The sequence below is a fragment of the Grus americana genome, chromosome 2 (genome assembly GCF_028858705.1).
Source record: "Grus americana isolate bGruAme1 chromosome 2, bGruAme1.mat, whole genome shotgun sequence".
NCBI classification, from domain to species: Eukaryota; Metazoa; Chordata; class Aves; order Gruiformes; family Gruidae; genus Grus; species Grus americana.
This window is the reverse complement of record NC_072853.1, coordinates 90,999,680-91,107,666: the sequence shown is the minus strand read 5'-3', so window position 1 is coordinate 91,107,666 and position 107,987 is coordinate 90,999,680. Positions and strand designations below refer to the sequence as shown.

The window sequence follows — 107,987 nt, the reverse complement described above, 5'->3', positions numbered from 1 at the left end:
TCATGTTTATTCAGAGAAATCTCTTATGCTCCTGGGATGTTTTAGCTGAGTAATGCTGGTTGGATAGGGCTGTGACTGCCTGAGATCTGTCCTTTTTTGATACATCTTGTAAAATCACAGTGAAACGTCTTGCCAGATGTTCATCAAAAATGCTACAGACAGCAATAAAGTGGGAGTTCTGGGCAATTAACCAGTTACGTCAATGTTAGGGGAAATAAATCATCACTGAGAACCCCGAGATAAACTTTTAGTGAAAAAGTATTTTTAGTTGGTGGGGTTTTTTAGTGCATGCATTTAGTATATGAACCATTAAGAAACCAGAAACATCATAAAATTAAAGTTTACCTCTCCTAATAAAACACTTCTCCACACTTCCACATTATTATCTTCATACCCTGTACAAGCAGGTGAAATGCATCACAGAAAACAGAAGTGTTCCCCAAGGAACTTGCAATGGAAATATGTGACTACCTTTTTAAAAGGCTTTATAACAACGAAGCTGATGTTTTACCTTTATATGGAAACCACCCACTTTCTGAACAGAACAATCTGTAAATTAATTATGGTCTGACAGTGCAGTTCCCTGGCCCGTATCTGGAGTTGCAATCACCAACAAGAGCGTCTTTGGAATTCCTGCTGCGAGAGGGAGCCAGGACCGCATCCCAAGCATGGGCTGACAGAAGATGACGGCAGCGCTTGGTCATTGAACGCTTAACCTGGTGCCCAAAAACTCATTTGACAGTAGCAGCACAGAAGAAGTGCAGCACTGAGTATATTGTGGTCGGGTTCTGGCTCCTTCGTACCTTCCGGTTTAATTATTTCTACTGTTTTGCATCACCCTCACGCCACCTACTTCACAAAGGTTACTTCAGGTCTCCTGATTTAAATGTGTGAGAGATATAGTCAACGTGCAAACACACGCACACAGAGACATGCTCAGAAGAAGGAGATAGCAAGCTCTAGGGATGTTATTGTTAACAGTAATACTTGAAATAAAAGAGAGTTTCTAGAAAACAGTTTCCAGACCTTATCTCCTTTGGAGGGAGCAGGGAGAGAGAAGCTCTGCTTTTCTCAGATTGTTCAAAGACCTGAATGTTCATGCACACACACAGAGAGAAAAAAATCCAGAACACAGAGATTCTCGAATGTTCCTTAGGAACACGGAACCAAAGCGAGGTCTCCTGGGACATCCAGTTTTCTCCCTTGTGATTGGAGATACTGCATCCTACAGTGCTGCTTGTTAGTGAGCCCCTCCTAACATGGTAGATAAACAAGTTGAACATCATTTTGAAATAAGCTGAGCTGATTTGTCCTCATCTCTAACTGGAAGACTGTCCCAGAGCCACCCTGCCGTCGCTGTTGGGAACTTCTTCCAATTTTCAGTCTCCCTTTACACACGGGTAGTCTATACCCATTTGCTCACATGCCAGCGTTGCCCTTTGACTTAAATAGCGCTTTTTTTTTCTACCTCCAGAGTGTTTAGCCCCAAGGTACTTAGAGGCAGCAACTGCATCCCCTGGCAGACTTCCTATTCTCTCTGTCTTTGCTAGACTAAACAAGCCCTTTTTGTCTCCTTTGGTAAGATAGTCCGTATTGTGTAGGAACACGGAGTTAAGGTCATTTAAATAGCCTTGGGTCCGATCCTCAGTGGGGTTGACTGGTACGGCTCCAGCTCTGGATTTATGCCGCAGCTTTCTCAGCCCGCACAGAGCAGCCGCCATCTGCGATACAACTTGGAGAAGCGGCCAGGGACTGAGCTGACCTCACTCTCCCTCTCGCCAGGCTAACGTGCCACTGCCAGCGGCCTTGCTAATGAAAGGCCTTTATGCAATTAAAGAACAAAATAGTGGTACTGAAGGCCTGAGGGTGGAAAAATTGTTGGATTTATCACTGCCCTGTGAAATTTGTTGAGGAGCAGAAGGCTGCAATGAGGCTCCCAGCATCCTGTGAAGCCCTGAGTTGCACCATGAGGTAAAAAGGGACTGCACTGTAGCTCCGCATAGTTTCCTGAGTATGAAGGTGGCAGTTTCTGTAGTGACCCAGCATCTCCAAATGTTAATCATACCAAGCCTGGTTATTTTTGCTTTATGTAGGGAGGTGCGCTTGAAATCTGTAAGTATATGCTTATGCGAAAACTAGGCTGTTCTCAAACTCTCCTGGAACTGTGAATTTTGATAGGGATTAACTGCTGTTGTGAGACGTGGGAACACAGCTTATGAAATTGATGTTTGTCAGGAGGAAGTGGAAGGGTGAAATACACACTTCCCTTTTCTGAAGTTTGATTGATGACGGCTGTTTGGAAGACAGGTAAAATGAAACAGGATGGTTTGCAATCTGCAGTTTTCCGACCAGAATCCAGCAATCTTGAAGAAGAGTTTTCTGATTATAGGAGTTGTCAACAAAAAATAAGGGGATAAAAAGTAATTTATTGGAGATTACTATAAATGACTCCATACCAAAATGCTTTATACTTAATCAACAGATTATACACACCCAGAGACAGTGGCAGGAAAATGCCAGAAGGTCTTGAAACCACAAAATTACTTTTGTGGACAATGTTAGATCCAGACTTACCAGAGCCAAAGGGTCTCCTGAGCAACAAAGCAGACCAAAGCTTAGCCAAAATCCTTGCAGAGGATGGAGCTGTTGTGATCTTTACTGCCTGCACCTCTGCTGGCAGCTGCTACAGCTACGACAGGAGGCATCAGGCTGCCGTACACAACCGTGGAGCTGACTGGGTAACTGCAGTGGTGCTTGGAGTATGTTAACTCCCGTTCAGCTGCTTCTGAAATCTGCCTTCCCCCGATTCTCACAAATTCCTGTAAAACCCTCGGGGATATGCTGTGCTGTTATTAGCTGTTTTCTACAAGAGAAGGGGCAGATTATGGGCATCAGCTGATGACTGTAGTTTTCCCTACTCTTTCATTGTGAATGCAGAAGAGAGGACCAGGTCCAGCTTCAATTCATATTACTGCCAGTTCTGTTCTGTTCTTTATCAACATTATACCACTTTACTTTGTGTAACCCTTTGGTTTAGCTACAATTAATATTTTGCTGGGCAATTCAACGAGAGCTTGTTGGTACCGTCTAATTTTTCTAAAATGTCTGTTGCCATGGGATAGTACAAACAGCACACAGCCTTTGTAGAATCAGTTTTATCATGAATTATACTTAAAGAGAATTTTTTAATTATATCAAATATGCAATGATTACCCAGTTTGATTTTTGTTGTCAAAGATATAATTTCAGAATAGTGTGCCCTCATTGAACAGGAATTGCTTAATCCCCAATCCTTGACTACAGAAAACTTGATTGACAAGTCAGTTCTGGAGCAAAAGTTGATGAGCGGTGAGGAATACTAGTGTGGGAAAGATTATATTTATACTTTCTCTGTTCTAAGTCATGATCAATGGTGCTGTTAAATGTTCATCTGTGTTTTAAGAAGGTATGAATCACCTCAGTGATTCCAGTTAATGGGAAGGTGAGGAGGGGGCTTAGAAAGAAGGAATTTAATGTCCTTCAACCCTGCAAAATGTTAGGGAGCTTACTCAGCTCCCTTCTTTAGTAGCCTGTTCTTCTAGTAAGGGAGAATTTCCCTACAGATGAGGAAGCAGGAGACTTATTTCAATGTCAAAATGCTGAAGCCAAAGACAAAACATTTACCACTGTAAAAATAATTCAAAGACAGGAGATGGATGAGCAAAGGGACCATTTCAGATTAAACAATATAATAATATCTTTCTTTTTAAAGAGAAACTGAATGTCATCATATGGAAACTGTTCTCAAAATCATGCTTAATTTTATCAGTAGGGATGAATTTAATTTTTTAAAATGCTAGGTATGCACCTGTATCCCTCATCCATACGGGCAATTGTCACAACTGCAAGAGCAAATTGGATATGCAGATAACAAGGAACGGAAAATTTATGTTGATTGCTGCTCCAGCTGTGAGCACAATGTTCTGTGCTAGTTGCGCTTAACTTGGCATGTAAGGCCTTCCGTGTAGTAAAGCATGTAAGATGGTGCTTATTCAAGGAAACTCTTAATTTTAAATGCGTTCTTAGATTGAGCATAGGATTAAGGACCATTCTTGATCTGGGAAGTTGCCATTAATTGATGCCTGAAATAGAATTAGGCTGTAAATTATCTTATGGGTTACACTTGCATTTATATATTCAGGAACCCTGGAGTGGCATTGCCTGGAAGGTTATTTGTACCTACAGCCCCCTAAATAATTTTCAGCAAGGGTTGATCTGCATTTCTGATTCCAAAACCACTTCCATACAAGTAATATCGACACTACTAAATGTTCTTCAGCAGTGCACCTCAAAGTACTTTGCAAATGTGGGTAAATATAATTATTTCCGTAACACCGAGAGAAGAGAAAAGAGGCAAGTACCTTCTTGGCTGCGCATTAAACCCCTCTGGAGGAGATGGGCAGAAGTCAGGTCTCCGTGTCCCAAAAGTGGAGCACCGGGCTGTGAAGCTCCTTTCTTGCTGAACAAAAGTCCTGTCCCAGCTTCTTCTGGGTGCAGAATCCCGCTGTTAGGTGGTTCAACTGACACGCAGAATTAACTTGGTAGCAGTACATGGCCATTTGAATTTCAGTTTCTCATAGAGCTAACCTGTACTGTTTCCAGGAAGGTAAGGTTTTCCGAAGCCATCATCAGCGGCGTGACGTGGAGATCCTTCCATTACACAAATGTTTCCTGTTACGACATGCACAGGCTGAGTTGTGTTAGCATCGGAGTTAAACAGCTGGGAGGTACAGCTTCGTTTGCAAATTTTGGAATTTCTTCTCCAGCACAAACTTCTTGTTCCCATCACGTAGGAAGAAGGCAACTTACAGGAGTAAACAGCAGCTTCTCCATTGCTGTTCAAGGTAATGAGCAGCTGACACCGAGTTAACCGTATGGCTGAAAGCCACACGCAGGGAGACAAATTTGAGAAAAAGAAACACCAGCTTTGTTACCTGGATTGATTACAGGACTGTGTTATATATTCTAGAGTCATATTAAATACTGTATTAAAATTAAAGCAGTATTTTACAGATTTTGTTTTTAATTTGTGTTGATACTAATTGCAAAGCCAGACCTTGTAATTACCGGTAGACTCAGCAACCCCTATACACTAATCCTCTTACTGTGTCTTCAGCTCTTCCATTTTAAGCTATGTGTTTTGTTTGCTTTTTCTTTAAAAGAATAAGAGTTTCATTGCTTGTTAGATATTAATGCATTAAAAGATTCTCTTCCAGAACTTTATAAATCCTCCCTTGTAATTATTTCTTTTTATCTTTCATGCTCATATGGCGTCTTAAGTCCTTTTTGTTTTAGAGCCCCACAACTCCTCAAGCTACAGTATTCCTCACTACCGAAAGAGATGGATTAATGTGGATTCATTAAGCTGCAGCCAACACAGCGAGTTGAATGCAATGGTTTTACATAATATACAGCCCTAAATAGCATGACCGGCACATTTGAAGTGACCCAGGAGATTCAGACATTTTTGGTATCAGCTTTTCATGAGGTTAGTCATCTCCCATTAATTCCCCTGTATATATCTCAGAGGGTACTGTCTGCTGGTAAAAGGCTGTACATAAAGGCCTTTCATGCAAGACTGAGGATATGTTTCCACCATACAGCAGGTTGGGCAACAAAGTTGATTTAGGAAGTCCATACCACTACTCACTTGTATTTGCCATTTCTGCATGGTGGGTTGCCCACTCCGGTGTGCTGGTATGACTGGAGCTGCACTGTCAGCCGGGTAATGGAAATGCTCTGCATTAAAATGAATTACGTTTAAGAATCTCAGGTATTGCTTTTAATACAGTAAGATACACAAATATCACACAAATACACATTATTTATTTGTGAATGGCATAAGCACTGAAATGAGAATAGCAGAGTGGAAGCTAAACTCTCAAAATATGTATTACTGATGGTTTATCCTAGTACAGAGTGCTAGCAACAGTTGCATCTACAGTAATTTACTGGAAGTATAAACAAAGATGCACTTTATTATTATGCCCTTTGAAGGAGCCGTTTTAACTATTTCTTCAACACCAAAGGTGTATCTTGTTAAGAGTAAACATAGATATCCTCCGAGGAGATTAATTAAATAAAGCCTTAAACAATTAAAATACCTGCAGGATCAACCTAGAAGTTAATACTAAAATAACTCACTGTCACATCCGCAGCTCCCCAGCAGCCCTCTTAGAAAGGCTTTCAGGAAATCGGTAGGGAACACATCTGCGCTCTGTTTGATGAACAGGACCGGAAGGACTTAAATCTAGGAAAGCGGGATTTTTTTTTTTTTCTGGCTACTACAGTGACAAAATGCCCGTTGATTTCTATGCGGGCGGGTGCGTACCTGTGCGCGGAATCGCCCTCCGGTGCCATGTCAGCGGCACGTGATCGTGCCTACCAAAGGTGCCTCGGCTTAACATCTCCACCCCTCCCTTGCTCACTTGCTCGGCCATTTCAGCTATGACTGCGTAGTCATAGGGCTGTACTGCACTGTTGCATGAGATTAAGATTGCTCTTAGTAATATGCTGGAACGATGGGAATGAGCCCAGTATTCATGGATGAGCGTAAACAAAATTTCCAGGAAAATGAGGCTGCCGTTTAGCTGATAGATGGTAGGGCTCCTCACGCAATAACACAGGTCACAGTAAGGCCCTGCTCCGCACTCTCTGTCAGTCTGTGCAGAAGCTGCCCTGGGACCGGGGGCAAGGGAAGCCATAGGAAAGGGGGAACAGCTAATATTTTAGCATCCAGATTTCGCCGAGGTCAAAACCTGTGCCGTTAGCTTTACAGATGTTGGCCAGGGCACAGCAAACTACAGTCACGTGTATTTATTTGGTATCCAAACTGTTTCAGAGGCAGCAGCATCCTTCTTTCAGCTTTCTAAAGGTGTGTGCTCTGCTGTTCTGTAAGCACCAAGAACCGCTGCATGCTCTGTGAGACTCCACCTACTCCAGTCAGAGCAAGGATAAACCAGGATCTCCAAACTGAGGTGAATTCTCATTGCTAGGGCAGAATAAGGTCTTAGTTTTTCCACGCGCATAAATACCAAGGCACTGCCACTGGTAGCACGGTCTCCCGGATATTCAGTTCCTGTGACCTACCTGTTCCACAGATCAAGATGTGTTTTGTGGTTAAAATATTCATTGGCCTCTTGAGAAGATAGGCAATGAACATGTGGAAACCCATCAGTGGTCCCCACGCAGCTGGGAAATGCCATGCTTTGAAAGTCAGCTGGGTTTTTAGGAACATTGCTTCTGCCAACAGATAATGATAAGCTGTTTTCATAATAGTATCGCAAACTTCAGCTTCCACCTACCTGACACGTTTCTTTGCCTCACCAAACAGATCAGTCCCACGCCAGTAGTGGGTCTGGGATTCAATTACTGCCGGGACCTGAAGCTTCCAAGCGTGTGTTTTCTGACAAAGGTGCCACCTGGAGCACACGGTGAGGGTTTTCCTTGCAGAGTTGAAGAGGCGGCGGGAGGGAGCTAGCTTGGGATCTATGACTGTGAGCAATCAGGCTGTTCAAAAAAACACCAACAGCGGTGATGTTTTCTCCATGCGGTTGGTCTCTAGCAAATAAGAGCTAGCCATAGAGCTCTTCCCCACAGCATTTGCAGATGGGCTGCTGGCAGGGCTCACACCCATCGTGACTTAGCACGGCTGGGCTGCATGCATTTCTGTGCGATAGCCAAATATTTTGTGTCCTACCATTCTTGGCTGCTCTTTTGTACTTTCTCCACATCAGATGCCACGGTGTACAAGGAACCTGCAGTGGATTCATAGGTGACTGGTGGAAAACCATTCAACACATCATACCCCACATGGTAGTATTGCTTGCAGCAGGTATCCTCATTCTCAGTGTACGAGGCTTTGTTTTCAGGTGCTTTAGCCAGAGTTCTGCTGCCTTGGGGGAGCATGTACCTTCAGGTATGCCTGCTCTTCGTCGCATACTCTGAGAACGAATGCTCTTCCAAATCAGACGGACCATGTAGCTCTCCAAAATCAGCAGCCAGACTCAGGAGCTCTCAGGGGAGCTGTGCAGGGACATGCAGAAAGCAGCAACTAGAAAGGCTCTGCTGACTCGCCTTCTGTCCTCGGAGGCATGGACCAGCTTCGAAGGGAAGCAGTCACACTGCACTGGAGTCACCATGGAGTGACGGAGGTCAGGCAGGTAGAAAGGCAGGCTGCTCCACAGCCAATGTGTAGCCCCGAAGGGATGCATGGGCTGAAGGGAGCCAAGGAATTCAGAAGGCCTCTATATGAGGCTTACAAGGAACACATCTCATTGCGGAGGGAAAGTATTGATAAGTAAGGTGCGTTAAGGTGGATGACCTCTGGACCTCCTCTGGAGATCATCCTTCTTGGAGCAGGGCGAAGGTCAAAGTGAGATCACATCGCCCAGGACCTTGTCCTGCACAAAACCTAAAGGAGGCAAGGCTTGACAGGCTGAAATTAGCAGTCTGAGTCACACGGCAAGAAATTGGTTGTTAACGTGGTTGCTGTCAAACGAGTGTAACGACATTGTCAGATACCTAACCAACGGCTCTTTTTTTGCAAGAGTTGATGTATAGAAATGATTTGTAAATAATTTGCAAGATTTCCTACCTACATATTTTCAGGAATATAAGTGGATTAAACCACAGGTCCTTCCAGATAGAGTCCTGCTGCAAAGCAGTTGTTACCACACACTTCAAGGAAAGATGCAAGGAGCGTGACGGTAGATGGTGTGGGATAACCAGCCTCAGAAACCCCTCCCAAAACGGCAGTGGCTGGATGCTGGCCTCCCCACAGAAGCAGGAGAGTGTAAATCCCTTCCAAAGCTCTTGTTTATTTTTATGTATGTATTACCTCTTTTGACTCCTGCTAAGATTTTGGTTGTGATGATACTAGGAAGGAAGGGATTCGACTGAGTAATTGCACGTTGTGCAAAAAATGTATTTCTTTTTTATCAGTTTTAAAGGTGTTCCTTTTCAACTTATTTGAATATTCCCTCGTGTTTATATTGTGGAAGGAGAACTAGCAGCATGTATTTATGAGCAGATTTGCTGGACAGGGGCTAGGACTGGCTTCCCACCTGGCTTCAAACCAGGGGAAATCACGACAGAGTAGGAGCAGCGAATTAAGGGTTCTGGTTAATCAAACTCAACAGTAATTTGCAACAGAAGTAAAATCTTGAACAATTTCTTGGGAAAGTTAGTCCTTATAACACATCAAAGATTTGTTTCTATTTTCTTCCCTCACTATTTTCCTTCCAGGAAGGATTCAATACAATTTCTTACTACAAGGCAAAAATTAAGCAAGCAGCCTAACCCTAACCCTTTGTTCCAGCTGTAAAACAGACACAAGAACACCCCTTATTAAAGGGGCTAATTAAGTACATGGTCCTTCTTCCTTCTTCTTAAAGTTGTTGGAAAGCAACCCAAACAATGTCTTCATTAAAGTTTTGCTGGGAAAGTTCCTTCTTTGGCAGGGGAAAGGTAACTGTGATCGCAAGATCCTTCTGTTCCCAAACTCCCTGGTGTGCCGGGGTCACGTCACATGTTTACGCTCTGCTTTAACAAGGAATAACACCACGGACAGAAGTGCTTATTTTTGGTGTCACTACATTTGAGCAGATGTTACAGGCTCAATTATCCTGGTACTTCAGCTGTAACACTGCATTATTCTCTAAGCTCCATTTCTTTGGCTGAAACCGTTGTTTTGGAAGACACTGCTTTCTGAAAGCTGGTGCTTCTGCTCCTCCGTGTACTAGAGCCAGGCAGCTACCTTCAGTAAGCAAATTTATCTTTTCGGATTGCTTCTGCAGCATAGCCACAAATCACATTACCATCCAGCTGAACAAAACATGTTTTATAATACGGAGTCTCTGCCCATTATAAGAATATCCAGCATTTTAACACAGGATCATTAGTCACCAAGAGTAAATTGATAAATTACCAAGGCCTGCATATTTTGGCCAGTGTTCAAATAAACCACATTTGTGTAACGCAGGAATATTCTAGGTTCAGCATCCTCACACTACAGGTGAGTATCTCCCTAAATAACAATGTTGTAAAACAGAAAGATGCATCCTGCAGCTTCTGAATCACAGCCTTGAAATGCAGCAGGACAATTATTTCATTTCGAGGCCAACGGTGATGAGCTCTGTCAGTGTGGCGAGTGATTATAAGAAATAGGGATCACTTGACTCATTTTTTCTTCCTGTCTTTGCCAAGTCTTTAAACATACTGTTTTCACCATCTAAAGCCTACTCCGTTCATTTACTGCGTCACCTTGTGCTGGAGTTATGTTTATGTAAAGGGATTCTGCATTTTTAATTTAAAGGGTTTTTTTTTCTCTTTGCAACAACAGAAACATTTTAAACGCTTTCCGAAGAGCATATGTAATTTAGAATGCGTAAATGAAGTCAAAAATAACTGAAAATAATGAGTCAAGCCAAAAAAACTGGCAGAGGAATTGGCCAAATGGTAGCTCAAACAAGGTAAATCAGATACTTTAAAAAGAGCTGAACAATTTTCTTTTAAAATCCAGCTGAACATGCAAATCCTTATCTCTATCACCTAACATGTCTGCCACATCTTCTAATTCCTACACTTTATATACGCACATACGCTTTGCTTGGTAAAAAGGCAGAATCCTTCACTACAATGTATAGCAAGACGAGGCAGCTTTGCCCTATTTCAGTAATTCAGTAGGATTATAATGAGAGGGGACTGGTTAAAATTTTATTATTTTAGTAGCAGTGTTCTCCAGAGAAAATACTAATAAATTTCCTACACTGTGACTGTCTAAACAGATTATCCAACAATTATGTATTAATTATTAATCACCCAGTGATTCAGAAGCCACCCCGTGGCTCTCTCGTGCAGGAACTCTACTGCTTTTGCAACCTAATGATATGATTTTCCCAGTTGCAGTGTTGCAGTGCTCAACCAGATGGAAGGCTAATGGCAGAGGGAGTGATAAAGGTATAGGGATGCCTAAGGTTATACCGTGCCTTGCTCGGAAAAGGTTTTGAAAAACAAATTCAGCAGGCAAAATACAGGAAACTAGTTAGATGATAGATTAGAACTAGAACTGGAGTGCCAGTGGGATTTAAATGGTCTGTATAGTGACTAATGGAAATACCTGAAAATAAGCAAATAGGTAAGAAGATCTTTTTCTCGTGCCTTCCCCAAGAACACCTTTTCCAACTCAATGTTTAAGTGGCAAGCCTGAGAGCCATGATTTTGCATTATCTGTGCACGTTCTTGGCTGTAGATGTTTACCGCACAGGAAAACAAGATTGATTTCTCATTCTTAAGCACATTTATAATGCCTGTGCATTGAATGTAGGGCATATCCCGGCTAGATCAATATTTATGCAGCCTACTTTAGAAAGAGCAAGGGAATTGCTTCCAAGAAGCAGGGGATCTTGTCACTTCTTTTCCTGCGGTTTCCTCTTTTTCCCCTTTTCAGTGAAAATTGTTTGCATAATACTCTGTGCTTGCTCCCGATTAAAGGGAGTTTTAATGAAGGGAGCCCCCCCGCCTCGTCCCTCTGAAGGGGCAAGCTGCGCTGGGACGCGTGGCCGGTGGCCGCGATTCGGGAGCCGCTGGGGCAGAGGAAGGCGTGTGCATGCTCGGAAGCTGTGGGCCAGGCCCGGCGCGGTGGGCTGGCACGAGGAGCGTGCAGTTATGGCGAGCTGCGCCAAGGCGGCGATGATTTATGCCGCCCTCCGCGGCGAGGGGAGCTCTCCTCGCCGGCCCGCGGCATAGCCGGTGGCTTCCTCCCCCTCCCTCCAGCCACATCAAGCCACTCGTCTTTGGCCTGTGGCTTTGCACTCTTCATTCCTCTTGCAGGAGAGCAACAATTAATTATTCTAATTAAATCCAACTGTGGAATATCGAATACTGTGGTTTATTTCATACTTTAAAGGTTCACCTCTTTCGTGCATGCGTTCCCCGTACTGCTTGTCACAGCTAATCTCTTTCATTCGTTTTGAGAAAGAGGGGCAGAGAGAACAGTACGTATAATAAATCAAAAGCCAATAGAGAAACATTGAAAAGAGCCAACCTCCCAGCAATATGCCAGCATCCATGTTTAAAAGGATCCTGCTAAATAGCTGTTTTCTCACAGCTCAGCTTTCATTTTCTTATTGCTTAGGAGGGGGCGACTTTGCTGATCCACAGACAGAAGGTGGCCTCTGTGAATAACCTTTACTCTTTCTTCTGCCCTGTTTACCAGAGATTTCTTTTTTGCCCTGACTTGAATAAACTCAGGGGCCTTCAAATGCCCCTGGGGGAGTAGGCTCTTGCACAGCGGTGCATGTCTTTAGAAATAAATTGGGAGCTGAAGATCAGAAACTTTACAATATCGGTGTCCTCTGATTCACTAAGTCAATTGAATTCTCCATCCCATACAATACCCTTTACACATATGAAACGTTCCCTGCAAGCATTTTTTTTTAAAGGGACTCCACGTGATTCAAACATGACAAACGGTAGGCTATTAAGGAGTCTTGATTTCCATGGCCGTACCACTGAAATGCAGCATAGCAAATACAATATATTGAATGCCTCTGTTGTAAATAGTTCAGATTTTCTTAGTAACTAACTAGGCAATAAGGACCCCGTCATTTCTGTGTTGACAAAGTATCTTAGTTACTGAGTAACTATAGAGATGTTTCCCTTATGCTTGACATAATTTTCAAAATGCCTTTCATTAGCTGGTGAAAACGTTAAGGCTCAAAGCGTAATTCCAAGAATGAAATTTGCTGTTTGTAGTGGCATACAAATCAGAGCGGCACAGGCCAGCTATGCACCCACAGCTAAAAAGATTCTCAGTTTATTTCTTCTTGCCAGCAGCCCCTTAGAAGCAAACTGGAGCATCTGGGGCCACCCTCCAAATCAAGTTTCAAATTTTGGGCTGCCCCAGGCACACAGGCAGAAGAAGAGACAACCACAGACACATCCAGCAGCCACAGCTATGGCACAAGTCACAAATTACTTTGTTTCTCTTAAAGCTCCAGCTCCTGGAGTCCCGTGATTAGGTAAGAAGAACCTAAATTCCTCGTGCAAAGCTTGCCCTAAGAGCTCCAAACCCAAAACGATACCGGTTTTGCTACCTCCCCAATCCGTAGGCAGATCTCTCTGCAGGGTTCCTGGCCTGTGCTGCTTTAGTACTCAGGGGTGGTTCAGATTTTGCCTTGCTGCAGTTCACTCTCTACAGATCTTGACTCACTGGAGCCTCTGACGGACACCCCAAAGCTGGATGTGTCCCATGGCCTGGACAGCACAGGCTAATGCACTGCAGTGGGGGATACTTCCCACTTGGTGCTCATGCTGCACTCTGCATAGGTGATTTTTCTCCTGCAAATGATGTGTAATGCGTAGAATTTCAACCTGAGCTGTGCTTGGTAAAGAGTACAGGCTGGAAGGGACCCCACTGGGCTGTTTACTGTCTCTTAGTGACTTAGGGTATTATACATACTGTGTAAAAATATTGCTTATACTATAATGTGAATAATAATATATAAATTGCACCCACATTGTTCTAACAGAATGTTTGTCTTTGAAGATATGCAGTAATGGAGGCTCCACCACCTCCATCGCTGTCATCTGTCCCCAGCCTCGCTGCCCTTACCAGCTATAATTATTTCCCAATGACTAACCAGAAACTTCCTTGCTGCCCTACGGGCAGAGAGTAGAGTAATTCCCTTCCCCTTTGCATCCCCACATGTTGAAATACTCTTCTTTCCTTCTTCAGGCAGAACAACTGCTGCGCATTTCATCTCTCCTCATAGGTGATGATCTCCAGGCCCCCTGTCAGCCCCGTGGCTGCCCCCACGCTGTGTCTGGGCACACTCCTTCTTGGGGTGCCATACCCCGAAACCAACTGCCTAACCTCCAGCTGCAGCTCTGTCCCTGCGGGGTAGAGGAAAAGGGCTCCTGCCCGCGCCTTGCAAGCTATATTCTCGTTTGCACATCCCAGCATGGCATTTGCCTGTGTCTCACAAACGCTGTGTTCCCAGGCTTTAGCTCGTAGGCCAGGATCCTGCCCGGCCGTCCAGCCCAGCTATTGCCTGGCTGGATTTGTCCATCGTTCCTGCCTGACAGCACCGTCTCGTAACGAACTTGTCCCTGCTCTGAACTGCAGCGTCTGTTCCTGCCCGTCCCACCGCACAGGGTGGGCATGCAGACCAGCGCGGCATCCCTGCCGCCCTCGGCGGCACCAGCGACGATGCTGAGCAGTGCCAGCCCTGGCACTAGCCTGCCCCGTTGTTCCTGGTACGTCTCACCACCGCGCCCGCTGCCGCTCACCCTCTTGCTATGGTTTTCCTACGAGCTTTGTCTCACTCTCTCGTAAATCTCTCTTTTGAACTTACTTACGACATCAGATACACTGTCAAAAGTACTCGGAAGCCAAGACACATGACATTTATGGCCTCTCTCCTCTCTGTGAGACTGGTCACTGGCTGGAAAAGGAAATAAATTTGCTCTCACTCATTTAGTGCTCGTTCCTCTTATCATCAAGTGGGAGCTAGTCTGACTATTTGCTCCAATATTTTCCTGGGCATTGAAATGAAGTTGGCTAGTCCTTAATTCCCCACCTTCTCCTTCCGCCCCCAGTTTTAAAGGCAGCCACCCTGTTTGTCCTTCTCGACTGTCACAGTTTGACTCATCCTCCATCAAGTCTTACAGGGAACTACTCATGGCCCAGAGGTGTCATTAGCCAGGTCTTCAAGTATCTGAGGTTGAAGTATAGCTGCCAATTTGCAAATAATTAACTCCTGCATGAACTCTTTGCCCCGTCCCTTCCTTATTAGAGGCACTTATCTTACCCCTTTGCCACTGCTGACGTTTGCTTTATCCACCCACACGCAACTGGTGTTTTGGGGAAGAGAAATAGAAACTAAAAGGCGTTCCTACAGAAAGGAAAGTGATGAAAGCTTTCTTATTTCAATGAGTAGAACAGAACAATACCTGGCCTCCCTGGTGTCCCTTGCTAATCCCATCTCAGCTTACGCCGTGGCCCTTTCTTGCCCATGCGTGCTGGGGCGATGCTTTGTACGCGCTGCCCGTCAGCTTGCCAAGTCTGCTCTTCCCGGGCACTTCCCTCTCGTGCTGGGATGGAAGATGACAACAATTAAAGAATAAAAGGTGGAGCTTTTAGAGAGCAAATAAGTGAATTGCGCCCTGGGTCCTGTCACTATAAATAAAATAAAGCAACCAATCGGGGGGGCTCACAGAAGCACCACGGCCCGGGCTTTGCTCGCAGAGCCAGCACCGCAGATGCACACGTCCTCGGATCTGCACAGATGTGGTCATCTCAGACGTGTGATACCCACCCTAGCTCGCGGGACCAACAAGGCCAATTTTTCACAGGGCTGTTTGCATTGAAAGGAGTTGGTTCAGAATGAAAAACGCTCCTCTAGGGCAGCGTAAATCATCCCTAAGGAAATGTGGCGCTCAGCTGTCTGACCGATGCTGGAGCTGTGGTGCCCCTTTCATCCGGGGAGCAGGGACACCCCGAGGCAGCGCAGGGAGAGGTGGGGAGCGGGCGACAGGAATGCCGACATACAGGTATTTGCGAACATCTTTGGTAAAGGGCAGTGTCTGCTCTTTGCCACTTACCCACCGTTTCTTTCTTCTTTTTGGCTGACAAAAAAAACCCCCACAACACTATGTTTTGTTAATAACAAAGGTAAGAAAAAGGGCTCACGGAGCCACAGCTACCTGCTCCCAGATGTGTCGTGAGCGGCGCCTCTCAGGAGATCTACACTTGATTAAACGGAACCCTGACTTCCGAAATACCGGATTGAGGGCTGTGAGGCTTTGTCTAACAGAACTGTGGATTATTTTTTATTGCTCGTCATCTGTTTTCTCTGATTTTGATAAGGCCAGAGAGCACCTTGGCTTAGCGATCTCTGCTCTTAATGGTACGAAGAGAACTGTGCATCGACTGACCTTACTGGGGTCCCTGCCACATAAAAACCCTCCTGCCATCTGGGGTCCTACCTACACCCCTTTTCTTCCTCCTTCATGGATATTTATGGCAGTAAAATAGATATACTCTGAATTAGTATGAAATTTTAAAATTTTGACAATGAACAATTTCATATAAAATGAAGTTCCTCTGTAATTCTTCCATATATTTGTATCAATAAAATTCATGCATGTGCAATTCCCAGGGTGAAATCTGATTTTTTTTTTTTTTTTAGGCGGGGATAGAAAATTAATGTGATTCTCCATACACTTTCATCCCCAGACATTGCTGGTTTCTTCTCCACAGTAAATTACTGATAGAGTCCTGCTACTCAATTTGTATTTTCCTTTGCCCGCATATCACTTTCCTCTTTCTAGAGCTGCCTCTGTTTTATATTCTTTTTTTTGTATCTCTTTTTATTTTTTTTTTCATTCCTCAGATCTAAGATCATTGTTTTGTTGCGAGACACCGTCTTCCTCAAAATGCATCAATAATAGAGAAAAACGGAGAAGCCAGCCAACACCGTGGTAGGCGAAAGGGCTGAAGTAGGTTAGGCAGTTAACATTCATCAAATATTTAATAAGCGATACAAACGGAGGTCAGCTATATGGGATCTTGATGCGGTTTTGCTTTGCACAACCTGGTTAGTTTCTCGGGGGTGTCCTCAGCAGACAAGTCCCTGCAGGGCACCCCAGGACTTACCTGTGGCCCTGACCTACGTTTTGCATGGCGCATGGGCCCGTCTTTCCCCAAACGGCAAAGCCGGGTTTGGAAAAGGGCTTCGCTCCTGTTCCAAGGCGCCCGCAGCCTCGCGCAAGCAGAAGCCCGGCAGTTGGCCCCCGCTCGCCTTAGCTGTGCCGTGGGCTGGTAAACCTTCGTAAGCTCTTACTATAAAACAGTCTGTGCGTTTCCTCTTGTTTATTCCACCCTTTCCTTAATCTGGTTTTTTCCTCTTATAGCAGACACCGCTCTGGGAGCAGCCAGTGCTTCCCAGTGGTAAGATCAGCTGAGCCAGCGTAACCTTCCTAAGCCGCAGTCGCAGCTGAGCGTCGCCTTTGGTTGCGTTTGGTTTGTGCTGGCTTTTATTTGTTTCCCCAAAGCACCAGGAAGCACGCTAAGGAAATATCCTAGAAAGGCCAGGGAATGGGCTATCCATTCAGAAAGATTAAGATTCACAGGGAGGTGAAGCCAGCAAGCGCTGCATCACGCGGGGCTTTGTCATGCCCCCCCCCAGCAAGCCACAGCGCACTCGGGGCTTGCCGTGCCTCCGCAGCCGGGTCCCCGCGGTGCCCGTGACAGACGGGGCCGGGTCCCTTCCCATGCTGGGCTGTGCTGTAGCAAAAGACCCGTGCCTGTCCTGAACACGTAGACACAAGGAGCTGGGACAAACCATCCGCCTCGCCTCATCCCATAAACCACACAGCTCACCCTTTCCACTGCCAGGGTTTTTTTTTTCCAACAACCTAGCTGTAGGTGTACCACTTTACTCAATGGGTACTTGCTGGCACGTGGATTCCTCTTTCTTTACACCAAGGCCGGGGCTCCCGACGGCTCCTGCAGTTTGCGCCCCTGTCCCCCCCCTCATCGAGCTGCCTGCCAGACACCCACACACTTTTTGGCTCCTGCAGCCCAAACTCACGAGGTCTTGCACAACGGGTGCCCTACGAGTGCATCCCTTTGCTTTCATTTTTGTTTTTCATCAGGAACCCTGTATGCTGCGGCTGTCTGCCAGGCGGTCCCCGACATGTAGAGGAGATTGCGAAAACACGAGGCAGCGGGATAAGCAGCGAGGCGCAGGCTCAGAACCATGCTCCAGTTTGCTAAAATTGCCCGGTGAAGCTTAGAGCAACGACTTCAGGCGTTTGCAAAGCATGTAACAGAAGTGGCGCTGCTAGGCAAACATAACCCTAATTTCTCCACTTAATAATTAAAAGGGCAAATTTTGGGGAAAATATTAGTCCCTGTCCATAGAAGACTTACTTTTCTCTTTTACTCCAGGCTATAGGTATCAATGGAGTTAAACATTTATCGACGCTTGCGCAAGCACAGCCAGAGCAGGAGGGCTGACTAAAGGCAAACCATTTCAGCAATGAAGCTGGAGCACTTTAACGCTGGCAAGAGGAGAAGACTACGGTTTGAAGGAAACGAAGATGAGCGAGATGATTGCAAAACCGGGATGCCTGTGCTTGCAAATTGCTTGTAATGGGTCCAGAAATGACTTGTCTAGCACTGTTGTTTTACCTTTTACCTACCACTAGGTATGCAGCTAAACTCATTAAAGGGCTGTATCGAGTAATATAACTTGTTTACAGCTAGTTATTTTCCATTATAATAACAATAGCATGATACATGCAAAAGCACGCTGGCGTTATGGTGGTAGTATGCAGGCGTGCCTTCTGACGGCAGTTTAGTGCTTGCCGAGAGCCCGGTTGCAAAACACCATTTAGTCCTATTAGGAGTAATTTTGGGGGCAGACCAGAGAGCACGAGTCCTCCCTTTGCCACACGCAAACACACACAGTTTAAACTTGTTTCCTTCCTAATTGCGGGTGAGCAGAGCCCAGGCATTTTTCATTCCGTCTGGGTCATTTAGGGTTTGATAAGAAGAAAATGAGGAAGGCAAGAAATTATAACATGAGGGTTTTTACCTTCTTCCGCATACAATGTACCTGTGCAACAAGCGCTATCTGAAAGCGATTTGCTAACATTTGTATCGCAGTTGTAACACGTGCAATCGTGTAACTTCTTTTGTAGCAGGAGCGATGCTCCCCACTCCCGGCAGAACAGCCTAAGCTGTTCCTCTGGGTATCAGCTCAGAGACTTATCGCTTTCATTTGGCCACAATCCTTGAGCTGACCCAGTGTGCGGAGATGACAAAGGTGGTGAATCAGCTGAAAAAAAAAAAAAAGGACAAAAAGTAAAACAAGAATTGTATTGCTGGCTGAACCTCAAGTGCTAATGGGAATTTGGTCTGCCTCAGGCAGAGTGCAGATTTGGACTGGTACGTTGCAAATCCTGGTAACCACCTCCTCTGGCATTCGATGCTGCTTCTAAAAAAAAAAATTCAGATCTCAGGATTTGGAAAGGGCTTTTTGGAAAGTTTTTCAGAAAAGTTTTTAAAAAAAAATGCAAGGAAGTAAAAATTATTGAAAGCTGTTACAAAATATGCAGAAAACTATTTCTTTTGACCAGCTTTAAGAAGTACCGCCAGGTTCTGACTGAGGGACGTAAACACTGGGTTTTGGAATAGAAACATTTTTCCCAGTAATTTATTATTCTCTGAGCTTGTCATGAAGCACAGAGCAACTGTCAGTAATGTGCCCCGTGAACACAAAGATACCTCGGATAACATCTTCTATCGCAAGATATTGCCTCAGATGTTCCTCATTGCAGTGAGCACTGTGTTTACCGAGAAACAAAAGACATAAAGAGAACAGGTTCTGTTTGGTACAGTAATATATCTAGAACAATTATTTCGTGGTTATGGAAAAACCCTTGCTGTTTTCACTATATATCTTAAGAAAAATTCTTTCTTGCCAAGTCGTTTTATGAAAAGCTCAGGCTGTCCTATAAAACCATGCTGCGTGCTTAATTTAATCACAGAGAACTGATATAAAGTGCACGGACTGCAAACAAGAGGTGAAATCTCACGGCTTCACGTGAACCCCATCTTGTGACAGAGGACAACTCCCGACTTCATCTTTTACTGCGGTAACGCATAAATCCTGACATTTTCAATTAGTAATATCTGCGCACGTTTCACACTACAGCTCCAGGGGCAAATAATCCTCGTATCACGAGAGTGGACTTCCCCATCTTCACGAACACCATCTCCTTAGCAGGGCATTTGATGGCTGAAGGCTTCACTTGGGACTGTGGCCTCTTTTTTGGTCTTTTTTCCCACCCGACTCCAGCACCAGGCTCTCCCTGGCTTCCCACGAATGGCAGAAATCATTTTCTGATTTTCCTGCTGTAGTCAGTAACCCAGGTCTCTGTAGTAACCTTTGTTTTTCAGGTGTGTGTGTGGGGTTTCTGCTATATCACCAGATCTGTATTTTCCACCAGTGCTGCCTTGCAGGGGTGTTTCTGCAGCAAGGAGAGAGGCTGCCAACACCGACGGCGGCAGCTCCGATGCGTTAGCCAAAAGCCTTGCAACGCCTGTTAGGCAGAGAAAAAGTCTTCAGCTCTCCTAGTCTGGTCTTGCAGGGCTCCCAGCTGAATCTAAGTGTCTCTGCCTGGAGATGGCTGTCCCCTAGAAGGGCATCTGCTGGGGGTACGTCAGAAGGTGGCAACTTTGTCTCCCTCCCAGAAATAACCAAGATGCTGCAAATGCAAGAGCGGGATTTTTCCAGAAGCAACAGGAGAAGGATTCAAAGCCAGAGCTCACCAGGGCACTTCTTCTAAAGTGTCCTTCTTTCTATAAGCCAGAGAAATAGAAGTAGCTAACTTTTTTTAGGGGTTTTTCTCCCCCTTTTTTTCCCCCCTCTAGGATGTCCAACATATCTTGGAGAAGCCAGGTTTGACAAGGATTGCTTCCTCTCACTATTCAAAGTGGGAAGTTTAGGCTTTGCTGTGACTACATGTGAAAGTTCATTTGTTGAGATGCCACCATCGTCTGATGCTTTTAGCTGGGATTTTGCTGCTGCTTCGACTTTTTTTTTTCCCTGTCACTCACAGACGGGACCTCCATGAAAGGCTGCCAGGTGCCTTGCATTTTCCACTATAGTAAACACCAAGTATTGGTTCAGATGCGTTGTCCTTGTTCCTTCAATTATGCCAAGCACATTAATCTTCATGCAAAACAAATTAAAGTGTTGTTGACTATGTCAGGACAGTTTCAGGTGCGTGTATGTAATGTGCAAAGTTTCCAGTGTCTAGGGTGTGCTTCGTTACCTGAAATCAACTAGTTGGAGTTCCTTGATCTGCAGTACAGGATCCAACCATTGTGTAACTCTGGAAAAACCTTCTGTTGTTACACAATGTTATTTGGTGTCACTTCCATCTGCGATACAACTGTGCAATCAAAGCTGTATTGCGAGCACGAGCGTATTTGTACACCATCCATACCTCTCCCTGCCCGACTGTGTACAGATACACATACCAAACACCGCTTGCTTGTTTGGGCAAACAGGGAACAAACCTCTTTTTCCCCGCAAAGCATGAGGAAAATGAGGTCAGAAGCTGAAGTAGGTCCGTGACCACCTCGATTTTGTATTTGAAATTCATGGCTGGATGCCATTTTGCACACAGGACATGCGACCAGCCCTTGCCCTAAAGTACCAATGTCCCACATGTCCCGTGCCCAGCATGAATCTTGCAAAAGAAGATACGAATCGCCTGTCGGGTCTGTGACTTCTGGGCCAGCTCTACTTTCCACTCCCAACTTCTTCCACCTGGGATTCATAAACCCTGGGTCATTCCCGTTTACATCATGTCAAAGAGGAGGAGAAAACCCACTCCTGCTGCCCATACACAGGCATTGGCCAACCTTTGTACCCAGGGTCAGCGGGGGTATAGCCATGCAAGACATTTTGCTCTGTCCGGAGAAGGGATCGAGTTGGACACCGCTGTACAAAAGCGCACGGGGGTCACCAGTGCTCACCTGGGCTGCGGGACTGAGCGAGCGGCAGCTCTGCTGCTGTGGCCTTCGGTGGCGGCAGGAGCAGTCTGATACGATGGGTTTGCTTTATTCCAGTCATTCATTTAAAATGAAAAGGATGGGACACCTAATTTATGTACCTCTTCCCACGTGTGCTATGGACGTGCATGCAAGGATGCGGAGCCGTGCACGGAGTGGGGCTGTGCATGCCGGGGACGGGCGCTGCTGCCGGCGGCTCCCAGCGGGCTCAGGGCTCCGGCACCGGTCACACAACCCAACCCAGCCCAACACACCGAAAAGTTTCAGCCTCACTGCAGCCTGCGGTTACACCTCACTATGGCCCACCCAGGGTGATTAACACTGGAGTCGCTCTTTACAGCCACAGACCTCAAGCCATGGTCAGTAACGCTGGACACAGACAAAGCGGGGACACCAGCACGTGGCCACTCAACTCCTTATAATGTCCCTCAGAGAAGGACAACAAAGATCAGAGCTCATTGTTTTACAAACACATAGGGACCAGTCCTCATCCCAGACCTCTTGCAACACCTCAAAGGTGAGCAGGCAGCAACGAAAGAGAGAAAACCGAGCAAACGGATCTCTTAGAATCGTAGAATGGTTTTGGTTGGAAGGGACCTCAAAGATCATCTAGTTCCAACCCCCGTGCTGTGGGCAGGGACACCCTCCACTAGACCAGGTTGCCCAAAGCCTCATCCAGCCTGGTCTTAAACCGTTCCAGGGAGGGGGCCTCCACAACCTCTCTGGGCAACCTGTTCCAGTGCCTCACCACCCTCACAGTAAAGAATTTCTTTCTAACATCTAATCTAAATTGACCCTCCTTCAGCTTAAACCCATTCCCCCTTGTCCTGTCACTACACTCCCTGATAAACAGTCGCTCACCAGCTTTCCTGTAGGCCCCTTCAGGTACTGGAAGGCTGCTGTAAGGTCTCCCTGGAGCCTTCTCTTCTCCAGGCTGAACAACCCCAACTCTCTCAGCCTGTCCTCACAGGAGAGGTGCTCCAGCCCTCTGATCAGCTCTGATCTCCTTACAGTATTTAAGTCCTCAGGTCCCACCGAAATCGGAAGGCAGAATTTAGCCTGGAAGATCTGGCTTAAATGAAGCAGGAGATGGTCGCACTGCTGGTTGCACGATGGTGGAGAAGACAGTAATCCTAAAGTCTCCAGAGTCCCAGCCTTGTGCTCTTTCTTCCTAAATTCATGCCAGAATGCTTAATCTCTGAGAGGCTTATGCTAAGATTTCTGTGTTTGTTTAAAGTTTTAAAACAAAACCTAATCCCCTACAGAGAATCCTACACTGCAATTTTATTTATTTATTTTTTTCATCCCAGATGCAAAACAATCCTAAACCTGCTCTGCAGATCTGCTGACACAGAGGAGATGAAATATGATTTTGTTGGTTGGGGTTATTTTTAAACCCTGATTGATTTTTTTTTCCTGGGTTCGTGAAGGGTTTGCAAGTGAGAGTGATGGTCCTTCGGGTCTGACTGTCTGTTTTAAGTGCCTCCTTCTGCATTACAGCGTTAGAGGACAGGCTCCAAAAAGAACAATATGGACAGTTATGCCAGAGGGCTTGCTCATGCCCCGCAGCCCCACCAGCTTCTTTTGAAATACGGTTTTCACCTGATGTAAAGGAGCACAGAGGGGGCTGTGTGGAGGTCACAGCCATTTTAACCAAGCGTGGTGCAGTTGCGTTCAAAGAGCAATGAATTCAGAGCCGTTGGCCTTCTGTGGGTGGCAGAGGGGAGCAACCTACTTCCTTTTGGGTCTGCTGTCCCATCTTAGCTTGTAATTGCCCGATCAATCTTCTTGACACCAAGATGTTGGACTCTGTCCCCAGCGTGCGGATACAGAGCCACCGTGCGAGCCATGGGCATCCTCTGGGCACCATACCCTGGGGGTTGGGGCCAGCTTTTGGAGCAATGAAGCAGGGCTCCCACCAACGCCAGCTGGTGCTCAAACACCCACGCATGGCTGTCGGTGCCATCCTCTGGAAAAGAGGACCACCACAGAAAGGAGACCCAGGAGCTGAGCTCAAGCGTGGACCTTGATCATCCACATGGCTGGAGCATCAGTTGCTTGATAACCCTGTAAGCCACATCTGCTGGAGATGCTGCCTGGTTTCAAAGCTACCACCTGGCTCTTGGTCACAACTTTTTCAGAAATCTTGTTCTTTGAAATCGTTAGAGCACGTAAACCAGAACGGCAAAGGGAAAGAGATGAATGTACTGAAAGAAAAGATGCTGCATAAGGAGCTTCTTTGATAATTTCGACCTAAATGGAGTCTTATTATGGGAGGTGTTGGACAACGGTGATTATACTCGTAGTTGCCTCAATGACAAGTATACATGTAAATGAAACAATAAAATCAGGTGTACCTATAAACAAAACATAGAACCACGCAATAACTAAGTTTGGAAGGGACCGTCTGGCCCAATCCCTACCCAAAGCACAGCCAGCTTCAAAGTCAGAGCAAGCCTTTGTCTGGGAGAGTTTTGCACACCTCTGCGGGAGATGGTTTGACCACCATCCCTGTGAAAATAGTTTCCTAATGTCTAATTGGGATTTCCTTGTATGTAACTTCTGTTTGGTGCCCCTCATCTTTTCACCGCATGCTTCCAAGACAACCCTGGCTCTGTATTTCCTGTAAGGTAGTTGCAGACAGCAGTAAGGTCTCCTCTCAGCCTTCCCTTCTTCAGGCTGGACAAACCCAGCTCTCCCGTCCTCTCCTGGTATGCCACATCCTTCTGTTGGACTTGCTCCGGTGTGCCAATGCTCCTCCTGTACCAGACTGTACCTACAACTGGACACGGTACACTTAGATGTGGCCTCACAAATACTATGCGTTTTCTTCCAGAGAGGCGGATAGTTTGGTTTGGCCATATTCTCAATTCTCTTAATTTAAGAGATTTTGCTTTTCCTGTTTAAATACGCTACTGACTAACGCTGGACATATGATACTCAGAAGGATCCTTCAACTGACCCCACGTGACTGCTCCCCTCTTCTTATCTGGTTTCTAATCAGCAGAGCAAGGAGGCTCTGAAAAAAACTGAGAGAAGCAGGACAACATCCAGCCTAATTACCTCTAAAATGGAGCGAGGGCAGTCTGGAACAGAAGCCTACAGTGAGATGTGGGTGATGGTAGAGGTTGCAGTCTTGGACTGGAGTCTCAGGACGTCTCTTAAGCCCCTACATTCCTCTTCACCATTTTAAAACGCAAAAACCCATGCTTGCCCTTACCTCAATGCCTGTAAAGCAAGGCACAGCCTGCAGCAGCGATCTCGGGTCATGCTTTTGTGCCACTCCTTTTTTCCTCCCAATAAGCAGAGTCACGCAAGGCGAGCCAAGCAGCCTCTCGCACCCCTCTTTCCTCGCTTCTCCAGGCATGGGCACTGCTCCCACACACATCCTCCCTCTTCCACGCACTTCATTTTGCCCTGTGGTCCAACTTACACCTTTTTTTTTTTTTTTTATTTTTGGTAACAAGCTCCACCTCGGCTCTATGAGAATGACACGGGCTTCAGCCCAGCGTGGCACATGGTCCGGTCTTCCCCACACGTTTCCTTCAGGGTGGCCTCTGTGCATTGGGAAAACATCGCAAAGGAAGCTAACCAGCGTTGAAGGCTGAGCCAGCTTTTATTCTGATAAATAATCAGGTCGCGTAAATGTTATTACACACGATCAGTTGTGTGATGCCTGCAGGCAAGTACTTCAGCAAGGAGGAAAACTCCTTGGTGCTGTGCTTTGTGGTAGAGCCAGAGCTTTGCATGGTCCGTGGCCAAATCGTATCGCAGTTGAGATGATGACATTTACCTCTGGGTAGGCAGGCAAGGAGGAGCAGGGCAGGGGCACTGGGGCCAGCTTTGCAAAGCCTGCCTGGCTCCTCTCTAGCCTTCCCCCTGGGCTCCCTCCATCCCTCCCTGCCCTTTGCCGGCTGCAGGTTTGAGGCAAGCCAGGGCACGCGGCCGCCCTCCAGAGCGGGAGCCGGTGCACACCAGCAGATTCCAGCCTCGGGGTGTTTCCCTTTGAATAGCTTGACAGCAAAGGCTTTCATCCTGGAGAAAAACCGACTTGCATCCACGGCTCGTCCTCCCATGTCACCAGGATTTGCACACCAGTGGCTAAAACCTGGCTTTGGCTTTAGGTCGAGTGCTTGAGCACGGTAGAGCTGCCAAGGTGGCCTTCCTCCCCGGCTTCAATCCCCCTGCCCTCAAGGTCTTCCAGGACAGCCCCGGATATACGGGCTGTCTTATAGCTGAATTGCACCTTGGCAAAGCTGCTTAGTATTCATCCTTTGGGGCCAATTGCTGGCTATCATACAGAGCAAGGGCAATTCACAAGGAAGAAAAGGCATCTTTTTAAAAAAATTAAGTGCGTTTGTTTTTTTTCCCCTCCAAGGAAGCCTGCAAGGCAGAGTGACAAGATGCATGAAGAGAACGTTTATGCAGACTAGCAGCGTGGCCTATTTAAGAGGAAAGTGAAAGAGCAATTATTCCACAGCTCCATTCTGATGTTAACCCAAAATAAAAAATGTCAGGATTCGGCAAAAGGACCACACGCAGCCAAGGAAGCGCACTGGCACTGGGGGGGGAGGTTACGCTGGCGAAGGGACCCTGAATGGGAAGCAAATGAAAGCTCACAAAAATCACCAACCCAGGACTTGCAGGAGCCATTGCCATCAGTAAAAGCATTAAAACCCCTCTGCAAGGCAGACTGGAGGCAGTATGGAAATTAAGCCAATTACTATTGTACTCGTTTCCCCATTCAGAAAGGCTGCGCACAGCGAGGTCTAACTCTGCCCTCCATTTCTGGCCAACCAAGCTCACACAACCTGCGCCGCATCTCGGACTAAGCGTATGGTGGGGCTGCCTGCGTGTTCTACAGGCACAACCCCGTAGCTCTTAGGAAGAGATCATGGAAGCCTTTGCAGAAGCCGCCGCTGACTTGCACAAAGAGAGCAGCCAGTTTAGTCTACAAAGCAGCTGTTTCATCTTTTTCTTTTTTTTAATTTTGTCACTTAAAGGAGCTTTTCTTGTTTCAGAAAGTGGAAGAGAGGACTAAGTTTGGGGGAGAGGGTACCGGATTCGATGCCCACGGTGCAGCTGAAGCGGGTGCACTGACCCTCTCTTGGCAGCTGCGCCGACACATACGGCAACAAGGGAGAAAGTCAATGTGATGGGTCAAAGGCAGGGAATGAATTCATTTGGGGTTTTGAAGCACCTATCTCAGATTTCTGAGCGGAAACCTCACCGGGATGAGCAAGAGCAGCTCACACAGTGTCAAACTACAAGCCAGCTTCAGCGCAGGGGGGGTCTCCATCCCTGCTTATTCCCTCTGCTTTCCAGATGCTTCTGCAATGATGACTTACAACACAATGGGATTGCCTGCTCCTGTGCTTCTAGAAGGTGGTTCTTAAAGACCGACCAGCACTTGTGGACACCCCTAAGCCTTCAAAAGCAGATTCCCAGGGTAGTCTGCTAAATAGCTCCCAGTTTGCTCTCCCAAAGCCCAGGGTAGCAACTCTGCTGTCCTTTCTTCTCATTACACTGAAAAATTTAAACTCAACCATTTCATGATCACTATGGCGAACAGAGCCACCCACCACCACATCCCCCACGAGCCCTTCTCTATTCACAAACAGCAAGTCTAGGAGGGCACCTTTCCTAGCTGGCTCACTGAGATAACAAGAAGTTTTCTATCATCTCCTACAAACTTCAAAAATTTCCAAGGCCTGCTTGTCACAGCAGTATGATATTCCCCATTAGTGTCTGGGAAGTTGAAATCTCCCATGAGGACAAGGGCTATCAATCCCAGAAATTTCTCCTAATTGCCTATAGAATAACTCATCAGTGCTTTTTTTGCTCTGAAAGAGGGGACTCACGCTCTTTCTTAAACATGCATCTGGCATCTAACTCTGGTGCTCTCATCCCCCCCATTTCTTTCCCTGACTTCCCCGCCCCGCAACTACCTCAAGGATGCAGGGATGTATCTACACGGGTCCGGGAGGCGCACAGAGGACCCGGGTCCACCACCAGCGCACGCCGCAGCACCACCCCCCCGCCGGAGCCCAGCTGCACCCACCCGGGCAGTGGTCCCAGGGACCTCCCAAGAGGCAGCACGGGGAGCCCACTGTGCATGGTGGGGCAGAGGGCTCAGCTGCACGGGGCCGAGCGGCACTGTGCACCCCATCCCACGGTCAAGTAACAGGCCTGATTTAGGAGCATGGACGTAGCCATGCGTTTCTCCCAAAGCCAACGTTTCTGCTGCAGACGACATGGTTTATACCTTCAGCTTCATACCTCTGTTTACAATCAGGGGACAAAAGCATCTCTGTCTCACAGAGGGATGAAAGTAATTACAGAGAATTCCTGAGTGCTCAGATAACTGGGTTTTTAGGATCCCTCTGCATACTGTAGCTACTTCCTCGAGGCTTAAAAAGAGAAGGAAAAAAGCCCCACGCCATGAATATCCCCACGGCTGGATACTGGCAGGATGCAGAACAGGACAGCTTTCCCTCCGAGCAGGATGAGGAGTGAGGCACGTGGCTGCGTGCACCCTCCTCACAAGGGACTCGACACGTTCAGAGCGAAGGAAAAAGCAAGAGACGCAGAACAGGAGCGCACAGCACCAGGGGGAGAAAGGAATCCCATCATGAGTGCTGGTGCCAAGCTTGGCTATCAGACTCCAGCAGCTGTGCCTCCGTTCAGATGCAATTCCACTTGTAGCTAGCACAACAGAGGGGGGAAATGGATAAAAATTGATAATCAGTTTATATGAATTGGTAATTGTTAATTTTTCCCATTGCTCCCACTGTAAAGGGCGTGCAGCAAGGGCCTCCTTCAGCTGCCTGCACTGGCACGTCTCGCTGCCGCCCAGTCACACGCAGCCACTTGTGACGACAACACAGGGACAGAAGATGAGGCTCAAGACATACGGGAGACATGCACACGTCTGGAGAGGCAGCTGGAGGCCCGCTGGGGCGTGCCAAGGTTTCCAAAGTGATGCCTGACGTCTGTGCATGGGCTACTGAATCGAGCCCCCCATCCACAATGATAACAAACACAGCATTAAGTAGGACAGAAGACAGAAGCTTGTTAAGGAATTGTCATGATAAAACTAGAAGAGGGCTGTCCCACAGATCTTGTTTTGCGTGCTTGCGGAGGGCACTTGGATGTGTCAATGATGGGGATGGGAGGCCACCAGCTGAAGCATAGTCCTGAGGGACAGCTGAGACCTGTGGGACTTGCAGCAGTGGCTGGGTCGGGGCAGGAGATGGAGATATATTCCCACCTTCCAGCTGTTCACGGGGAGCTGCTGAGCCTGGCAGTGGGAGCTGCAAGAGGTACAGGAGCAAAAGCCACCCAGCACCTTGAGGGCAGGGAAGGAGTGAGCTGCATTGCTTAGCTTGTGATTCATCTGCATACGTTCATCTGAGAGGTTTCTACTGCTGCTCTGTTTTCAGCTGGAAGTTCAGCATGCGAACAGGAAATTTTAGAGCAAAGGAGAAGCTCTCTCAGCCTGTCTTAAAAAAAAAAGCTGTTGGGTTTTGGTTTTAATAGAAGAGAGAGATAAGCCTGTCAAGGGTGGAGAGCCTCCACTCCCTACACTGATGATGACCTCAGAAGTCCTTTGCCTCAAGCCGGTGTCCTGAATACCTTGGCGAGGAGAAACATCCAGTTTCCAGGCAGAGCAAGCAGGACAAGGGCACTGCAGAGCCACCAAGATCTGCCTGTTTCACCAGGTGGGATTTCCACCGCTGCTCATGTGTGAGCCTTGCATTTCCCACGGGCTGCAACACAAGTTGAGCTCTGGTTTGGTCTCTGGGACAGCAGAAGTGTCCCGAATACATGTGTACTTCCACCTCGCGCCGTGCTAGTCTAGAGGCCAGCCGTCCTCCTGCCACCCACGCAGCTCCAGTGACCACCAAAGTGATGACCTCACCTGCATCCAAGTTTCCACTTAAATCCTACTACAGACAGAAACCACACCTACACTCCTGTCCAACGTCCTGTGCCGCGGACGCGAGTGGGCCTTGTCTCCCTACTGTAACTGATGCTCACCATGTGTGAGAAGACAAGGCCAATCTGCTTGGCGCTCAGAAGAAAATGAGTCTGGGGATCAAGCTTGGCCCCCATTACATTTTCTGAACTTTCAAAGCTCTTCAAGCCAAAACATGACATCATCCTAATATAACACGATGCTAAAATAAACAACGTGGAATAAAAATACATAAATGAATTAAAAAATAGCTCTGAGAAATAACTTACAGCCAGTGAAATCCAAAAAAATAGGACAGACCAAGTTCTTTGTGGACGCACTGAGGCAGACAAACAGCAGAGTACAGCATTCCCAAGGGGATGAAACGGAGGGAAACCACAGGAAAATGGCATAACCGGCGAAGAGAAGGTACTGCCCAACACACCCAGCGGCAGACCTGGAAGCAGGGATTTTGCGGCTGAGCCCGTTGCCTTACTGGAAGGAAACAGATACAAGGAAGAACACGGGAGGCGGTAACACAGTAGGGTTTAGAGGCCAAAAATGAGAAGGTGAGAGAAGACCCAACAGAGGCAGCACTATGGAAAGCAAGATGAAGGGATGAACAACCTCGCCTTTGGTTTGGATAATTGTTCCCAGCTGAGCCCAGGGTGCTCCCCCCAGGTGCCATCCACACGCCCCACCTGTGCGAGCCCGGCTGGAGCCGCTTTACTCTTAACAGATAAAACAGAGGGCAGGCAAAGCCCTACATTGGGAACAAGTGGCCCGTGGGCTAGAAACATCTCTGGCAATAAACCAGCCCTCACTCAAAATGCATTTGCATTCACATTTGTAAAGGCAGTGCCACGGGGTTATTGCTGCTCTTTGTCTCAGGGAGGGAAAAGTGACGTTTTAGACCCTGCCTGCTGACAAGTGCTGGCAAATGAGTTTTTAGCTGAGACTATGCTATCTGTACGTTAGAGATATGTCTTTTGCTTTCTCTGATAAGGCAGTGGCAGTCTGGAGTGAAATCTGCCCTCACTCACCTGTCCCTGCTGCCTCAGGCGCACTATGTAATACCTTATTTTAATAGGTCTCAAATGAGCGGTGAAATCCATAACCACACGGTTTAATGGCTTCTGCACTGCTGCGAAAATACTTGCATAAAAGTGTAGCTGCAAAGCCCTGTTTACTTCACCAGAGAGACACAGCCGGCTCAATCAGCACCGCATTGTTTTGGCTTTCTATTTGTTGCATGACAGAAGTTAGCTCAAGAGCACCCAGGACTGAATTTGAACCTGAACCGGCCTTAAATAAACAATATTTAATGACTCTAATAGTTACATTTTAGTCTGATTCTTTCCATCTCTTCTTTCCTTTCCTCAGCTGCATTTTGCTCTTTGATTTTGCTGCAATTATCAAACACTTAAAATGGAGTGTTCTACACACTGGATGACCTCCATCTCTCTCTATTTGCCACCCACTGTCCTTTAGCTGATACAGAACCAGTTAAGAAGGAAACCATTACCTACCTGGAAGGGGTTTTTCAGAAGGCACCCACGGGAGATGAAGAGGTGAGCTTTGCACGACACTGGGCTGTGCTCACCAGGGAGCTGCAGGAGAGCGAGCTGCAGCCGAGGGCGACCCCGGCCATCGTGCAGCCCCCCAGCGGAGCCGGCGGCTGGGCGCGGGTCCATCGACGGCCCCAGACCAGGTGCAGTGGTGGGGCAGGTCCAGGGTCCACCCAGGCGGTCTGGGCAGGAGCGGGAGGAGAGGGGGACACCCACAACGTGGGTCTGAGACCCATCCACCACCTAACCGGGGTGAGGTGCACAGACAGCATCGCTCCAGCGGGCACCAAAGCCCCCGGCTGAGCTAAACTGGGGCTGCTGGGCCCAGGGCAGGGCGGATGGAAGCCATGGGGGAGGCTGGGCAGGCTCGTTAAGGCCTATTGGTGCTCTCAAGACCCTAACGATGCCAGCTGTTCACTTTTGCATTAGCTTTGGCACGTTTTTTTCCTCGTCCTTTATTGAGAAAACACCCCTCTGGTGCTCTGCGCGGCGGGTCGGTGAAGCATGGCTCCCCACTCGGGGAGGGCGCAGACAGCTGCGGTGGCTCCCCCGCCATCGCTCCCTCTCCCGCCTTTAAACTCTCATGTTTCCTCATATCAAAGGCACGGCCAGCTGTAAAAATAATACCCTGGCACAGATGAAACAGCTACGGCACGATATGCAAACACCTAAGCAGAGCAAAGCGATGCTGCATGCAGCTCAAGAGAAAGAGCGTTTGAAGTGAAAATAATTTTATTTAATGTTATTAAAGAACTAAGGGTGCTTCCCAGCTTTCAAGTGGCAACGGGAGGAGCCTGGCACATCCCTCCATCAGAGACAGAGACGGGAAGAGCTCGCCGACCAAAGGGAAGCGAGCATATGGAATACGTTACCCATGTCCCTCATGGAAATAAGGAGCTTTAAAGAGTTCAGAAGGAAACTAGATACATTTCCAAACAAAGAAACGCTGAAAAATTGGGGGTGAGTGACAATGCACGGCGGGGAGGGGAGAGGGCTCACATAGCCTTCCCTCTGCCTGAGTCTGAAGTCTTTTGAATATGGAAGTTGTCTAAAACTGATTAAAGATGTGCGCTGAGGAGCTGAAAGATTTAAGACATAAATCAAGAAGGTTTTGGGGAAAAAAGAAAAGTAAGGGCCCAAATAACTGTTTAAACTTTCTAGGTGCTCACACTCTGGCTATATACACCTTTGGTACCGTCGGGCTGGCTTAACCTACTCTGTCCCAAGCCTCGCTGTACTTGCTTGTCAGAAGACTACTGGTTAGGAAGGTTTTTGCTTTTAAAATCAAACAAAAAAAGCAGAAACAATTGAAGTTTGGACACGAGGCTTCTGCAGCTTCTGCAGCACAGACCACCACCGAGCAGTCCCGGTCCCCCCGTGGCTCCGGATCGCAGCGCCTGCTCCTCTGCCATGGCATGCAGCGTGTTGTACGCCCCCACCTCTGCACAAACCAAAACCTGCTTTAAAGCTATCTCCTGCAGTGCTTTCACCTGCCCCTGACCAAGAGGTGGCAGTCCCCTGCCCCGGGGGGGTCTGAGGTCTCTGGGAAGAGCAGGGGGGTCAGGGCGGATCCCCAGCTAAATGCCGGGTGACATATAACCTGTAAGCCATGGGATGGTCACTGATGAAGTGAACTCATCTTCCAGCTGCTGCACGCCTCCTGCTTCTGTGGCCTTTACCAGAAACGATGGGGCTGTGGGTGCAAGTGAAAACAGACGTCACCCAGGTGCCTGAAAAGGACGTCAGAAATTGAACATCAGCATCCTCTTTCTTTAAAATCCTGTGCCGGGGGTTGGGCAGCGGTCCCCTTGTCCGTAGTCGGCAAAGTGCCGATCGGGAGAGAATCGCCCCGCTTCTGCGAACCTGCCGGGTCTGCGCGAGGCGGTGGGGAAGCACGGCAGTCCCTCCGGTTGTCCCAGGCAGGCACCGGCATTAGGAACCTGCTGGCGATAGATGGCAATAAAAGCATTACAGTATTCTCCGCCACGGTCAAGAACAAAATTTAGGAAAGCGCTGTCATAAGTCTCTAGCAACTTGGCTAGACAGCTCTGGCTTGGACAAAGCGACAGCTACGTCACCTCTCAGGGCAGCTGCTCTCTCCAGCGGTGCCGGAGGCGTGACAGCCTTTGGGCACCACGCTTTAGTTGCGGAGTGGCCAAGCACATTTATTTTCGTGTCTAACTAAATTAACATCCCATTCTTTGCCTCCTCCACCTAAGAACTTGCTAGAAATAAGATATCCTTCCTTAGAAAGGAAAAAAAATGCGCTGGTTTCAAAGTGCAATGCAAAGTCCCAGCTCCCGCTTAGTTGCCTTTGCAATGGCTCACACGGAAATAGTTAACCCCTTGCACAGGCTATTTTATTTTGGATAAGCAAGTTTTCAGTATTATTGTTTGGGCGTTTGCATACCATGGATTGAAGCATTTTAAATGGCCCTCCATCATGTGTGTGGTTCTACAATGCATCTAAAAAGGACTTTAAAACTCTAATCAGGGCAAAATCAAGATGGGGGAAAAAAAGGCAAAATAATAAATTAAAAATGGTAAACAAATCAAAGGGAGACTACACTTTAAAGGGTGTGTTAGCTAGCTGACAACTCTTTGTAGCCCTAAGAGTTACAAACTCCATAAGATTTTAAATGTATTATTATAGTCTGTTCAAAGTCCACATAAATTAGCCTTATGTAGGTTGCTGGAAACACCCATCTCTGCTATTACGTGTCTGATACGGCCAGTTGCGCTGTGGTGAAATGCCGAATTCAGCTGGTTTTGTACCAAATGGATGCAATCACTTGTTGCAGTTCATTGCTATGAAATGGATCTGAGCTGCAGTGAGAAATTTAGTGATGTGTGAAAATTGTCTCACCTCGAGCGCACCTCGATGCCTGTTGGTATTTTTCCAGTCTTGCTGTTGCTTTCCCCTCCCCTCCTTACACTTTATTGATCTTTTCACTCCAGGTTTTTATTTCGTATGTTGACAAGAGGCCAGGATTTCCTGGATTACACGCTCTGTTTGAAATACCTAGAAGTCCTTATCAATATGCATCTCAGAGCCGATCTGGTCTTTAAGGAGCAATTAAAGTCAGTCCCGTGATGTTTTCATCCAGAAGTCTTGCCACTGCTAAGCTGTCTGCTCTTTTGCTGCTGCATGTGCATAACCTATAAAAAAATAGCTTTAAAAAAAGGAAAAAGAGCAATTTGATAGCAACACAATTAATTGTATATGTTATATTGATGACTCTACGTAGACATGCCATCGGTTTCCAAACTTAGTTGCAGTCAAAACAAGAAAAAAATCTGAAGCTGTTGAAAACACGTTTTAACTTTCAAACTACAAATGGTGTAAAATAAGACTATTATAATGTAAGCATAATATTTTATGTAAATGGTTTTTGGTTTTTTTTTATTTTACTGGTCCCTAACCAGTACTTTAAAAACAAAATTAAATGGCAAATATGTTTTTGAAGCAGCAGGCCCCATCTTTCATCAGTCACGCCAATCAACATCATAGGAGTCAATTCTTAACTTTGTATCAGTCATTAATATCCTCTGTCTCTGGAAAAAAAAATACTTTGTAAGTCAATGGCCATTTTAAATCAAAGAGGGGAGGTCAAAAATGAGTGCACCAATGGTTAAGATACAACTATTCTATCCTTTTACCAAATTCGACTTTTTTTTTTCAGCCTATGCTTTTGTACATTGTTTTATTGACCCATTCAGACAACAGTGACCTTTTACGCTAGGCAGGGAAATTATCAGAAATTATCCTGAAAGAAAAACAGACTCTCTCATGAATTATTCTAATTTGCAAAAATAAGCTATAAGGACTTCAGAAAGCGTTCCTCGCTGTATGAATACAAATATCTAGAACCATTTCTAATGCTTCGTAAGACACAGCTTTCACGTTTGGCTCCAGTTCTCTGGGTCTTCATTATAAGACCTGGGCTATTTTAGCTCTAGCTCTAGGTAGCTAATACTTCAGATACACATTTAGCATGTGCTTGCTTTTTTTTTTTTTTTTTTGAGACAACAGTTAGTATGCTCTTCGTGTGAGAAAATATATAAACATGAGGAAACCCTACAGAAACTAACATTGCAAAGTCAAACAAATCCCCCAAGTAAGTTTACTCTGATGGCACAAAGATGCTAAACCCAAATTGAACAGATGCATTGTTCGTGGTGCCTCTGAAGTGCCCGCACGTTCCATCGGTAGACTTATGCTGCCACCTATTGTGAAGATGAACTTAAGAGACTCATTTCATTTTGCTAGGCGACACATTTGTAAGAATTACGGTTTTGTTTTGTGGTTTGGTTTTTTTTTTTTAAATTAACAATACTTTCTTCCTAAATACCTGCTACTGATCATTGCTGGAGACAGGGTGCAGGCACAGGTGAACTTTTGGCCTGTCCAAATACAGCTGTTCATACATTTCGATCTCTCATCTAAGTCCCAATACACAGCAGCAATGCACAGAACTTGCCGCTCTGCAGCTGTTAGCCCAAAGGCTGGATCAAAACTAGAACCCTGTTTCCCTACCTGGATTAGCAGCCGAGGCAGACACCAGCCACGGGGAGAGAGGCAGCACGCTCTCCCTGCAGCAACGCCTGGAGATGTGCGTCTCCTTCCTCCCTCACTGGAGCAGCACAGGAGTGTATGTTCATACCTGGATCCTGTCCACGTAACCGAGACAGCACTCGAGCCCTAGTATAACCTCAGGACTACGCCTTTAGGACACCCCTTCTTCTTCCTTGCAAGCACAAGCGCAGTCCATGTACTCTTTACAGATGCTGTGCCTCATTCTTGCAGCCCTGAGCAGGAAGCACCGTTGCCCAAAGCTGCTTTTTTGTCTGTGCAGAATTTAGGCAACCTGATTTCAGGAGAGCAGCTGCAGGAGGCCCAGGTCAGCACATTTCTGGAGGCAGCCATGAGCAAACCTGAAACAAATGACAATGGCTCTTCCATCTCTCTACAACTAGAGTAGCTTGGCACTGGTCGGTGAACCTTTCTGCACTTTTACTTTCCACCTACCCTGGCACGTGCCCTCTGTTCCTTCACCTCTTCAGTAGCATCAGCTAAGTCAAGATCTGGGCATTAGGTCATCACTGCCATCCTAAGGTTGCTTAGCTGAGAAAATGAGGCCATCTGTTCACTCATAAGCAAGCAGTGCGCATCATCGCACTCCCTTATGCTCTCATCTTTCCAATCCTGTCCATGCCTGCCTCATCCTTCCTTTTTTCTTCCAGCTCTAGCAGCCAAATGGTTTATATCAACAGCAGGTTCCCACCCGCAGCAGCACTGCGGCAGGCAGTACAAACCAGGAGGGGGGCAGTACTTGGAGTCACTCCTGGACAACCTGGAGAGCTGCTGCTTGGGACTCCCAGCCAGGGGGATTTTCTCATTTATCCTTAGGGCATTCAACTGTTTCTGAGCCACTTGGTGGGAAAGGGAATCTCTTTCTTGAGCTGCGGTTTTAGCTGAACGCGATTGCCTGGATACTAGTGGTGTGGCCAAAGAGGACAGCTAGGAAACAGTATTGTTAGGTCTCCAGCAAAACAAGCATCAGAAGAAAGAAGTATTTTATACCGTTTGCTGTGCCAGAGGGTATGCGTTTTTCAATTTTTGAATTGATAGATCCAACCATGATCTATTAAAGTCAGGGTTGCTCGCAGCATGGAGGCAAATGAGAGTATCAGCAACTCAGATGGCACAGTAAGCAGCAGATTTCATTTTCAGAGTAATATGATAATTCACAAATTCCTTGGACAGGTGGATGCACTCCCTTGCGTCCAAGGAGGGGACCCAAGAGACACTTGCAGAAATGGAAGCTGTGTGCTGATGTCTGCATGACCCTTGGGTTCAACACCCCCTGCCGACCGTTAACAGGAGTTGCCTGAAGAGAAGAGGTTGGGTTCGCGGGCAACCTCGAGCCTTCTCATCATGTTAGTTGGCTTCTCAGAAGCAGGTTGTTCTGGGGAGTAAGCTGGGACAAAGATCTAAGATAGTCTGTGGTCCTCAGCTTTGTCGATAAGCTGCTGCTAAGCAGCACAAATCAGCAGCACTGCCTGTACAGCAAAGTGAGGTGACAGAGTAATTGGCAGCCTTCTCTTTCTCGGTACTACCCGAGCACGTTCGGGTACTACATTCCTATCAGACACTTCAGCTGTCATCTGCACATTTCTAAGCTTCTTCCCTACTCCTGGCGACTCCTGTTGTCCTTCCATCTATTTAGCAGATGGAAGAAAGAGCTCACTTTCCTGTTACTGCATGACTAGCACACACAACGTTTGCACAGCAGTCAAAAAAAGCATGTTTAAACTGGGTTTTAGCCCGAATCCAGAAGCCATCAGAACATAGCACAGACTTAACTGTTCTGAAAGAGCTTAGGTCAAAGTCCTGGGTCTACTGCACCAGGTTATCCTCTTTCTCCCAAGAGATCTAGCTATCTTAAAGAAGTTTAAATCAAGAGCCACTATCCTGACTTCACATACAAGACCAACCTTACCTTAAGTCAAATATTCTCTTAATATTGTCAAATATTGTCTTAAGTGACAGATTCCAACCAAAACGATAGCTTGACAAAACCTTCCGCGATCCCACCCCTATACCCAGAGGCAGAACATCACACTTATTTCATCGTTCTCAGTGATAAAGGACCGCACTTGCACACAGGTACTTTTTTTTTCTTTTTTTTATTGCTGTTAATTCAAGGAAAAAGGTTGCATAAAATCCAATCTCTTCTAGAAATATAAGTGACCTTTCCAGTACATTTCAAATATCAAAGTATATGGTAAACATACAAATAAAGAGAAGGTAACATACCTCCTATTTACAGTACAGTATTTTAAATCATAAAATAAGTTCCATAAAGTACAACTGGCAGGTAATTCACAATACAAGTCCATTGGTGGTTTAACACCCTCACTTCAACTCAAACTCAGTTCATTCATTTCAAGTGGTCCAAAAATACCCAGATCAAATAAAAATTTTAATCAAAATAATTTTCATTTACTACTTAAACTTTTTTTTTTTTTTTAAATTAAAGCTTTCATCTACCTCCCTCCCCATTCCCCCCCTCCAAGAAAAAAGTTTCAAAATGTACACTGGTGCTATAAATATAAATGCTACCTATGAAGAAATGTAGTAATCAAGCTTTTTTTCTTCAAGTTTTTTGTTTGTTTAGCAATTTATTAGACGGCTGAACCAAAGACTGATTTTATTTCATCCCTCTACCGGACACCAGGTCTGATTTAAAAAAAAAAAACAAAACATTTCTGCCATGAACTGTGAGGAATGCCAAACCCTATGGATATACAGTGGTAGTTGTTAATCGGCGTTGAATGCAGCAGTCAAAAAATACAACTCATCTTCCAGATAACCTCAGTGCACTTTAGGAAATCAAATATTACCTGGAAGCAATTTAGTACATATATTGGCTTTTAAAAATAAAATAAAAAATACAGCAGCATTAAACTTACTTACTCATGATACTGACATGATTAATACCATCTTAACACTCATTTCAGTCTTTCACATTATACCGTAATTACGCATAGTGGTAAATTGTTATAAAATAGTGACTTTGCTATTTGGTAGACAGGTTCTAATACTAATACCTGACTATTTTGTAGAAAACCATAGCTTTTGTTCAGTTTGAAATAAAACATTTACATTCTAAGTACAATGCAACACTGTAATAGTTTAGGAAAAAATATTCAATCAAGTAATGTTCATTCTGTGTTGACACGATGTAGAATAGCTTTAAAAAAGGAAAAAATGCTGTCAACTTTCATTACAAATGCAAACACACTGACTACAACATTCATACCATTTTTTTCACCTTTGTTGCTGAACATACAGGCTAAAAAGCTACAATGGGAGAAAAATCTGTCAATTTAAGCTCATTCATTTTTCTAAATCTGTTCCAGTCCACACAGTTTCAGCCTCTTCCTGCTCTGTGTATTCTCATTTATTTGGGACTCTCAAGAGCTGTGTATATGTATTATCATCAGATACAGTACACATACAGTATTGTGTGTTCCTTTGGATTCTCCTAATAGGATGTTTGAACATCTCCCCTCAATTCATGAGCATTAATTTAGGGTACGGGCAGGGTCTGTATGAACTGCTAAACACTCATGCAAGTCCAACGAAGCCACGTGGACAAACAGGGAAAGAAAATAAAACAGCAGCATAAGGAGAACAGGGAGGGAGGGAAGAAGATTGTGGTAGGGAACATGACCAAGTTTCTTCTTTCACCATATGGCTGCTCCACCAGTGATGTCAGAGGTCAGAGGACTTTTTTTAAAAAAAAAAATGCAGTAAACATTGCACATGTCTCAAGTCTTCAGTGCAAAAGCATGGTTCGAATGCTCTTTTTGATTGTTTGGCTGTGTGTTTGAATTACATGCATTACGCAAGCCTTTTGTAGAACCAGGAGGAGACCAGGGACTCAGTTTCTTCTTTTGTATGGAACAGAGGTGCAAAAGCAATGAAAAATTCCAAAAGAATATAGAACCGGGAATGTCCCAAAACACCAGACCAACCCCCGCCCCTCCCACACACACCTTCCCCCAATTTCCCAAGCTTCAGTTTAAGTAGGCAATGTTTACTTGTTTCAGTCTGCAGAATCCAAGGTATCATTGGAAGGGGGAGGGGGAGGTGCGTATCTCAGTCTGTAAGTGCCTAAAACAGGAAAGAGAACTACTAAGTCACTGCTCACAATTAAAATGGATTACAAAACCACTACAAGGTATCAAAATGGACATGCTCTTGAAAAGGCACTATCATCCTCCAGTCCTTTTTAAAGTAGGTCCTAAGATTTTATACTATTTTCTTTCATCCGCTTGCTAAAACTGTAAGTTTAAAAGAAGATATAGACCGTAGGACTTTACCTTTACTGGGAAAATGCAAAGAAAAGACGACCCCCATCAAGGTTCGTCTTTCCTGTTCCAGTCCAACCAAGTCAACTCAGAATGGGCACAGGCGAAGATTCAAAAATAGTTTATGCTCTATGCAAACACTGCATTTTCCCCATTCTTCTGGATGGAGAGAGAAATGGCATATAAGACTGAAGCCATTCCATTGATTTTTAGTTCCAATTGGTTTCTGCCTTTTTGCTGTAACTTGTCTGAAAAGTTAAAGCACGTTTCATTTATGTATTGCATGATGGAGCACAGAAGGATGGCTGATTGTGCAAAGGTAAGCTTTAGAAAAGTTAAATTATCAAATGGCCAGTCTGTTGGGTTTTTTTAAATTCTCATAAGTTTTAAGAATCCAAGTTCACATCACAGACAGTAATTGATACCTTTTGCTTTTTGCAACAAATTCTCTCCAAAAAACCACCGAACAGGAATGGAAAAATTGAAACAACATGCAAGTCTTAACATAATGCCAAAAACAAACCGGTGAGAAAAGAATGACAATTTAGGACTGATATACTTTGACTTCCCAGCTCCGAATCACACCCATTTTCAACTTCACACTGTGAACCCCGTTCCCTTGCACTGTTCTACAAAATTTTCAGGCAGAGATAAGATACTTTGCAGTTTTAGAGCAGGTCACTAGTGCACAACCATTTACACAAAACATACACACGCACGCACACCTTTCTGCAAGACCAGAAACAGCACATTCAGAAAGGTAAAGAGAAACTGCTAAACTCAAAAGCAAGTCCGCTGGGAGTTATCATGATTACCTTGTTGACTGGCCTCCATGGATGACTGCTTACAGTCCTGCGCATAGTGTCCACTTACACCACAATTGTAACATGAAACGTTCCCATTCTTCTTGGGTCCCGACCCATTTGTGTTGGCAACTACGTTAGGTGCTGGATATACAGGATAGAACCTCCCAAATCCTGCCATCTGCTGCATACCATAGTTGGCTTGGCTCCCCATCACTGGGTCATGCATAAGCCCGTTTGCATATGGAGACTGATGCAGGAAGAAAGGAAGTTGCGTTCCATTGCTTTGATGTGCTTGATTGAGGTAGCTGCCATTGCAAAGTGATGGCAGAGGGAAGTAAGATGGAACTCTGTAGACTTGTCCATGAAGTGGGTTATGATAAAAATAGCTATTAATCTGAAGGCTTCCATTGGTCCCACAGCTACACCTACGTCCGCAAGAACCGCAAGGACCAGATCCCAACTGCTGCGGAGGTAACATTGTCCCATTAGTGTTATTATTTCCAACAGCGTTTATGTAGGATGTGCTGTCACTCTGTGCAGTGCTGTGTGTTAAAGCAGGGCTAGGGCTAGGGGCAGGGCCTGGCGTATGGGTAGGTATTGCAGGAGGAACAGTGGACTGGACCTGACCAACACCTAAACCAGCTGACTGAGGTGGTGAGGAAGTTGCTACAGTGTTTAGCACGTTTGTATTCTGGTTGGGCAACACACTGGTAGCATGAGGACTGCCTGGCAAAGCATATGAAGCTGGTGGAGGTGGCGGTGCTGCTGTAGAGAGACCAGCTGCTGGAAGAACTACCTTTAGATTGGTAGGCTGAGGGATTGCTCCTGGGTTTCCCTCAATGTGAGGCACCATTTGATTCAGTCCTACCACCTGGGATGCAGGTTTTGTGATGGGATCTGTAGTAGGAACTGGGGATCCTGGGAAACTACCTGGATTGTGGACTGGGATAAAGGCAGTATTTGGTGATCCGATACTTAAGTTTCCTGTCGGCTGCTGCTGTCCATTAACTGTGCAACTTTCCGATGATCCCTGTGGAGAGGGCATTTTCAATCTATGTATTGCCAAATGCAAAGCAGGGCTACCAGGCTGGACAGAATGCGGAAGGAACGTGGATGGGACTGGCAAAGGGGAAGCCATCAGCTCGAGGCGTTTCTCAGGTTCACCAGAGGTCACTGGGCCCATTCCACCAGGAGGGGAATTTGCAGACTCTCTCACTGGCGAGACAGCAACAGGCGTGGTAACAAGCATTCCCACCGTTTTACCATCTGCAGATATGGGTGGCGGGACAACTGCTTCAGGCTTTTGGGCAGCGCTGTGCATCACACAGTGTAAGGCAGGCATGAAGGAAATATGTTGAAACTTTGCATTCAAAGGATCTTCTGAAAGGCTTCCGTTTTCATTATTCACTGAAGAGATCTGAGCAGATGATTTGTTCATATTTGATGAACTGACAGCACTGTAGCCTGTAAACCTGGTTGTATTTTGATTCCCAGAGTCCTCAGAATTGCTGTCTGTGTCTGTGGAGACAAAAGCATTTGTCAGTCAGAAGCATGAATCTGAAACAATATAAAGGCATGCCCTGCACTCATTTACCCATATAAAACTTCCTAAGTTTGATGACACAAATGATAGTTATGTCTTCCCGAACTAGAATAACTTTGAGATTATTTTAATTCATCCAAATCAAACTAGGTCAATCTCCATCATTTGCTCATATTCAACTGCCCAACTAGCTACTGTGTCTTTGACTTGTGTATATCTGCAAATGTGAAGAGTAGGACACAGATCGAATTAGGAATTTGCATCTACTTAGAAAGACATTAACACAGCTTACTTAAATTTGGAAGGAGTGGCAAATTAAACTGTCAATACAAAAAGAAGGACCTCTCAGACATGCCACACATAATTCCATAGAAACCCAGTCCCTTTCATGCCAAGTTTTTCCCATTACTGTACTGCTGAAATTTCTCAAGAGATCTATGCCACTGAGGTCAGAAAATTACTACATGTATCTAGCAATCTAAAACTCAACGGTATTTAAACAGTCCTGCTATTTGCTACAAGCCTTCAAACCGTCCAGTCACAAAACCCACAAAGCAAAATGTGTTCTGTGGCTACTTCAGAAATAAAAGCAGCCAATAAAATTGAGAAACTAATGAATATTAAGACAAAAAAGAGATTAGTCTAGGAATAAAGACATTCATGCACACTCTCCATAAATACAACCTCTGTCTTTTTCTTCTTCACTATCAAAGCTTTCCCTCCCATCATGTCGTGGACTAGAAGGAGAACTGTAACTTTCAGATGATGTTTCTCCACATGTATCATGACCAGATCCAGCGTCCAAATTCAGATCTAAAAATAAAAATTCGCATTTTTATTTTTAATCTCAGTATATGGAAGTGAGGTTGTTTTGGTTTGCTCACATGTCATGTTAGTTCAGATTTTTGTTTGTTCCAACTTAATTGCATCTGTCCCCTGTATTCCTAACGTTCCCCTTCCAGCATTCAGGACTAGTCTTGTCCCTAAATTTGTGATGACTGAATCCTCGGTATTAAAGGTTGTGACATTGAAATTTGGTATTTATGCAGAGCAGTGAAAAGAATGATCAACCCCAATAAATTTTGTAACGCTTATAACAAATTGTACTACAATAATACTTTCTTCTGAATGGCAGTGATCAAATGTTTCCATTCAAAGAGATGCAGCATTCCTTGGTCATACCAGCAAAAGCAGAAAGCTAACTCAGCAGGTAACATCAAAACAATGCATCTTTTTACAATTAACTCTTCCAGAACAGCTTTTAAGCAAACTGTATCAACAAAACCTGTTCAAAGAAAAACAGGCAAACTAAAAAAGTGTAAAATTGTCTTCTAAATTCCACATGAGATCAGGGGAAACCTATTTGCTGGAAACCAGCTTTCAGGGTAGGTTCAGATCCTGTTAGCGACTTCACGTAGATAGCTAGTATGCTCTGGCTTTCAAGTTCAGCCTCAGAGGTGAAGAAGCAAGACAGATGCACGCTCTCTGAGAATGTATGCCAGACACTAGCTTCAAGGGAACACTAACCCCCAACACCCTGGTTGGCAAAACTCCAGGACAAAAATTAGAACACTATTATTTATTTTATTCATTCTAATAAATTATTATTTTATTCATTTATTATCACTATTGCAAGTGTAACAGGTTGGGATAAGTCATCAAAAAGTTGCCTCAATGCTTCGATTCTTGAAATAATTTCCTGGATTAAACCTGTAATTGGTCAAATTATTTTAACAAGTGTTTTGAATATCTAATATAACCCTGGAGGAGCATCAGTGTCAAGCTCCCATCACTGAAAGCCAGTCTGAAGTGCTAGTCACAAAGTATCAAGTCTTCAAAGTTACAAGTGTAACTAACTGATGACTCAGAAAAGCTAAAAATAGGGAGTGAAAAATGGAAAAAACCCCACGATGCATTTAAGAGTTACCGGCTCAAAATAAAGCATTTCAAACCCTGCCTGATTATATAAAGCTAGGCATAGATTCAGACTCTGAAACATGACATTTTTTCTTTAGACTATGTCTCCAACAGGGTATCTCAAAAGATATTTTGATGTTGGTACACAAATGCATAGGTAAGCTCATCTGCTAGGAGGAGTTAATTGCTTCCAGCCTCTGCAGTGTCTTCTTGGAGTGGCCTTAACTAGCCAACAGTATCAGACAGGCAGTTTGACATCTGCAGAGTAGTGGGTAGGGAGCAGACAGAACTCCTAAAGCAATGCTTAGGCAAAGCTATGTAACACTGCACTACGTCACACAAAATTGTACCACCTCTTAAAGTTATCATCAGTTCATAAAAGCTCAGTGCATTTTGCCTGACAAGAGCAGTAATCGGTCAGAAATGTACGCAGCAAAGCTGTCCTGCAGAGTATGTTTTGTGCTCATATAGCCCCTAGCTATAACTTTCTAAAATTGTCCTGGTTTTACTGAGTTTGTGAACTGTGAATTCTTAAAGTTTTAGTCAAATACTGTTTGTAGAAGTGTCGTGGTTTAATCCCAGCCGGTAACTAAGCATCAGGCAGCCATGCGCTCACCCCTACCCCTTCCCAGTGGATGGGGAGGAGAACAAGGAAAAAAACCCCAACCCTCGTGAGCTGAGATAAAGACAGTTTAATAGGATAACAGAGAAATAATAATAATAGTGATGCTCAACTGCATTTGCTCATCACCTGCAGGGAAAACCCCCCCCCGATGCTCAGTCTGTTTCCTGGCAGTGATCTCACTTCCCAGCTAGCTTCCCCAGTTATATGCTGAGCATGACATGATATGGTATGGAATATCCGTTTGGTCAGTTGGGGTCAGCTGTCCTGGCTGTGTCCCCTCCCAAATCCTCGTGCACCCCCAGCCTACTGGCTGGTGGGGTGCTGTGAGCACCAGAAAAGGTCTTGGCTCTGTGTAAGCACTGCTCAGCAGTAACTAAAACACCCCTGTGTTATCAACATTGTTTTCAAAACATAGCCCTGTACTAGATACTATGAAGAAAATTAACTCTATCCCAGCCAAAACCAGCACAAGGTGGTAACAAATATTGCTTGTAAAACACCACAGTAATTCAGAATGGGATCCACCTGGAACTCTCAACAGTGAGAAGCAAGAATGAAAGTCTAATCAAGACTGTACCCCAAGTGGAAGCAAGAGCGAGACAAGGCAGTTTGTAAGAGTCCTTTCAACACTTACGCCAATTAGGTGGTGTAGAAAAAGGCAAAGTCTTTGTCAACTTTCTGCCAGGAGAATTAAGTATAAGAGAGGCAAGGGCACAAATGGAAGCTTAGAAAACATCAAGATGGCAAAGTCAATGGGTAATGTAGCCCTTCAGAAATTTGTAATAATGCTTGGGAGACTCAATTTACTACAGGAACACAAATATCATTTTCTCTTATAACTGACTGACGTACACAAGTCTTGGCCTAGACACTAGATTATGCTGGATTACCCAAACTTGAAAACCCTGTTAGGGTAGCATACACGGTTCTGTGTTGTAGCTCAGTAGTCACTTGGTTTACACACTACAGTTCATCAATGATTCACACCAGAGGGTTTTTACACAGGTTCCTCATGGGCCATTCCACAACAGCTGAAGAAACTAGTGAGCTGCAAAGAGAACGCTAATGACAAGATGCTGGACCTCCACACACTTGGACTGCTAAATTTCATATAGAAGTAGCCCAACATTAACTGTTTCTGCAACAACTACGCCACATAAGGCAACTTACGGAGACTCCACTAGGATTTTTCCAGTTATGCATGAAAAGAGACATACCCTAAGCAAATGCATACAGAAGACAGTCTAGCATGTTCTACACAGCAAGTCAAAGCACAGACTAGACAGCTGACATGCTGACTTGCTCCAAAACAGATATCAGATTTGTGATTTCCCCTTTACTGCAGAACAATGAATAAATCAGCAAAGCTGGAAAAGCTGTTTCTTAAAGAGCTTGGGAAAAAACATCTTACCTTTTGCTGTCCCTGTACGGATGTGCTGTGATGCCGCAACTCTAACTCCATTAGTCCTATTATTCAACCGGCAGTCAGTTTTCTTTGCCTTCTCCCTGTGTAAATAATTTTCACAGGTTTTTTTCCAAATGCATGGGCACAAATAACCAAACATGAATTAACATGTAATGTCACTGTAAAAAAAGGCAGCAACTCCAAGCCAAAAATGTATATTTAATAGATATAACAACAAATGTAGATAATAAACAAACAGGTAAAGGCTGTTAATGCAATACACTAGGAACTAAACTGCAAGCAGTGTTAATAAACATTATGAATAAAGATCTAAAAAAGAAAACACACACAAAAAAGAAACAGTGCACCTGATTCTATGCAGCCATACACCAGACTAGTATACAAGCATCTGGCTACAGAGTAACAAAATGACAGTCAACTTGGAAGTTGGCGGAATACTAAATAAGGGTGGAATTGTTTTCACTTCCTCACAGTGCAGGATTGTATATCCCACTGGAAGTTCTGAAGCCCTCTGATGTACAAATTATCTTCAATAAAACATTTCGGCAAGTTACCACCCACTGCGTAATGTTAAAGGTTGCTGTCAATCCTTACTTGATTTTCAGTGTTTTCTGGACAGCTTTACACCTTTTAACTTTCAAATAAATATAAAGGGAAAAAAGGCAGTTCAGTATCGATTAAAAACCTACTTCTGCTCCTTCATCTTTTTGCTAAAAGACAACCGATATTTTGAGAAATGAATGCATACAATTACATTCTATTTTTCAAGTTACTTTTTTTTTCAGAAGATAAAATAAGGATTTTTATGTAGACTGGCTTCACGCTATGCCAGCTCTTGTTCCACAATAGCAAAACAAAGCACCTAATTGATTGTAGACTCTGTTTATCAGAACTAATGCATTAGACTTTGTTTCTGGATTACTGGTTACATTGGAAACCTACTTTTCCAGCTGTGGCTTTCCTTTCTTCTTGCTTACTGTAGACAGACTTCGTTTTTCCATTGCATGCTAGACAGAAAATGCAAAGATGCCAGTCAAACAACAGAATTTTTGTATCACAAAAACCGATAGGTCCACAAGTCCAAGACTAGTGCACTCACAGGTGCTATAACCAAACAACTACTTGTACAGTTCAGAATAATGCATCTTGTCCTGCGTTTATGCTATTATCAGCAAAACACTCAGCACACTACTACTTGCAAATATTCCAAAGATATCAATCAAATTATTGTTTGCATGCTGTCTTTCCTCTTGAGGATAAAAGCAAATGTGTTTCATCACATACCCGCTAAAAAGGCTAATCACAAAGCTTAAGGGGCTACAGAATTTATTGATTTAAGTGGAATTACATGATGGTTGAGGGGTGGGAAGTACATGTGGCAAATTATTTTTACATAGTGGTAAAGCAGGTACCCAGCCTTAAAATGGAGGTTGCTGCTAAACTAAACTCTAGAATGTAACCTAGAAGCACATAAGAAAAAAACAGAACATCTGCATAATTGTTTAAGTATACTATTACTAGCTGCTAGTAATATCTTCTATTTGGCAAAGGAGTAAAATTTATGAAAACTCAGAAATAATCTCTGTCCAAACATACACCCTTTAAATAGGAAGTAGCTTTTCCTCTGCTTTAGTATATTAATTGTTTTCTGGCCACAAGCTTGCAGTATTTCAAGCTCGGATGCAGTCTACCATTTCGTCTTTAGAAGCAAATATCAATTCATTACCCTGCTTTGTGAAATACGGAAACTGGTTTTGTTTAGCTTGCTATTCCCCACAAAATAATCAATAGCCCAATTCTGCATGTACAATAAGGGCAATATTAAGCAATTCTAACATTCAAGGTTTTTCAGATGTAAACAGTGAGCAACCTTCTTTCCCACAGTTTTAGTAGATGATTTTATTTATGAATAATTATTCGTCTCAACTATACTCACACCAGAATTGACTACTGAAGAGACACAAATCTCACAAAAAGTGTATATGCATCTATTAACTTTTTTCAGCAAAGATTTAATACTTAAGTTACTTAGATAATGCAGGTAAGACAAAGAATATGCTTAACCTGTTAACTGCAGCATTAATACAGTTTAGTTATTAGTACAGCTTCTAGTTTCTTCCTTGCAAAAACATAAAAATTACCCAGGCATTCTGAAATTTTCTCTGAACATAGAAAGAGATAGGGGGAAGTAATTACGAGGATTTTTCTAATCAAGGCAAGTCAGTAGCAACTTTAACTTCAACACTTATTTGTACAATCTTAGCAGGGCTCTTCATCTTTTAAAGCTAAATCTAATCATGTGTAGTGGACAGTCTTCTCGAGCATCTCAGAATATTGCTTTAAAGAAAAAACAGCAACGCACCTGGTCAAGTAGGTCTGTACAGTGCTCTGGGTGCTGCTGGACAATACAGCTTTTTCTTCTCCAGTCCATTACCCCATTTTGCTCAGAGTGCTGTATGTTAAGGCTATCCAGTGAAGAACATTTTGCACTGCTAGTGCTGCTGAAAAAAAAAAAACCCACAACAGTTATGCTGATGTGAACAAACTTGCAGGCTTTTCCTACCAACATATACGTTTGCATCATGTTGGGAAACTGCAGTATTTTGCTTTCAGAAAACCCTAGGAATTCTCAAGAGATTTAAAAGATGTAAATTACAGGAGTTCTTGCGCTCTACAGTTATAATCTGAACGTAACTGGAGTTCCTTTTTCCATTTGTCTACTATAATTTGATGCAAAATTCAGAACAACAGAATCTGTACAAAACAGTACTTGAGAGAAGAGTTTCCACGGATATTTCTGCACACAAAGTCTTTTTGTTTGCTTTTTTCGTGCCAGTCGTGGGGAAATTTTCCAGATAGAAATGTATTCTGAATTAATCTTCTTTCTTCTTTATCGTTACTGACAAAGCTGGAATTACTTTGTAATCCCTGTATCAGAATTCATGAGACATTTAAAAAAAGACGTGCATGGCTACTTACAGATCATACTGCAGCTGTGTTTAATTTCAAAATAGCCGCCTTGCTTTGTATTTTTACCTCCAGGATTGCTAGTTTTGAGTGCTACTGGGAAAGGGGAGTTGCATTTGGCATTTACTCTGGACCTTATAATGCCTTCCACTGAAGCTTCTCTTAACAGCAGCGGTCAGAAGCAATATTTAACTAGGTCTGAGAGCACTGGTCAACAAAGACTGCTAGAAAAACAGCCAGGGTTCTGACAGTCTCAGTAGGGCACATGGACCTATAAACTTTTTGTCTATCATCCAAACCCATGCTCTATTACTGACTGGATGGAAAAAAAGAAGAAAAAAAGAGTTAACACTTTTTAATTCTTATCAAAATGCTGATAATTGAAAGTGCCTTTTAATTCAGGGTTGTTGGCAAGCTGCTTTGTGAAGGTTACTGCAATGTGAAATTCAGTTCCCATGATGGCAGAAATCTAGCTCATTCCAAAGCAAGAGATATAATGAAGTTCCCGTAGCTACTTGCCAAACACCTCTGGAAATAAGTGCTCAAACTACTTAAGACGTACAATAGGATATTAACCAAACAGTTTAAGAAAATGGTGAGAATCCAAGAAGGTCCCAAAATACAGACATGAGCCCATGACTGCAGAGATATATGCATGGTCACTTCAGACACTTCTGACGAATTGAGTCAAGTGAATCTGCTGCCAAATTTGTAGTCATTTCATGTAAGCTGTGATACTACTAAATTTTTTATTTTGTATGTCTGATCTCATTCCTACCAGTAAATTTTTGGACCTTTTCAAGAGTAATGCTGCCATACTGAATAAAAACAAACGTTAGATAGAAGTAATGTATAAATTTTCCTGAACTGTACCAATGCTATTTGAGATCAACTTCTCTTAACTCTAGACAGTTTTATACATATTTAAAACAGAAAAGTTTCATTCAGTGCCATTTCTTTAGAACACATAAATAGAAGGCACAGATTTTAACATGACAGAACATAATGCCAAGAGGAGAAGACTAACAGATCTCTGGCAGTCAAGTAATAAACACATTTCCCCCTCTTAAATAACCAGAAAATAAAAGCTAGCAGAAGGAGTTTCTGTCACAGAAGTTTGTGGAGAGGCCTGTGCCTGTCTTTCGTACCTGAAAGATAGATCCTAATCTACAGTCAGCTTTAGCATACTTTATTAAACAATGAATAAGAAAAAGACAATTTTTTTTATTACTAACTGTATGCTAGTAAGTTTGGATCCAGCTCTTACAACTTCATAGTAGGCTTATATCCATTGGTATAGTTAGAGATTTTGTCAAGATGACGTTCTCTTCTTGAAGAAATGTAAGTTGAGAGTAAGTAGGAAGGTTAAAAAACAAAACAGAAACAAACCACTAAGTTGTCCAATTGGTAATTTCACAAGAAACTTGTCTGTTAAAGATCTGTGAACCTTAACCAACATTGTTTTGTGCTATGTTTATATTCTAGTTATTGTAATTTCAGGTAATTCCCTTCCCCCAACCCCCCAAGATAAATACGTTTTACAGATAAAACAACACAAAACGAAAGTGTAAACCACAATAAATTTTATATCTATTTTTTTCTCTTAACATAGTTGAAGTATAGCACAACTATGTGCAAACATATCCAAAGTTTCTGGTCAAAATACATCAGCAGGTGAATTCACATTGCATTGTATATGAACCACTTTAACACGGTTAAGAAGTGCTTCCACTCACAGTGGATGCAAACCTGCAAGGTATACGTGCTTTTGCTGCTAAACAAAGGAAAGAACAGACTACTTTCCCCTATAATGTCATCTTTGAAGCTAATGAGGAAAAACTTAAAATCAACAGCACTGGAAATTTTCCGTATATGCATGGGGGTGTGTGCACGTGGGAAAAATACATGCAATACAAATTTACGTTACTCAGCTTATTAACCCGAATCAAAACATCAACTCAAGTAGTGAAGATTTACAAAATTTGACCTAGATCTACAGATTTAGAAACAGGATCTTTTGAAATATTTTTCTAATATAGATTGTATTATAACGTCCCCCCAAACGACAAAAAAATAAAACCAGAACACCCCAACCAAACAAAAAACCCCACAAACAAGCTTCAGTCTAGAAGGAAACACATACTCCCAAAGCACTAACAAATGAAGTTCAGAAATGTGGCACGTCCACATTACATCATCCCAGTACCTACTTGGCAACAGGACTTTTTCCATTATGTTTCTTGTGAACTGCTGTGTGTTGCATTACATCTGGAAAAAAATAAACAAAGCATAATTTCAATAGCAATTCCTATTTCCTCTTTTAAATAAATCCAACAAATTCAGCCTTCCATCACTATCAGACATTTAGCAGAAGACGTCTCCGTTAAATAGGCTAGGCTTAATTTACAGTGCTGAAATTAACAGGTGTTGCATAGAGGACAGAGCAGTTTGTACAGACAGTATAATCAAGATTCTTTACCTTCCATTTCACAGAAGAATGAAACAGAAAAATAGGAACTGTAACAACCATTTATGTTTGCTCACCTCTATATTTAACCATAAGGACTAAATGCATGACTGAATATCACCCAGTATGAAAGGATGGAGAAAGAAGAAATGATTCAGTCAGAAAAGTAAAGAATTTTCTAATTTTTTCTGAACTGCTAAAATTCATCTCAAAACTATGTCACCATTCTGAATAGTGAATGAAGACAAGTCTTACACAGAAGCATTACATTCTGAACCTCAAAATTCACTATGCAAATAAAGCTTTACAAATTACATTTGACATAAAAAGAAATACTGCCTCGAACAAGAAACAAGAACTTTAGAGACATGGTCTACCCATTTCTTTAAGGTAACTGTTAACTTTTAACAAAAGCAACTTTTCTTAATTCCAACTGTTGATGATCTTAGCCTTCTTGGTATCTATCATTTTGCCTGAACTACTCTCAATGCTACACCTAAGTCCGAATTATGATTTGGAAAAAAAAAAAACCACCTTTAAAAAAGAAAAATCACAATTTTTAAACTTCTGGTAGCACTTCACTAAAATGGCTGGCACAAAGAGTGTTCTGAAATGCATCTGTTCACCTGATGAAACTGCAAATTTTTTATTTTCTTTTAAGGACGGTATATAAAACACTATTTGAGCAATTTCCAAATATATTGTGCTTTCTGAACTCTAAAGAAGAATATGGTAATGATTTTTTTTAAACGAGAAAAAGGTGTCTGAACCATATGTGGATTACTGATTGCACATAAGATCAACTGCAAGCTTCTTATTAGTTATTAATGTGTAACAGGATAAGAGTGGTGCCATTCTGAAAAGCTAGCTTAAGTGTTCAGTCCCATATCTCATCCTTTCCACCTACCAGAAGCTTCTACGTGTTTGCTACTGAAAACAATGCAAAACTGGTTTGTCATTCCTTTCAGAATGAAATGACTGACCAGCCACTAGGCTGCTGCTTCCACATGTGAACTCTTTTTGAGGTATTTGGAAAACAGCAGCTTTCAGACTGCAATCAATACTCCCTACAGACCCAAACAGTCCTTATTAACAGTCCAGAGTAAAAAAGCAGCATAGGTTAAGAATAAGAAGAGGAAAACTTGAACATCCTTTCTGTGTAAAACTAAAAGCTAGACAAATTTGGCACATTTAATGCAAAACAGTTTGCAACTCTTGAAATGCTGCACTCAACTTCTAAGCCTGGTAACTGGAAAATAGGTAAAGACATGAAAAGCTACAAACAATCTTGGCTCAAACAAATTGTAAAGTATATCCTCCTGGTTGCTCAACAGAGCTGTGAACTTCTGCCTCTGAGCTGTCTATGAACACTCCCACTCCTTGGATTATACAACCACCTCCTAAGGAAACTGCTGAAGCATAAAAAAATTCTTCATTTACATAGCAGATTTCATTCAAATCTCTCGGCTTTGTACCAATGACGAAATCAGTCAACTGTATGATTTCCAGAACTGAGTGTGGCAAAATTTCTCAGAGAAGAACCACCTTTGAGTACACAACTACCTTCCTCCTGACTTGAAGCTTCTGAACTGTCCTCCTTGAAGAGTTCTGGTGCCTTAACCGTCTTCAAAGAGGGTTGTAAGTTACCTGCAGAGAATAAAGTTCACGTAGTAACTTTATAGATCTTGAACAACTAGACAGTTCCTGAATGCTTGCACTAAACTGGAAGCTAGGGAAATGGAAGGCTGAACTTACTGGTTTGCGTGTGGCAATAATTTGAACATTATCTCCTTCAAAGCAGGCCATCTCCAAAACTAAAGGCTCTATGCAGATACTTTTATTTTGAAGAAAAGTGTGCAAAACAATTTTAAAGCTATGGTCTAATTTCAAAAGGTTGTGATTGTGATCATAGTATTAGAAATATTCCTATTGTCCTGCATTTCAGATTTTTTTAGAATCGTTTTTGTGCTACAGCAGGAAATAGGAGGAGACCAACAATAGTTACTACAACTCTTCTCTGGCAAGTTACGTTCCTCCATTGTCAAATCATTCACCTGCCAAAAGAGATCTAATTTGGGCTGTCTTCTAGTGCTCTTAACACATTCTTAATGCACAATTTTTGCCTTTTTATGCCAGATGGGATGGAAAAAGAAGTGGCAATAATATTTACAGTCTTGTTGCAAAAATACTACTGCCATGCTCTAAAAAAGGACTAAGTTTGGTAAAGAATCTACCTCTAGGAGTCTACTCTTTCCCTCTCAAAAAGTTCCAAGTTAGTGCAGGTAAAGACATCTGAAAAGCTGTTGCTTAGGAGCTTGAAACACTGATAGGAAGATCCTTCTGAATATTGTCTGCCCCCAGAGATCATGACCTAATAAAGTCTGTTGGAACCAGAAAGTGTCTAAAATAACTGATGTTATGAACCAGGAGGGAGCTAATTGATTTCCTCCTAAATGGAATCATGGCAGCATAATTATGCTTACTGAATAATACATTATTCAGTGTGAGATCCTCACTATTATTTAAGATATAAAGATCCTTCGCTGAACATAGAATTTATTTCCAGATAAAACCATACCCTTCAGAAAGAGTGAATACTTTTGTATTTCCATGAAGAGGCATTTTTATCCCCAACTCTAAATAGCAACTGAAGACCAATTTAAGCCAAAACTACTGTGTCTGCCAATTAATTCTGCACAACCATTTGAGAACTATGATGAGATTTTTCTTAAAAGATATGTTTCCCCTCTCCCGCCACACTGTCATCACATTCAAAATATGCCACCACGGGCTAACGTGCAACTACAAACATTACCAGGATTTCAGGAATCCCAAAAAGGATACCTATCAAAACATAGAACCCACCTGTGGTAAGCTACCCCAGACAAGTTATCCAGTTCCCCTTCTCAAAAGGAAACCAACTATGCTTAGATTTATTGCACTATGTGTCTTCACCAAACTTTTTCTTAATATATAATTCGATATCAGGGCCTTGAACCACACCAATGGGCCTTGCAACCTCTTCCCCGGCCCTCCCAAGGGCTTCACCTGCCTGTGCTCAAGATCCAATCTGATTCAGTGCAGTTTTGCAATTATGGGTAAAAGTGCTGGGAAAAGAACTGGCAGACACCTCATCTGGGGCCTCCGTCCTCTGCCTTGGGAACCACATTTAAGCACAGGCCCTTGCCTGGGGTGCACTGCAGCCATGCCCATGCCTGGCAACGTACCTCGCTGATCCTCTTCTTAACCTCTGACCTATTGACTTGTTTTTCTGCCTTGATCTCAGACCTGCCTCATTACTTTGGACTTGTCTGGTAATCACCAGATTCTTGCCTGATCCCGGTCCTAATCTTCCTCGCAGCAAGTTAAGCCCGGTGCTTTCTGTCTTATCCATCAGAGAGAACAGATCATCCTCTTTCCATTATGACTCTTTGGCTTTTGAAGACTTAAGTCATCTTCCATTGGACTTTTTCCTCCTCTCTGCTAAACAATTAAGTTCTTCATCCTATCTGTCATGCATTCTAGATCTGAAAAATTCTCATGAACTTTCATGTAACCAATTATTTATTTATTATTATACAAATTATCTCCCATTTATGATCACATTACAATCGGTAAGACTTCCTGCAGAACTGACATTTGTCCATTTTACCCTTCTAATCTACTTACCCTGCAGATCATTTCTGCCCTGCACTAACCCGGATTAAGTCTACCATGATGGACCCTGTCACTGGTTCTTTTTCAGACCATTTCAAATCATAATCATGTACAACAATGCATTTGCAAGTTTTCCCCATCTCAATGTGGTCTACAGACTGAAATATGCATAGGCTTTCCCCTGCTTCAGACAAACCCAAACACTGTGCAGTCTGTCTGTCATTAACACGAATCTTTCTGGACTCTGGAAACTCCTTCCTCCCCATGCAGCCTTTCATTACAACAGAGTTGTTAGAATTTTCACAGCAGTAAATTCCAGCCAGTTTCACAACCATCCTGGACATCGTTAGGTTAACTTTTTCACAAAACTGCCATGTAAGAATGTCCTAAGTGTTACTAAAAAAAAAAAAACAAAACCCAAAAAACCCCCACCAAACAAAACAAAACAAAAAAATCACAAAATGACCTACAGCTTCTACTCTAATCACAAAGCCTCCATCTGATGATGGAAAGAATACCTTTGTCACAGATCACACCCATCATTTCAAATTAAAGTCAGCTGTCATGCCTCTCATTTTCTTCCAAATGCATATAAGCAGTCTGTTTGAAAACTCTTATTCAATTCCTTACTAAGGTCTTCTGCAACTTATGAGGCAATGGCCTCACAGTCAGTGCCTTAACTGTCATGATGCATAACATGCACTGAAAGAAGAAAAGATTCAAAAGAAACAAAGACCACATCCTAAGGCATCCAATCCATACAGAGGAGCTAAGCTTAGGTTGTACAAACAATTTGTAATATACAAGTAGGTAAGAGGTCCACCAAGGAAATTCCTGCAATGCAAATGCTTTGAACAAAATTGGGTATGTTCTGAAATTAGGACCATCCCACTGTTTCTATACTATATACCCAAAATGAACCTTAATTTAAAGACAAACACTTCATCTCCAAAAGAAACCAAATAAAAAACAGATGTAATTTTTTTGGGTCAGCTCAAGCTTTTCGTTCCAAAGTTTAAGATTTCTTAAAAGGAAAAAGTTCCAAACTGCTGCACATACTCAATTCATAATTACCTATTTTAACAGCACGATGGTACAGAGGAGAAGAAAGAAAGAAAAAGAACATAAGCTGATGCTACATAGCACGTTCCCACTGTCAAAAGCACGAGTATCTGCTGAAGCAACTATTCATTGGCAGGGAGTTCAAATATGACCAGTGGAGTACAATGTAACATGAATACATAGTTATAAAAACATGATTAGGCATGACAGGAAGAACAGCTTTTTACAGACTTTTTGTTATATAAAACACTATTAGGGTATTTCTTACTGTGAGTGTGCAAAGATTCTGATGAAATTGATTGGAAGAAGTTGTATACTCTCTGATTCTGCAGAAAAGCTTGCGATGTATTTGAAAATAGCTGCCTGAAATTTAAGTGAGAGTTTGTTAAACTGTAAGTAATATTCCATGGGAAGAATACAAAATTTTACTACAGTACCATTTAAGAGCAAAGTAGGCAGTTCTTAAGAAGTCCAAACACTTGAACTTGCACGTTCAGCAGAAACAATGTTAAATGCTACTTTTGAGCTTTGTTGCTCAGTGCTAGTATAAGGTCAGAGTACAGCCAGTACAAGAAATTGGTACGATGAATTTTTTTTTTCTTTTTAATTTAAAAAGTATGTGCTTTTGAGCCATCCCAATTCAAACATTTTAGCCACCTGTAACATTTAATTGAAGACACGTTTGGACTGAGTCAAAAAAGCACTGGAATTTAAATGTTAACATTTAATTTCCCAAAACAATGCACGTGATAGTTAAATACACTTACTTGGTTAAATACAAAGTTGAATTCACCTATAATGTCAGTATTCGAGTTTCATAATTGCCAAGAATGAATGGTTTTTACATCCCACACCAAGTTTTCAGTTATTGCTTGCCAGGAAGCACTACTCAGTTCTATTTTTTTGGAGAGGGACAGGGGAGAACATTTTTTGGTGAGTGGGCACATAACTTAAGACCCCCAAATAAATATATCTTTATGCTAAACCAATACTGGAAGAAAACAAAATTTCTATACAATAATGTTATTATCAGGAGATTATTCATGTAGCATTCCAGTATAGTCACGACTTAGCTTGCAAACTGTAGTTATAGTTCCGTATTATAACATGGTTGGATATGTTTAAAGGTTATCCTTAAACTGAATCTCTTGGGTTTGTAATTACTGTGCAGTGGGGCTTCACAACCTTTCTGTATTACACATATGCTCTCTTCAGTCAACCTGTATTTAACAAGTTTATTCATTTAAAAACAGAATGTTTATTAGCCAAAAAAATTGTTCACACAGATTTAGTTTTTGGCTTGACAATCAAGCCAATAAAGACAGAAAAATAATACTATTTTATTAATAATAAAATAAAATTGGGAAGGAGGAGGTTGAGGCACACAGCAGCTCCATATCTTCTATAGCTAAGCTATTAAAACCCAAAGATCCGATATGCTTAGACCTGCAGTATATTCTGAGCAGGAGCTTGAAAAGCGGTGTCTGATTCTTCAACAAGTACCCTAACTCAAGAGACACTGCCTAATCTGATGAATAATTTAAGTTGTTTTGAACAAGGTTGAACAACCCTGACAGAAAAGAACAAATGTAACAAGATATCTGTAACAAACAAAAAGAACAGGGAGGATCACCCAAATTCATATTGCTGTTCTGAGTTACAGGATTTGACCAACATGTCCCACAGCCCAGCAAGCACCCTCATCAATGGATAGCAGTTTATGAGGTATGGGCCATTTTCTTACAAACGTGTGAGCTACATTTAATTTTACATATGTGCTTCACTAGTATTGTTTATTCTTTTCCAAATTCTGTTCTGTCTCTCTCTCTGTCCTGTCATAAAATCAGAACATACATGCTCTGAGTTACTGTTTCTAATATTTCTAAATATACCCTTGTATAATGGAGGCAAAACCCTCGCTGAAGTGCCCATCATTGCTATATAAAGCTGCTCAGGACAAATACTTTTATAATTGCATGATTACTTCTTTAGAAGTAATGCATTAAATTTTAATAACAATCTCAATCTGAAGGGAGGGGAAATAAAAAGCTAAGGGTATTTATTTCATCACTGCCTTCCCATTTTCTTCATAAATTGTGTTTAGGCAGTGGAATTTCTGCTGTCCCTAAAAGTCATCTAGTTTCAATCACTTTTCAGGTGATGCATTTTAGGTTATTTACCAAAATATTTACCTGATTGTGAGCTCAAGATCAGCATGCCTTCGTTCTTCCCTCTTCTGAAAACCCTGATTTAGTGCTCTTAAAATAGTCTTGTCAAATGCTTCAGAAGACAGTTCCTTTGGGAGCTAAGAAAGAGGTTTAATATTAAAAATTGAGTAGTTGACATTTTAAAGATTATATTTGTTCACCATCAGTCCTTACATCTTTTGGTATCAACAAGAAACTCTGCCGTTCCAGTTTGAGTAAGGTAATTTACAGACTAAAGGTACAACAAATCATCGTAATTCAGTTTTGCTAGAGAAACACTTTGCTGTAAAGCCTCACTTCAATTCCAAGTGTAAGACTGTTTGAAGCTCTATTTGAAAGAAATTTACCAATACTACGGGGTTTTTTCCAGAGTAATTTACAGCCTTTTTTGATTTATTTCTTTACATCTTTCACACATAGAAAGCAGGTCTGAAAATAACATTAAAAACATTACCAGGGAGGACTGAATGCACTGTACTCACTATCATTACTTAGTCAGATTAAATTATTTTAAAGAAACTGGAGTAGAGAGGAGACTGTTTCAGTTATATAATACACTAGACTTCAGTGGGCAATATCAGGATTAATCAAGAGCAAGTCCTTCTCCAGTTGCTATTAACACTGAAACTTGTTATGAAATTTCATTGTGTTTCCAATGACAGTATGACAGTGAGGTGTTCTGATGTTCTAATTTAGAAGGCAAAATTCTTGCATCTAAAGAGTATGTCTATTTTAAATGAAAAATATTCCCTAGAACAAAGATTTTTCACATTTACGACTTCCAAAATAATGTATATGAAAACTGATGAAATATTTAAAAAAAAAAAAAAAAAAAAAGAGTTTTCTAATTTTGGGGCAATTAGAAGTAAACTGCCATAGCAAAAATACTTTTCCTAAAGGTAAAAGCTATTGCTGATCTAGTTAACATCTGCCATCAGTTATGATCAACATCTATTTATACTAGAGTAGCATCTTCCTCCTGCATATCTGAAATACACCCAATCCAGAGTGTCAGCTGCTTATTACATCCTGCCAGTGGTAAAACAGCAAAGCACTAATTCCTTCACTGAATGAAGTGCTACTAATAGAGACACACTATGTCTAATGCAGATAATTGCTTGGTAACATACACAAAACGAACTTCTGGAATCCAGACAGACAGGTGCTGTTAGTATCATATTAGTACAGTGCTATAGCACCTGAAGTGTATTAGATATAAAAATAGAAAGAAGTGCTGAAAGCAGCTTAACTGATCCCTTTAGCTTTAATATGTGCTATTGAGGAACTCTGAAGAATTAGTCAGTCTTAATCAAAAAGTACCAACACACTACTGTAGAAGCATGGGGATGAGCAAACCTCCTGTCTTGGTGTTTTGTATTTGAATTTGTCACTGGAAACAGCCACAACTTTTTTTCTTTATAACTTTCATTAAAAGGAATTAAATTCCTTCTGTAGTTAAAGATTCAGAATTATATGAACCCAAGATTAGGTGCTTACTATCTTCATTTCAAGTAATGAGATAGCCTTGTTATAACAAGTTTGTTAGTCCTTCCACATATGTGCGTAACTTCCTGCATGCAAAGAACTTTTTATGGTTACCACGTAAGAGAAGGTGATCTTTAAATAGCAAACATCCATGTTATCCCATTTACTACCTCAGTTTTCCCCACCCATGCTTTTATTCTGAAACAATTTTTACAGTTATCTTACTCCTGTCACCCACAACCTTGGAATTTCCTATCAAGTATTTTGACCATTCTTTTCTGTCCCTAGGAAATTGAACATACTACTTAAAAATGCGATGCAGACTGGAAACAAGAATAACAAAAAGCCAAAATGCAAGTGTGTATGAACTGGACAGCATTCGTACTTCTATGGTGCTTTTTAAAGCAAGGTGTAAGTTTTATCCTGCTTTATTTAACAATTCTCTCTTTCTTCTCCACTTACGGCTATCAAATCAACACAACCCAAATATATTTTTTCAGCTGTGCCTATTCTCCACAGAACACCTCAGCAAGCTTGTAGCAGCCTGTGGTTGTCTCCCTCTTGTCCTGCCATCTTCTGTATATCTAGACTCTGCTGGAGCAGTCAAGCCAGCACACGGAACACTCCACATCTGAAGAGCTGCTGTCAGCCAGACTGGACAGCTCTGCAACATTTTGGATCCTGTCTGTTTGCCTGGCTCCTCGTCCTGCTCCTGGCAGCAAGTAGGTACTAGAGGGTCCATTTCAGAAACTGGTGTTTGTCTTTACAAGTAGGAGGCATGCAGTTGAACACTCATCCCAGAGCTCCATGGGATCCCGTATGACAGTCCTGCTTTTGAGGTTCTCTTCACAAGCAGATGCACATACCCTATGTTTTGGGACATCCCATCTGCGACCAGGCATGCCATCCATAATTCAAATCCTCACAAATCAAGCCCTGGGAACTGCTGGAACTAGATATTCCAACTAGATTAAAGCAGCAGTGAACACTCACTGCTTCATTTCTACAACGCTAGAAAATATAATGTTGATAATTGAAACAGTGAACAAGACAATGATCTTTGTACAGTAACTGGCTTTCCATTGCAATTAGCACCAAATATTATCAAAACATGCCCAAGGCAGATCTTTCATTAGTGCCCTGAACAGTGAGGAGTTTAAATATAGAATTTCCCAGAGTACGTGGAACCCAAAATATTGGACACTGGCAATGAAACACAGAGTTCGAGGTCATCACACTCATGGGGTCTACATGTGGCCTACGCATACAAATGCATTCCATGCTTGGGGTGCGGTGCGGGGGAGAACAACTTAGAGAACTTTTTCTAAACACACGCATGCACAAATAGTTGCTAGATTTTCTCAAATTTAACTCCTTGCAACTGTGAATATGCCTGCCTTTGTTTTACTGAAGAATACAACAGTAAAATTAAGAACTATTATGCTCATGGCTCTGCCTCATTAATTAGAAACAACAAATGATACTCTTAAGGTCATTCTAAAAGGGACAACAATAAGCAAACGAGCAGTGCTTGTACCTATACACTAACTCTGTGTGGAACATTAAAAACTCATCTGGTAGTTTTATGGTAGTTCAATTAAAATTATAAGCGTAATTTCAGATGAGACAAACTATCTCCTCCCAGGAAACTTCCCAAACATTCTGTTGAGCTTCTTCACCTGTCAAGCTGCTCCACCACAATATACATTATTTAAATAGTTAATACAGTTGTGGGGTACAAAAATCTGGTAGGATGCTTTTGTTTCTCTAATTACATCCCAGAAATCACAGCTCTCCTAGACTACTTCTGAAGTTATAAACCTGATGTGTAAACACTAGTTTTAGATTTCAATACGTACTTTTAGCAGGAATTCCTGAAGCTCCTGGTGTGTTTTTGTTACACATGTCACTGAAAGATCAGACCAGGATACCTAGTAAGGAAGGAAAAGAGAATGAGGAAAGTTTCTTTTTCCAAGCATCATACCAGTTAGCTGATTTTAACATTGCCATAAATCTGATTATCTCAGTATAAGAGTTAACACTTGCAGATAAGTAAATATCAGGCAAAACACAGCTAATAGGGTACTTTTTCAAAGATGTATACTAATTTTGAGTGTACATTTTTAGATCACCTTTGTGTTATTTGTGGCTAGAGAGAGTATGAACAAATTCAGGTGAATGCAATGAAGTTCCTGAAGATTACTGGGTTATTGACTCAGAAAGAAACCAGGCAGAAGGCTCTGTAATTACAGGACTTGGATCAGACAGACATCATTAACTGCAAAAACCAGGTACCAGAGAATAGGACTGTAGGTCATATATACTGGATTGAGCTCTCACTGCCATTATCTTGAGTCAAAACAAAAATAAAAAAATATTTCTATTTATATTACCTATAAAATAATTTTACCTGCCTCAGGCTTGAATCTTACATGGTTATATAGAAGTTGTAGGGTACAATTCATAAAAAGTACTGCAAGTTACTAGATTAACTCAATAATCAAACAGCATTTTGATATATGCCTGTATAAAATTTCAGTAGCTTATTGTTCTGACACAACATGCAAGTAGTAAAACAGCACCTTCACATGCATATTTTGAGGAAAAAAAGAAGTAAGCTTGGTTAGATTAGTGCTGCCTGGCTTTAAGGCCACTTCTGGACTTAAGATTCCCATTACATGCATGGGAAGATTCTGTGTAATGGGAGTGGACATGGCAATTACAAACATTCATTTACTCTGAAGAGTTGATAGGATGTCAACTACCAACTGACTTCAACTTAGTCCCCAGAAATGCCAACTACTCTTGGTGCTCTCAGTTGGGAAGCCATGACTGTAATTACTGTTATAACCTTAAAAAAAGCAGTGTCTGGGCAAGCACAAAATGATCTGCAGTGAGGAGCACAGTATATACCTGCATAGATGAGGAGTGGAAACTCTTTCCTAAAAGAACTGAGGTGGAGGAGTTTCAAGCTTACTCAAATACTTCCCAGAATATCTCCACATTCCCCCTTTAACAAAGAAATTCAAAACCACTGTCAAATCCATCTACGTGCTGAATTTTCAAAATAGTTTTGTGACTTTAAATATTAATAATCCACATGGGCATTCTGTACAAACCTCTCCCATCTACTATTGTATTTTACCTAGTACTCAGTTCACAGACTATTCAGTTAAAAGATCTACGACAAGGTTGAAATACTTGGGCAAGTTAACTCTTACGACTTGCAAGGCTAAATTCCACATTACTGTCCTCAGCAAAAGAAGGGTGCAGAATTTTTTGCAAACTTCATCTTTAGACGCAATCAACAAAGTATCTGTTGCTGCTACTTTGCTTCAAAAAACACAAACAGTATACATGTCAATTTAACTCTAATTTTAAGCTTCTAGTAATACCAGTAAAGACAAAACTCTATAATTTACATCTATTTAGAGAATACAGTATAAAATTTTGGGATGAACACATCAGTTTTCAGCTCAAAATGGCATCTTTTTAAGTTTGCCTCTTCAAAGAGCTCCCATGACCCATGTCAAATGGCCAGTTATACTGTTTGATCTAAACCAATCTTTTGTTTGGGGAAAAAAGGTAAAATTTAACTATGTTCAAATGTGGTATACTACCAGACTCACATCTATTAGCCAAATGACTCATGACATTAGTCAGTCCTTGCTAAGAAAATTACTACTTTGATTCAATTAGAACATCCCCACCAACAGCCTTAGCAGCTATTACTTAACACCTACAGCCTTTAACACCAGACCTCAATACCGAAAGCTTCTTTTCCAAAGTTGTAAGCAGTGTTTCAGTTTTGTTTAAAATTCACTCACATAATTGTTTTATATGTTGCCTGTGGCTATAATAATACATGAAGACTATACTAGGTAGGCCTTCAAGTTTGTTCACATTGTTAGCTTGTTTGTTTTTACCTTAACAAACAAGCAAACGAATCAAACCCAAACCAAACCAACTCCCAGTTTTGTCAAAACCCACAGGAACCATCCTCTTATGGTAAACATCCATGAAAGAGATCTAAGATGACCATATGACTCCAAGCAATATATAACTGCAGACACAAGAACTGTGCTCTTATGCCACTTGAGCAAACAATCAACTAATTTTAGAATTCTTTGTAATGCTTACCCCAAATTAGCAAAAGCCAAGTTTCTTGAAGTGATGCCACACACCTGGCTACAGCCAGTGTTTTATACCTTCCCACCTTATGCCCACAATTACATAAAACACCTGATCTGCACACAGAATCCGAAAGAATATGATAATTCCAAGAATCTCTGAAGAACATAATGTAATTCAAAACAGCCTTCTGAGCAGGTCTTTGAAACAAGCTGTATGTATTTACAATACATAGATATCATGAAGACATTTACTTTAACATTCTGGAAGTTATTTGCTTACTAGGAACGTGTACTCCAAATGTTTGTCAGCCCTTTTTCTTGGTACTCCTTTCAGGGTTATCTTCTCAATGTGTACAGCTGAAAGAAAAACACCTTATTGTACGGACCAAAATTACAGTTTGAAAATGTATCTACTTACCTAGCCACTCTGAGAATCACTGCATGCTATTTATTGACTCACACAACCCCACTCTTTCTCAGATGCTATTTTACTATAACAAACTGCAGGGGGCAGGTGAAGCTTTGTTCTCTACAAAGTGTTTCTCCGGCCTGACCACAACCCCTTCACTGCAGATCACTGTGCATTACTCAAGAGCTTATTTAGACAGAAAGTCACATAAATACAACAATATAACCACTGCAAGTGGAAAGACAATGAAAGGAAGTCAAATTGCATCTTTACTCCAAGAAGTAACAAGTGCTGATAAAGGCCAGTGACAGTGCCTCCCACATCCACGGTTCTGAAACATCAAGTAGTAATGAGAGCAAACTAAGGCAGAAGAACCACATTTCTGAAAGGCACTTAGGTGGAAGGAAACACCTGCAGAAGTCCTGAAGGAGACAGAAATGAGCGTTAGCAAACAGAAAATGAAGAGGAGAAGCAAAAGGCTACTACAATCATTCTGTAAAGAGTATCATTAAATTGAACTGAAAAGGAAGAAAGGCACTTTGAAGTCCTAGCTTTTTTAACCTTCCTTCCCCATAGTCTACTGTATTCAGGAATAGGCAAGTTCTGGCTGTAACTTATTAAGAAGCAGCACCACATGACTTTCAGGGTCTGGAGATTTTCTTGAAGGCACATAACATTGTTCACGTAATACTCTATATAAAAATCCTCATGTAGCTGAGATGGGCTTGCACTTTTCCTGCTATCCTGGCCTAAGTATTAGACAGAATTTTATTCCTTTACAAGCATGAACACATCTTTACATGTAAAAAAAATTATTTAAAAAAACAGTTTGACCAGCCCCACACCATCAATGGTTCCTGACAATGCTTTTGAAACTTTTTTTTTTTTTGGGGGGGGGGGGAGGTGAGAGGAGAGTGGTGTGACCAACTAATGTTTTCCTTTCAATTTTTAACTATGTGTTTACATGGGACATATATTGGGAACTATACATAACAATAAAAAAATATTTTAAAAAATCAACCTTCTACAAGTATATGTTACAAAGCTTATTCTTGGAGATGAGCTAATTATCATTTCATCTAACTTTAACAAAATTCACTAAAGATGTTTAAGTTACAATTAAAGAATCATCCCCATCGAAGATGCCAGTTCTAAGAAATCTAAGTATTAGCAATTTCCTTAAAGCAGTAATAAACCAGCATATAAGCCTAGTGCTACTGGCTCAAGCTTCCAATTCTTTCTACTAAAAGACTAACAAATACGGAGTGTGCTGGTGTACACTGGTTGTAACCCTCTACCTGGGAGTTAGAACACTAGACGATCAGTTCATTTTTATCAGTTAATGAAGTTGAATTATTACAAAGCAAAGAAATCTGAGATGAGCTAAGGATGCCAGACAATAACATACATCTATATACTGTAAAAAGCTGAATGTTTGGTGACCTTAGTTTTTACCTGTCTGGTACAGATAAAAGCACTCTTAGAAGAACTATGGCATAACATGAGTTTTGGTGCAGTAAAGTTTCTTAATGGCCAATGTTAAAATTGATACCATTAACTGAACTGATATTCGTAAGTTAATTAAAAAGCTGATTCCAATGACTGGAACCGAGAATAGCAGTTTAAATTTTATTTCACTACATGCATATATTTAGCATACATAATTATGGAAACTAACACCATTAACATTCACAGACAAGCTTTTCTAATGAGATTGTGTTTACTTTAAACTATTTGACATTCTCAATGCTAAATATATTTGTCCTCACGTATAAAGAAATTTTATTACACAACGTAGTACTTTCAGCTTTCTTAACTTCTTTTTGTTGCCGTTGCATGCATCATTATATGAAGCAATACAACAGGTAATCATCATATTAAGTGATACAACAGGTAATCACAGCGTTGTCGCTGCACAGCTTTAGTGCCACAGTTTCAACAGACCACTTTAAAATTTTGTTTCCACAATCACATTTTAAATATTCTAAATGGCTAGACTGAGAAGAAGTGTTTGAATATATAAGCCAACGAGGCGTGTTACATCTCTGCATTTATTTTGGACACAACACATGCATTCAGGACAATTAAGTCAAGCATGTATACATGTGTCCTGGTTTTGGCAGGGATAGAGTTAATTTTCTTCCTAGCAGCTGGTATAGTGCTGTGTTTTGGATTTAGGCTGAGAAGAATGTTGATAACACGCTGATGGTTTAGTTGTTGCCAAGCAGTCAAGGACTTTTCAGCTTCTCATACAGCCCTGCCAGCAAGGAGGCTGGGGGTGCACAAGAAGCTGGGAGGGGACACAGCCAGGACAGCTGACCCAAACTGGCCAAAGGGATATTCTATACCATATGACGTCAGGCTCCATACATAAACTGGGGGGTAAACTGGCCGAGGGGGCTGCTGCTTGGGAACTGGCTGGCATCAGTCAGCAGGTGGTGAGGAATTGCATTGTGCATCACTTGTTTTGTTGTATTGTTATTATTCCTTAATTTTCTGTCCTATTAAACTGTCTTTATCTCAACCCACAAATTTTACCTCCCCCCCCCATTCCCTCCCTCATCCCACTGCAGGGGAGAAGGAGTGAATGGCTGTGTGGCATTTAGCTTTCTGCTGGGTTAAACCACAACAACATGACACTGTTTCTATTGCAAGTATAAGTTAAGATTTCTAAAAATCATATTCATCACAGCTAAGAATAAAAACCATTTTTTATTATCAGTGCTATTTCTAACCCACTAAAGAGATTTCTGTAGCGGGGACTCTCTTTCTATCACATACCTATATAACAAATATCACACAATGATTCTGATACTTCACTGTAGTTTCTATCTATGATAATACAAATGCTAAGAAATATTTAAGCTCTTCGCTAGATTCAATTATTCAACTCTTCTGTGCTTCTGTTACTTAAATCAAGAGTGTTGCTAAAGACAGTCTCCCTTTTATGTTTCTAATTTGTGAATATGAACACTTTGAACTCTGTAAAAGGATTTGAAACAGGTTTGTTGTCTGTAATCTGCCATAATCTTTCTCTGTGTTTTTTGCAAGGAATTAAAACTCTCAAATTGCCTGCCTTCAAAGTGTAATTAAATCTCCACAGTAGAGACAAAAGGACATTTATGAGGACAAAAGGAATAGCAATAGTTTTCCCAGATCACCAGCTCTTTGCTATCGGATAGCGTTGACTAATTTTGAGCAGACAAGTGATTCTCTAATCATATTGGAGAATAAAGGGTAAGAATAAATCTGTTTTCAATAACACTCATTTCTTCAAAGAGAAAAAAAAACTGCTGGAATTGCATGGAAGAGTTCTGTTTACACTCTGAAGCCTTGTTCTCAGTCTCCCATACAGAGCCAAAAGAAGACTTACTTCTATGGAAAGCCTCTCACTTCTCCAAACTACCACTACTGTAAAACCTTCTAATACGTGGGGTTTATTTCTTCGGTTTTCAAGACTAATCAAATACAACTGAACCAAGTAGCAAAAGCTATCCACTGTTTCACAGTATCTTCATGTTTAGTTTTGCTTCAAAAAAATCTTAACACCATTAATACAATTGCATTAAGGTTTCTTGTTTTCTCCCAAATCCCACCTCTTTTTTCATGAGGAAGCCCATTTGCAATCAATTTTCATGCATGCAGTCACTAATAGTTAGCAGCTAACTAATGCAATCAATTTTCATGCATGCAGTCACTAATAGTTAGCAGCTAACAAGTATGACAACTTGTTATAACAAAGAAAAGACCCAGTAGGCAGCAGAGAAGCTATTATACTTACCAAGCACTGCAGTTTCTCATTCATATGTATAGCAAGGCAGATTCAAGATTTCTACAACTCCAGGAGAGTTTAGCGTTCAAAAAAAAAAACAAACCACAACCCAAACCCTTAAAGTGTTCCTCAAAAGAAATCTCAGACAACATACCTTCTCGCTGAGGTCTATGGGAAGTCATTGGTAGTCCATCATGAGGTGCTGTGGTTCGTTCTAGCAAACTGGTCTCATTACTTGACATGCAGTCACTATGGGAAAAGTCATTCTAAATTGAGAAGGAAAAAAAGTGTCTTAATAGAACGTATTATTATCAAAGCTTGCTCTAAACAGCACAAATTACAAAAATAAAGTTCCTTATTGTACATTCTACAGGAGAAAAAACTGAAGCTCTTGACAGTGGCAAAAAGGTGGTCATTAGCCATTTCAGTTCTTACTTTGTTATTTATTTAATAAATGTCAGCTATAACCTGCAATGTTTCACTGAATTTATTTTAAAAACAGAACAGGGTAGGGGGACAGATCACATGCCTTTAGGATATCTCAAGCTGGACAATTTAAGGTCATTCGCTCAGAACTTCATTGCTAATTTACTGTAGTATGAACTCTTTCAACTACTAACCTGTGAAGTCATCTACTCACTACACTCTAAATATATTCTCCTCAATTATATTCATGTCCTGTATCTTCAGCCTGCCACCTCTTCTATATAGGAAATCATAAACAACTGTTTGGACAGTCTATCAGGACATACAGTCCTAACAGCTAAATCCACGTACCTCTTACCAACTAAACGTTCAGAATGCAACCAGCTGCCACCATCACCCTCTCTTTAATGAGAGCTCATTTCCCCGCCCCCCGCATTCCCCCCATTTGCCTGCAGACTTCAAAATTATATGCCAAGAATTACTATTGTTTTAATACAGTACATAAGGAGGGACAGAACAGGAAGCTGAGGTGCTTGAGTGTCCAAAGAAGAGCAACGAAGCTGGTGAAGGGTCTAAACAGCAAGTCTTGTGAGGAGCAGCCGAGAGAACTGGGGTGGTTTAGCCTGGAGAAAAGGAGGAGTCACCATCCCTGGAGGTATTTAAAAGACGCTTAGACAACTGGTGCTTAGGGACGTGGTTTAGTGGTGGACTTGGCAGTGCTAGGTTTATGGTTGGACTCAATCTTAAAGGTCTTTTCCAACCAAAATGATTCTATGATTCTATGAAATCATACAACATAGATAACATGGACAGATATGTAAGTGAAGAAAGAACAAACTAGGATAACAATGATAAACTACAGAAAAGTATTAGATGAGCATGGACTTCAAGTGGTTTCTCTAGGGTAATAACAGTCTATGTAATTTTTCCCAAATTAAGATAAAACATTAATGTATTAATTTACATGTTCTTTAATGACAAGATCTTGTTAAAAACTGAAACTGACCGATCAAGCTAAAATTCAGAAATGTTTTAAAAAATCCAATGACTTTAGATGCAACTGATTTTGCCAGTTGACAAGTGTAGTTCCATATTTCAAGGAAATGACACATTGCCTGAAAAAGATAAATCCACAAAGAAGCAGGAAATACTGAAAGTTACTAGCAAGTGTCTGGATTAATCTATTTTAAGTGAGGTACCTCTATTTATCTGTAACAAGTAGTATAACGTGAGCTTATGAAGTACCTAAATGCCATCAATATGCAAATACCATATTGATGGTAGCAGTGCAAAGGGAGAGGGAAGCTGGTTCTCTGTTTAGCACCACAAATCAACCAAATACTGTTTTTTATTAAGCACTGGAAGCTAAAACAGAGGCCAACTTTCTTGGGAAAGCTTTCAAAAGAAGTTAAATAGAGGACATTCAATGCACCACAAATATTTAGCAACTGGTTAGCATGAAAGCTAGAAGGTAAACAAACATCTATCTTATTCGTAGCTCTAGAAAACAAAATTCCTGGGAGAAATGGATACTTTTTGGAGTAGACGTATACTATATATACTATAGAAAGTTCAAAGTCTGTTCTGCTCATTCAGGATGAAGAATATTGTTCCACTGAAAGACCTTCATAAAAGATGAGTGAAGGAAAAATATAAATCTTAAGACAGTACTCTTATTTTTAAATATAGGAAGCATAAGATTCTGGAAATAAGTGACAGAATATAAGTGGTTATTTTTTTCCCTGAAGGACTTGTGCAATGCAATGAGTCAAATCAGCAGCCAAGACTAGTTACCTTGTTTGGTACAGAGGACTGCGAGACTGTCATAACAGGCAGACCAGAATGAGGAAGCACAGAAGTGTCAAAAGGCATCGGAATCCCCTGGCAGTTTGTGAATTCTTCAATGAACTTCTTCAGATTTGAGAGATGTACCAACTAAAGCTTGCTTCATCTTACTAAACCAGTTTCACATCACCTACAGCGTGGGTACAAACTGTGGCAACTCCTAACAATACACTCAACTCATTTAGGACCCAGTGAGTATACAGACATGAAGCCTGCCCTGGATATAGTGTTAATCTAACTTTCATCAGTCACATTAGCAGCAGAACACAATTAGCATGCAAACATCTATGTGTCTTTAGACTGCACTACAGATGGTCTGAGGAACAGAACAACATTCTAGCTGTTTCATCTAAATCAGTGTCAGTTTGTGTTCTACACTGAGTGTCAGTAATTTCAGGTTTCAAAGCAATCAGACTTAAAATATAGAACATGCTTTGTTTCCTCAAGATAAAACTCACCCAAGTCCCTAGTCACTCTGTAAACAATCTCAGCAAACTTAACTGATCAAAACAGTATTTCATGCTTCAAACTTCTAATAAATTATGAGCACTATGTCAGATTTGGAATAAGAAAGCAAAATAGCTGTATACCAATGAGGTAGCATTTTAACAGCTTTAGCAAATTTGCAAGTTTAGTTTAATAAAATAAATTTTAAAAAAAAAATCATAAGCATGCTCTGGAGAGAGCCACTTTCAGATCTCCTCAAGACTCCCATTGATACTGTTTTGTCAGACATTTCATAACAACTGTGGACATAACCAAACCCAAGTAAATAAGTGTTAACTCCTGGTCATGCATTATTCACAAAACTGTTGGCATTTGAGCATTAAAGTTACCCTGTTAAAACTGTGATTCATTTAAGACTGTCCACAAAAAGCACTACTATTATAATAAACTGGCTGTGTCCAAACTACATAAACTGTCAAGTTTAGCCCATATTTTGGTATGAGAGTGAATGTCTTCCTGACATGAAATCAAACAACTGACTCAAGATTTCTAGAGAAGATCAATGTCAATTCTCTGGCAGAAGTAAGGTCTTCCTTAAACTACAGCCAGATGCTTTGCCAAAAGCAGCTTTGATACCTTTCTTCCACACTGCATACAGAAGACAACAGACATTTGGATTAACTCTGACAGAGGCTCTGACACTATTCAATTTGTTTTATTTTTCTAAGATGTCTTTTTCCACCTCTGAAATCATGACTGTAAGAGCTGAAGGCAGTGTTTTTTTCATTTTAAGGAACAAGCTGAGACTAGGTGGCTAATCAATTACTTTTTTTTTTTTAAATTCACAAATGTATCTAAAAACAATCAAATTTAAAAACTCAGACCTTCTTTCGCATTCAAAGTCATGCTATTTGTTCTGATTAATGGAAAAATAAATTACAGTTTATTCTAATAAATAATTGCTAGTTAAGTAGCCCAAGAAATTATGAGCAGTTTTTAGAAGAGAAGTGTGGAAATAAGATTTACTTCAAAGATATATTCTGCTCAGTTCATGTCAAAGAAGCATTAAATATTACTGCTACACCTCCTAATACTAGAAAACTGCTTCTCGCCTAGCATATATATCATCTTTGTAACAGTGTTCAAATATTTTGGAGAGAATAGTTCTAGAGCGGTTACTTTTCTATCCATGGCAGCATTCCATACCAGGCGAACTACATCCACATTTGAAGGCTCCCTCTAAATTGCAAAATATTACATGGTTCAAACCTGTATGTAAACATGTCCTGACACCGATGATTTTATAAATCATCGTAACCGTAGAAAAGTTCATAATTTATTCACTTGGAAAGTTCTTCACCTAGAAAGTTAAACCAGTAGTATGTACTGCGTGTGTTTTGTGAATGATAGCTTTCACAATACCTAGTAGAATGCAGGAGGGTAATCGAGGGCAGTCATAGCTTTACCTTACAGACTGAAAGGGTTGTTTCCGTGCCAGCTCCAGATCCTATCTTACGCTGCACAACAACTCTTCACATTTGGTGTTAACTACTGTGACAGTCGTATATAAAACACAAGTAACTAAAATACAAATGGCATTGTCAGAGCGGACAACTCTAGCATGCAAGTGACTGGAAAGTCTAGGCAGTCTGGAGGCCCAATGAATTTTAAGAGTGGCATTGTGGGTTGTTACCTGGTGCCAGTCACACCACAAACACAAGTCCTTTAAAACTGGGTATGCAGCCAAGGAGCTCCCATGGATGGTCATGCTGTATAGCGCTAATTGTGCTAGTCGTTTCCTATCAATGAATAAAATGTATTGACATAACACATGCAAGTGTAAGGTTAATTCTTGCATAAGCCTTTGTCACTGTCAGGCTTTCATATGCAAGGATTCACTGCAGCTCACAGTGCTGCTGCTAATGATTAAAATACAGTGAAGCAAGAAATGTGGGTGGCCCCAAACCAGCTGCCAGATAATTAATTTGATAATCACACAGATCTTTGTGATGGACTAGAGGATTAACTACATTTCTCCTTGAAATTGAAATGAACTAAGAGTGTGCTCTAAAAATTGTCTGTTCTCACAATCTCGACCAGAGTCTTGTATCCAAGGTATCTTTCCTCATATGGTTGAAAGCAAGTACCATATTAAAAAAACCCCACCTATCACTTGAGATGTTTCCTAGGACTGTAAAGACAAGCACCAAATGTCTAAAGTGGAGAGCCCTCCTGCTCAGAAGGATGTCGCTATGTATAACTAACATCTGTGAGCTGAGCAAATCACAGCTAGTCTACACGTGACAGATGTCCAAACTCTGCCTTCTTTTAACATAGATGGCTGATCAAAAAATGTCATGCTGGTATTGGTTTGGCAATATGTAATGAAATCTGTTACTGGATAGCCTATTAATCATTATGAGCAAATGACTGATGCACATAAGTCTTCTAATGGTTGCACTGCACTTTCATAAAAGAACTATTCATGCATCAGCTTTGATGAGCACTAACAAGGGAAACCTGTTTACAGCAGCTGGACAGCTTTATTAGTTCTACATGCCCAAATATGAAAGCTTATTTTTCTGCAAGACATCAGTAAATGTGCTGTTAGGGACAGCGCTACTTAGCCTTGCAGGCTGTGCAGATGTAAACTGGCACAGCTCACTCATTCATGTACAAGTGGGAACTGGCAAACAAAACCAGATGAAAGAAGGCATCTTGGAAGAATCAAGGTCTAACTCATGATCACGAGTTATCAACTACAGCATCTGTACCTTAGAGAAATTTGAGTGATGTCAGAATAATCATTAATAGATGTGGTGCCAGTTACAAGATCAAAGCCATGATTTGCTTAAAACAATCCTTACCAGCTTACCACCCTTATTGCTTCACAACTGTGATATGCAGATACATAGCTATCATATGTGACACACAGCTATACAGCTACATTAGCACAAAGGCTAAACACCACCTCTCAAGAAGCAAGATTCAGCTGAAACTGCATATGTACTTGTGTGCTGCTGAACCCTCTTGATGACAGCAGCAGCAAAGAGGAAGCCTTACTCAAGGCTGTGTGCAACTGTATCTGCACCCTATCACCTAATTCTTGCTGTTGCTTGGATATAGGGATAGAATACTCACATCATCTTATACTTAAATGGAAATCCAGCACATGCATTTAATACTCACAAATGCAAACATACAGGGCAGCAATGCTTCAAAATGCTTCAAAATCTGTTTAACATTGACTACTGTTGTTACAACAGATTGTCTCCCATGCAAAAAATCCGCTACTTAGACAAGCTGCTAGCCAAATGCAAGATCAAGACTGAAGACAATTGCCCAACTGACATTACCGCTTCACTTATGCTTCAGTTTGCAAGCTCTGAACTACGCAATGGCACTGCCCGATTTGATTTGAGATGCAGAGAGTTGTCCTACAAGACTAAGAACAGAATCGGCCTCAAGATCTAAGACCACAAAAATCTACCAAATGATCTCTCTTTTGTTCACAGCCAACAAAAAACTTAAATGCTTCCTTGTAATCTTTTCACATGCAGAATCAACCTCCAGAACAGTAATGCTTATTCCACATAGAATCACAAGGCAAGAGAAATGGGCTGACAGGAACCTTATGAAGTTCAACAAGGGGAAGTGCAAAGTCCTGCACCTGGGGAAGAACAACTTCAGGCACCACACAAGCTGGGGCCTAACCAGCTAGAAAGCAGCTTTGCAGAAAAGGACCTATACATATAAAAATGCATGTATATGTATACATATATATGTACACATCTGAAGGGAGGGTGCAAAGAGGATGGAGCCAGGGTCTTTCCAGCGGTGCCCACTGACAGGCCAAGAGGCAATGGGCACAGACTGAAACACAGGAGATTCCCTCTGAACATCAGGAAACACTTTTTCACCATCAGGGTGACTGAGCACTGGCACAGGTTGCCCAGAGAGGTTGTGGAGTCTCCATCCTTGGAGATACTCAAAAGCCATCCGGACATGGTCCTGGGCATCCATGGCTCTAGGTGGCCCTGCTTGAGCAGGGGGAGGTGGTGGATAAGATGACCTCCAGAGGTCCCAGCCAACCTCAGTCATTTTGCGGTTCTCTGACCAGACATAAAATCCCATAATAAGTGCAATAAAAGCCTGACTGGCTGAGCATACGATTCAAATGCAACTGTCCTATTAGCTTGTATCTGGTAAGCTGGACTGCACAGAGAGAACGCATAGTTGCCCAAGAGTACTTTAAGGCATATTTGTTTTGTGAAACTATTTTAAGAGCTAACCTGTAAGAGGCAGAAACAAAACACTAGGAGGGAGACAGAAACCTTTTGAAAAAACATCAGCTGATTCACACCATATGACAACTTCAGCAATCACATATTGACTAACTTGTAGCACTGTGAAATCATGATAATTTTGAGACAAAGGGCATACCAACCTCTTACGCAGTATTGACAACTTCAGCTATCAAGGCCTGTGGCAATTACACTTGAAGTACCTGACATGTCAGCTACAGCAATGATTTACAGTGCTGGGGGAATACCACACCTTGTGTTCGCTAGAAACACAGCTGTTATTTCTCTAGGTCTCATCTGTATCTGAGCTTTTAACTGGACCTAAACCACAGTTACAATCTAACCTAGCTAGCCCATGACAAAGTAAAAATTTGAAGCTAAAGCCAGCAATGCAACAGATCGAACTTTACTGCATCACCAGTTGGTTGTTCATCCAAGTTTGTGTAACTTCAGTACTGTTACAATTGTCTGTTGAATAAGAAGAAAATTACCTGAATGTAATTTTCAGACTGATACAAAAATTATTCTCACAGCGGCCTAGAGTGATGGAAAGATTTAAAAAACATTTGCCCCTTAAGAGCAGTTCACTGAAGTACAATCAGTATTGAGAAGAGATGATGCCTTCATTACTACTTTTAACTACTGGCAGAGGGTAATATGTCATTTTGTGCAATCCTTGAACTCAAGAGGTCTAAGCAGCATAGTTTGAAAGTATTCTTTCATGTATGGCAGTTCCAAATAACAGAAAATCCCTCTGTTATGTTCTTATCTCACTCTTAAGAGACTTCCCAAGGCATTAAATCTCTTTTCACTATTAAAAGTATTTTTACTTTCTTTTCCCAAAAAGGACAAGATTAAGAGGTTGACGAAAGGCAAGAAGCTCACGAAGGAATGCAGTTTCCAGCCAGATCTCTGAGCTTGTCCTCTGCAAGCCTCAGTCTCTGAAAGCATTAGAGGATACTACAGAAATTCACCAAGCCTTGGAAGAAAAGTAGATATTTAGTATTAATTACAGTTAATGAAAATCAACTGCAGTGTTTTCTAGGGCAGCTATAGCTAGACACTGATATGGGCAAGTAAGTGAGGTGACAGAGATTTAAGTAGACAGAATCCTACAGACTTGAGTGGTTTCATAGATACAGCCATCTTACTGCTGCTGTCTGCATTTTTTTTCTGTAGATTTTTTAGAAAGAGCTGAGAGTCTTCAGTACTCCAAGCCCAGTGAGATGCTGCTATCTACAAATAAGTCAACATTGGGCAACACTGAAAATGGGACCACAGCTAAACAACAGTAATCTAAATGCAAGCATTAGGAAGTAATGGGTGTATTTTCACTTCCCCCAGTGCTCATTTAATATGTTGGAGAAGAAAGTGGCATGTAAAACAGCGAGAGGCTCATTAACCCTGGTATAAAGGGACTGGCTAAGGCTACAAACTTGTCTTGTCCTAACACCTCCTATTTAGAGCTGAATGACCAGAACAACTGAAAGAAGTGAAAGTTTTTACTCCGTAATTTCCTGGAGCATTAGCATGCACGTTTAAACAGAAGTCTTTCATTTTAGGCATTGTCTTTTATGTAGTTAGGACTTCCTTTCCAGAAGACTTCCAGTAATGTTTCTGGAAATCCTTAACTCCTGTTTGAAGTCAGAGAAATTCCTATTCAGAAACAAGGGTGTTGGTTCACTGAGGGAGCCAGAATACTTTTTACCTCAGTATGCAAAACTTGTAAACCATTAGTATTTTCCTGGAGCGTACCACCATTTAAAAGATCTTTGGCAGGAGTAAAATGATATTTTTTAATCTTTCTGTCTCTTATTTAAACCAGGCTCTGAAGACACACTTTCCCTTGTACTCTTAAGACACTGAAAAGAGTACACTGCAGCTTCAAAATGGGATTGCCTGTATTTTTGTTCCTACAGACAAAGATCTTAGTTTCTAAAATTAAGTTCTCCTACCTTGTTCTGCTGCAAATAACTGAAGATCAATCATAAAAGCACTCTTCTAATTTGTAGACAAAATATCCTATAAATAGAAGCTAAAAAAAATACTCTGCAAATAGAAACTTTCCCTTTGTTTGTAAGTAGAGACTTTTTCTATACAGAATCCTCCAGCCAGCTAATTAGAATACTATTCAGCAAACCATTATCTCCAGGAGATTGCTCATTTCAACAGAACTTTAGTTCTATTACTGTCAAGTATGCCTGATTAAATGTCCCAGCATCTAACACAATTCACATTTATTATGTTAGCACGTACTCAGACCTGCAGTGTTTCAGCATTCTGATCTCAGATCTTGGATGGGATGGAGCAAGATAGGCAATAAAGTCATAGACTCATTGAATGGGTTGGGTTGGAAGGGACCTCAAAGATCATCTAGTTCCAACACCCCCGCCATGGGCAGGGACACCCTCTGCTAGACCAGGTTGCCCAAAGCCCCATCCAACCTGGCCTTAAACGCTTCCGGGGAGGGGGGGAGCCACAACCTCTCTGGGCAACCTGTTCCAGTACCTCACCACTCTAACAGTAAAGAATTTCTTTCTAACATCTAATCTAAATCGACCCTCCTTCAGTTTAAAGCCATTACCCTTTGTGCTATCACTACATGCCCTTGTAAACAGTCCGCCCGCACCTTTCCTGTAGGCCCCCTCTAGGTACTGGAAGGCTGCTGTAAGGTCTCCCCAGAGCCTTCTCTTCTCCAGGCTGAACAACCCCAACTCTCTCAGCCTGTCCTCATAGGAGAGGTGCTCCAGCCCTCTGATCAGCTTTGTGGCCCTCCTCCGGACTCGCTCCAACAGCTCCATGTCTTTCTTGTACTGGGGCCCCCAGAGCTGGACGCAGTACTCCAAGTGGGGTCTCACGAGAGTGGAGTAGAGGGGCAGGATCACCTCCCTCGACCTGCTGGTCATGCTGCTTCTGACGCAGCCGAGGATATGGTTGGCTTTCTGGGCTGCAAGCGCACATTGCTGGCTCATGTTGAGCTTCTCATCCACCAACACCCCCAAATCCTTCTCCTCAGGGCTGCTCTCAATCCATTCTCTACCCAGCCTGTAGCTGTGCTTGGGATTGCCCTGACCCATGTGCAGGACCTCGCACTTGACCTTGTTGAACTTCATGCGGCTCGCACGGGCCCACCTCTCAAGCCTGTCAAGGTCCCTCTGGATGGCATCCCTTGCCTCTAGCGTGTCAATCGCACCACACAGGTTGGTGTCACTGGCAAACTTGCTAAGGGTGCACTCGATCCCACTGTCCACATCACCGACAAAGATGTTAAACAGCACCAGTCCCAGCACCGACCCCTGAGGAATGCCATTTGTCACTGGGCTCCACTTGGACATCCAGCCGTTGACCACAACTCTGAGTGTGACCATTCAGCCAATTCCTTATCCACCAAGTGGACCATCCATCAAATCCATGTTCTCCAATTTAGAGACAAGGATGTTGTGCTTTGCACAGCTCCAGGTAGATGACATCAGTTGCTCTCCTCTTACCCACCAACACTGTAACCCTGTCATAGAAGGCCACCAAATTTGCCAGGCACGATTTGCCCTTAGTGAAGCCATGTTGGCTGTCACCAATCATCTCCTCATTTTCCATGTGCCTGAGTACAGTTTCCAGGAGGATCTGCTCCATGATCCTGCCAGCCACAGAGGTGAGACTGACCGGCCTGTAGTTCCTCAGGTCTTCCTTTCCTTCCTTTTTAAAAATGAGGGTTATGTTTCCCCTTTTCCAGTCAGTGAGAACTTCACCGAACTGCAACGAGTTCTCAAATATGATGGATAACGGCTTAGCAACTTCATCCGCCAGTTCCCTCAGGACCCACAGATGCATCTCATCAGGTCCCATGGATCTGTGCACCTTCAGCTTCCTTAGATGGTCTCATACCTCATCTTCCCCTACAGTGGGTGGTTCTTCATTCTCCCAGTCCCTGCCTTTGCCTTCTATGACTTGGGTGGTGTGGCTAGAGCACTTGCTGGTGAAGACTGAGGCAAAAAAGTTGTTGAGTACCTCAGCCTCCCCCATATCCTGGGTAAGCAGGTCTCCCATTTCCTTCTGGAGAGGGCCCACATTTTCCCTAGTCTTCCTTTTATCACTGATGTACCTATAGAAGCTTTGACACTGATGCTCTTATGAAACAAATATAATCAACACAAGAATTAAGCTATCTGTTCTGTTACTTAAACCAATATATATAGTGGTATCAGCAGACTCTTTGCACATGAATGCTTGTTCTATGACTACAGATGTGAATGCTGCTGATTTATTCTTATACTTTAGCTTTAGATTCAATGTTCATATTCTGCACAGCTTAATGTATCAATGACTTTTTTTCCCAAAAGCTGTTATTAGAAACTACACTTTCATTTAAAAATCTGCAAATATTATCAAGTGTTTCTACCTTAAGTAAAACCAAAAGTATTTCAGAACACTTTCTTAAAGAAACAAAGTTTATGCCATTATAAGGCAATCTACTTCTGCCCATCCCATTCCAACAGTCCTATCTCCTACAACTTTTGAATTTATCAGCCAAATCTGTTAAAATGTATCACTAACAAGTGTTAAGTTCTTAAAGGATCATTAAAATAGGAGACCAAAAAGAGCAGCAATCCTATTAATCCTTTGTCAAAAGCAATTTTAATGTGAGCTCAATCTTATCAGACAGCACAGATCCTATCCAGAAAACATAATCCCAATCATGGGAAAAAAGTAAACTTCTTTATGTTCTAGTAAATCACCTACAAATTCTTTGTAGGTGAGCCTCTTGTGCTATGCTGTTCATTACAGCTAAATGTTATAGGCTCCTTGATGCCTCAAACCAAGCCATTTTGTTAGATATGGCACATGCAGTAACACAGGCCTTACCCTAAGGAATTCAGAATCTAAACTTGACAAATAAAACTACCCCGTTCAATTCCAGGTCTGAACTCCATCACCTCTGCAGGTTGATTTCACATCACCATTGCTTGCCACAGGCACCTATTATTTCATGGGTGATGTGAACAACAGTCCTCCTACCATCTTCAGACTGTTCAGAAGACCGTTAAGGAAGACCAGAGCTGAGCTGGCAGCTTCTCAGCACAGAACTTCTCCTGTGGTTTATCCGTTCGATAAACCAGGCACACCACAGCCCCTCTCGGGACAGGCCGCGCTTGCGGCAAAGCCTTGCCCCGGGGCCTTCCCACGCCCTAGGCTTCCCCCTTCAGCAACAGGGCTGCGGGATCTCCAGCGCTCCGGGCAGGGACAGCTCCTCGCCCCACGGACCCGAACGGGCGCGGCGGGGTCCCGGCGCCGCGCGGGGGAAGGGGCCGCGGGGCTCTCCTCCCCCCTCCCATTGGTCGGCCGGGAGCGCGGACCCCCTCCAACCCCCGGGGCGGCGGGACCGGGCGCCGCTACGCGGGTGCGGAACGACCGAGACCGTTCTCGTTATGCAACAGAGGGCGCGTCCCCTCCCCCGGCGGGACCGAGAGGAAACCGCCCTGCGGGCACGTGACCAGGAGCGCAGGCTCCGCCGCCGCCATCTTGACTGGGGGCGGGAAGGAGCCGTGAGCATTCGTCACCGGATCCCTGCTCGAGGAGGGGTCTCGCGGAGCGGCTCGTCGGGGAGACCAGCCCCTTCGCCTCCACCGGGACGGCGGGGGAAGGGCCGAGGGGAGCAGGGGCTGTGCCCTCGCGGGGCGGGGACGCGCCATGATCGATCCCTCCTCCCCGCAAACAAAGCGAGAGGTCACCCCCTCCCCCCGGCCGTTCTCAGGCCGGGAAAGGGGAGAGGCCTCCGGGCCGTTACGGTGCTCTTTGTGTTGGGGTTCCTTCCCCCGCCCTTTATCGGTTCTTCTGCCGCCGCAGAACCTGGCTGTCCCTGTTTAACGGGGGAAGAGAAAGTTCAAGTACTCCTTCCAGGTGCGGCCATTGCAAAACGTGACAGGAACCGCCTGCTCCGGGTACTTCCCGTGCCGCCGTGAGGGGCGGCAGCAAGGCGGACGGCGGGCTGGCCCTGGGGGCACGGCGAGCATCACAAGGGCGGGAGGCAAAGCTGCGTGTGCTGTGCTGCGCGGCCGCTGCCTGCACGGCCACAGAGCCGGTTATAGCCAAAGAGGGAGCCCAGCCCTTCTGACCCGGGGCCAGCCCAAGAAAAATTCAAAGAGGTCTTTATGAACCGTTTTAGTTCACAAATTCAAAGCCCTGAAGGCACTTACATTCCAGAGATTAAAGGAGGATAAAAAGCCTGTGGACGCCCGACAGGATTTTAAATCAAGTCCAATTTAACAGTACAGCTACGTTTTGCCAGGGAAGTCTTTAACCGTGCTAGTAACTCCATTTCCTCTACCGTCTTACCTGCGAGGGTCCCACCACTATCCCTGTGAACATGAACTAAAAACACTCAGCAGAAACCCATCAATCCCTCTGTTCCCTGCCAGCCGTAATTTCCCAGAAGAGGCTCTGCTGTATTTACAATTTAACCATTAAGAAAGGAAAAAAAAAGCCTACAGAAGGGATGCAGTTTCAGTCCTGCGTGGACTAGGGAATATGTGATGTGCATGTTCAGCCAAGCAGATTCTGGTCTCTTGGTGTCCCCGGAGTAAACGAAACCACCACAACTTGGAAGGCTGCTTTTATGCCAAAGCCAGAATGCTGCACAACACAGACTTCAATTCCAGTAGTTCATGAGAGTCTGATCTTCTAATGCATTCGGCGGGACACACTGAGCAGCTACAACTGATGTGCCAGTTTCAGGCAGGAAGTATGTTTCCAGTTAGTGGCACTTCAAACCCAGCAACAACGGTGTCCAGTCTTACCACTTCCTGCAACTCGATCTTTTCCCCCTAAAGATGGACTTCCAGGATTCATTTTGGGATAGAGCTAGACTTGATACAAGTCAAAGAGCCAAAACAAACACTTTTTGGACTTATGCTATGAATTCATTATGATTTCAGTACTGTAACATCTACCCGCTAGTTTATGACCTGCCAAAAGTGCTTTGGCCTTACAATGATACAAGCATTTACTTAATGTATTCGAAGGCTTAGAAATTCACCCCCATCTCCTCTGAACACTCCTCAAGACCATATCCCATCTTTACCAAACAGGAAAAGGGCCACTCCTTTTGCATGGCAGGCAACGTAAAACAATTTTCTAGGAGTGGCACTGCGAGTAAACTTAGAAACAAAACCCCAAACCCCCAACCCTTACTGTTTTGTACCTTTTTCTGTTAAGTACCTGATGCAAACCTCATGTGTGCAGGTGAACAGCATTATAAACACCTATCTTCCAGCCCTTTCTTCCCCTTTGCAGGAGAGGCCATCTATAGACCAAAAACTGCAGAGCTCCAAGATGACGGCTTGGTTGCATAAATATGGGGCAGATTTTAAAGCCAACGCTTGTCAAGAGGGCAGTAATGAATGGCACTGGGGGAAAACCTGAGTTTAAACATAGCTGCTGCACAGGAAGATGCTTCAGTGCCACTCACTGAAAATCTTCATTCCCGGTGACAGCCACGTTTTAGCAACAAGTGACACATCTGCTTTCCAGATGTTCTTTGCTGTTTCCTGACAGCCACCCAGAAAACCAGTTTTTCTCTGAACAGAAGCTCCAGTTGTGACATTTTCCTTCGCTCCTTTAATAGAATGATTACTACCCCTTCCCAAACATCTTCAGCTACATTACTGAACGTGGCTTTTCAGAGAGAATCAGCCTTAGAGCCGCCAACCCCTGACTGCTGCCCTGATCCTTGCCAAGTCCAAGCCTAAGTCTCATTTGGGGGGGCAGGAGCAGGTTCCATATAAAAAATATTTCAATGCATTCTACTGTTTTAAGCCCCTAAAGAACATTCTTTCAGAGTCTGTATGGTCTCTATCTAGCATTATTATTATTTTTACAAGTTTAGTTAAGCCATTGCTTGTACTTCTGGACAGTACAACTTCTTCAGTGGCCTATAGCATACAAGGCACCCAGTCAAGCTGTAGCCGCACTCTGCACCCTGTGCTCCAGCAAGGCAGGATTCAAAAAGCAGTGCTCCAAAAAGCATGGCAGGCTAGAAAAAGTCCTCCCGCCCCGATTCTACTACGTCATAGTCACTGTTACGTCGTCGCAACAAGATATTCGTACTAGAAACTCCAGCAGCTATGGGGGTGGCCGGGGCCTACACTGCTGGGGGGGGGGGGAGAAATAGGACGAGCAGCGAGGCAAGACGGGAGGGGCCACATCCCAGTGGGGGGCTCCGGGGAAAGGCCAGGGGCCGCCCTCAGCTCCTCGAAAATCGGGAGGGGGTGAAGGAAGGAGGAGGAAACCGCCTGATGAGATGGCGCAGCGGGAAGAGACCAGGACGCGGCGTTACCTGGGCTTGGTGGCGGCCGAAGCCCTCGTCTTCCTGGTCCCCGCATAAGGCCCTCCGCAACCGCTCCAGGTGCTCCCGCAGGGTGACCCGCTGGTGGAAGGAAAAGGCCGGGTGCAGCGAGGCCATGGTGAAAAGCAGGAGCAGCTCTTCCTGCGCGCCGAAGCCCAGGCCCTGGGCGGCGGGGAGGCTGGCCTGCCCGTTTTCTCCAGCTCCGTCCATCACCACCACCACGTCCTCCTCCTCGGCCCCCTCCTCCTCGGCAGCGCCCGCTTGGGGCCGCCGCGCCGGGCAGCTCTGCAGGATGGAGTCCACCTGGGGCAGGAGGCGGTGGAGGCGGCCGGCGGCCTCGCGGTTCTCAGAGCCCAACAGGGCCAGGTAGACGATGAGCTTGGAGCGCACGGCCGGGTCGCGGAAGTCGCCGAGCTGCCCGGGGTCGCTGAGCCCGTTGGCCTTCGCCTCCGAATCGCGGAGGCAATGGTAGTCCTTGCGGGCCAGGTCTTCCAGGCAGGAGCCCAGGAACCGCAGCTCCAACGGGTTGCACAGGTCCAGCAGCCCCACCATGAACTCCAGCCTCTGCGCCGAGCCCAGCACCAGCCCAAACCACTCGTACACCGTCTCCTTGTCGGTGCGGGCCGCTGCCGACCCGGGCCCGCCGCCGCCCGGACCGGTGAGCGCGGCGGGGGCGGGCGGCGGGCCAGGCCCGGGCCCAGGCCCCGGCCCCAAGCCGTGCAGCTGGCTCGGCCTCTCCAGCCCGCACCCCCTTCCCGCGGCGGCGCCCCCGCGGGCCGGCGCCCGGGGCACCTGCTGCAGCTGGAGGTGACAGTCCAGGGCACCGCCGGGCTCCTTCAGCCCCAGCCCCGCGGCTGCCGCCTCTTCCACCGCCGCCGCCTTGTGGCTCGTCTGCTTCAGGGGCAGCTTCATCTTCAGCATCCTCGGCACAGGGGGGACGCGAGCATCCGACGGGCCCGGCTCCGGGACGGGGCCCTGCTCGGCGGCGCGGGGTCGGAGGGACGGGACGGGGGACGGACGCGGCGCGGCCGGCGGTCAGGAAGAGCCGCTCATGCTGCCGCGGCCCTGCCGGCGCGGGAGAGGCGCGCGCAGGGGCAACGGTCCCGGCGTGTGCGCGCGTGGGGAGTGGGCGGGAGGGTGGGGGCAGGGCGGGCCTCGCTCGCGGCGGCGTCTGCGGCTCCCGCAGCGGTTCCCCCTCCCCCCCTTCCCCAGCGCCTGTGCGCGCGCCCGGCGGCCCTCGTGCGCGCGCGCAGAGCCGGAGGCGGCCGTCGGCGCTCACGGCCCCGGCCGGCGCGGACTGAGCCCGAGCTCCCGGCGGGGGGCAGGGCAGGGGGACACGGCCGAGAGGGGGCGGGCGGAGCGAGCCCGTCCGCCTATCGGCGCCGTCGACGTCAGCGCGCTCGCGGGCGTGCGCGGTGCTCGTCGCCGGGGCCTGGGCGGGGCGGTGCTGCGCTGCGCGGCGGTGTGCTGCGCGTGGTGGGTCCGGGCCTGCGGCAGCCGCCCCGCCCGAGCCTGGGCGGGGGAGCCGGGGCCGGGCTCCCCTCTGCGCACGGCGGCACCGGCGCCCAGATCGTGAGTAGGCGGAGGCTGCCTCCTCCGCGGGCGCAGCAGCCCAGCTCGCTTCCTGTGGCCCGGCAGAGCTGGGGCCGAGGACTCGCTGCCGCTCGCACTCGGGCCGCGGGCTTCTGGAGGTGAGGCGGCCCTCGCTTCCCCGGCTGGGGCTGCTTCCCGCCTCCTCATGAGGTCAAAGCGGTGTCGCTTGACCCCGGGTCGCGGGGACTGAGCTGGGCGGTTCTCCCGGTCCCACCGCGGCGGTTCGAGGTGCGCTGCGCTGTCTGACCGCGGGCACGGAGTCGTGCCCCTCTCCGCCCCGGGCGGGTCGGTGTCAGCGGCCTGGCTCCTGGCGTGGCCTCACGTTTGCCTCACAAACTCAATTACGTACGCAGATGGGAACAGCTCAACAGTTCACCTGAGCCCAGTCGAGGATCAAACCTCCCTGTCTCCCAGCTAAAAGATTTTCCTGAGATAAGGTCCTGTGTTGACTGATGACTGCGCTGCGGTGTGCAGAGGCACATGGATTTACCCAGAGCTGGCGGGGCCCGGCCCAAAGCTGTACCACACCAATGGAACAATGCTAATTACAGAAACATAACTGCTATGGGCCTTTACGTTTCTAATGCAACTGAAACTATTACTATTGTAAGATGTCTCATTTTTAAATTACTAGTGTTACAGTACCATATGGCTTTCTACCAGGCAGTTTTACAGTAGGGAAATACAGGCAATATTATAGAAAAAAGCATGGCAAAATGGCTTAGGGATAGTCTGCCGTGAAATAGCAGGCTTGCTTCATTCTCATTTCCCCTGTTCTGCTCCAAACTGTTGCGATCCATGACAACGATGAGCCTACAATTCCAAGATTAAGCAGTACTCTGAGTAATCAGAAAGTTGCAACGGTCCTTGCTCTGTTTCCCACACATTTACATAAAGACAGTATATTTGAAAACAGAGTCAAGCCCGTGGCTTGCAGAACAACACAGTGAAGAATAAAATGCGTTTCAATTACAGTTACACAAAGCAGCATCCCTGGGCTGCTTGCAGCAACAAGGTATAAACTGCCAGTGCTAACTCCCCCTTACCTACCTGTCCAGAAGCCAGTCGTCCTCCATTGAGAGAGTCTGCTTATTAAACAACTGAGTAAATGTTACACAGATTATTATGATCTTGTACGCATCGCTCAGATTTGGCACAGAGCAGTCTTGTATATTGGTTTTAGACTAACCCATATCCTGTATTTTTATATATATGAGCAAGCATATGTATTTTATTTTTTAAAAAATTAAAGGCTAACTAGTATGTACCATACGTTAGGTTTATACATTCCTACTTGCTGCTCAATCCTCTTCTAGTAACACAAATGGACTTGAACCTGACTCACTGCAGCTCCCCTCATTCGTTAACATCACGGCAGCATGGTCACTGTTGTCCTCTTGGCCTCTTACAGGGTGTGTGGCTTCAGGAGTGCAGTGGGGAGCAGGAGATGGTTCAAGTCCTACCCTTTCATCCCGGACCACCAGCAGTTCTTTGCTGGTGCCAGGACCAAGAAGGTGAAGAATTGGCGCAAGAAGTCTCATAAACCCATTTCATCCTCCTTTTTTTTATGCTATTTGCTGGTTAGGGCCTGGCTGGGCCCCTGGATCATTGCAGATCCCTACAGTTACTAGCCAAAGCAGCTATCATAATACCCCAGGATAATATTTTCTTACATTGTCATTATGAAGTAGTAATTCTAGAATTACCATAATTCTTGTCATATAGTCATGATGGGGGTTTTTTGTCAGAAATTCCTGTGACTATCTCAGGGGATGTGCCAAGCTGAAGTTGTGGAAGCACAGAAACAAGGCTTGAGGTTTCTGCTTAATAATTTGAATAGGTATTTAGTCTGAATAGAACTTGCAGGATCAGAATTACAGTCATACAGATGTTAGAAAGAACATTTCGTACTTTGACAATGCGTGATTCAAATAAAACATGACATAGTTCCAAACACCACAGAGACTGAAAAAGGCATTTAATTTGGTGGGAAAGAGGAGGTCAGGGATGACAGAAAGAGAAGGTCCCCCGATCCATTCATAAATCCACAAAGGTAAGATAAATTGCACACGCATGAGGGTAATGGTTGAAAGTGCACTTCCCGAGTCCAGAAAACACTTGAGCTCATCCTTACTTGTGATAGTTCCCAAGCTGATACTTAGTTTCACAAAGAAGCTTAAGAACCTGATTAACTCAGCCCTTCCTAATTTCCCCTTTCTTAATGGCTTAAACTGTGATACTTGAGAAAAACAGATTTGAAAGATGGGAAGTCAGAAAAGAAAAAAAAAGGAAAAGGAATAGCATGAGAAAGCAAAAAGAAGACTTACAAGTATTTCAGTAGCTGAGGGACCTGACAGCCAGAAGAAAGAGGATAATGTGGAAAGAGAACTGAAACTCGAGTGCCCAAGTGAAATGAAAGTGAAACTCAGGGCTGTGGGTGGAAGAAGGACACGGGGGAACTGCACCGACACTGACAAGCTGGCACAGCAGGAGAGGCTACTATGACATTTGACTTGCCCAGGGCAGCTGGCCTTGAGGGCTTTTAATCTGATTTTCGTAAAAGAAAAGTATAACTTGCATACATCTTTAATGACTGTCGGTCCCACAGTCATGCTGACTTAGAGTGAGCGCGGCACAGAGCCTTAGAGGGAAAAATATGTTTGCAATCTGTAAGTTGAAAGCCAGATGAACTCTGATGCAACGCAGAGCAGGCAGAGGAGCAGGCAGGATGGCGCTGCCGGTTCGGGAGCCCCGCAGACCTGCTCTGGGAAGCGGCGCTCGTTGGAGTTAGAGTGTGGCAGGGTCCCGTCTCGTGCCCTGGGTCAAGGGCCAGAAACGCGCCATGTGGAGCAAGGTGCCATGGCCAAAAGAGTCGCCATTGCCACAACTGGCTTTGCAGTAATAGGACTAGTGACTTTTCTGGGTCGTCTTCCACCTGCTGTCTTTCCGCCTCTGCAACATAACCCCTGTTCAAATAGTCAAAGCCTCGGAGCCTCCTGAGTGCACAGAGGCTTTGTCACTGATCTAGAAATGTTGCTGTTATCGGTAGAGCCTTCTGTGAACCCGGTTGCCACAGGCTGCCGGCTCAGCTCTTACGCTTAGCTGTGACCATCACAGTTTGGATGAAGGAGCCCTGGAAGACACCGAAGCCAAGGAGCCCCTGTTTCCTGTACTTTGTGTGTCAGCACGCTGCGTGCAGGCAGCCACAATGCGTCTCTGGAGTGTAACGGCCTCCCTCGCTAAGTTCTTACAAAGAGGTCATTGGCATTTGGGGATTTTTGCTCAGCAGGCCTAAAACTTCTCCAGCAATGCTTTTAGAAGGGAGAAAGCCATTAAGAAGGAAAAACAAGCACGACACTGGGACGCTGGACTGAATGCTGACGCTAAAGGAGGAAATAACAAAGTAACCTTCAACACTGTCCACATGCATTTCTTTTGTTTTTTAAATTATCCTATCTTTTTTCAATATTGACTTCTGACCACGGCAGTCAAGGATTTTCTATTAATTTCAGAAACGTGTAAAACTAGTTTCATAGTCTCCGTTTGTTTGTTCCTTAACCACTACTAAGGATCTGCTAAAACTGGTTTGTAAGGATGTGAATGAGCTTAATTTGTGGCCCATTTAAAAATCAGATAGGGAGGCTGTAGTATATAAATACATGTGTATATATTTTAGGAGATACATATATTTCATATAGAGTAATATATAAGAAATATATATCAGGATATGTATTTTTTTCATGTTGATACTGTTCCCCAGCTACTGTCCCTGCTATTAGTGTTTTCACTTTTACAAAAAGCTGGTACAAATACTCAGTGAGGATCTTTGCGTGGATTCCCATACCACAGGGTAGAAGATGCATAAATAGGGAAATGAAAAGCTTCCTTCCCTCCTTTCTTCCTTTCTTCCCTTTTCTCCCCTTTCCCAGATTGTAGGAAGATCAACTGTCTCTTTATACAAAGTTTGAAAATGTGTTTAATTCACTGTCAGTAATATGGACTATTGTCAGGTCTCTCAGCCAAACTCCCGAGGTATAAGGGAATCATTTCAGGCAATGTCACACAAATGTCACACAAAAAACAACCTGGAAGAAAATACGAGTTCCCTGACAAAGCTTTGGAGCAATTTTGCTGACTCATGATATGTCATTTATGTCATGATAGTTGGCATTTTTTGAGTATCTTACCTTTTGTGAAACAGGAGGTAGTTACCTTTTAGCCCTGAGATCTGGAAGAAAAAGTCTTGAGAACATGACAACTTGAAATTTGCTAAAAATAAAACCTGACAAGTCAATAGGTTGTTATGACTTATTTTTTCACTCTTACTGCTTTGATGAGTTTTGAATATTTGAGCTGGTTTATTCTTTCTTTGGGCCTCTTTTTCAGCAGGAGTTGAACAAGTGTATATTTGAAAACTAAAGATATGTTTAAGAAATTACATTATTTCAATATGCATTTATGGAACGAAGACAGGCACTTCTAGGACTTTATCTTCAACATGACTAGTAAAATGCAGAAGATGACCCATAGTCCTAATTACATTAGCATCCTGCGCAGGAATAAACATACAATTTTAAGCACAGTTTAAATAGTTTAAACATAGTTTTGGATGTAAAGTTACTGAAAAATAAGTTCAGTGTAGGCAGAGGGTGTGTTCCCAGGATCAACTTCATTATGAAAGACTATTTCTAAAGTCAAAGTTGTTGGTTATTCATTTGCAAAGGTCACCTATCCCAGGCCTCTTTGGCAAGCTTGCCAGTAAAGGTACTGTTACGAAACACGGTTGCAAATTTCAGCTCACCCGTTCAAGGGAAGCTGAACTGAGGCCGCAGTTTTTTCTTCTACATAACTGTCAAAGGTGAACTATTACTATTTTCAGCTGGAAGCGTATGAAAGATGGAAACATCACCAAGCTGCTAAGACAAGGGGGCCTATTTCAACTTCTGGGCAAACGGAGAGGGTTGCTTACCTGCACGGCTTTCCAGCCTGTGGTACACATGGCTGTCTGTATCGGTTTGCTTTTCTCCATGTAAAATAATAAATAAAAGTTATCAAGAGAATTTAAGGAGAGTTAAGGATACGGTCGCACTGGGATATTCTTATCCTTTGGATCTTCTGGCCAGCAATTTCCCTATGCTGATGGAAATTCTCCGTGGGGTTTTACCATCACAGAGCACAGCCTGCACTGATTCGGATCACGCTGGGCTGAAGCCGGTATAAATTGCACAGTACCAGGACACATTGTACCCAGAACTAAAATTTGCAGAGGAAGCTACTCCGTGATCTAGATGACAATTCAGTTTCGGGGAGGAAAGCAATGGGATTTCCAACACCATTCAGCTTTGGACTTTCTGATATTCCAGCAAGGACAGCGGTGAAATGCCCGTGGCTCCAGGGAACCATCACTGTGTGCTTTCAGAACGAGCAGCACGTGAACTCACGCACGGGGAAATCTGCACGCACAGCTCAGCTAACGCCAGGGCTTTGCTGTCGTGAGAAGTCCTACTTAAATCAGACCATTAGACAGGAGACCATTTAAGCATATGCCCAAACCAGTCTCTGTCCTAGTTAGCAGCGAAGTACGTCCTTAAGTGTCAGGCACTGAAATTTAAACACCTACGCGAAGAAGAAAAGGCTTAGGCCACCTTAAACATCTGATGAAAGTTAATTGAAATCTGTTCTGAAATGAGGGCTCGCAGGAGGAATGTGGGTGTGGCTCAGGCACACAAGAGCCTGAGCACCAGCACCAGGCCTGCTGATATTAGTCATGTACATGATAATTATGTATGCAACGAGCGCCCGGGAATCAAACCCTTCTGAGAGGTTTATTGGTAGATTATTTCATAATCTCTACGCTTGGGCCAGGAGGAGGAGAAGAGCAAGCTGCTGATCAAACTGTAAGGAACTGTCGTGTGCACTGGACGTTCTTCAGAGCAAAACTCTGACCAGTATGGACTCAAAGGTACTGGGGGAAGAAGCGCTACATCCTGACCTTTAAAATGTGCAGTCACAGTCACAAAGAGCAAGGGATGCCAGCATGAGCTGCAGAAGAGTCATGAGTCACTTGTGAGATTTGTGCTGCAGAAGGAACACGTTATCCCTTCACTCTGCTGGTAGTGCCAGTCTCTTTCTGTCTTAAATGATCCATCTGCTGCTGCCCAAATTAGACACACAGCTCTTGCCGTCACTGTGCAAAGCGGTCACCCTCAGTGCTCAAAGCACGGCGTGCTCCATAGCTCGAGCCTTGCTTAGCATCTTACCTGTGGCCAGGGAAACCCCCTCGTGCCAGTGTGGCTTACGTCCCAATGAAGCCCTCAAAAGAGGAACTGTCGTTGCGACTGCCAGAGCCGATTTGGCAATGCCGTGACCCTGTAGGTCTCTGCCAGCAGGCCCAGCTGAAGGACGAAAGGAGAGATCTTCCTCGGGTGGGAGCTGCTGTCATGACCATATGGATTAGATGGGGGTCTGGTGGCAAAATGAACACCTCAGCTGCACGGCTTACAGTGTTACTGGAGGTGTAAGGTGGGCAGCAGCTACTGCTCATTTGTCTTCTGCTGCACACACTTTGTTTGGCTCAGGAAACACAACATCACCATTCAAAAAAAGCTGAAGCCTCAGCTCACCTTGGCACGCTGTTGCTGTTTGTTTGGATCTGCTGCATGCATTAACCTGAAATAATGCAGGTGTTACACACTGCCGTTCAGTTATTTTAAAGTAGGTTGTGAAAATCTGTAAATCCAAAGAAGCAACGTTCACTTTCCTCATGCTTTCTCCCACAATATATGTATTTATACTGAGGTGCCCATAGTTCAAATTGTCTGTCTGTGAAAGTTTTACTATTTGCTCTTTGGGGATGTCCAATATTCAGTTCAGGTGTGAATCCCTGCTTGTAAAGTAGTTCTCCATTTGGCAACCTCTCGGGAATAAAACAAGGAATTGGAAATCTCTTGATGGGTAGGTGTTCATATTGGAGGTGTTTCTGGCTTTCCACTTCTGAAGAATGAGTAGGTTGCCTTGAAATAATGACATTTGTGGAAGCTTTTTAAGTCTGATGTGTATTTATTAGGACTTTTTGGCATATAAGCGGGATGGCTTACAATCTGGGGTGTATGAGGAAAAACATCACAAAATTTACTCTGCAAAAAAGAAGTAATTCAATGAATCAGTCAAGTGGATACCTCCTGCAGAAAAAAAAAAGAAAAAAAGAAAAAAAAAGAAAAGAAACAAAAAAAGAAACAAAAAAGAAACAAAAAAAGAAACAAAAAAAGAAACAAAAAAAGAAACAAAAAAAGAAACAAAAAAAGAAACAAAAAAAGAAACAAAAAAAGAAACAAAAAAAGAAACAAAAAAGAAACAAAAAAAGAAACAAAAAAAGAAACAAAAAAAGAAACAAAAAAAGAAACAAAAAAAGAAACAAAAAAAGAAACCTACATAAGCTCTTGTTCCTACTGAAGTTAATAGCCTCACTAACCTCCTGGGGCATTGCAAACTCCCACAGAAAGGCCCTCCTCTGGTTGGGTGGTTTGGTTATTTTGGTGGTAGTGCCCAGTCTCAGGAGCAGCTGCGTTTCTTTTTCAGAAGAAGAGTCATTTCTGTGTGGAGGATACAGGGCATCTCCCGCACATACATGGACACTCACCTCATTCTCACTCCAGTTCAGCAAGGACACTCCAGCATACGCATAGCTTGAACTTGCATACAAAAGTGATGATGCTTGTGCTTTGTTTAGCAGAGAGAGACATTTCATGTGGTTGAAGCCCAAAGCCTTACTCATTTTTTTTTGTCCTCAGTTACAGACTGTCTTTAATAATTGAAGACAAGTGAAGGGTCACAAAATTACCCCATTTCATCCCTACCTCAAGGGATGCTTTCAACAGGATATAATTATCATCTACAATCATATACTAATTCTTGAAATAATAGTTTAGTCATGCCTAGCTTTCTCTAGCATGTATTGAAAGAGCAATCAGTATTTGAAAGAGGAATACCCTTTCTTTCCCAGGAATCTGGAAAGCATTACAGGGTCTGAAAAACTAAAAAGCCTGGCTGAAAAAATCATTGGTAAAAGGCTGGGTTTTAATTAATAAATTTTAAAACTTTTCTCTCAAAAAACTCTTAGTATCTTTCTCTCAATTAAACAACTCAAGATTTACCACCTTTACCTGCATTTATCCCATTTTTTTTCTCCTTTCTATGCCATTTTATTCACACCGCTCTTCTTCCTTAAACACTTGCCATTGGATATCAATGACCTTCAGATGCCTTTCGATGGCCTTTGAAAGTCATTCCTTTAATAAATCTGTTCTTAGCCCAAATTATGCTTTTTGCTGTGACCTGTGCCAAATCTCTCAGTCCCTCCAGCTTCAGCCACCCCTTCTGCTCTTGCAATGTTGGCCAAACAAGGTTGCTCAGTGTCTTTCCCACAGAGGTCCCAATATTGCCTGCTGCAAGGGAAGAGGTTATCTGTAGAAGGCAGGCCGCTCCAAGGATCACATGGATGGGGCCTGGACTGCTTCCAAGAAGGGTGGAGAAGGTCCTTCCAGAGCTGGCTGGCTCAGGACCAGTGTGGACTACTGTGTTTGCTTCAGGTCCCCATTCAAGAACTTCCTTTTCTTCTACCCTACACACGAATCATCCATGTTGGTGATAAACTCATCTGGCCACGACTGAGCCTTCCTCAGCATTTGTGCAGTGGCTTAGGCATTGATCAAAGCCTCTAGAATGTAATAAGCTATCTAATAAAAGAGTTAATAAATCCTCTCTTAGGTAGGCACACATGTTGCTTTCTATATCTTTAATATGCCTGGTGTACTTCGAGACACTAAAAGAAAGGCAAACCATAATACTTAGAGTTTGCCTGAAGATGATGAAAAAGCCCTGATGATAGAGGACTTAAAATTGGAAAATGTTGCGAGCACGCAGTCCACAATGCGGCATTCTTATCTATCTTGACAACCAGCTTTATGACCTCCCAGAGAAAAGGTGGCAAAATCAGTTAAATCCAATGAATTACTGTTGCGGCCTTTTGCCTAAAAAGGCGCTCCAGCTCCTTGGGAAAGGAAGTTCTGTAGCTGCATTTTAAATAATTTCAAGAGTTTAACTTTTTTACCAATTTAATTACTAATCAGTGTCGGAAGCCAGTTGCAGGATAATTTTGCCCACTTCTTTCTTTCTCTTCCTCTCTCATTTTAAAGGCTCTCTGGGGATTGCCCCTCTTCAGCCCTGAACACTGTTTAAATACTTCAAAAAATTCTTTGAAATGTGAACATCTAGCTTGGATATGTAGCTTAAATCTGGCATCTAATGAATTCCAAGAGGTTCCCAGCTCCCTCAGTTCCTCTGAACATCACACTCTGACTAATTTAAAAATTCTATTGTCCTAGGAGCTCATGTTTTTTAGGCACTTAGAGAGCATAGTAATGAACATGAGAAAGAAGCCCAAGGAATGTGACAGAGACATGAATTTCAAACTGCAACTGCCAAAAAAAGTGAACACTTATTTTCCTTTTAAATAAGCTTGCAACCATAAAAGAAAAAAGAAAATAATTGTCAAAACTGATTTGAGACATGCAGCTTAACAAGAGGTTTCCTCTCACTAGATCTCTGGAAATGCTTGGACTTTTTTTTTTGCCATCTGCAAAGTAAGTGCTTTTCAAACATTGTTTACTTAATCTTAACCCTCTCCCGGGGGACCAGTGGGAAATTACTGCATTCTTTTTCAAGGTGTAGAAATTGAAACGAACATGGTTAAGCCTCATCATTTAGGAATTTATTCCCAGCGGATGTAATCTCTTCGGCAATTCCACCTTCAGGAGCATTGGCTGGAGGGAGCAATTGGAGAGGACAACTGGGAAATTGGAAAGTTTCCAGAGGATGGGATCTTTAATGGTGAACAGAGATCAAGGAAGACAAATATGTAAACTGGAATCATGCTCAGGAGTCAGAGAAGTTATTTGGAAGCCTTGTAAAATGCCCGAGAGGTAAGTTAAAATCCCTAGGCCTGGTGGGGCCGGGGGAGGTGAAGATGGATCCTCAGAGGAGCCTGCAGGCTCTGAAGGAAGCAAAGGGTGAGTTGCACAGCCCGCCTGGGGCTGTGGCATGGACCCTCTCCTGTCCCTGTCCTCCTTTCCCCTGTCTGTGAAACGGACCTAATACTTAGCCAGATTTCCCCAGGGAGGGGATGAAAGCACTGTGAAAACGTTGAACAAAGGAGGGTGTTCAATGACAGAACTGAGAAATACGGCTGCACCTCATTGCCTCTAGTTAGCCCAACACTGACCGACCACCACATTGCCGCTGCAAAGACATATATACCTAGTACGCATGTTTTAGCACTGTCAGTTCTCTTGTTTTGTCTTATGCCAAAGTATTTGCAATAAAAAACCTGCAGGTCGAAAAACCTCAGCAGCATATCTGAAGAATACCTGCTCGCTCTGCTGTGCAACGTCATCAGAATAGTCGTGGTTTACTTGTTGGCTGTGAGTCCCGGTAGGCAAGGTCTAATAGCTTGCTTCCCACTGGCTTGTCTCTCCTGTGGCCACCTCAAAGCTTTAGCCCAAGAAGCTTGGCAGAATTGGTCCATAGTGTGCAATTAATTGCAGATTAAAAATATAACTTCAGGAACTTTGCCAATGAGATAATGTGAGACAGCACTCTTAGGCACTCAAGTAGACTGATTTATCCCTAAGCAGTATCTGTCCTTTTAAAGATGATCGGAGCAATCAGAACTTTTGACTTTAAAAAACCAAGAAAGAAAAAAAAAGCAAAGCTTTTGAAAATTGTACTGCATTGCATTCAGTGCAAATTAGAGAATAATGTAAGACCTGAAAAGTATTGCTTTTCATAAACAAAATTATTTGAAATAAATGCTCTATCAAATTGTATTGTAAGGGGGGCAAGCAGAAGCAGGGTGTTGTGTTGGGAGTTCTGTATTCCTGACCTGCATTGCCTGACCCTGTCAATGGTCAACATGAAGATCTGTGTTACTGCACTGTAGCCATATAAAAAGGAACTTAAAATGGAAGTAAGCTGATTGGAACCACTGAGGACATCCAACAAAATGAATTTGCATTGAACAATGTTGTTTTGTCAAAGCTGAAATGATTTGTAGGGGTGCATTAGTTGTGATGAAATTCTTGATGGTCTCAGAAAACTACCATTACCTTCTTACTGCCGACTAGGACACAAATAGAAATAAAACATTGGGATTTTTCAATCTTGCAATATATGCTTCAACACAATTTTGTTCTGTTGCATAAAAATCATTTCCAAGCCTAATGCAGCTTGGTAACACATTTTCAAGTGGTGGGAGGGAATTCTTGTCCTGAGGCTAGCTACAAATTATACTTGTGTCTTCTTTAAAGCCCATTTACATGACTACAAGGGTGCGAAATTGCTGTTGTATAAATGAGACTAACTCAGAACACGGGGAATATTATCTTAAACGGAGCTTGCATATACACCCACAGTGTAAGTATTGGATACCATTTGCGTTTATAGATGTGGCTTTCCATGCCAAGAAGCCTATAAAGAAGACCAGCATAGGTGTCATCAAAGAACAGCTAATAAAATAAGAACCATTGAAAGAAATAGACCCTGCCGCATCCTTTGGATCATCATTTTATGTATCAGAACTCCTGTCCTTCTGGAAAGTCCATATAAATAGCAAATTAGCAATTAATTTTTTTTTAATATATATATACACACACACATATCCCCCCCTTATTCTATAGGTATAATTGGCATGCATATTTTTGGTGGAAAATGCTGCCTATTAGCCTCATGCTGTCTTTAGCATAAGGGAGCGGAAAAGTCTTTCAAACTTTAAAACCTCAGACCTCACCAGAGGGAAAAGTAGCTGACAGGAAAGCAGGTTGCATCAGTTACAGGAGGCAATTATGGAGAACAGAGCTGAAAAAAGAAAAAAATGCAAAACGACCAGGTTTCAGCCACACCGAGGGACACAAGATGGAAAGGCTGTGAAGGAGAGCAAGGTTAAGAAGAAAGCACAGGACAAGAAAAGCTGCCAACTAATTTCTAGGGCTGAGGAGAGAGGCCCCAGTGCTGCTCCTGCGCCTCCCCCATCCACGTGCCTCAGCTGCGTAAGGCTGCAGGACGACAGTGTCAGCTGCTGGTGTTTTCCTGATCCCACTGCAAATTGGTTCAGGCAGCTGAGTGAGCAAAAAGTTACTGGTTTAGTTGTCGGTTTTTTGTTGGGGTTTTTTTTTTCCAACTTGGTAACTTCAGTTTTGTATCTGTTAATTTTCTGGTTTGCTCTTTGAACTGTCTCCCCATCAGAGAATCTTTGTGTTGGGGCAAAGCGAGTGTCTGGCTGGAACTGTGCTTGTTCCAGCCCTGACTTAGACCATCTTAAACTGCCATGGAAATAAAACCAAGATATTTTCTAAGCCTAGTGTGAAATCCGCACGCTTGGGTCAGCATTAGTTGCGTTAGAGCTGTTGCTAGCTGTACACTGGGAATATCTTCAAGTTCAAAACTTGTTTTTTGCAGAGACCACCAAGCAGACATCACAGACATACCAGCAATTAGCTATCACATTTGAGCTTACTTAAATTAGCTATTGATTTGGCAAAGGCCTCATACCCTATTACACATACTTTGAACTATTCAATCTCTATTTTCAATGTTCTTTGCTTAAATCCAGGCAAATCCAGAGTCTTTCCTGAATCCCAGTCCACTTGTAATACTGAAAGATCAGAGAACTTTAAGTATTTTTATTTGTGCTCCCTTTTCAGAGACATTAACGGAAGAGCATGGATATATACCTCATTTGTACGTGCTAATGCACGGGTAAGTTATCCTGTGCTACTTAAAGAGCTGTAAGAGGCCGAGTTACTTGATTTGGATGTTATGAACGCGTTGCCATTCCAGGAGGGATCCATTCCCTTTGGACTAGCACAGTAAAACTTATTGCATCCTTGTCCGAATAATCATTTTCATCTGCCAGCAGGCAGGGAAGAGGCTGCTCTGACGCAGTAGTGCTCCAGCGGGACTCGAGAGCAATCGGTTCAGAGCAGGAACGCTCACCAGTGTGGGACGGCTGGTAGGAGAAACGGTCAGGACAAAGTGACATCAGAGAAATGCATAAACTAACTGAACAATTGGGCAGAGGTAATGGATATATCCCATGGAGACGAAGGGTGAAAAAAATGAGGGACAGAGGACAGAGGGGCGGGATACTATTACAAAGTTGTGTGGTCCCAGTCACTGGTTTTCACTCACATTTTCAGCAGTGCAATGTGAGCACAAAATAGTTGTCACCACTCACCTTTGATGGTTTTTACACTGGCCATTGACTGGTATAAACTTAAGTGGTTACAAAAAATGCATTGCTAATCCATTAACAGCACCCAGAAAAAAGTATTTTACATCCCTACAAAACCTTCCATCATAAGATCTTACAACAAATTTCAAAGAGCAATAAGGTGAAGCTCAGAACATCTAAGCGAGGCGGGCTTTTTTTCATCTCATGGTGCAGATAGCCAGTTGAGGTGCTGAGAGATATTAAATACCTGGATTAAGCCGCAGAGGCTTGAGCACAACTCAGAGCAGTAAGTCCCAACTTGAACTTAGCTCAGCAAAATGAGAACCCTCCTTCCCTGATGTAATAGCATGAAACGAGAAGCAAGAAAAGAAAGCCACTTTGACCAAATTTTAAGCTAAGTTTTAAATTAGAGCGAGTAGGTAATGGGATCTGAAGAACTGGATAATGAATGTGTGCGTGTGGGGAGGGAAAGCAGGGAAGGAAGGTAGGCTAGGGAGACATGGGGGGATTAAACTGATGAGATGTTTTTCTACTAGACGTAACACTAAACTGTCCAGCAAAAGCATAAAGGAAACACCTAGGGTGTGACCGGAGCATATGCATACACGGGCTAGCTCTCATCCTGCTGCCCCACGTAATGAGAGCAACAAAAATGTGGCAGCACAGACTAACAGAGAATCGACGAACCGGCGGAGACTTGTTGCCCCCCAGTACATCTCGCACCGCTTGGTACCTGAGAAGGTGCCACCACACAGCTCCAGGTTGCAAAGTCAGCCGGTGCGTAGCTACCTCGCGGGTCTCCGCAGGACACTTCATCGCACGGCCGGGATGCGCTCTTGGCAATGGGCCCCAGGCGTTGATCTGGCCAGAGAAGTACTTCTCTAGGTCGCGCTGATGAGAAAATCCAGGCTTGCCAACCAACTGTTAAGAGAAATGAGTGGGTTTTTTCCTGTCTTTGAGGAAGAATCCTTGCCTGTCGCTTTTAATTAGCCAAATTATAGCTGTCGTTTTGTTCTGCAGCTCGTTAAATACTAGGAGCCTGCTTCAAATGTTATGGGGAAATTAAAGAGACAGTCTTGATAAGGTCCCTTCTTTCAACCAGAAAAAATATGACTTCTCTTCTATCATGGCACTTCACTGAATCAAGCTTTTGTTTCATCCAAGCTCGTTTTTCCCATGTTACATCTTTCTATTGATATCTAAGGACTTCAATAGAGTGGTGCTCTTCTCAGGAAAAAAAGAAAATAAAAAAATACAATAAAATCAATAGACAGATAGGCCTCTGCTACCGGGCATGCTGACTCTCACCTTTACAGCCAGGATGGTTGAGTAATACACAGCTTTGCCTCAAGATATCTTGCACGTAATGTCTTCATATTCTTTCGTCAAAAACCCACAACATGTACTCCTGAACTGGAATTTCCCTTCCCTTGCTGAAGTTTATGGAGTTTTGATTATAAATGTGGCACACATAACTCTCGTATTTTTTTCTCTGCATAATGATTTATCTATCTACTGAAGGCAGCTGTCGTACAGGCTGTAAACACAGTGTATTACAGAAACAGACTCTACCTTTCCACACTGATTGTATTTTTTCTTGATTTGCTGTTTCTCTAAAGAAAATATAGATCCAAACCTACCTAGATTATAAACCATTCATACTAAAGCTTGCATTTATATTCAAAACCAGTGAATAGAAGACTTCCGTGTTTGAATTCTATATTAAAATCTTACTCCAGCCATAACAAGAGTTGGTAATGGATGGATTTCAACTACTCTTACTCTTCTTAAATATTTAATTACAGAAAGCCTTTGGGATCTCAGTCAAGGATGTGGATCCCATTGTACTCAGCACAAATCCAGAATGAAAGGATGGTGAGTTTACAGCACAGATGTAAGGCCAGATGCGAGGGACAATAAATGGGGAAATACATGGAACCAATGAAATGATATTGATCTGTGAGAGATGGCCTGCTCTCAGCACCCTGGTGGCTTAGCCCTTGTCTTTTCTTTTTATCAGCACCATAAAAAAACAGAGTGCTTTAAGGTAGCGAGTGAAAGCAGTTAATAAAATCGCCTTGTGCACACCTTTAGTAAACTCCATTAAAGTAGGAAAACCTGATGGTGTTCACTTCATTGGCTTTTTAGAAAGTGGAGACAGCAGTGCCTAATGGACAACAGCTCCAAGGGCTGGGCTGTCCCCTTTTGGTGGGGACAGGGATGGTGTTGCTCAGAGCATGAGCGCAGGAGGCAGCAGAGACAGGGAGAAAGGAGTCCAGAATCAAAGTGAAGGAGGAAGGCCAAGTGGGAGCAGTTAGACGGAGAAATGGAAGATGGACAACATATGGCAATAATATTGAAGGGGATGGAAATAAAATGCTGCACTGTTTAATACAGGAAAGAGAGCGTAGAGGAGAGAGGTCAGGTGGCTCAACTCTTCCAGGACATCTGAATCTGAAGAAAAGAGGACGCGTGCAAGGACACTAATCAAGGATGCTGCTACATTGCATGGATCCCCCCCTGCATGGGTCACTCTCGTCCCTCATATCTCCAAAGCTTTGCCCACATTCCAAGTACATTTCCAGGGCTGGTTACTAAACACAAACATATTGTTTACTCTCTCTTTCCCTTAGAAATACCAAGTCACCCTGGGAAAATACAGTTAAATTTTATAAAATCATCAGCACGCCGCTTGGTAATTTTAGTCCCATCTAAGTCCTGCTATGCGGTTAAAAAGTGGGCCACGTGCTTCCTGTTAGAGCAGAACATTGTGTCCCACCTTGAAAGACACACCACGTTGCAGTGTCTGCATCTAGCGGGACAAACAAATAGGTCTGATGGGGCAGCAAATCTGAGCCCTATAGGACACCAGCCACTCATTTATCAGTCTTGCAAATGTGCAAATAAGATACAGGCTTGTCAATAAAAAACGTTTCAATTTAATTTTCTCCAAGGCAGAAAAATAAAAGAAGAGACCCAGAAAAAGAGAAGAAAAAAAAAAAGATTTTTGGCGCCTGAACGTCTATCCGTTCATTTTCAAAATCTGCTTTTATTTATCCTCTGGTTTTCATTGATCTCTGGTGATAAATGTGCCAGCTGAGAGAACTTAGTTCTAACAGAGAGTTTTTCTTCCCTCTGCCAAAAATGATCAGGTTTCCTCTGTGAGCCGTGCTCAGGAGTCTTCAGTCAACTTGAAATATATCTCAATTCAGGGGATTATGACCAAATTAAATACAGCTTTGCTCCAAAAGATTTTTTTTTTTTAGGGTCTTCGGAATGAATTTTCATTCTTTTTCTCTCTAAAACACACAGGTTTATTGACAGCACGTGTCGGTCTCTGAAATCCAACGCAAGTTTCTTACCGCACCTTATTACACAAATCCCTCCTCTCATCTTTCTCGGCCGTGCCTCTCTCCGCCTGCCTGCTCTCTCCTTCCCCTCCTTGTTTCCAGACACAAAGCTTCCTCCATCAGCCTGCTGGCACAGTCATGGTCACCTTGGGCACCTCCTCGCACCCGGGCGTGCAGGTCCCCGGGGTGGTGCAGGACCCTCTGAGCGCACCCGCCAGGCCCTCACGGGTGCATCCCCCCCGCAGCCATTTTCAGCTGGACTTTGGGTTTCCTGCTCAGGGGCCTCCCGACCCACCGGCAGGAGGCGAAAATTAGGTCTGCTAATGGAAAAAGGTGGAAAACTGCTGCTTAAACCCAACCCACTTCCTCCTTGCTGCTGCTGGTGAATCCCTTTTCCTCGGGCTGTTTTCCTTGGCTTATTTCCTCCTGAGCCTCTCTGTGTGCATTTGAGTATTTTCTGACTGCAAGCATCTCGGAGTCAGGTCTGTCCCACCCTGAAGAGCTGAAAATCCCTTTTACAGCACAGGAGTTAATTCAGTAGCAAATCCCAAGGAGCAACTGGTTTAAACATTGCTTAATTAAGGGAAAGTGCTTCTTTTAGCCTGGATTTGATTCATTCATATACCCCAAACATACACTCAGTGGTTGAAACGGCTCGATAGGTTATACAACAGCATCCCACATTTGCGGTGTGAGTACTGGCACTTTTCATGTAAAATACTGGCAGTGGTGAGACAACTTACTAGTGCTTCCCCCTTTGCACATTAATACTTCTGAGTTTTCACAGGGGAATTCTGAATTTCCCCTTTGACTGACATATATGAAGCGTGGGTACATGACAAAAGGCAAACTGACATCAAGAACGTATTTCTACATACGATGGCTCCACTTGGTCTCTGTTGTCTCCCATATAATGAAACCTCCTAACCCATTTAAATCAGGAGGGTTACATTTTAACGGTTCAAATAGCCCAACATATAAAGCAATGGGTAAGTTAAGTTGAACATTGATAGTGCTTCAGTAAATCAGGAGTTACTTGGGGGTGATTAACCAGCTATGACCTAGTTTTTACTACAAAGGAGTTGGCAGCTTGGACCACAAAGGTGATGAGGACTCACGGAGAAGTGATTGCATTTGCAGCTTATTACCATTATTGTCTGGTCAGTTAATATTATTAGTAGCATAAATCAAGTGAATTTGATTTAGTAATGGTGAAAAAATGCAGCTATAAATAATGCTCAACACCTTATGTAAAAAATATTTTAAATAAAAACCAGTATGACATTTTACCTTTCCTGAAATTAAACTTCCTGCCATTACAAAAAATCAATTTTAACATATTGGTGAAAACCCAGTAAGAAAAGCAGTACAATTATTATTCACAGGTTAGTAAAAAATTCCTATGACACCACCAAACGTTTAACTTTTAGGTGGGAGACATGTTCAACTCACAACTTGACTGTCTGCTTCTGGTTGTTTAACACCAGCAATCTAAACATCCTTTGATCGGGGCTAATGGGGCTTTTTGTATGCAAATTCCCACGATTCAAGTAAGAAAGCGAAAGTGATTTATAGTACACGCAGCCAAGCACGCTGGAGCATGACACATCGTTGTCAGGACGAGTCGAAGCCCAAAGCCTCCACACCAGCAGAGCCTGGTGTCGAAGTGGTCCCTCGCCCCTTGGCTAGCCGGGGAGCAGGGCACCCCGATCCCGGCCTCATGGCGAGCGGTGGGAGGGCTGCTGCTCCCGAGGAGGAGGAGGAGGATGTGGGACCAGACAGCGGTTGTTTAGCTTGGCCATCCTCACCTCCCACGGCGGCTGCTCTCTCTGGCAGCATCCAGGCGTTCCCACAGTAAGTCTGGTCTTAGCCTGGGATGCTTGCCTTCGGTTATGACTTTGGACATAGCTGAAGTTTTCCTGAGGAGCTTGAGCCACAGCACGGGAAGCACATATTCAAACAGTTTGCGGCCCGGGCCAGAACAGAGCAGGATTTCTCTGGCAGGGGGAAAAAGACAGTTGTTTTGCCTCGGGCCGTCTCCTGGCTGGATGGCGAGGGGCAGTGTCGGGGGGGGGGGGGGGGGGGGGGGGGGGGGGGGGGCGGGGTGGAGGTGGGGGGGTGGGGTGGGAGAGCTCTGCACAGGAACCCACAGGAATCTCCTCATGGAAAGCCATCGGCCGCCTGAGACGCTGGGCTTGAGCCAGTTTCCCTGGAAGTGAAAACAACTACTTAACAGTTTCATAGCCTTCTTTATATCTATTTGTAAAGCACTTTGTGACAGGTGAGTTAACATCAACCCCATTCCACAGAGAGCAGAAGCAGAGATGTCCAAAAGCACTTGGCAAATGTAAAGAGAAGCTGGGGCTTCTCACTCACAGGCCACTTTCAGGATTAAAAAAAAAAAAAAATTAAATCCATGGAAGGTAAGAAAAGCACATTTGTCTGTAAAAATGTTTTCGTAGGATCACTGTTTAAGTTGTGACTCCAGCTCATGTTAAGTCTGTGAGCAGACGGTGTCTTTGTAGTGAGGTCTCCTTCCCTGAGGAACCACATCAGGAAGAGCCATTTGGACAGAAGGAGACATGGCTTGGATGCTGACAACCTGACTTCATTGTGTATTTCAGGGTGACTTAAGCCTTCAGAGGTCTATACCAATTAACTCATAACTTGTTAGTGATGTGGGAAGCCACCACATCTCCATTTTGTCTAAGAGATGTAGAAGACAAATTAATGATCTGCTTTATTGTTCCTTGAAGAAAGAAGTATTTAGCTCCATTTAAAAAATGCAGTCTCTTAAAATAATATAAAATATTTAAATAATGGGTAGACTTATGTCCTTGCTTAAAGCCCCATAACAAACAGCACATACACACCAAAAAACCTGCAAAATGGTGCAGCAACCAACCAAACCCAACACAAAATATCATCAGCAATGGCTCTGAATTGTCCAGGGAAATGCATGTCAGAATCACTCCTAGAACAAGAGCCTGTGGCTGCTCTGCTCTTTTTATTACCAGAGAAGAGTTTGATGGCGTTAGAGTGAACCATGTTTTTATTATTTGCTGCACAGTTCTTCTGGGTCACTGCTTTACGTAGCCATCCTTGTTAATTTATGTGTGGAAATACCACACTGCTCAACTTAACTGCACCCTTGCAATGTCAGAAATACACCTGTAGAACTGAAGGAATAACTTCATTAGCTCAGCCAGCAGAGGGAACTGCTAATCAGCACTAATTGCTCATGCAGGCCTAATGTATATGCTACCAAGTTCAGTAAATTCCCAGTAAGTTATGGTACTTCATGTTTTCTACTCTGTGTCAGACTGCAAATCCTTCAGCCTATTCCAGTACCGTGATCTCCCTCCCCAACACCCTCCAGGCCTTCATCTCCCCTCACCTTGACCTTATGGCTTTCTCCTGGAAAGCCGGTTTTGCACAATGCCTTTTTTTTTTTTTGTCTTTCCGATCAATGGAGTCCACAGCTAAGTTCCAATCCTGGCTAAAACACGCAAAGTCTTTTTCCCCACCCCCATCTCCCCTCTAGTTCTGCTCACATCACAAATATATTCTGCCAAACAGCAGTATACAAAGCAAGGCAGCCAATATTTAGCCATAACTCAGCAAAGCCAGAAGCAGGTTTGACCCACACGGCCTGGATGTGTAACTGGGCTTGGAGCCTGTACCGCAGCATCACAGCCAGCACCCCGGCAGGCACCGCTCCTCCCGAGCCCCCCTTGTAATTCCTCCCAGCTTCCCGTGAGGGAAACATGCACACGGGGTGTAAAATGCCTTTTGCTGCTAGTGTCGCTTATTAGCGGTCACTTCAGAAGCGCTGTGGTCATCAACAGCTATTCAAGGTGTGGTTTGTTTGCATCCCCTTCCCTGCCTCGCCCCAGGCTGAGCCAGCATACTTCGCATCTTCCAACATAAAATACTTCCCAGTGACATCAATTGGCTTCCAAGAGGGCAAACCAAGGCAATTCCTTACACCATTTGTGACAACGGTCCAGCTTGCTTTATCTGGTGCTCATCCTGGTGTTCTATTTCCCTGCAACAGGTAAAACAAAAGGTGCTTGCGATACCTCTTCCCTGCCAACAGCCGTAGCTCCCATCCTGGCAGGAGCGGCCCCCCCAGCGCTGTCGCACCAGCCAGAGCGAGAAGTGAAAAATCCCCCATTGAACTCAGGCAGTCCAAAGGAGACCCACCAGCCGGAGAACAAGGCAGGCATACCAGCAGAAACCTCATCAAGCAGCTTCTGATGACCTCAGAACTCAGAGTTCACAGAGCAGCGAGAGGTGCTAAAGGCGGCTCTCCCCTGTACCAGCCACCTGTAGGCCACCAACATGGCTTCCAAGGCCTACAAGCAGCCAGAACGCAGGCTGTGTCAGCCATACCTCCATTACAGAGGCCATGTAGAAACCCGTATGTCAGGCAGCTCCCTGACACCTCATTTCCTGCACCCCCAACAGCAGAAGAAAAGGCTTGGGTCGCTGGAGACCTGACCTGCTGCTTTCACATAAAGTCAGCAGGGGGGGAAGCTCGTTTGGAGGAATATAATGAATTAAACTGGAAGAGGTCCAGGATTCAAGTTACACTAATTATAGGTTTAAAATTAATGTAACACTAAACACCTGCTTCCTTCGATCCTGAGAAAGGTGCCTTGGAAGGGTGTTATGTCGAGTTTGTGCTTTTACAACCTTGAGAGGAAGGTGCTTTTACCATGTGAAATTAATTGCTGAGGAGCCCTCCCTGGGCCCGCACATGGAAATCGGAGCCTTTGAAAAAATGAGGGAGTTAAAAGACAACAGCTGTAAGATGAAACTCATGATGGAATAAAGGCAGGACCTTAGAGAATTAATTTTACTTTTCCCTGTAATACATCCATGGTTAGCTTAGTAGTTTTCCATCTGTTTAACCCTTCCTTTTCCATTACAATTTAAAAAAAAAAAACAAAACCAAAAACCAAACAAAACTTTACATGGCTCAGCTATTCCTTTTCCAGCTTGGATCTTTTTTTTTCTTTTCCATATTTAAAATAAAATTAATTTAGGCATGCAAAAAGCTGTCAAAGCTCAGAGCTGATGACCCTCACCCAGCCTGCCCCCATCTCGCACCCTTCGAGGGGGTCTCTTTCTTTCGGGGTCCCCCCGTGGCATGGCAGCTGCCCTCCTCCTCCTCCAGGTACCCTCTGGCCAGGCGCAGCTGGCATCAGGGAAGCAGCAGCCCTGCCTGTGCATGCTGCCTGGGAGCACTACACTCGGAGGAAAATTAGGAGGGGTCCACATGCTCCAAAAAGCTCTGTGAGGGTTTCTGGGGACACCTCTGACTGCAATCTGGTGACACAGCTCCCACCCATCGCGTGGCAAAGTGCAGGTTCCTCTCCCACATCACCTAGCACGCAGGGGCCTCTCCATCCCGTCGCGTGGCCTCACGGAAGGGCAGGGAGGGGAGACATAACCGTTCCCGCACGCCCATCTTTGAAAGTGGGGTGGCCTGCACAGAGCTGCAATGCCTGGGACATCACTCCCCTTTGGGACTGGCTTACAGCTTGTAAATATTACTCATCCAGAGTAGCTATCCTAGAACAGTTATTTTGGGATGTGTGTAGTCGCTGTTGTTCTTAGCTCTTGCAGCAGCTCGTGCTTTCCCCCATTTCCGATGCCTCCCATGCGCTGTACCACACCTGTGGGGAGGCTCATCCCGGTCTTCCAACTTTTCAGGCAATTGGGAGCAGCTGCCATTTTATAAAGGAAAATAACAAAATACAAGAAACATTTTCCTTTTCTCTTTGCAGACTCAATGGGATCCTTAATCAGGTGGGAACAGGAATTAGTTGCCTGCTATTTTGAGTCTGGCAAACTTAGCTCTGAAAATAGCAATACT

At 43.5% G+C, this 107,987-nt stretch overlaps 1 protein-coding gene across 5 annotated transcripts; it reads right to left on the bottom strand.

Moving 5' to 3' along the window:
- Positions 1–37,856: 37,856 nt before the first annotated feature.
- On the bottom strand, positions 37,857–85,157 carry ZCCHC2 (zinc finger CCHC-type containing 2). Of its 5 annotated transcripts, none has more exons than XM_054814787.1 (14): positions 83,867–85,157; positions 68,670–68,781; positions 64,615–64,691; positions 62,061–62,132; positions 58,702–58,814; positions 56,778–56,872; positions 53,354–53,437; positions 51,534–51,591; positions 48,719–48,857; positions 47,299–47,363; positions 46,342–46,436; positions 43,073–43,201; positions 40,855–42,363; positions 37,857–39,842 (listed from the first exon to the last, which is right to left on the bottom strand). In XM_054814787.1, exons 1-14 carry the CDS (start codon positions 84,794–84,796, stop codon positions 39,775–39,777), a joined length of 3,546 nt encoding a protein of 1,181 aa, XP_054670762.1. In that variant the 5' UTR covers positions 84,797–85,157; the 3' UTR covers positions 37,857–39,774. The 5 variants fall into 5 exon arrangements, with proteins under 5 accessions (XP_054670762.1, XP_054670763.1, XP_054670765.1 ...); XM_054814788.1 differs by having other exon boundaries at positions 48,719–48,854; XM_054814790.1 differs by lacking the exon at positions 53,354–53,437.
- Between the last annotated feature and the right edge of the window lie 22,830 nt (positions 85,158–107,987).

Bases quoted from the DNA above. Each gene is read 5' to 3' on its own strand.
- ZCCHC2 (XM_054814787.1), bottom strand. From the start codon at position 84,796: ATGCTGAAGATGAAGCTGCCCCTGAAGCAGACGAGCCACAAGGCGGCG. The intron at 56,873-58,701 runs GTAAATATTTTG...CTTAAATTTCAG, and splicing joins GATCTTGAGCTCACAATCAG to GCAGCTATTTTCAAATACAT. The intron at 51,592-53,353 runs GTAGTTGTGTAC...ATTTTTTTCCAG, and splicing joins AGCTTCAAGTCAGGAGGAAG to ATGTAATGCAACACACAGCA.